Source organism: Pezoporus occidentalis, unplaced genomic scaffold, assembly GCF_034315485.1.
Source record: "Pezoporus occidentalis ecotype Australia unplaced genomic scaffold, CSIRO_AGI_Poc_V1 ctg4, whole genome shotgun sequence".
NCBI lineage: Eukaryota > Metazoa > Chordata > Aves > Psittaciformes > Psittacidae > Pezoporus > Pezoporus occidentalis.
In genome coordinates, this window is record NW_026915724.1 from 13,774,292 (window position 1) to 13,902,270 (window position 127,979).

A 127,979-nucleotide genomic window follows, 5' to 3' on the forward strand; every position below is an offset into this window, starting at 1 on the left:
GGGTAAGCAGCACTTGTCTGATACTGTGAGAGAGTTATGCTATTTTCTTAAAATATAAATACATCAGGTATCTGATTCTGCTTATTGTGGTCTGTTGTATACTAGTATGTGATATCTTTACTTTCAGTGGAGGATATCAGATTTTATTTATATTTAAATGAGGGCAGAACCAGGATGCCAGTTTCTCTTCCTTTAACCAAAAGCAAAGCAAACACAAATCGAATCTGCAGGACATGCAGAAAGAAAACACAAGTAGGGAAATCTGAAGAATTGTGGTGATTATATTGTGCTATTACTTTTTTTTTTCCCTGGGAGATGTGGTTCTGCTGCTTAGTTAATATAATTGGTTTATCACAATTTGTGAATGAATAATACTACTGTGCAAAACGTGTTGTGAGCTATCCCAGCACATCCAGAATAACTTAACTGCACTGACTTATTGTTCTGGAATGTCACTACCCTCCTGAATTACGCCTGCTTTTCTGAGGGCTGTTTGCAGATTGTTATAATATCAAATTATTATTCAGTATTGAGACAGTGAGCTCAACTGGAAAGTGCTTTCTGGAGCACATGGGACCTAATGTGTCTGAGTGTACTGCCAGGTTACTGCACACTAGGCCATTTAGTATGCTTGCTGCAAGAGGATGGGAAGGGCTACAGATTCACAGCCACTCCTGACAACTCGTCATCGCCAGTTACTTGAACTAGCCTTCAGAGCAAAATCTGAAATCAGGGAACAAAGGATAATCCCTGTCTTATTTGCAGTCATAGCAGAGGAAGAAAACAGTGCTGCAAGGGATTTTGAGAGGCTGTCTAGGTCCTTGTCTTACCTCAGCCTCAGATCAGCTGTTGCTACTGTACTGCAGGAAGATGGCTAGATACCTGCAGAGATGGAAATTCCACTGTCTCTCCAAGTGGTGTTCAGTCCTTACTTAGCTAGTTTGGCAAGCAGGAAGCTTGCTAATAGCTGGCCTAACTGGTACACACGGAAAGCAGGTTCTCCCTTTCCTCTTGATGTAGGTGAACAACTCTGACTGCCCTCTATCTTCTATTTAGGCCAGAGAACTCCTGTCCCTTCTGCCTTCCCTTGTAGTTGCCATTTTTGTCTCTCTCCTTTCAGTATTTTTGAGTTGCTTCTCAACTCTGCTGGAGTGCAGACCTAAAAACTGAGCAGACTATTTCAGATAAAATAATAACAGCCGGAAAGATCAAAATTATTTTTTGTTATGATATTCATTTGTGATTCTCCTATTTATGCATCCCAGCATCAGCATAATGCAAGCTACCGTAATACTGCTCGTAATCCATAATTTCTTTTCTGAAGAACTGCTTTTTTATCCTTCCATGTTCTTGTGCAGTCGATTATTGCTTTGTATACATAAAACCTTCTGTTTCTCCCTATTCAGTGGCATTTCAGCTTCTCCAGTCTGCCAAGATCCTTCTGAATTGTAATGCTGTACTCCAGCATAGTTGGAGCTTCTTCCTGTAGATACAGTCTCCAAATATAAGTGTACTCTGTTCAGTCATCAAAGATGTTGATGAAAGTAGTGAATAGTTCTGGATCCAAGACAGATCTCAGTGAAATCCCATTCAATGTATCCTTTCAGCTTAGAAGTGCTAATTACTCCCAAATAATTTTGCGCTCATTCTATATACTTGTCTAGGCCATATTCTTTTTTCAGTTAAGAGCACATCTGAAATCCTGTGATCCTCACTCTTTCTGCCCTATCCACAAAGCCTGTTACCATTTGATAGAAGTAGACTAGATTGATCTGGTATTATTTGTTACTGACAAACCCATGCTGTTACTTCTCATACCATTACTTTCTAGATTCTTCCAAGTGGTTGGATTACCTGTTGAATATTTTTGTTCTTACTGAAAAATTCAGCTAACCAGTTTGTAGAGCAGCTTCCTTCCACCCTTTGAGAGAGATGCAATCCTATTTTAGTTTTCTGGAACCTGACTCATTCCCAATGTTGATTCCTAGGGATAACCTGTAGCAGCTCTAACATTGCTTGAACCCTAAAGGAGTTTCATCAGGGTCACTCTATCAAAAAATCTTTAACTTAGGTAAGTATTTTCCAGTCTATTTCTTCATTTTCCTAGCCTAAGCTCTCAGGTCTTTATCAGTGGTGCTAGTAGTGAAATCGCATCTGCCTTTTAAATTTAAGACTCAGGTTAAAAAAGGCATTAAGCATACTGGTGCCACCAATAATTAGGTGATTTCCCTCTCTATGGAAAACCAGACCATTTTTTTCCCCTTGCTCTTCTCACTATGCATCTTTCCAACATCCTTGCTATCTTTTAAATCCAGTTTTCTAACACTTTGGGACTGTATCTTTCTGGTTTTGTCCATATGTAGTCCATATATTTATTAATAATTTAGTAATTTGACTGCCTTTCTACTTTATTTCAGGTCATTGAAGATCTTATTATTCAACCAGGTTAGTCTTTCACTTCCTCTCCTTCCTCTGTGTAGATAAAGTTCTGCAGTTTTGCCTTTAGCAGTGGGTCTCCAGAGAACTCTAAGCTGCCCTGAACTCGTAGAAGTTTAGCTACTAGTTCTCTAAGTCTTAACTTAGTTCCTCCTCCTCTTCCTAACAATGAAAATAGGTAAAAGAGGGTCAGATTGATTTGTAATTTTTAATTTCTTCTCTGTATAGCTAATCACAATTTAAAATACAGTAATTTCTTCTACACATTTTTACTTCTCACAATGTTTTCTACTACTTGTGGCTTAGGTATGAGCTTGTCATTGGTTCATCTTAGGGAGATGCATATGTTTAGGTTTCCATGCAGTGTTTGCAGGATGCCTCACCCCTGCTAGCTGGTGCAGTGGGCTTCACCTAACCTGCTAGGTAGCATGAGTGATCTCCTCATCCCATACTCTGCTCTCCTGGAGCAAAATAACTGCTTTTTTCTAAGCATATGCATTGTCGACTATGTTCATAGGAGCATGCCACTGGGGAAAAAAGCACTAGAAATGACCTAAAAAACTCCCAACAAACTTTGGAGGCACTTTCCCAACTAGAAAATAGGATGGGAGTTATCTTTCATTTACACCAAAGCTGGCTGGATGATAGCGCCACACAGATTCCCCTAGATGGAAGTTTTAGAATAAATGGAGGTTAAATAAGGGATTTGACTGGAAAAATGAGGTCATCTCTTACAGTGAAATAGAAGATAAAGGTGAATGTTCACATCAGACCCTCAGATCTCTTCAGAATACATATCATAAGCCAAGATTGCTTGGATTTTGCCAGTAGGACAGGAATAATGTTCTCTTTCAAAATGTGAGATGCACAGACATCACCTATACCAAATTCATCATTCTCTTCCCCCCTGACCTCAGAGAAAGGTAGGTATTCAGGATGTAACTCTGAAATGATCACAACATCTGTTGTTTCCCATTGGACTTGTAAATACTTAGTATGAAAATCAGGCCTTTGATATAAAGGCAAATCACATGTAGGAAGAAGAAATACAAATTCATAGGGGTTTAAAAAGTATATACTGTGATGGCTTCACATGAAACTTGCTCATATAAGGCTCTGAGTTTTATTCGGTGTATGCATACTAACATATAAAGCATGTTACCATGTTCATACTGAAATCAGTTTGTTGGAAACAGCTCCATTTAAAATGTTAGCATAGACTGAACTGATGATGATCCAAAATGCTTTAAAAAACCATTTTATTGGCAATGCTATAAATATATACCAGAGATTTTACTGCTGCATAAACATGCTGTGAAATCAACAGGAAAGTCAATTCAAAATGCATTTAAGAATAATTTCAGGAATTACTCCGAGTCCCCCTACCTCTGCATATGGTTTTATGGCAACAATTTGCTGTTGATACATAAATGCTGTCTGTGAGTGCCACCTGAAAAGCATATACATGAAAATTAAGATGTTGTGTAACTGAGGCCCTGATCCTGGGGTGGATCCACTGACAGGAGATTCCTCTCGAGGTCGGACACAGCATTTTGCACCAGTGGGAGACTGGTAAGAGATCACACTAAGGCATTGCTAGGCATTAGAGAAATTATTGTATCTAATGTGTTAATTATACACAGGTGTAATTAAACCAAGAATTCATCTGAGATTCATATGTGCTGGTGATTTGTATACTGCATATGTAATACTAGAATATATTTCGAGCTTGAGCTATAGCACAGTTAGAACAAGTAACAAAATCACTCTAAGATCTCCAGTGAGACATTTAAATACTAGTAAGCTTTATGATATCTCTTTGCCTGGAAATAACTGAATGAAATTTAGATAGTATCTGGAAGTTACATGTTTTTAAAATGAATCTTGTTTCAGTAGGGTGGGAAAGAGTGGGTTGGGTTTCTAGTGGTTAGAGGGAGCACAAGCACAGTAATATGAACACAGACTTAAAAGCCCTAGGACATCTAAAACCATCTGAAGAATGAAAACGTCTTTATAGAAAAATCAGCAGCAATTATTTCTGTGTGAAAGATGCCTTTCTTCCTAGACAGAAGTGCACGATGTCTGCGAGAAGCATACACTGCAAGATGGTATCTATCCTGAAATTAATGGTACCCAAGATACCATTTAAAACCAACTCTTGACAGACTAGTGCTGCAAGTCCTGTCGAATCCCAGTCTGACCTGATCTGCTCTGCCTTGTACACTGCACCCAGTAACCTAGTAAAACCTGAACAAGCTAAACCCATGCTTTAGCTTTCTCTATTCCACCAATAATGCTTTTAGCTATTATATTACTTTGCACTTCAATAGTTTAATTCACTTAAGTTGTTCAAAGCTGTCGGGGAGCTTTGTAAAGGGGAAGCTGCTTCAAAAAGAAATTATAACCCAGTGTCGTATTTTTAAAGCTAACTGTTCTGGTAGGTGGAATCCAACAGCAGCATGGTTGAGCATAGATACCATAGTGCTGGGAAATCCCAGCGCCAAACTACAGAGCTAAAGCACAGACCTGCATCAGGATGAGGTTCAAACCAACCCAGACCCATTTAAAGCAACAAAACTTGGGGTTTTCTGTAATCCTCTGTGCTTCCAGGGTCTTTGTTTTATCTTGGAGAGCATGGATAAAGTCCCAGTCTCTGTTTTCAGAAGACCAGAACAAGAGCGTGTCTGTCTCTGACCTTCTTGTGCTGGCGGTGCTGCTGGCACCCTCAGCTACAAGGCCACGCACCAGCGGCCGGCCCTGCACCAGGCACGTGAGGAAGGGGGAGCAGTGGGAGAGCTCTTCCTAGAACAGCTCTTCCCGTAGCTCTGCTGTCCCAGCAGTCCCAAAGACACACACTGTGGAAGATAGAGCCTGGAGAGAGATGTTAGCTGCAGATGTTTCCAGTCATTTTACAAATCACTGAAAGGCACTTCTATGTTTCTAGTCGACAGTACAGCCGTAAATGCAGCCAAGTTTGCTGCAATAAAATAAACAGTTTTGACACAAGAGTGAGCAAAATAAACTTAAGCACAGTGCAGTGCCACCACCCAGGAGTTCGTTTTTCTGGTTTCATTTCCCAGAGTTTCTGCAGTCTAGCAGTCCTGAAATAAAAATGCATTAAAATATATAACATTAAATAAAATATCTTAGGAAGGTCACATAAGACTTCATCACATGAGACACTTTGAAAAGAGAACTAGTAGTTTATTTTAAATTCCCCTGTGGCTGGAAAACCCTTGAATACACAATACGTGTAATACTTGCAGGTGTAGTAGTGATGATTGATAGAAGTAAGTCAAAGATTTTCCTCTAACTTCTATGCACTACTCTTCATACTTGAAATGCCCATTCATGTGTCACAGATAAAACATATAATAATAGATATAATAGTAGATATATAACCAAAGTTGCCATCTAATTGGAATTCTTTTTTTTTTTTAAAACATAGGATGAATTTCACAGGCAAAGTTCCTAGGCTAAATTAAGTAGAATCATACAATTATTTGCAAGACACCTTAAAGCTCATCCAGTTCCAACCTCCTGCCATGGACAGTGACAACTTCCACTAGACCAGGTTGCTCCAAGCTGTGTCCAACCTGGCCTTGAATACTGTTAGGGATGGGGCAGCCACAGCTTCTCTGGGCACCCTATGCCAGTGCCTCACCACACTCACAGTAAAGAACTTCTTACTTATATCTAACCTAAAATCTACCCACTTCCAGTTTAAATCCATCCCCTCTTGTCCGATCACTCCATGCCCTTGTAAAAAGTCCCTCTTCGGCTTTCTTGTAGGCCCCCTTTAGGCACTCGAAGGCTGTTACAGAATCTCCGAGTCTTCTCCAGGCTGAATAAACTCAGCTCTCCCAGCCTGTGTTCACAGAAGACCGCGAAGACATAAATACTGCAAAGACACAACTCAACCCACTTGCTGAAGACTGCTTTAATGAATGGAGTGAGACATTTTATCTCCAAGCTGCAAATGCAAACGCGCAGCAGACGAACCCCCCATTCCCCTCTGCAGTGAAGCAGTCCCTACAAATCCCTGTGCTCCGCCCGATGCCCGTCCCCAACCTGCGTCCCCAGGCACGGACGGGGCCACCTGCGGCTCGCCCCAGCGGGGCGCTGCGCGGCGGCGCTGTCCGGGCTGCAGGTCGGGCGAGCGGTCGGAGGGTGGAGTGCGAGGGACAGGCTTGGCGGCGGCGCTCCGGGCCGGGCGGGCAGCCCGGCACTTTCCTTTTCGGCGCGGGGAGGAGCGGCAGCTGCGCAGGCGTTGCTCGCACCCTGTTGATTAGTCAGTGCTGGGATGGCGCTTCCTGGGCCAGGAGCGGCGGCGGGCGGCCCCAGCCGGTCCCGGGGGGCGGCGGGAGCAGCAGCGGCAGCCCAGCGGGCCTCCCCTTCTGCCTAGCCCGGCATGTCCCGGGGCTGCCGGCGCTGAGCGGGGCGGGCTCCTTCCCTCCGTCCTTCTCCTCCGTCCCCCTGCCCGCTGGCTGAAACCCCCCCCGGGTGGGAGCACCCCGCCAGCCTTGCCTGTCTGGCTCCCTCTTCCCTCCTTCCCCTCCCCGGGCCGGGAAGATGGACCCCGGCCCGCCGCTGGGCTGCAGCCTCAAGGACATGAAGTGGAGCGCTGTGGCCGTTCCCCTGGACCTGCTCGTCAGCACCTACCGGCTCCCGCAGATCGCCCGGCTGGACAGCGGTGCGTGGGGCGGCGGGGGGCTCTGCGGGATGGGGCCGGGCGGGCGGGCACCGGGCGCCGCTCCTGGGGCGGGCTGACAGAGCACCCGCGGTACCCGCTTTCCTCGGCGGCTTCACCTCCCGAGCGGTCCTTACACCGACATCTGCCGCTGCCGGGTGCCGGTGCAAGGCTTCGAGTCGCTTCGGAGTCCGTGCGATGCTTTGCACCAGAATACCTGGGTAATGTCGCCTTTACCGTGTGTCCCCAGAGGAGCTCGGCGGAGCCTGTTCGCTGTCAGCTGCCCACCGAGGAAGGTCTTCGCAGTCTCAAGTGAAAGCGTGGAGGGGCATTTTCAGTACTAGAGAGCCCGTGCTGTGATGAGGTGATGCTGTACCAAGGCCAAATAAGAAGGAGTATTCAGTAGCTAAATCCCGTATGTTATGCCTCACAAAAATAGCCACGGATTTATAAAAAGAGGAATAAAGTGAGGAGCGTTTATGATCTCTAGATAACTTTTTATGACTGTTCACTTGGGTGCTCACCTGCCGTTTCCAAGTCTGCAGCTTTTTGTTTACTCCAGGAAATCAGAAACAAGTGTGGCAGAATAGCTGTGACAGCGTTTTACCTTTCCTAGATGCGTGTCTTAGAAAGCAACATGTCAGCACAGAGAACGAGGGGGAAAGGGAATTTCTTATAAAGGCTCAGACAGCTGCTTTATAATTGCATGTGTGTGCCTTGCGTGGTAGCACCATGAAAACTAACTCCCCTGTCTCTAAGGGAGTGCAGGAGATAACTCATAAATCAGGGGAAAAAATCGCAGGGTTTTTAATTTCCCAGTTTATGTAGTTACATTGTACTTATGAGGTGTAATAGAGCAGATCGCTTATAAAGTTTTGTCTTGGTTTGAAAAGTTGAAAATGAGCACAGGCATCGTCCTCTGTGACTCCTGGGTGTGCAGATCAAGACCAGGATTGGTTTATTACTTAACTGCAGTTTCCATAATCCAGTGATGATTCAAGCTGGGGCTTTTTTGACTTTGTCCCTTGATTATGCAGTACTTTTCCGATCCCTTGTAGTGCTTCCTCAGAGCTGGCACTCAGAAACAGGTTAAAGAAAAGCCTCTTTGCCTTTTTAACTGCAGCTGGCTGTTTTTCCCACCGTGGAATGTATATATTGTCCTGTGAGAGTGGCAAAGCTGGTATGTTAAGGAGTTCCTCGTGGTAATACCTTCTGTCACTAGAAACAGCTAAAATGGCCTCCAGTCACTGCACTTAAGGCTGTCAATTTACTTGAGATTCCTGGCAATGATTCAGGCTTTAACAGGATGTATGTATTGATGACTTACAAATTTCCCTCTCTCTCTGTTACACTTCCCAGTCTTCCTACTACTCTTGTCTTGCTTCACTGGAAGAGACCTGAAAGAGCTTTGTGGATAGAGAAAGTTTATGGGGTTTGAAGCAAGTAATTTGGGGGTTTTTGGTCTTGAGTTGGACCTGGTGATGGGAACACCAGGTGACTCCTGTAAGTGTCAGGGAGACGAAGATGTGTGTTTTGTGCAAAGGCTTTTTTGTCCCATATGTCACACAGCATATGCACAGGCAAGTAAATGTAGTAAACAGACCTGAGGTCTTTTGCCCATGTCCTGAGATGGCCAGACATGAGGCAGCTGTTGGTGTAGGTGCCCTGCGAGTAATGATTCAGCCCCACACTAAACCCTGCGAGACGGCAGGCTCAGGTACAGCACCGTGCTAAGGGCTTTGGGTTGGAGCTGGTGGAGGTCCGGCCAGTTCAGCATGCAAGCAGAGGCTTGTGGGTCTGCTTTACCTACTCCTATGGATGTACCTTTTAACTTCTGGGACTACTGATGGCAGACAAATCAATATTTCATAAAGAAAGCAGACGCCGTAGTTGTGGTGGTATCAAGAGAACACTTTTCTATTTCCAGAGGAGGTTGTCTGGGAAAGCAACCATCAATCGGTGCATGGCTTCTTAAAACAGGAAAACTGGGAATGTGCAGTGTTTGCAGAACTGACTGGAGCACCTGCTGTCCTGGGAATGATTGCTCTGCATCCCTGTCCTTGTCTTGAAACGCTGAGTGAAGCTGTATCAGAGAATTCTTGATGTAATGCTGAAGAAAACAAATGCAGAGTCCAATCCAAATGTGTGTCATTCAGTGCTGAGGAATTTTAAGGCTACCTCTGTTAACAAAGTAGCGTCTTGTGTGTCAGGTACTCATGGATGTGCCAGGGTTCAATTGCATTGAAATGTCTTTGGCTCCTCCTCAGGTGCTGAATTCCTCTCCAGATCAGTGGAAGCTGCATGTGTTCTGTGCTGTTGGAAATCAAACCACCTGTAGATGTCTGTCTTCAGTCACCCTCTGGTTTTATGGCTGGCTTCTGTCTGTAGTTGCGAGTGTTTCTAGGCTGGTTGTTTCAGGCATCGTGAGCGTTGATGAAAGCCAGAATTCATTTCTTCTGGAAGAGCAGAGTGTAGAAGAGGATTAAAAATCTGGAGATGCGTCTTCTTCACAGTAACAGTCTTACTGTGTGTTTTCTACATTTCTTAATGGCATTTAGCACTCAGTAGGTAATGTTCTTAGATGATGCCCACACGAGATCTACAGTTTTTACTGTTGCTTCACCTTCAGGCTTTTTGGTTTGAAGGGAGATAATGGGTATGATGAATGCAGTTTTATCCTTTGAGTTTGGATGTGGAGCTTCTGGAAAATGCCCTAAAGTAGTTCAGTTTGATGTTTTTGACAGTATGAAGTTATGAAATATTTATGCACACTTAATTTGGTCCTCTGATAAGAACGGAGAGTTTTCTTGATGGTATAGGAGGAAGTAATCTGTTGTTACCTCAAGGTACAGTTGGAAGTAGTTAGGCATCAGTGCCTACCTTACCATCAGAAATAATAAACATGTCATCTTCTGTTTTTTCAGATGAAATTTTAAGGCAGTTTAGTTGTGTTCCAGGTTATGCTTTTGGATGCTGTTAAGTAATAAGTCAAGTTTTGTTTTAATCTGTTCATGTGTTTAATATTTTGCTGGTGAATATTGTTATATTAACTGAAGAAATAGTGGGGAGGGGGGGAGCTGTCCCTTGAGAGGAAGCAAATGTTTTTTCTATGTCTTTTTTTTCCCAACATACATAACATCTTAAATATTTCTAGAGGATAACTCAAATACAAAACTGCTCAAGGAGTGCTAAACACCATATCAAAGAAACTGAATGGGCTTTATTTCATGCTGTGGAGTTCACCGAGTGGGTTGTTTCAGATGAAAAGAAGCAAGGAGGAAGCTTTTGTGTTTCTCCTGTCCTCGCCCCCTGCCATCCTGATGTTCATTGTCACAGCTGAATCCCACCCTAGTGACACGGAGAGGCTGTGGGTGGGTGAAGTGGGGAAAAGATTTCGCTCTGGGAACCCGCAGCAGAAAGAGCTCTTATCAGAGTGTTGTCGTTGCACCAGGGCAAAAGGTGAGCGTTGGTGGTCAGTGGGAAAACTCGGATGCAGGGGAGGGTTCAGACCATTGGTAGAAAAGGCTAATAGCGAAGCAGTGACTGTATCTTGTTGTTGGTGCTGAGACTGTGCTGTGTGTGGTTATCTCAGGACTTTACATTTCTGGTACTTACATTTCTAAGGATAATTTTGGAGGATAGAAGAGAAATGCTGCCAGGCTTAAGATCAGGAAAATACTGTTTTGCATAGAGCTTCAGGCCGAGCTTTTTCTTGTAAGCTCACTGCTTCCTTCTGTTGTCTGTTGTGCTTTTTCTTAGCTGAACTCTGTTTGCCTCAGCTGCTGTTGCTGTGCTTCTGCAAGAGCAGTCTTTGCAGGTAGGTAGTTCTCACACACAGATTGGGTATGAACTGAAAGAGTTCACAGAAGTTCTTAGCTCTCAATCCCAGACTATAGTTTTTGGGATTGAGAGGGCATGTGGTCCTCTGATTTTCCTCTTTTTCCACAATGTATTTATACATGCTCTAAACCAAAAGAAGATGTTATGGTAACGGATGCTCTTGGGATCAAACATATTAGCACTTGTCCTCAACTTGTAGAGAAGTGATTCCCTGCTATTCATGGTGGGGAAACAGTGCTGAACTTTTCAGGGAGACCATGGATCGTGGTGAGCCACTGAGACTCCAAAGGAAATTCTTCTCTATGCATTGTAAATGTGTGGTTGTTGTAAGATGAAATGACGGAATTAGTGGCTATAAAGAAAGGAAAACCCAATAAAATAGGTAACAAAGTTAAAGGGTGATTTCTTCTTTCTTACCCCTGAGTGAGCTCTTGTGAATACCAGCAGTGGGTGGATGGTGAGTTCATGCTGCTCCTGGGGATGAAGAGATATTTTTACTTATTTTAGTTCAGGTTCTATTTTTTTTTTTTTTTTCCTCTCCCATTTCAATACCTTTCATAGTGACATACATCTACCCCAGTCACATTCAGAGGACTATTGTTCCCTGCAGCACATTACTGTAGGGCTTATTCCGGTTCCAAATATCTGTAAACTGAGCACCCTTGCAGCTTATCAGAGAACATCATATTCAATAGAACAGCATGTCCATGTACATAGTGAAGATTTCTTATTGCGTCACTCCACAAATGTGGGTTATCTGTGCAGCTGAACAATACTTTGAAATGACAAAGAGACTTATTCTTTTAAGGTCTGAATGCTGCTGCCCGTACTTTAATTGTCTTGAATGACCTCCTTCTTTTGAGAAGCTAGTGCAGGGTGTCTCAGTAGTCTGCTATTGAATAAATCTTTTAAAAGAAATCATGTGGGGGTAGGGCAAAGCTTTTGAGTGGACCAAGAAAGGGGTTTCAGATATGCTCAGACCCTGAGCAATGGTCATGATCTGATTTCCTGCTTTAGATGTGTCCCTCTGTTGTAAACTATGGTGTAGTAGATGAGAGTTCTTGCAGATTGGGCAGATGGACAAGTGCTTCTCATTCAAAGGCAAAAATCCTCGAGATTGTATCCACATGGCTTGATTTCTGTCTTAAGTGCTGAGCAGCTTTGAAACTCCAACTGTTTATACTTGTGTGTTCTGCCATTAGTGTGATCTCAGAAGCATCTCCTCTTTGCTTCCTCTTCTTTCCTCCTTTACCTTGTGGTCTGCTATTTCTATCAAGACAATTGAATGAAAAAGCAATTGACAGGTTGCTATTAACCACTGCTCCTGGCTTTTTGTTTTCGTTGGGTTTGGTTCTGTTTTTCTTTTCCCCTGCTGGCAGAGTTGTGTTCCAGGAAATTCTACTGAAAAAGCTTTTAATTCATTTAAAATCTGCAGCTACCAAATGGTGTCTGTGAAGATTATAGTGCCCTCCTGGAGATGGAGGCTAGTAACTTGGCAACACCTATTCTCAACACCTATTCTTATACTCCTGGGAGTTTCTGCCTCCAGCAAGGCAGAAAGAGTTCAGCAGCATACCTGGTTTATACTCAAAGTTCCATGCTTCTTTTCATCTGCTTTCATGTTTGGCAATGATTTAACGTACGACAGTGTGTACTACGTGTTCTTTAACCCCTATGTCATTTGCGCTGCATTGGACCCCTAGTAGTGTGGTACGGCTGCCAAGATGCAAAATAGTTTCCTTGCTCTTGTTTCTTGTGTACTTAATAAATGTTCATATTCTTTTCTTCATATTCCTTTCTGCCATTCTTTTCTGTGTAGTGCCAGTGCTTACTACGTGGCACAGTGCCCATTGTGTGTGACCCATTCTTTCTCACATGAAGAGTGTGGCTTTTTGTTTCACTGTCTGAAGTTAGGTGAAGTCCTTGTGTACATACCTGGACAAACTTCCTGGGTAATTCTATAGCTTGAGTATTGGAAGGTGAAAATCCATTAGTCTTTTCTTAACTGGAATTCAAGTGCTTTAACTTTAAATCCATGGATAAGTTCCTAGATGAAGCTTAGTGCCTTGGCTTTTTTTTTTTTTTCTTCATTTAAAATTATTCATTACATGCAGCTTTCAGATAAGACACAAGATGTACATAAAATGAAAGGAATTAAGGTGTCTTGAGCAGTTAGTAAAACCCTTAATCTTAAACCAGATGTGGTGTGATGAATCATACACTGCTGTTGCAAGATACAGTAGTAAGGAATGGTACAAGTCTAGCACAGGAAAGAAGGGGTTTGTTGTTCTATGCTTTGTCTGTAAGTGCAGTTCTGGAACTAGGTGTTCCTGGCTTTGGTGATTATGTGAATTGGCACACCCTGTAATAGCCCAGCAAAGGCAACTTCAGGGAGTATGCCAAGATGAAGTGCTGGAGGGTGTTGGACAACGTTGTCTGGTGCTCCAGGGTTAGATGGAAGTTGTGGGAAGAGCTGCAGCGTGTTCCAGTCATTCCAGTAGTGGTTTGTCAGCAGCAAAGGGTATGAGTGTTGCTGTATTTCCTTTTGGCATTAGGAGTAACAAGTTGGTTGGATTACGGCAGCTTAAGTCTCTCCCCTATAGGAAAATATTCATCATCTTAATGTGGATTGCATGTGACTCAAAACCAACCTTCATAAAACCCAGTCAGCCAATATTTCAAGTCTGAAATTTTTGCTTTTAATGGTGCTTCCCTTTGGAGCGACTTTCATGTAGCATTTGTGGTCTGTGATTTTTTTCATATCATTTACAGTATGAAAAGCTTGTGGAACTAACTGTACTGTACCTCTACCTGTAAGCCAGAGCTGCTAATCTGAAGGCCTAGTACAGAAATGTAGAATTGAGATGTATAAGCAGATTGAAGAGTGTGTCTTTCCTGACAGTCAGGGCCACGTCTGCTTTGCAGGCTCTGTGGCGATGTGCACGTCGGCATAAAACTGCTAATAGCACAGCTTTGCCAGGGCACCTGCATGCTTGGCTGAGGCTTTGCATCAGAAAGAATAGCTGCTCTGTCTCAAGATCTCCTGTACTGCTGCTGCATGGTGTATCGCCCCATCAGGCTTGTTGCTGCAGGGTAGAAATGTCTTCCTAAGGGTTTGGAGTCCATCCTCTTCATCCTGAAGTTTGTTTTGCCTTTCAGTTTGTGTAGAGGAGTGATCAGAAACTTGGCTTTCAGAAAGAGATCAGTGCACTGTGTTTTGGGGAGGTTGTGGGGGGAAGGAGGTAACTGCATTTAGTAGTTAAACACCAACGGCAGTGGCTGACTGTATGTGGGAGAAGTGAGCACGGAGATGTTATACAGGCTGCTGATGGGGAGCAAGATGGACACAGGGTGTCTGGATCAAGCCATGATGCACACATGAAGTGTCTGCTGCCAGAGCTGTGGGTTCAGAGGGCTGCAGCATATGTGTGACCCCACAAGAGCTGATCCACTCTCAGCAGAGGAGTGGATGGCGATTTTACCAGGGGAAGCAGCAAAACTTACTGTGGTGGGGAAGGTCACTTGGAGCTTCCTGGAGGCACAAACCTCCAGGAAATGCAAAATTGTTTGGAAAGTGCTCTTTTTGTTTGTCGTCTCCTTCTTTCCTGGGTTATAACTAACTAGTGCAGGTTGTAATCAGGGAGAACTCAGACTTCTGAATGTTTCCTTGGCCTATGACAATGTCACTGAGCTCCTAAAGAGTACCAAGGATAAACATTTGCATATGGCATTGGAGGCTGGAAGATGCCTGAGAGCTCAGCCTGATGAAGCTAATACTGGAATTGCCTCATGTTAGGGCATGCCTTAGTGACTCAAATGTAAACATTATGTAAAACCCAACCTGCTGCAATTGTATTTGTGAAACGAACAGGGGAAACTGTTCTGCCAAAGTGGAGGTGATGGTGGGGAAGTTAGGGAGTTTCTCCTTACAGTCAGAGCTGGGGGAGTGGGAAGAAAAGCTGAGTGAGTAAGGGACTAAAAATCCCCTTTCACAGGCCAGTGTGCATCACATGCTGCTCTGTCTGTGAGCCTTTGTGGCAATGCATGTACCTGGTGTGGGTGAGGATGTAGCTCAGTGTGCAGCAGGTTTTCAGAGGAGATGGGAAAGCACCATCCAAGTGCAGTGCAGGAGTGTGCATCCTCTGAAGGCGAAGTGTTGGATACAAGTTCCCTTCTGGAAGCAAGGTATGGGATAGTTGGAGAGAATCTAGAGTTTAACCATCCCCAAGTGCTCATACTCACTCTGACCTCAAGGGAGAGACACTGTGCCCAAGACTGACCTGAGGATACTAGCAGAGGAAAGTTCGTTCCTCTGTGTACCCTAAACAGTCACTTAAAACTGAGGCCTGCTGGCCTTATCCAAGCATCCACCCTTTGTTGTGCTGCTGTGGCTGCTGAGCGCTGAAGCAAGCTGGGTTGCTGGACTGAAACATAGCATGCTCTAGTTTGTAAGAGTCATACAGCCTAAATACCTAGTTACTAAATTACTTCCAGGAACTGTTTCAAAGGAATTCACAAATGCTTAGATACCTCCTCTCATGTGTTTGTTTTTCTGTTTGCAGCTTCTTGTTGTTGTTGGTCCAACTGGCAATTTTATTTACTCGCCCCACTAAAAGCAGGCACTGACTGTTCTTGTGGCTTCCTGGCTCCTCACTGTTCTGGAGTTGAAAGAGGGACTATCAGGATGGGGAGATGAAGGAAACATTTAAGAGGGGGAAGAAAAAAGCACGTGTGCACAGATCTTTTCTTCATGTCCAGCTTTCCTTTTGTGTCTTTCAGTGGGTCCCTTTGGGGGAGGGTTGGATTTGAGGAGCCCTTGGCTCCATTCTGTGTCATTCAGTTCATCTCTCAGGGTTCTCCTGCACTTGTGGGCTTCCAACAGGTGTTGCAAGTATCTGCAGTCATTTCCAAGGTCACTCTAAGGTAAAACACACAGTACTAGCTGCTAGCAGTAGCAGAATGGAGCAGTGCAAGGAGCTTCTGCTTTTGTTATCCTGTCTTGCCTTCAGATAGGATAGTCCTTCCTTTCGCCTCTTTCAGCATTACTGGCACGTTGCTGTTGTGTTCTCGTCCTGTCCTCCAGCACCTTACGGCTCCTGTGCAAACTCTGCGTCTCCCTCCCTCCATGCCCTTATCTTTTCCCTCAGCTTAGGGGAAGTCAGGTTTCTTGGACCAGACAGCAGCATGATGTTTGGCTGGGATTGTAGCAGGAGTAATAGCTATGCATGTGCTACCAGAAGTGAGAAAAAAGCAGGGAAAGTTATTTCAGATGCTTCTAGAGACTTGGAAGTTTCTGGTCACTGAGAGAAGAAATTGGAATGACAGCTCATTGCTGTTGGAAGGAGACAGGTGTTCTGGGCTTCACTGCAGAGGGATGGTTTATATCAACACAGATGACATGGGATCTCCCTCTGTGGAGTCTTACGCTTTGCTGTCAACATGCTGTTTTGTTTAACTTCAGTAAAGGGAGTTCTGCTGGCAGGACTTGGATGTGAATTGGTAGGCTTTGCATGTAATGCTTCCATTTGTCAGCCAGCAGTGACTGCTTGCTTGACAGTGAGTGGAGAGGCTGTATAAGAATAATAGTAATCCTCATCCATTTATTATACGATATGACTAGCCAGAAGGAGAATCTTACATGTATTCCTTGCTGGAATACATGCTTCTTGCTTCTTTCCTTGCTTCATACATCCTTGCTTCTTTCTTAACAGTTTTGTTCAGGCTTCTATTTATTAAGAGGTCAAAATACCCTTTTCTATCTTTGAAGGGGGCCATAACCACACACACTGATCTTGTCTAATATCTTATCCAAGTTGCATTTATATAATTTCATTGTAATCAGATTTTTTTCTGTCTTGGTATCTGAATGGGAAGCTACATTAAACTCATAGCAGAAAAATGTAGAAAGCATCAGTATGTTTGTGACTTGGAGAGATGATAAGGTTCCATAATGAAAATATGAAATGTGACTAGTTAACATGCATGTTACTGCAGTCACTGAGCCCAGGATGTGGCAGCTGTAGACAAACAGCAAAGCTGCAACACGCTGCAGCTGAATGTAGGGCAAGATGGAGTAAAAGATCATTTCTGCTGCATGTTTTATTGGTTACATTGTCAGATATCATTTGAGTTCCTGTCAGTGTCTAACAAAGTATCTTGAGACCCTATGGCCTGTGGGCAAAGATAAATGTGACCTCAAGGGGAAAGAGAGGCATGATGGGCTTTTCTTCACTCTGTTGTGGATACTGCTCCCTGAAAGTAGCTTTCTTCTGCAGAGGAGGGGTTTGATCTTTCTGTGTGTTCTTACAATGATAAAAAATATTACGAAAGGGATGTTGTTCATTTATCCCTTGTGTTTTATTGAAAATAAAGCCATTCTTTTTGTACCTTGCAGTTTAAGTGTAGGTTTCTGTGAAACAATGGAAATGCATTGCATTTAGGATTAGAACTGTTCTTGATCGGAAATTAATGAGGTGCACCTTTGATTGCATTCCTTTTGTTAGTATTTCCATATTGCTCATATACTTTTACTGTACCAGGATGTAACCAAACCAAACAGGTGCCTAATTACAGTCAAACATCCAGTGTTTTGCGCACATGTGCAGTCAGCCGGTGTTTGAAGGGGTATTATCCTTTTATTAGTGATACTTGAATTTTTCCAGGTTGTACAGAAGAGGAAGGAGGGACATAGCTAAAATGCAAAGGCAATGGCAGCCCCAACAAGGGGGTGCCATGCGTGCACAGTCAGTTAATGTCTGCGTGGTCTCTGAGGGCATGGGGAGATGGGCCAGGCTGCTGGGCAAGAAGCCAGGTAGCTCCCAACTTCAGAGCAGAGCTGAACTTCTGCTCACTTCCAGCTGGTTTTATCCCATCCTTCACCCAGGCTGCACATAAATCAGAGGCAAGTTAAAGTGTAATGATGAGTTCTCCCAAAGCCAAGGAAAACTATGCTTGAGCAGCTCCTGTATTCGGGCTACTTCATTTTTAACTGGGAGCTAGTCCAAGATGCCCCAAGTTCAAACAGGGATCACCGCTGTGCAGCACAAAGCGGCATAGTGTCTCTTTAGGACTTGGGTATATAATGAAAGGATTGAGCATGTTTACTTGAATACTATTTTAAAATATCATCCAATTATAAGTAACTGTCAGTGAGAGCTCCCTAGCTCTTAGGCTCTTCCCAGGAAAAGTCTGAATGAATAGGCTGCTTTTCTGTCTGCCAGGGCAATCTAGAATCTAATTCTAGGCCTTAAATCTGTGAGGTTGGTAGGGTTAAAATTTTATTCATTGGCATCCTGAATCTGGGAGCTTCAGCCAGACCTCCCTGACCAGGGTTCCAGTCATTGGACGTGGAAGAGATGACTTCTACAGCAGCTAAGGTGTGCAGCCGCTTCTGATTGTATTAATTAAAGCAGCCATTCTGTATCTGTGCTTGGAAATAAATAGGAAGCCAGTAAAAGCATGTAGAGCAATGATAAATTATGATCTCACACCTCTTAAGTATTAGGTTTCCCTAACTAGGCACCTGATGCTAAGCAGGCACTTGGAAGTATATTCTCCAGCGGACCTCACTATAGGTGCGTCTGAGTAGGAACTTTCTAGCATGAGGAATTCTTGCCTCTAATGAAAGAAAACCTTGGCTCTGTTAATGAAGTATTTAAAGGAGCTGATTTGGATGGCAGCAGGCTGCTCAGAAGTCTCATTAATGCTGTGTTTTTCATTTGGTTTGTGCTGTGCTGTCATTCTCTTTATCCATACCTATCAGACTGCTTATGAAAGCTACTTGCTATTTGGATTCCTCATTTCTAAACCTGGTTCCTAAATTGCAAAGTGCTTTTAAATACTTCACAACTTTTCTTTTTATTTCCTCCTGTCTTTGGCCATCAGAATTCAAAATGGAAAGTAAACTACACATGAGACCAACATAAAGAATTCCTTTCTCTCCCTCTCTATGGTAACACTAAACTAGGCTGGAACCTCTCTTACATGCAATTAAAAGTTATTTAGCTTTCTCCTTCTCAATGTTTCTAAACTGTGATAATTTTAAGCGTAGTTAAACTTAGTGTTCTCTGCTCTTATTCTTAAAGCTTCAGATTTGTGATCATAGGTGACTCCAAAACCCCAAAACTTTCTTCCATAAGAATCCCAGTTTTCAATTAACTGAGTGATTCGGTGATTTATTTTTTTTCCTTCAAATATAATATACCATGGTAAATAGCTGGCACTCTTCAACATGTTGCAGGGTATTGGAGTAGTTTAAAGAATGACTGAGACTTTCTAGGATGATTTGTAAGTAACCATGGTGACTGTTCTGTTGGGTCAGTCTTACAGCTAAATCTACTGTGAGGATACAGCAAATCTGCAGTTACATCTGATGATGATCAGCATTAATAAGAAGAGTAATTGTAGTAACAGCAGAAAGTTCCCGTATTTTGGAATGCAAATGTTAAGATGTTGTACTGAGTGTGGCTTTTCTTCCCTGTGTGGAGGTGGAGAGCAGTCTGTGTAGAAAGATGTGTTTTGGCTTGAGTTCATAAAAAGTAAGGTTTCTCATTCTGGGATGTTTGTTCTGAAGGCTTGAAACAAACAAACAAAGCTCAATGAAGTCTGTGTTGTTACTCCTCTTTTTAACTTTCACTGGTTTTCTTGTGAACACAAAGAAAGCAAGACGCCAATATTCAAACTGAGATTGTTACAGTCAGCATATATAGAGCATATATCATCAGTGTCAGTGGCACCAGAATTTCACTTGGTGTTTATTTAAAGTGTTTGTGATCCTATTCCCTGCAGTAGGTCGAACAGTTTTTTTCTGAAGACTCAGAGATGCTGTCTGTATGTATTTGCAGCTAGAGAAAAGTTTGTCTTGGAGGAAACTGGATTTTTCAGTGGATTAGTCTGCCCCATAGCCTTGTAACAAGATTATGGTTTATACTGATTTGTTGCAATAGTACTGGTAGATCCAGTCATTCCAATAGCAAAATGCTAATCCTAAAGAAATAAATGTCTTCTTCCTGGCAGGCATAAAAAGAATAGGGGAATGGGAGTCTCTGCTCTCTCTGATAGGTATTAGTGGGTGATAGCTTGAGTTCAGCATCGGTTGGATTGAAGCAATTTGATTGTATCAGGCTTTTGCAGAGGGATTGTAAATTGCAGAAGTAAAGCCTTATCTCTTTCTTCTTGATTGTGAAATATTTAATGGTCACCCAGAGCAAGGTTTGATCACAGTACTATGAGGCTGAAGGATTACATCAATGCACAAAGTACCACAAACAGTGATGTTAGGAAGTCTGAGGGTGATGCTGCCCTTGCCCCTTCCTTGTGAAGCAGGTAGAGTCAGTGAAGCAAACTGGATGTCCTGTTGTTCAGACATGACTGAAAATTGTTGCAGCATGGCCAACTGTAGCTAAAAGCAGTTGTGTTTCATCTTGGGAGAAAGGTGTACAGTGGGAGAGGCTAATTTTAGACACACTGTTTCTTGGGTAGATGCATCTTGCCCAGCTCTTCTAAAACAGAGAAGATTCAGTGTCTCCCTGCACCATCCAAGGCTGAGACGAGTGTGATTGCTGCTAACATACCGTGGTGCATATGGGCAGTTTCAGACAGCTGAGAGTCTCAGTCTGGGCTGGACAGCGTTGGGCGATTTTCCTGAGTGTTTCCTACTTGGTCTCTGCAGCAAAGTACCCAAAGAGGTGGTCAGAGCTCTTGGCGAGTTTGCGAGGCACAGCCTGAGCTGTCTTTGATGCCTCTGCTCTCCTGTGTTTCAAATAAAAAAAAAGTGCCTTTTTTATTTTTTAAATATATTTTTAACAGCTTTCGTAATGTAAAAATCAATTCTGAAGACCAGCTAGTTGAATCTTAATTTGAAAGACAGCACATAATGCTTTCAACTAGTTTTGCCTGATCTTCCCTGCTTCAGTTGTGACTTTTCCCCTTTTCTTGTTTTTGGCAAAGGAAGGAAGAATGTAAGTCATCTTAAAATCAAAATGAGTATGAATCTGTATGCTGCTAGGGGAAGCCTTTCATCCACTGAAAGATGTGGAGTCTATGCAGCTGATAGAAGGTCAAGTCAGTATTACTTTGGATTTCCTGGAGAGTGGTATTTGACTGCAGTTTCAGTCATGACAGAAACACTGGTTGATCCAGATAATAGGAACCAACACGAATGTGCTGCAGGAATGGAACAATTAAACAGAAGCACATACGTAAATCTACTCAGGAGATTGTTTGAGAAGGGAGAAGGGAAAATGAAAGGTGAGGTTGATTATCAACAGTCCTGCAATTTTTATTCCAGATCTTTGTGTTGTAAGCTCCAGAAGTTGTGTAGCTGGGGGACAGAGCACTCTGCTTTCATCTTTTCCACCGTGTTCAGGCACACAGTCAGATGAGACCACTGCCAGGCTTTCTAATGAATCTACCCACTTTAAATTAAAAATTTAGTGCACAACATTTTATAGCCCTGAGATGTTTAAATTTTAACGTGGGTTGAGTTTGTTCTGGTTGATTTATTTTTTTTTTTTTCCCCTTCCATTTTGCTCCTAGAAATTACAATATTTACCCTTTAAACTTACTTAGTAGTCTGTATTACACTTTGCGTGATACACCCCAATGGATGTTGTTTTACTTTTGTTTAAACAAGGAAGTTTATCTTATCAGCTAGATCTATTATTTTTATCAACAATTTGTTATGCATATATGGAATGATAGAGTGAGACTGATAACATGGAGGGGCTTTCAAAGCAGGCTTTTCCTCCATGGTAGCAGTGTTTTCTACAATTCCACGCTCTTTTTACTTCTCTCCTATTAGGCATTTTACACAATAGTAACTCTTCCAAGCATATGTTCAGTTCTAGTGATTAAAACAAACAAAGAAACAACGAAACACCATAAAAGTTTCAATTCTTGCAGATTCAGTGTTCATTAATGTTGCTACAAGTGCGGTTCTTCATGTAACAAAAATATTTATGGGGTTTTCTTTCTTTTGTTGTGGAATTTTACAAGGATGTGTTTTTGTTTTTTATTTTATTTTTTTTTCCTATGCAAATTCCTGTCAATACTGCAAACTGGAAAATATAAATGTTGTTCTCCTCCTAATGAACTTTTTCCCCTCTGACCTGCATCATAGAGCAGTGCAAGTTTAATTTTTGCAGAAGAAATAGCACTGGGGAACTGAACGGCTCATTGAGATTTGACTCAGTAACCAAGTACAGTGCCAAAGCTTAAGCAAGTGAACCACCTTGTTTCAATATTTATTAGTCTTTGATATTCATTGAGGTATGTCTCTATAGATAAATACCCAACAGACACTCTGGAGTATGTTGCAGCGTGCAGAAAACAAAAGGTTTTGCTTCTTCCCTTTACTTTCTCTCAGAGGTCAGATAGAAATTGTCATGAGGAGAGGTTGCATGACCCACTAAATAATAATAAAATATAATAAACTGCCCTAATTTGATTATTCAGATTTAACAAGAACTTTCTGTTTCTTCCCCCAAAATCTAAATTCCAAACTCTTTCTCTTTATAAAAGGAGAAAGCTTTAAGTGTTAGTGAAATGATCAGTAGGAGCTAAGGCACCTGTTCTGCCAGTGAGACACTGCTGCAATAATATGACAAACTGCTGGAAGTGAAGGATGTCATGTTGATAGCAGTGTGGTATATGGGAAGTCTGATGGAAGCTGTCCTGTGCACTGTTGCATTTTCAGTCTGCCTGAAATAGCAAAACCTCTCAGTAACTTTAGATGAAGTCTGTGCTTCCAAGGGGAAAAGGGTAGTTGCTCACTTGTTTTGTAACTCCCCTTGATGACTGCTGCGGTCGGATGGTCATGTATGATAGCACTGCAGATATTTGATTAACAAATAGAATATAGTAAGTTTGTCTTCTATTGAGTTGTCACATAGTGATTTCATTTCTTTTCCATTGCACGTATTAAAACCAGAGAGGGCTATTTAGCAACACAGTCTTGTCCCCTAAGTAAAAGAATTAATTCTGCTCTTTGAATTCAGACTCAAATAAAAAGAAAAGCTAAGCCTCAAAGATACTGGGAAATTGATTACTTGAAATTCTCTTGCAGTAGCCTATTGTCTATGCAAACAGTTTGGCTTCTTTTTGTGTATGTTTTTCAAAGAACTTGTACTCTTACTAACATGAAAGTGACATACTCAGTGCAGTGCTTCTTGAGCGCTAATTATGCTTCCATGTGTCCCTGTGTCAAATGAGACCAAATTGAAGTTAACAGTGGAAAACCTTTGTGACGCAGTCCAACACACATCTTCATCTTTTTTGGCTTACTTGTTTTGTATAGAGCAAGGAGTTGATGTCTGCTGGGTTTTTTTTGTGGATGGTTACGCCTTGTTTTTTGTTGTCTTGTATTTCAAGAGATCAGAAGCCCAAAGAAAGAACTGGCTGAACAAGAACCAAAATTTGAGGAGCTGCTTGAAGATTGTATAAAGTATGAGCCCACCAGTGAAAGTAAACAGAGATTCCCAGATAAGAATGGCTCTGAGTTATGCTTGATTTTTGTGTTTTGTTTTTTTTTAAAGGCAAAAGGATGCAGTGGTACACAGCCTGATTTCAACACCTGGCAATACCACAAAGCCTACCTTGGAAAAGTTTGCAGGTACCCATAGTGCTCACAGACCCCCCAGTGCCAAGGAGGCTGAAGTCTGTGTGTGCAGTGCCTGCAGTTAGTAGGTGCTTGCTGTGCAAAACTGGGTGGTTTTGACCTGTGCGTGGTCTCCTCAGATGGGCTTTTTTGTCAGTGCTAGGCCCTGCTACCCTACTTTTAGTTTTTGTGCTGAGGGAAGGCCTTCGCTTCAGCTTTTACCAGCTGTGAATCTTCCAGTAAGAAGAAATCAAACTTACCTTAAGGTGTTACCTCTGTGGGAGCTATGTGACTTGCAGATGTTCGCAGAAACACAAGTTTGCCTTTCCAAAAACAAGACAGCTTTTATTAGTTAGCTGATGTACAGTGTTGTAGGTTCCTTCTTTTGGAGTGGAAAAGCAGTGCTGGTATTTATATTTCTGCTAACAGCATGACCTCCCTCTGACCTGAAACACCTCTTTACACAGAGCTATTAAGTCCATAATACTGTTCTTTTTTTATTGTTTTTCATTTTTTATTTTTTTTTTAACAATAGAATATAACTTCATTTCATGCTGACTGGGGCTGTGCTTTGTTTTTCATGATGTGGTAGGATAATGTTAAGGTGTGTCTTAATGCATGGTTTGGTCCTCAAACAGGGAAAGTTGAGTGGAGCTGCATGCCCAGTGAAGCAGATACTGTGTAAGTAAGGCTCCTCAGTGTGATGATAGAATGATAAATAAGTAAGAGCCTCACTTTTTTTTTTTTTTTCTGGCTTCTAATCACTCTGCTTTCTCTTAGCTTCCAGCTGTTGTAAAATAAACGTTGGTTGCTAGTCTTCCCTTGTAATGCTAGCCACATGCGAACAGTTCTTCCTAGTTACTTCATAGCAGACGTGCCCACCTGACCAGGCAGCCACTTCTTTTTCCTCAATTAACCCTTCATTCCTAGAAAATGTTAGTGCAAGCCCAACTGGGGGTAAAGTTGATGTTATTAATTTGTGTAGGTTTGTATGTACCTGGCTGAACACCCACTGAAATGACTTTTATTGTTGCTGAGATTTTCTTATGTAATGATACGTTACGTGATTGTGGAACAATAGGTGGAATAATTAAACTGACCACCTACTTAACTGACCAAGGCAGGCTGGGTGATGCTCTTAATTGTACAGCATCTGCTACCTTGCATCCAGATGGTGTTCACGCTTGATGAAAACACATGGCCTGGAGCCTTGATGCATTTTCGCTGGGGTTTCTCAGGCATCTTCTTCACCAGCTATTTGACATCTTAAGTTTCTCATGAGCTCCTAGCTCTTTTCTATAAGCCTTTTTGTTCCAGGAAGAGTGAATTCTGCATGCTTGAACTGATATGCAAAGGACAGCATTAAGCTCACTTTACAGTCTTCTGTGATGAATGAGATGAGAGGAATGTCTCCATAACCATCTTCCTGGCAGGAGGAGATGGTATCTAGTTCAGCTGGCTTATGTATGGTATCTGTTGCGTTGCTGGAACCTTGCATGTGACTTCTTCTCTTTCTCTGAATTGCTCGTTACCTGCTATTTTAATATTTCCAGACTCAAAGCTTATGCTTTAAGGCAGTGATGCAAACTCTTAGGATGACAAAGTGTGTGGCATTATAAAGTGTTTATATTCCTGTAGATCACTGCTTATTTTTAGCAGTGTAGTTTCTGAGAGTGAGTGAGTCATGTTGGTCCGCACATTTTGCAGTGGCTTGAATGTTAGTTTCTCAGTTAGCTTCTTAAAAGTTGAGGGGTTGGGTTTGGTGGTGGTGGGGTGGTGGTGTTATTTTGTGGTTTGGTTTGTTTTTTCTCATGTGATTTTTCTCATGTGATTTTTCTGTAGTGGTAGGTGTTGAAAACTCATCGCTGCCATTGGCAAACCAGAATATGTAGAACCTGTGTGAATTTTCTTTCATGAACTGTAATGGGACACTGGGAAAAGGCTCTTTACTGAGAGGGTGGTCAGTAAAGGAAAAGGCTTCCTAGGGAAGTGGCCACAGCACCAAACCTGTCAGAGTTCAAGGAGCACCTGGACAATGCTCTTAGTCATACGGTTTAGTTTTAGGTAGTCCTGTGAGGAGCAGGGAGTTGAACTTAGTGGTCGTTATGGATTCATAGAATCATAGAATAGTTAGGGTTGGAAAGGACCTTAAGATCATCAAGTTCTAACCCCCCTGCCATGGTCAGGGACACCTCACACTAAACCATGTCACCCAAGATTCTGTCCAACCTGGCCTTGAGCACTGCCAGGGATGGAGCATTCACAGCTTCCCTGGGCAACCCATTCCAGTGCCTCACCACCCTCACAGGAAAGAACTTCTTCCTTATATCCAATCTAAACTTCCCCTGTTTAAGTTTGAACCCGTTACCCCTTGTCCTATCACTACAGTCCCTAATGAAGAGTGCCTCTCAAGCATCCTTATATGCCCCCTTCAGATACTGGAAGGCTGCTATGAGGTCTCCAAGCAGCCTTCCTTCTCCAGGCTGAACAGCCCCAACTTTCTCAGCCTGTTCAGTTCCATGTCCTTTTTATGTTGAGGACACCAGAACTGCACACAATACTCCAGGTGAGGTCTCACAAGAGCAGAGTAGAGGGGCAGGATCACCTCCTTCGACCTGTTGGTCACGCTCCTTTTCATGCAGCCCAGGATACGGTTGGCTTTCTGGGCTGCGAGCGCACACTGAAGCCAGCTCATGTTCATTTTCTCATCAACCAACACCCCCAAGTCCTTCTCCGCAGGGCTGCTCTGAATCTCTTCTCTGCCCAACCTGTAGCTGTGCCTGGGATTGCTCCGACCCAGGTGTAGGACCTTGCACTTGGCATGGTTAAACTTCATGAGGTTGGCATCAGCCCACCTCACAAGGGTGTCAAGGTCCCTCTGGATGGCATTCCTTCCCTCCAGCGTACCAACCGAACCACACAGCTTGGTGTCATCGGCAAACTTGTTGAGGGCGCACTCAATCCCACTGTCCATGTCAGCGATGAAGATATTGAACAAGACCAGTCCCAACACCGATCCCTGAGGGACACCACTCGTTACTGGTCTCCAGCTGGACATTGAGCCATTGACCACAACTCTTTATGTGCTGCCATCCAGCCAGTTCTTTATCCACCGAGTGGTCCATCCATCAAATTGATGTCTCTCCAATTTAGAGACAAGGGTGTCGTGTTGGGACAGTGTTGTACACTTTGCACAAGTCCAGATAGATGACATCAGCTGCTCTGCCCCTGTCCATTGGTTCCGTAGCCCCATCATAGAAGGCCACCAATTTGGTCAGCCAGTTTCCTCCTAACTTGAGATATTCTATGATCTAGAAGGAAGCGAAGAAGAGGTGGGAGTACTCTTCAATTCTGCTTCTCAGGCTTTTGGAAATTGTGAAATACTAAACTAAATAAAATGTTTGTCTTACGAAAAGAAGTGATGGCAACAACCTACAGGGACGTCAGTGTTTGCCTCACAAGAAATGAGCTTTGTTCTGTGCTGTAGCACTGCCATGTTTAAACTCTCTCACTGCGCGTAGCCAACCTTTGTTTTCTCACCTGGTTTTTTAAAATTGCAAGTGAAAATGGAAATTCATCTCTGGACTTGCAGATCGAGGTATCTTGTTCCCAGTCTTCTGCAGTTGTTAACTGTTAATTTGAGATTAGAGTGTTTACAATGGCAGAGCCAAGGTTTCCCGAATGTGGAAGATCCAGTTTCGGAACTGGATAGAATTATTAAAGAAGTATTGGCATTTAATGTAGGTGGTGTTTAATAAGCATGGGACTCTTGATTAAGCAACTACCTCTTTTTTTCTTAACTGTATCAACATGTGAACAATTTTCCCTTCATGGTCAGTGTGCCCTTTACAGTTGCCCTTCAACAAGGGTGGTGCTTGCAATATTTGGGAGTTTTTAGAAGTTGCATGGAATTGAATCGCTCAAAAGCTGGCAATACATCTTATTTGTAATGAACACATGAATAGCTGTTTCAGTGCTGCTTTAGTGATGGACGGTGAAGTAGCCCAAAAACTGGTTGTGGTCAGAGTGCTTATAGGAGAACAGACTGTGTAGCAGCATACTGGATAACTTTCTAGTTCAGTGGCACGAGGCTTTTATTGTCAAGGAGGGGCGGGTGTTGGTGCTCTGTTTAGGGTTTAGTCGCTGTTAGCAAATCATAGGTTTCTTAGTCTTGCTCATTATTACAAATAAACTTGACTCATACTTTGGAAAGAGGTAGGCAACTTGGGGAAGGGTGGGGAAATTGCTTGCGATGGTTCATTGTGTCTGACTTTTATTTGGGGGCTGAAAAACCAACACAAGTATTTGCCTGTAGATTCTCTGAAGTGGTTTAATTATATTGCAGGCATGTGGGGTGGGGATGAGAGTGTGAGAAGATAGAGCTAATCCATATTTGATCATAAGAGACAAAACTGTTACTAAGGTGAGTGGCCTGTGTTCTCTGTTTTCTCATGGCGTCTGATTTCTGTGTAAGCAGCCGTGTAGGAGTATGTTGAAAAGGTGAGAACTGAGTTGCATAGCTAGTGGATGTGAGGACTGCCGAGTTCTCTCTCACATAGTTAAAATGTGATTAATGAAGGGCTTGCACAACTTGTGTTACTGAAGCAGGGGAAGAAATCAGGTTGGATATGTGTGGCTGTTTTGCAAGGTGCTGAGAAAAGTGTAAAAGGCTAAGTCTGGACTGTGCTTTGGCTGGGAGTTGAGTTTTGTAGCTAGGGTCTGAGGTGTCGCCTGCCTGAAAGGTCCTCCTCCTCTGCAGGAGGAAATTGCTTTAGGGGCAGTGAGCAAGACTACAGTAAAATGGAAGAAAGAAGAGAGTATGTATTGCAATGTTCTGTTGTCTGCAGGCTCATTTGACTCTTCCTTGTATTGCCTCCCATAGTATGAAGGCCATCATTAGCCAAGTATTTTTGTGAATCCATTAATCCCTTTGGTGACAAGGAGCCAATTCCTATAAAGCAACCTGAGGAATCATCCACAGTTAGGAAAGATCAGAGCTTAGTAAGGACAAACCTGCCTGTGGTGAGGGAGCCCCTGAGAGACCGTGATCTCCTTATTGCATCCAGTCCATCTTCTCTCCTCATCTCGATCTCCCGCGGCAAAGCATGAAACGCGTTTCCGATGTAATCAGTTGGACCAAATAATTGGTGTAACAAGAACTGTGGTTTCCAAGGTTCTGTTTAAAAAATACAGCTACTTCCAGCTGCAAACTTAATTACGTAGTTACTCTTGGCCCTGCCTTAGTAATCTCTTCTTACATTCACCTGTCCCACCCAGTTTTAGTGGAGTAACCACTTTAACAGATCGTGGCATGTGAAAGCTGGAAGCTCCTTTTCATAATTGGGTGTCTTTATTTTCCTGAGAATATCTTTCTCAGACTCTTTGAGGGTGACCCATACTGTAATTATTTCCTTTCAGTCCTGGATGCAGAATCCAGCCTCCCTTTAAGCACCATTGTGAAACTAAACCTACAAATTGTAAAGCAGAGAAAAAGCATTCCAGAAATGCTTTGTATTTTCTTCAAAATTTATTTGCCACTGTCAGTGAGACTAGTAAAATGCTAGTTCTTCCCTTAGGTGTCATTGGTTTTATTTTGTTGTGGGATGGAATAGTTATTTGTTACTGTGGATTATAGAAAGCATGAACCTAACCCTCTGAACTGAAACATGAGTTGCAGATAACATCATGTATTACTATTATTAGTAGGTTTTCCCCCAGAATTGTAAACCTCTGTTTCAGCAAGCTGAAGGTAATTTTTATACCTGTTAGGCGTTGCCCTGTGAACAGAAAACAGGAGATGCTCAAGATCAGATGATATGCTAAAATTTAGAGGGTGCATGACTCCTCTAGCAAACATATCTGAATTTCCTTCAAGATATCGATGGGACCAAAGAGTCCTCTGGCACTGCATGGCAGTTTGACATTCTTTGCTAGGCTTTCCAAAGCCCCTTCTTGCAGCACGCTGTGGGTGGAGGGGGGCTGCTTCCTAGGGGGCAGGAGCTGGTGTTAAGCAGCCTGTCTGCCTGGCTGGGCTGCCAGGGGATGTGGTCCATGGAGCTCTTGGAATCCAGTTCTTGAAATATCCTGCTTACCTGGGAGCTACTTTCTGTGCTGTGATAAAGGAGGATACCTGGGAATGTACCTTTGTAGGAACAAGAATAACTAGTCTTAAGGGGTTCTGTATACCTTTTAGATTACTTCTTTGTTGTTCCCCCTCTATAATCCCACAACAGCAGTTTATCCACTGTTATACATTTAAGCTCCAAATGTCTAAAACAGGGACTTTTTTTTTTTTTTTAAGGTTTAACAGGTTATAGGACAGCAGCCCCAGGGAAGTCCATCTCTAGGACTCTGCAGGTTGGTCTGTCCCCATGTTTAGCCAAATCCAAGCTTCTGGCAGAAACAAGCAGAATTCTGGCCAGGGAGTGTTGAAGCAGGTGGTTGTAATGGTTTCTTCTGATTTAAAATATAATAATTCTCACACACACCAGTTGCTGTGTTTTGAATTGTGTAGGAGGGCACTTTCTGATAGAATGGGAGCATGAAATCAGGCAGGAATGGGGTGTGTAGTAGCCATTGCCTATGGTGGAAAAGATTGCTAGTGTGAGCAAAAAAATAGCTCAATGGGAAGTATGTCTCCTCTGCAGTGATTGAACAGGGGAAATGTCTGCTGCCCCAGGCTGAGGAAAGTCTCATTCTTCCACTGGCTTTTAAGAATATCAGGGGACTGTGAACAGAAAGTGCAGTTTGTTGTAGTAGCTGAAGGGTATGGGTTTTGTCCAAACTTGATTCCAGGGCTAAACTACTTGCTTTATGTTTGACTGTAACTGCAGAGGGCTGATGGGAGAGGAGAGGGGGGGAAATGAAATTTAAAGCTTCGATATTCTTGTTTAGTGCCTGCTAAGTGTTCCTGAAAGCTTTCACGTGGCTGCTTTAAAGACACCTTGAGAAAGGCTGTATTCTGTGTGTTTAATGCAGAAGCATACTGAGCAGGACTGCAGGTATGCAAGAGCTGTCTACCATGATACACCCTGCTCTATGAAATTTTGTTCATATATCATGTTTGAGGTGTGCAGTTGGGACTTTGAGTAGTCCATGTAACGTGTTCCTTGCAATTGCTGGAAAGCCAAGAAAATACGAGCAGGATATTATCCAGTGGGGGCTTCTGGTTGAAATTCTCTCGGGTAGAAGACTTAGATGTGTATTAGTTTTTGTTTTTTTTTTTCTTTCCCTCATTAAGTGGCAGAATTCAGTTTACAGACATAGGAACAGCTCATTAAGCAGTGACTTGCAAAGGAACAGAGTGGCAAAGCTGAAATCTCTCTATCTGCAGGTGTGATACCCAGTTGCTTCATAGTGGTGAACTTTTGGCTTCAGGTGGCTGTAGGGTAGCATGATGCTGATCTTTCAACAAATAAAAATATAACTTTTCCCCCTTTATTTAAAAATCAAAAGAGCACTCGTATATTTGTATTGAGATAGGCAGACATAAATAGAGATATGAAAATTCTGTTTATGCAGAAGGCTGAAGAAGGAGCCTCAGAACCACTGCTGAGTAACTTCAATTACATCTCTCTGGTATTGTATTCATGCACTGAGTTGTTTCGCATTGTTTGTTTTCTGTGAAGTGCTTACATTGCAAAAATGAATACTGTGTAGGATTGAAATTTACTTAATTGGATTTATAAATATCAAAACATCTGAAAAATAGAGTAATAAGAACAAAATGCTTGTTGTGAAGTTTTCCTAATTCTTCATGCACTAAGTGTGAATTATTTAAAAAAACCTATATCTGTTTTTCAGGAGAAACTGTAGAAGGCCTTCGAGAGAGCGATTATCTTCTGATTCATTCATGTCGGCAGTGGACAACAATTACAGCTCACAGTCTGGAGGAGGGTCACTACGTCATAGGGCCAAAGATAGAAATCCCTGTACATTATGCAGGTAAAGCTATTGTTGACCTGAAATACAAAGAGAATGAATTGGTTACCCCTTACACTGATCACTTTATTTGGCAGAGTGAAGTTAAGCCTCTAATGCCAGTGTCTGTGACTTTTAACTTTTTAATAATGTTACAGAGCAACAGAGGTGCTGATTTACTCCCAGGGCTACTAAATAGTGTTTCATTGGGCAGCACAGAACAGAACAGGTAGCTATGTAGAAGAACTGGTTTTGAATTGACAGTGCTTCTCATCTGTGGATGTGGTGACAAAAGTGTGAAGTTTTTTGACAATGCCTTGAAATGTCTGGTCAAAGATGGCATGGCTTTTATACTTCATTTTATACTTCATTGCATGCTAAAGCTGGAGGGGATTCTTTAATATTTCCATGTTAAAAGCCAAGGACCCTTTGTAATAATACTACAGGTTTACACTAATGTAGTTCCTTGTCACTGTCTGCCTTTTGGATGATGCGGTACTGTTGTTGTTTCAAGTAGATATCATGTAACTAATCCATATTTATTTGATGATTTGAAATTATTTTTACTTTCCTAGGAAATTATTTGTAATACTGTTTCCTACTGCTCAATGTCCTTATTCACAAGCTGAATAGAACAATACTTTGAGTGGGAAGTGTTTGTCTTGCTGCAGTAGATACAAGAATTTAAAAAGCTGGAAAGTGCAAACTGAAAGAGCCATGGCTATGAAGCAGAGATGTGGGCTTAGTGCTTTACTTGGGCTTCTGTATAGCTGATTGTTAATTGAGTAATTTATTAGGATCTCTCATAGTCTCTTTCAAAATGCTGGTGCAATGAGGGTGTGCTGAATTGTACAGGAGGTGACAGAAATGTTTTATTTCAATCATACGAGAGCTGCAACTGCAGTGATGCGCTCTATTTCAGTGATGCAGCTTATATCAGTTGCCTTCTTACGTACTGTTTCAGTCTGGAGTTTGCTTTTGGAAGGTCAGCTTTTTTAAGATGTTTAAAAACCTTGGTCTGATGGCATATAGTGTCATTATATACATGGCTTTAAAACTGTCTGAATTTAACTTTCTTAGTGTAAGCAGTTTCTAGTGCTTGTGCTTAGTAGCACTGAATCTTTTATAACTCCTGGCTACATAAGCTTCAGTCCTGAGGTCAGGCAAACACTTCACTTCCTTCAAACTGAATGCTGTGTCTTAAAATCCCCACTATGATTCCTGGAAGAAGGAAAATAGAAAATAAAATGTTTTTTGGTGTGAAAGAAGCTTGGATCTTAAGGGGTTTACTAAAGCTTTGTCCTTCATTTCTAAAGGAAAGATCTGCTGAGTAGGAGTTTCTCACTCTTCGTACTTCCATTCATTCATAGCTTAAATTCACATGGATACCAGCAAAATCAAAATCTGTTCCTTAAGATGCTGCAAAAGCATCAATGTGCTTTTCTTCCTGGCTTGTGTTAGTGCAGGAAAACATGTGTGTTTAGTTGGCTGTCAAACAACCTCCAGAAAGTTCCCTGTCATAAACCCCCCTTGTTAATGAGATGAAAATATATGAAAGTTCAGAAACTGCCATGTAGCGAGGGCACTTAATGAATATGTGATGGGCTCTGATGCTGCCAGAGGAACTTCACACAAATGGTCAGTGCTAACTTGTAGTACCCAGAGCACGTCTGATGGGTTTGCCTACAAGAAAGCATAAATGAGTCTTAAGCGTATGGAGCAAAGCACTGCAATCTGGTGCTAACATCTAAATGCATTTAGGGGCATCTTCCATACCCTAAAGATTAACTTGTGCTGCCGTGGAGTACCATACATAGATCTATAAGCTAACGCTGAATGCTCTTTCAGTGCTGCATTATGCAGTGCCTTGTGTTTACAGCTTTTGGGATGCAGAGCCCTGCCCTAAAGAGGCAAGGCTTAAGGTAGCTGCCTAAGACGGCTTGCTGTGCTGTGAACTGACCTAACACAGTTAGCTCTGGAGCTAGGTGGGATATCTGCTCTGCAGTGAGGTCTGGGACATGGGAGTGCTCCAGAATCATTCATTACCTCTCTGAGGAGCATGTCATGCTAGTGAAAGGTCCTGCTGTCAGGTAGTGATTGCTGTGTGAGCTGGCTGTCACAGCCCTCCACTGGCATAGGAGAGCTTTCCATCTTTGTAGAAAGCGCAACTAGAACAGTTGACAGAATGTTTATATGGCGCTTAGCCATTAGTTCTTCTGTTTTAGAGGAGGGATTTTATGTCCCCATAGGCAAGTGTTTGTAAATGGTATAAATTTGAGATTATAGGCCTGACTTCTGCATGCTTCCACTTTAAACTTCTGCCAAGTAAGACGTACTGCCTAACAGAATGACCCTTTGAGATGGAACATCGGAGTTCATTAAAATGACTTTTTAGGATTATTTCAGCTTTAATTGAATAACCTTTTCTTTTTAACCCCTAGCAGAATTTTAACTTAGAAAATTGCAGCATGATTTTGCTTACAGCAGTTGAGCAGGAAGGGAAGTTGTAAGTGATGTTATTCTCCTGAGATTATGGTCTTAAAAGTACCACAAAGACATACTTTATACTCATATATAAATACGAGTATGAAGTAAATCTTATCTTGCTACTTGCTAAATCAGATTTTGATACACTTATTAAACCTAAATACAATAAAGCCTTGTTAAAGAAGGAAAATGATGTACTTTACATTTAAGTGAACTCTCATGAACAGAACCTGAGTTCTACAGTCCTGCTGATAGTCCTTTCCCTATTGGGAAGCTGCTGCCCTGATGCTTTTATTGGGAATGGTAGATATGGTTAATTTTTGCTGTTGCTGTCAAAGACCAACCGTATATGACAGCTGTTAATCTAACCATTCCCTCTTGAATACTGTCTCGAGTTGTCTTCTCTTTAGTAAAAGTTAATGTAGCACAGAGTTCAATTTTCATGTAATTAAAACCAAATGGCTAATGTGTTTCTGGCTCCTGAAACAAAGGAGGTCTTCATGTGCATATAGAATGGAAAGATTAAAATTGCTGTCCTGATAGTGCCCTGTCTTAGCATAAGAGGGTGGACTTCACAAGAGTCCAAGGTAAACCATCACAGCAGCTGGATGTTTGATGTCCTTTGCTTTCCTCAGGTACACAACTCACACTTGATACTCACAGGAAGGTCTTACAAGCTTTCTGTCTGAACTAGTTTTATGTTGTTCCTGGTACTATGCTATCCTTAATACTAAATCTCTACTCTGAAAGCAAGTGTGTATCATCCGTACCCTCCAGCTGTTGTCAAATGTTATTGCTAGTTTTGGCTTAGGCAGGACTGTAATCTTTACCTTGATAAATGTCTCCCCTGGTAGCTTCTGGAAAATACTGTTTTGTGATATGAATTTGGAAGATATAGGACATGCTGGTGTCTTGCAGAGTTAGGCCTTACTGTGCTGCTGCTTGTCAAGAGGAACACCTCTCATTCCCAGTGTTGCAGGGGTGCTGATGACCATGTCTCAAACGCATCCTGTGATAACTGAAAGGCATTGAAGACGTTGTGTCCCTCGGGTGTTGTCCGACCCTTCTTGTGTTACCTTCCAGCTCTATATAGCTCAAAATGATCAAAAGCATTTTTGAGGATTCATCAGCTCAAGCCTCCAAAGACTCCTGCTCTGACCCTATATGGCACAGGCTCAGTCTATTGTAAATGGCTGTGCCTATATGGCCACAATTCCTTATGTGTGCAGACTACTGATGTGACAGCTGATGGAGCCAAATTTGTTTCCTGAAAGCTTGCAGTAAAGGAAGAGTGGCGCAGAGGGCTGTGGAGTGACCCCCACGTGTGCTTATGCATGTGCATACCCTCACCTACATGGTGTAGGTTTTGACCCTGTGTTGCTATTGGTGAGGGTATGCTGTGAAAAGTACCTGTGAATGGGTTGGCAGCATCTAGGTTATTTTGCCCCAGATACTCACTCTCACATTTAATCGAACCATAACAGGACCTTTACTCTTGTTTTTTTTAGGGCCTTATCTCTGTTGTTGCAACTGATGGTTCGTTTGCTCTCCTGTCTGTTTGAGGGTTTTTTCCCCCATCTGAGAACAAAGCTGTTCCTTTGAGATGATGTTCTAAAAAAATATAATAATTTAACACCCAAACTCCTGCCTTTTTTCTTTAAGCTTCCACTTACCTTTGCCCAGGGTTTGAAGAGGATACCTCATGTTACTGCTGTCATCTCTGTCCTCATAGGAGGCAACTAATAAGGAAAATACTTTTATGAAGACATTAGAAAATAACACCCCATTCCAGGGTGTGCCACGCAGTAACACATTCGGGGTGTTAGAAGTACTCTTCCTGTGAAATCACAACTCCCCACCATATAGGGAAGGTGTTAGCAATTGCTAATCCAGAGTAATTGCTGGTGCCCTGTCCTCTTGCTTACCCAAGTGTGCCGATAGCTTGTCATTTCAAACACATTTAAAACCTTGCTTTGTGAGTCTTCCCAGGTGGGGTGCCGGGTGGGAATGAGTCAGAAGTCCCTCCTCCAGTGTTAGAACTGGTGTACAGCAAACCTGTTTCTGCTGGTTTGATTTGTTAATCATGGAGCACTTGCCTGATGGGCCTGTTCCTCATTACATCCTGCTAACACAGAGGAAGATGGTCTCTGCAGGTCTTCTCAAGAGTGAACTTGCCTTTGCATCAGTGGAGCAGGAGAGCTTCCTGAGATTTTGCAATGTGCAGCTGCAGAAGTTTCTCATGTCCAAAGGCATGCCTGCCTCTAAGACACAGTTTTGTGGTTCCAGCAGCCCTACTGCTGCCTGCTCTGGGATAGTCAGACCTTAGATGCTGTGGGAGCACTGAAGTATGGTGTGAGTTAGGTGTCTCCTAGTTATCTTGGGATGACAGCAGCCGCTGATGTTGCTCTGAACCCACTCTGAACCTGATGCATCCAAGATCTTGACAGGCTGAGAAAGTTGGGGCTGTTCAGCCTGGAGAAGAGAAGGCTGCGTGGAGACCTCATAGCAGCCTTCCAGTATCTGAAGGGGGTCTACAAGGATGCTGGAGAGGGGCTCTTCATTAGGGACTGTAGCAACAGGAGCAAGGGGTGATGGGTTTAAATTTAACGGGGGAAGTTCAGATTAGATATAAGGAAGAAGTTCTTTCCTGTGAGGGTGGTGAGGCACTGGAATGGGTTGCCCAGGGAAGTTGTGAATGCTCCATCCCTGGGGGTGTTCAAGGCCAGGTTGGACAGAGCCTTGGGGGGACATGGTCTAGTGTGAGGCATCCATGGCAGGGGGATTAGAATTTGATAATCTTAAGGTCCTTTCCAAGCTGAACCATTCTGTGATCTTGGAAGAGCTTGGAATTTTACTTTGGTGATACTGAGCACTCTTAGATGTTTATAGCATGCTTTATGACTCTCTTCATGGCCCTGGAGAGAAGAGCAAACATTAGACTGACAAACATCTTTTGCTGATGGCTTTATGTTACACCTGCTGCCAACCTGCATTACTCTGGGAACAAAGGGAATGCTTCCTTGTCTGAAGTTCAGTTTAGACCCTTCCCTCCTTCAGGTGTAATTTAATGCTTTCTGCTCGTCAAGGAAGGTGGGGTTGGACAAAGAGCCCTTGGTCTGGGGCTTTGCCTCCCTGGGAACAGTGGGTGGTGTCAGGAAGAGCTATGCCTGTTCTTCTGTGTAAGTGGAGCAGCACAGCTCCGATGGGGTAACTTGTAGGTACAAAGAGGTGGGTGAGACCTAAGACAGGGAGGGACACTGCTCTGGAGTAGGGAACTTAGGTGAGTCTTCCAAGTACACCACTCCCTGATATGAAATATGTTTTGCATTTTAATTTGTGTTTTGCTTTGAACTTAACCTGGCACCCAACTACCACATAGATCTCCTGGGGCTTTTGTGCTGTAAAACTGAATATAACTTCTAGAGAACAGGGCCCCAGTGCAGTACTTCTGACAGAGGCAGGGCTGCCATGTATCTGTGGGCTGGTAAATGATTAATGAATGCATGTCCTCAGAAGAAAACAAAGAAGAAAACCCCACACATTTAATCCCCCAGTACCCAAGTTTTGTTTTGTTTTTTTTTCCTTGGAAAAGGTTGTATGATCTGAAAAGCAGTTGGAGGCTTGAAAGCTTTTCTTCACAGTTACTGCATACAAAAGCATTGCCACCAGCAGATAGTCTTCATGGCTTTAAAAGAGAACTATGACTTGTGTAGCTGTGAATACTTGACTGTGTGAACTTTTGTGAGACTTGCAACCCTTTTCTCCCTGTAAACAGATAAAAGAAAGTCTATACTTATAATATATATATATGTATATATATAAAGTACATCTATTTGTTGTAGATATATGACCACAGAGTAGTGTGTGGGTATTGCAGAGTGAGAGGGTGCTCATTTTAGTGAGCAGTGCTTGCCTCTTCAGCTGTAGAAGTCTTTAGTCAGTAATGTCTGAAATACTTATAACCACCCATATAATGTCATTCCATGCTTTCCTGTCAGGGAAATGATTATGCCTTAAAATATATTTACCTACTTGTTTTTAGTTTAATTGCTACCTCCTTGTTTCCCACGGAAGACTGTGTTTTTCTACTCTAGGCAATCACAGCCTTGTAGTCTGGGAACTGTATTCATATTTCTGGATTTTTTTAAACTTGTTACCTTGAAATAATGGATGAACTGTTCTTCCATATATGAGCAAATATATATATTCTTCATTTTCCATTTTGCTTTTTTTTTGGTGTTGGTTTTGTTGTGGGTTTGTTTTTTTTTTTCTTCTTAGAGAGTTATCCTCAACCAGTTTAGTTGCTGTCAGACTTCACCATGGTCCTATCTGTTTGTTATTCCACTTTTCTGTACCTGTTTAAATTTTGGCAAATGCTTCTCCGTTGCTCTACAATGCAACATCAAATTGCAGGCACTGAAGTTGCTGGCAAAAATTGTTTATTTATTTTGTACCTGTGGGTGCACGTTATTCCTGTTCCTCCATCTCCCTCCATTTGCCAGTCTTGTGAAGTGACAGCTTTTTACCTAACTTTCCTGAAATTCTCCCCTTTTGTCTGACCACCTGTACTGGAGAATCTCTTCTACTTTGCATTTTGTTTTATAACTACTAAAGAATGTATATGTATTTCTTTTCATTATGTTTTGTTTGCTTGCTTACTTGATTTTCAATGGAGCAGGTTGTCCCGAGCCCAAGGAGTTTGTTCTGGGTGTATATGATGCTTCTTTCTAGTATCGTGTGCCAGCAGCTTCCCAGAATGCAAGCTATGAATCAGAAATACCTTTTCAGTGTGGGGAGGTGGTTCAAATTTAGTTTCTAGTGAAACATTGGTGTGCAATTCTTCATCAGTCACACTGATGAGGATCTTTCACTTTCAACTTCATCTTTCTTCAGTCAGCTAGACTATTTTGCAGTGTCTAGTTTCCTTAGAGTTATCATCCTAGTACATTAAAATCAGCAGACTGTGAGACTATTTCTCTCTTTGCGTGTATGTGTATCTATATATACAGAATGTGCAGAATTTGCTTGACGTGGCTGGATACATCAAAGCTTGTATTCAGCCTTCTCGTGAAACCCCCTTCAACTGTTTTAGTTCCCACCCACCTTTCAGTTTTGCTGCCTGTCCGATCTCAAATGTCTGAAACTGCTGTAGAGTCTGCAGCTCTGCAAGGCTGCTGCACTTTCATGTAATGAGAACAGTAGGGTTAGTTTCACAGGGTACTATGTTCACAGGATAGATCACAGGGTATTATTTCCTCCAAGTAATAGAGGAAGAGGCTGATTATGTCTCAGAGGTTCATGGAAAGAAAATACCTGTATTTTCTGTCATGCTTTCCCACCTGGAATTAAGAACTTGGGGTTTGTAGACACCAGTTTGCGCTATAAAATTTGTTTGATTTCATGGGATTTGGTTGGTGCCTTAAAGGAAACAAAAGCTTGTGATGGTAGTGATATTTTTCAATACCATCTCAGTGGGGTACTAGGTGGAAAGAGGTGTGTGCTTTCAGATACAGCTGTCTTGCTTTCCTCTGCTTTGACTTCGGCATGGGTGTAATTTTACTCTTGTTTAAAAGAAAGTAAGATTTGTCTCAGCATTGAACTTCCTGTGTTTTATTTGCGAGAAGGGAAAGGGGGTAGGAGGAGAGAAGGAAAACTTGCAGCTTTTAAAACTGATGATTTGAATTATCGTATGTTCCTCTCAGACTTCCACAGTTCTTGGCTGTTACTCTAAGTCTTCAAACTTCGAACTTGATGAAATTCAACTGTGACCTTGTAAGCATTCACTGTAAGGTGGGTTTTTTGTTTGTTTGGTTTTGCTTGCTTATTTCACATCTCTGTGGGCAACAAAGAAGCTGATTGGAGTTGCATCAATTAGGAAGGAACTCTAGAGGCCTTTACAAAAGAAATTAACTGGGGAAGATGGCTTTTTGAAAGATTGCAATTGAGGGAAGGGTAGAATAGCAGCTAGGAAACTGGTTCCCGGAAGGCTGGGAGATGGGCTAAATCACACAGGATTTGCTTGGCATTGCTTGAATTACTTTGCCTTAGCTCCACTAGTACAGTGGGCTCATTTGTATGATGATAGAAAGACTTAAGTGCTTAGGAGAAGGGTCTTAAAAGCTGCCCTAACTTAACCATTGAGAAGCTCGAGGAAAAGGCTGATCCCCATTGGGCATTTGAGGTGTATTTAGGGCTGCACTCGAGGTTCTGGTCTGATCCCATGCTTCCAACCACTTGAGGCTGTTCTAAGTAATTGCTACAAGGAAATTGGGAATGTGCTCCTGAGTTCCCAAGAGGAGGCTTTTCTTCTCTTTCATAAGGTATAACTTAAGGATTTAGAAGGGGGAGAGGAGTGAACACCACAGGCTACCCGGTTAGTAAGCTTCAGTCAGCGAGGTTGGGGTAGGAATGAGCTGCTTGTTTCTAAGCACTGAATAAAGCAGAAATTAAGTGTGAAGCTGCTTCACCCTTTCCTACTGTTAATCGACCCATTTCCTACCCTTTGCCTTCTATTAATCTCTGGCTTAACTCTGGTGCATGATGCTGGGGTTTGTGTTTTCATGTGAGTAGAGTAGCAGGTGCAGAAGTAAGCAAGCACATGTCACTGTTACAGAATCATTTACAAAGAATGATGCGGTTGCCAACACAACTGTCCTGTGATAGACCTGGTTTATAGTGCATGCTAGTAGCAGATGAAGACTTTTGCAGAGTACAGTTCTTAATGTTTAGGACATTTGGGTATGGTTTACTGCTGTGTACTGTTTTTTTTTTTTTTTTTTTTTTTTACTCCATTTGTCTGTGTCTTCTGCCCTTGGTTTCACTTTGTCTCAAGTATGTCCCTTCTTTTTTTCGTTTGCTGGTATTCTGACTTATTACATGGTCTAAATCTGTGTGGGAATTTGGGAGGGAAGAAATTGTCAGGAACCTCCTATGATTAGTTTAAGAAATCTCTTTCAGACTGGCTGTCCCTTTTCCTTGAGGCTGGAGGGGGAACTGTTAAAACTGAGCTATCATGGCAAACAAGCAAAGCAAAACTTACGAATGTCTTTCCCTTCTGTACATACAGAACCCAGCTGGCAGGAATGCAGAGCAGGGGTTTTGATAGGTCGTGTGTGTTTGGGGAGAGAGCTGCAGAGGAATCTGTCGCACAGGATGATGTCATCTTGTGAATTTTTGGAGACACAGACTTTTTTTTTTTCCCCCTGGAGCCAGTGTTTGTGGCTCAAAACAACTGATAGGAAGTGCGGTAGGAATTCTTCGGTCAGCATCCTCCCCATGGAAACCAGCACACTTTGCGTCTGGGAACAAGAGCTGGTCACGTCAGTGCTGCCTATTAAAGCAACTGACATCATGGATGTCTTAAGCTTCGACTGAACTACTGTACCAATTGGTGCCAATAGGAAAATAAACCCATGCTATTTAAGCCATGTATAACTCTGTTTATACGGAGAATGTAATTTCTGTGTTTAATTTAGCCGGTGATCCAAGATAGTCATTCTGCTGTGTCAGGGAAAGGCACTTCTGTGAGCTTTGAAACTTCGAGGAGTGGAAAAAGTGGCTTTTTCCCTCTGTCGTGAGCTGTTGTGCAGAGATTTTCTGTCCTCAGTTGGTAGAGATTAATTTGTTTCAGTGTGCGTGCAGAGGACGCTATTAAAGCTAATAGCAAAGGTGGCCATTATTAACTGGATAGGAGAAACATGGGTATTTAACTTCTCATTATGAAGGACCTAAGCATTAATGAGAACCTGAAGCCTGTGTTTATTTCCCTCCCAGCTTTATGTACAGATATGAAGCTTCAATTCTTCCTCTCTTTCCCTTTACTGCAGGCAAAACTCAACCAGAGTGTGCAGCTTGCTCCCAAAGGCAGACAGAGCACGGGCAAAGAAGGAAATACAGTGTACATGTGTATACTGCACAGGGGCTCTCATGAGTGTCCTCAAACTAGGAATGCCTAGCAGTGAACCACCTGTCAAAATCTACACCACTGACAGATGCCACTGTCATCTTGGATGGTTGATAGTGTATGTAGAGTAAGAAAGACCTTTTAAATCTGTATGCGAAGGAGGCTGTGGTTTTCAGGGGAGTCACTTTCACAGTGTGCTCCTTAAATATTTGTCACCACTTCAACCTTTTCCGGTTCATCTCACATGAATTCTGTATTGCAGTAGACTGGGAATAGCCAGCCAAGGCTGGCTGGCTGCATTTGGGTGGCTGAAATAATTCAAGCTGGCTGCATCTGTTCCTTGTTTCATGGTGCTCACCTGATCCCTCTTTTAGTGTGTGTGTGGACCAGCTCATTACGTGAAAGGTCCCCTTTTGATCACAATGATTGCACACACGCACAAGAAAAAAAGACAGACCTGTGATGAGGAGTCATGATCCCATCTGAAGGTTTCTGAAGGTCTTCATCAAAATGATAGGAAGTGCATTTGTTGTCTTCTGCCAGAAACATAGGTTGGTTTGGTTTTGTTTTTTTTTTTACTTTTTTTGTCATTAATAACCTTTTTAACATAGGCAAGTGCGAGATATGTATCTATGGAGGAGAAAGTGTGCAGCAGGAAGTACTGATTGGGGAATGCTCTTTCTGATAAAATGCTGCATGGGTCTCTGCATTTCCAAAGTCAAAAAATAAAGGCTACTGTGAAGCTTGATGGAGAAGGTGAAACCTTGGTGAGATGGATGGACAAGGTGGCTTCCATAATCCAGTTCTATAGCTACTACGTCCCTACTAAATTAGCTACTAGGGTTCAAAGTGTGGGGGGGAACTAAGACATATGCTACACAAATGTTACCACCAAAAAAGAGAAAATTCAAGTAATGCTGTGTTTTAAGATTTGTGGGTCCAAGTTCAGGCATTTTTAGGACTGTGGCTTTGAAACCCACAACTAGCTGCTGGGAAGGAAGCATCTCTCAGTCAGTATAGGGGAATCGCTGCAGCATATCATTGGGAGTGGGATGAGAAATACTCTGAGTAGGAGCGAGTGTGCAATGCGATAGTAAATCAGCTTTAGCCTTCTCTAGACATTGTTGGGATGCTGGATGTGGGAAATGGTCATTACTTGTGACTGTTCGTGGTAATTAATGTTTTCCTGTGAAGTGCTTTTCAATCCTTCAAGGAGGATAGCTGTTCTAAAAGCATGATGTGAATTTAAGACAAACTTTCTATGTGAAATTAATGGAGAATCTGAATTTGATTTCAGACTGGTAGTGTCTTAAAGCAGTATGTAAATAGAAGAGACTTACATTTACGATAAGATCAGTCATGCATATATGCCTATCTGCAAAACTGCTTCCTACGATTCTAAAAAAGAGGCTGAGATGCACTTGAAATCTTAGCGGGTTGGGGTTTGGTGGTGGTTGGTTTCCTTTTTGTCAATTTACTTCTTGCTGACTGACCGCTACCCCACTGTAGGAAGCCTGTAATGGGTTACCTGTGTTTGTCTGCTGGGGTGGGAGTACCCATAGTGCTAAAGACACGCATCATGGGCCCAAAGGTCTGCAAGACCTGTTCTAGACAGATGTTTGGGAGCTGATGCATTTGTGCTGCCTTTCCAAGCTGGGAGCACAGTGCACAGACTTCTCAATGGCAGACAGGCTTGGATGATCCTGTCAGTTTATACTCCTGTAGTCATCCTGTTGGGTGTGGGAATGTGCAGAGGAAATGTTACAGCAGTAACAGGAAGGGAAAGGAATGAGGGGGAGATGGTGGCGGAGAGGGGAAGCAGAAGACAATAGCAGCAGCAGCCTGGGTGGCAGTGGAGGGCAGGAGCAGGAAGAGGTGGTGGGACCGGGACTCCCCTATGGGAGGTTGGGAAATGTCAGCCTTGCAAGGATGAGATGCTCTGCCAATTCCACTTTGGGATAGGGGCTCTTGTTTCTAACCAGTGTTTCTAACTTGTTTCTAACCACTCTGAGCACCCACTGGTTCTCAGTACTCTGCTTAGGAAAATTTCTGGTACCATTTGAACAAAAAATTGCTTTACTAATCTGCCTTTCTGGTTAAACTCTAATGACTAGAATTTGTCTGTCTAGAAGAAAGAGACATATGGCAAGCAAATGGCCCTTTTTAATGAGCCTCCCACTCAGCAGTTGGCTGCTCATCCAGTCTGTGTGTGGCACAGTCTTGGAGCAGCATCTTATTGCCAGAAAAAAAAAACCTGCAGCCTTTTGGTGGGCTTTCTCTCAGGGATGGGGGAACGGATGATAATAGAAGTCTAGGAGGAAAAAAAAAAGCCTCCCATTGGCTTCTTCAACAATTTGTTACCAAATCTATAAGAAAATGTTCCAGAATCTACCGTAGACAGCTTGGAAGCATGCAGTTCTTTACCTTTCTTTGGTGATTGTGTACCTTTTTACAGTATGAGGCGTTTTCTAATGATAAGTAAAATAAGTAATGTAATGCCTGACTTCTGAAAGTCACAATAGCCTAAAAGGCTGCAGTAAAGTAAGTGACTGCAGGTGGTCTATAAAATCCTATTAAAATTAATCTCATTAAATACTTGATGGAAAATGCTGTATTTGGTAGCCAGTAGTGGGTCTGGAGGATTGATGGGACCATTGTTCCTGACCGTAGGTGCAACCAATATGGGAGCATAAAATTTACGATGACCAGTCTTTGCTGTTAGTAATAACTGCATGACTGATCTAAGAGAAATCTATTGCTGAGGTGTAGCTGTGTAAGGAGTCATGCAAGAAAAAACATGTTTATTTATGCCCAGTTTACTCATTCAGCCTTACGGCTTCAGATGAACTTGTAACAAGGTCAGGCTGTCTTTCAACACTTAATCTTGCCTGGTGAAGAATGTTCTGTGCTATGGCAATGACTTTTAATATTGAATCTGACGCTGATGTTTCTTCTCGTATTTGGATTAATTTTTGTATAGCAAGTGGAGAATGCCTTGTTCTCCACCATCCTGCTACTGACCCCCTCTGAATTTCCACCTTGTCTGATGTGCAGGCTGCTTTCCATCTCAGTATGATTCAGATTCATATTTCTCCCAACTGCACAGTGATTGCTTTGAAAGTGCAAAGTACTTTGCCGCTCTCTGTGTGCAGCTGGGACTACCCAGCCCTAAGATGAAGTTGTGCAGGCTTTGGCTTTGAGCACTGACATCACATGGTGGTTTAGTTGGATCCTTTGTCACTGTAAGAAGGAGGCTGCTGCTTAAGTGCTTCTGGAAGAGAGGGATGTAGTTCGATGCAGAGCAGGACTGCCTGCAAGAAGAGTGTGAGGCACTGGAGTTCACTGGGGTGGCTGCAGCAGCAGAGTGCACCTAACCCTTCACCTGGTACTATTTCCTCTATCTTTAGTTGCCATGAATAAAATTCTTGTTGCTCTTTCAGAAGAGGAAGGGAAGATATTAGCAGCAACGATTGTGCGCATCCAGCAGTTTTGATAAGATATGAGCTAGTAATTGCAACTTAAAATAACTTCTCCCAGTCCATCCAGTTAGCTTCACAGTTGTTATCTAAGCAGCCTGGAACCAGAGTTGTGCCGCTAGCCTCAAACAATTCCAGGTCTAGTGTCTGACAAACTGGTTTGAAATCTGGGGAAAAGCTCTTCAGCTGGCCAGCACAGCCCATGAGGGGGTTTGTAGGCTGCTAATCTGCAGTCTTGCAGGCTTTCTTCCAACTGTGTGCGTCTAGCAGTGACTCCTGGGAAGTTCTCCCTTCCCAGACCTTGCCTGGGTGCACGCCAGCTGAGCGCGTACGTACAAACCTTTTCTATGTCAAATTGCTGGTGGCCAATTATAGCAGTGCAATATGGAGGGGAGGAGGGGGAAGGCATTTCAATCTCTGTGTTTGCCAAGTCATATTATCATAGCAAGGTGTGAGTAATAGCCACTCTCTCTAAATACACAGATGCCAGATCTCACTTCGATTTGCTTTCCGAGGTATATGTATGCCAAAAAGCAGCCTGCTTTCAGACACATTTTCTTTGTGTGTGTGTGAAGTAAAAATCATTCAAAATCATTCAGTATCAGTGGGTTGAATGTGTTGTTTGTTTTTTTTTGGGGGGGGGGAGGGTGGGGAGGAGGGAAGGTGAATATATTTTAAGGAAATTATGTTCTGATGGGCAAGTATGTAAAAAAAACAATTAAAATTGTCTACCTAATTTTACCAGTGTGGCTGAGGTAAACTGTTCTTTACTGTTGGGATGCATGTAAGGGGATTTTTTTTATTCATTACTTTCTAGGTTCCCCCCCCCCCATTATAAAGCATAAAAGGGGTGTACACTTTTATAGCATGGTGAATTAAATAAGATCAATCAGGAGTTGGTAAGTTGGTCTGACTGTACAGTAAGTGGTAGAAAGTTTTTGCAGTGACTGATCTTTCTTATCTGATTTATTTCCATTTCTTAAATTCATCTGAAAAGGTGTAGGGTAAATTTAATGCAACCCAAAAGCAGGCTTTTGAGTTTTCCGTATCTCTGGTTAATCAAAAAATAGCCAAAAGAATTCTCTTTCATATACAGTTCTCAACAAAGCTGTGGTGCTTTAGACACTTGGAGCTAAATGAAGTCCTGAAATACATAAATGTCACAAATTTTAAGAGCACAAAATAAAGTTAACTGTTGTGCATGAGGGTGATGAGGAAAGAAGTCTGGGAAGCAGTGAAATTCCTGTATGACAAACTTCCACAGCTTGTATACATCTGAGTGGATGTGCAGGGAGCCTGCTGTTTCCATCACAAAGTTTCTGCAAAAGAAGGTTGCAGCCTGTCCTTTCCATTTTGAAAAAGCACTAAAGGGAATTGGGGAAGGGGATTGAGTCCTAGAATTAGAAACCTAGTAAGTGTTAGGCCTGTGAAATTTTCAGTTTGTTGAGAACAAAACCCCTATGTGAATGCTTCTGAGAGGATTATTCTGCCCATATCAATAGCACAAAGTATCCACTGCCTTGTTTAGTACACAGCTACTTGTACAGGGCTTACCCTGTACATTTTCAGCTTTAAATGCTGTTGTGCTCATAAACTGGTATGTTGGATAAGAGCTGTACTGTGTATAAATAGAGACCTTCACTCTTAAGTTCATATATCATAGGAACCATATGTGCACTTTATGTGGATATTACTAAAGTTTTCTGTTCTGTGTGACGATAGTGGGTATTGATTGTTTTTCATAGCTCATACTTACTAGTCCAGTCACAGTGATCTTTAGATGCATTTATAAAATAAAGTGGAGGAGAAAATAAACAGTACTGCCTGAAGCCTCACCTTGAGCAACAGTAACTCTTACTCTTCCAAATGGAAATCAAAGAGTTTCAACTGTTGCATTTTGAAAGATGGCACTTGGGTAATACTTGATCAGGTTCATAGTTTAGTTGGATCAGTTTAAGACAAAGTCTCTTTTAAATGGCTTAGTTGTTTGTAAAGCTCAAAACCTTCTGTGGATAGCTATTTGGAAAACTAAAACGTGGGACCTGGTTGGTTAGAATTTGCCTGAGGCTTCAGTATCATTGACTTCAAAAGAAATCAACAATAGAAATGACTTGGGCTGGTTTTGGCAGATGAGGCTTTTTGTTTCTTTAGTTGGAGAGAGGATCTTGGGAATGGAGACACAATGCTTTGACTAGCATTGCTATAAATATTAGTCTCCCCTCCAGGAATTCTCTGTACTAAACAAATAAACAAAACTGTTTAGAAAATTTGACCTTTTATGTGAGGAACTATTAAACTGAATGCAAACACCCTCTTACCTATGTCCTCAAATGGTTTCTCTGAAATGGATTTAAAAATAACTTTGTGTGTTGTTTTCTTAAGTTTGGGGTCTGTTTGTGGTATGCAGCCACAACTCCATATTGTTGCGTGCTAGAGCATGTCATATCATGGCTTCTCAGGCCAGATGAGTTTCACAAGTCAATTATGCTTAAAATTAACAAGTGCTATAACTCAGAAATTTGTCTTGAATGTTCAGTTTTGTAATTCCAGAGCTTAGTAGCCTTCATCAGGTAGCTCTTCACCAAGTATAGTCTTCATTTGAAACACTTATCTGTTGTTTCTCTTGGAAATTCCTCAGTATGAAGGAAAAAAAAAGTCTTCTTGCTCTGTCATTGGAGGAGAGCGGTTATGGCATGTGGGTGATGTCAGAACTTTTGAGTAACATTTGGAGTAAGTGAAAAAACAAACAGCATCAGGGATAGATTAGGTGAAGGTGCTCTTAACTGGCCTCTCTGGTCAGAGGGGAACTCAATACCTCTATACTAAGTAATTTTGCAGAAGTACATAATGTTTCCTGAGTTGAGACATAGATTATTTTTTTAATTATTATTTTTTTTCATTTATTTTTCTCAAGAGAGTAATAGAAGTCCCACTAATTTCAATGGAAGCAGAGCTAGGTTACTGATAAGGGCTCTTGAGAAGAACCTACTTCTGATTATTTGAAAATACTCATATTCTATGGTATTCCGCTGATACATGCTTCAGAAATTGAGAAATGGAAGGAAACAATGCGGATCACTTAGTTATTGGAACTCAGTGCCCTGGGTCTAGGGACTCACTCCTATGAGAGGAGGAAGTGGCTACACATGGCAAGGTTTTCAAGTCTTACTCAGAAGCAACTTAGATTCAAAAGCATCTTGCATTAAACTTTGAAGTTTAATCTAGTGGCTATAAAAGAACATCCATCTATGTCTGTATAGAAATAAATTACAGCAAAATCAGCTTAATAACCAAGGATGGATGGAGCTAATGCAGAAATAAGGATATTTGTTTTGCTGATTCCATATTAAATGTAGTTCAGATGTAACAGCAGCAACAACAAAAATGTCTGCTTGCAAACTCAGAGCATGTAAGCACAATTATTAATTTTAAATGTATTGAATTAGTCACTCCCAACCACCCACAACAATGAACTTATGGATGTTGCATTGTGGAGCACCAAATCTGGGTTCCTTACTCTTAACTGCTATAGATTAGAAGCATTGTAGGAGTGAAAAACAGTATAAATGTGGTTTCCACCGAAAAGAGCAGGTGCAAGACCATATGCAGAGGACTTGTATTATTTAATAAGAGCATCTCTTCTTGTAAGAGTTGGGCTGCAGACTGTTCAAACCATATCCAATCAAATATTTGGAAACAGATGCACTCAACTGTTGTTTCTTCTCTCTTCCCTTCCAGTGGATACAATTGCACATACTAAAATTAGCTGATAAAGATTAATTCTGTATAATAACTCTTTAATTTAAAACAACAGCAAAACCAAGCAAAAACTCAAGAAGAAGCCATACCCAAATTGTTGTTTTCCCTAAGTAGTCAAATTTACTTATCTTCACGGCTGTGTGCATTTATAGAATTTTTCATCATGAATAGAATGTATACAGTGCAAAAGTCAATAGCACAGTAAATGTAAAATCCCACGGTACTGTTTCCATGGATGTCTTTCAGTCTGCTGGTAGATGTTTTGGTGGAGATTCTGGTTTTATCTTTTCAATTTCTTTTACAAACTCTTCTACATGGGAGTTATGATTTGTGGAGGACTAATAGTAATAACTCAAGTGTTTGACTATTTCAGAAGGTCTGACTGATACAGATGACAAAAGTTTGTCTGCAGACAGTTAGAGATGCAAGAGTTTAGACTAACATGAAAATCAAACTTTGGGCGTCAACACCAGTATTCTTTTAAATAGTGTAAACAACCAGATTATTCTTAGCAATGATTTAAAAACCCACCAGAGATTTGATTGCATCCAGATTATAATGCAACATTTCCCACTGAGCTGCAAAGTCAGAGTTATTTTGTCAGTAGAGGTTATTAGGTTGCCACTATTTTTTTGCTGTCATTTTGAGCCTGTGTGTGGTATCACCTTAATTTTTTTGACTGCTCGATGATCTCATGTTAACTAACACAAAATTAAAGTAAATGTGAAGAACAGTGAAGAGATCGCTAAACTTGTATAAATATCTGGTAAATTCCCCCAAAAGAAAGAAAGAAAAAGCATTTCTTTTGTGTCTGGCAAATCCGTTTATTGTTTTGTTGCTTTTTTTTTCCCAGTTACACTCTGACTGATTTAACTATTTATTTATTTACTTCTGTTTTTTTCCCTCCAGATATATTGGCTTCAGGCATTGGCGACTGAGTTTATTTGTGGAGTTCATGTCTGTATTGTATTGATTACTATTCCTAAATATAGCAAAGTCACTTTTAAACTGTTCTTTCCCTCTTGTTTTGCAATCGTTCAGAGACACATGTTCTTCTGTGATCTTTTAAGCACTGCTGTCCTCCAAGTTCACTACCTTAGTGTTTAGGTTTTGACTAAATGCTGTCTGATCTTGAGAACTGTGAAAAGTAGTAGTTAAAAATATCTTTATGCCGCAATTGACTAGCAGAAATTTTTAACAATCTTTTTGAATACTTAACTATGAGCATGACGTTTAGGCCATATTAAAACAACTAAACACTTTCCTCTTTCACTGTGCAGTTAACAAGACATACAGATTACTAGGGCAAGAGTCATTATTACTTTTCTAAAAAGCTACTGGTATATCTTCTTAAAGGCTGCTTTGTGTTAGAATAAATCTTGCTCAGGCCCAAAATCTTGGCAATAGGTTTTCTATGGTTTGTTCAGTTCTGTAAAGCTGTCCAGTAAAAGACGACTTATTGTTGTTTTCTTGGAAGGACAAGACAGTGGTGCCATCCTGGTTGTTCTTTGTGAGGTGAATTGCTTTCATGACTGTGACCCTGCTGTTGAAGGTCTTGTGGATGCCTCTCAACGATTAGGCCCAGCCAGGAGAAAAAGGAGAACTTCCCAGCTGAAGCAGGAAGGTGGATGAAGGTCCCCAGGCTGGACACATAGCAAGGGAGAGTCGTAACCCGTGTCTATATAAGCTGCTTGTCTAAGATGACAGGCTTGGTGGTTTTGTATCCCAGATGGTGCAGGCTGAGACAGTGGAAGATGAGGAGGAATTCCTGACTCAGGGCTGAAGTAGTCATGTGGACTTGTGCTAGAGAGAGACCCTGATTAAGGATGGAAACTAAATTAGCCTGATCCTGAACAGAAATCAGCTTTAAAAGTACTTGGTATCTGTCTAGAGAGGAATTTTTGTCTTGTCAGAACAGTTGCAATTTGGCACTGAGTTGCAGTGTATTCATGAACACAAATGCAAAACTAGAAGAACATCATGTAGTTGTAATGGAAAATGTTTGTTCAACCACTAACATCTCAAAAGTAGCAGCAGCAGCTTTTGGTTACATAGAGCTGGAATCTGAGTCTGAGTCCTGTTCTTGTGCCCCAGCTGTGCCTCAACTCCATAGTTATCCTGTGGGCTGAAGCATTGGCTCCATTGAGGTGCTTCACTGGACACATGGCTGGATGTGGTTAAGTGGGATGCTGCTGCCGCAGTGCAGAGGTGGACCCCTCCTGAAAACTCCTTGCATGCTATTTCTGTTTGTTAAACAGAATGTAAAGCACTAGAGGAAGTAGTAAAGATGATAATTTATAATCTTAAATTCATGATGTAATCAGGACACTTACAAGAGAGGATTTTGTAACAGTCTTTCCTGTTTTATTAGTAGTATCTTGTATTGCAAAACTCTTCCTATTACCGGATCTGTTTGTAGGTGTGTTTATTCATAAGGGTTGGGACTTTTCTTTCACCCATAAATTGAACTGTTAATGTCTGGTGTATTTATGTTACACCCATTCTGCCATTTTTGAGTTCTTGAAAGATTCCAGTCTACAGTTGAAAATTCTCCACTGACCATATAGCATTAGAAGTGGTTTGAGTGTGATTTATATGACCTCCTTTCAAATGGATAACCAACCTGGATTTCCTCTAAAACTGCTTAATTCTGTGTGTTGACTGCTTGCACATATAAGTGGGTTTGCCAGAGCAGTTTGTTGCAGCCTGCTTTGTGTCTGACATACTGACAAAGGTTTTAAGCAGGACTGAAATCTAGCTAACAGGGTCTTAAATTATGCAGCTAAAAGATACAAACGCAAGTTTTTCAAGTGTTGCAGCCATAATATCTAAATGGGCCTTTAAAAAAAAAAATAATTGCTGATATGTTAAGATTTTCTTGGCGAGATTTTGGTTTCTGTTTCTTTAACAAAGGTGGGAAAGGTGCTTGGGCTGATCTTGGAACCTAGTACACCCAGAAGTACAAAAGTGTAATTCCAGCAACTTGTCTTTGAAAATGTAGCACTTAAATTCTAACTTTATGCTGCAGAGCATTGTAGGCACCCAGAAAAATGCTTATGTAACTTCTGAAACTTCCTACTTGAATTGAGCTGTGGCTGCTCTTAAGCCGTATTTAATGCCTACTTCCAAATTAAAATTATAGTTACATAAGCTGGGCAGAACATGGAGCCATGAAACCATTTCTCATTATGTCGCTAGTTTACGCATGGCTGACATGATTGCAAGAAACGTGCTTCCATGTGTTTGTGTGTGTGTTTTATGCACAGAGTGATCTCTGATCAGTCGGCAGCCTACGGCTCATTTTCTTATGTCTAATTCTTTCTAAACAAAAGTGAGTATCTGTATGACATGTTCCATTTCAAACTTGGTTTACCTAGTTAGAGAGCTTGACAGTTATTATTTATCTTTGCAGAACAGCCATGATATCTTAAGCACCATTCAAATATGCAGGCAAATAGCCCTTGTGGTGGGAAACTTTCACCCTACTAAAAGCAAGCAATGGAGGAGAGGTGAAAAAGAGATGGTCACAGAGTATATACATTTAGGGTATATCCAGGCAACTCTTCAGAGCTGCATGGTTCTTATTCAAATGGCTGTATGATTTTTTTTTTTTCCCCTTTATTTATTTATTTTATTTTTTCAAAGCTGGCAACCTCTTCCACAACTGAGTGATGCTTCCTGCCTCCCTTTCTTGGTAGTCGGCCTGTGTGTTCTGCCAGAAAGCAGCTGTCACTTGACACAATCTGTTCTGTGCTCTGGCGTAGGCTGGCTGCTCAAAGGGGAGCTCTGTTGATTCTTCCACATTAGGAGATTAGAGAGTGACTTCAACCTCCCTTGGTTATTAGGGCTTAAAGACCAGCTGCAGAATGAAATACTTGGAGCCTGTTTCACTAGCTTTCCATAGTGAAGTGGGTCAGGGTTATGTGTTGAAAGAGGGAGGGGTATTCTATTCACCATCTACAGACTGTAGTAGTGGAGCTGTGCTATTCCAACATCTGCATCTACCACAATGTCATTGTAGTGTGATAGATGGGGAGGGGAGGACATAAGAGTTTATGAAGTGGGATTTTTTGTTTGTTTTTTTTTTCTTTGAAGGGGTTGAAAAGGAAGGTGTTATTTTAAAAACAGATATCTGTGTATTGTATATACGTATATGCTTGTGGACATAGAAAACCATACACATGTATACACACATCTATATATTTATATATGTATACGTGAAACTATGATTACTAATTACTGCCACCTCTTTTAGGGACTTTTAGCAATTCAGAGTTGTACAACACTGCTTCTGAAGGCAAATGTCTTGTTACAAAGACCCGAAAAATAACAGGCTAGTAATACCAGCTTTCCTTAGCAGTAATGTGAATGAAAAACATATTTCTGCAGAACAGTTAAGCCTGTTTAAAAGGTAATGAGCACTATAATCACGTGCAAAGGCTTTGCTGCAAGGAGTTTCTGAGTTACAAGAGACATATGTTAGCGTAATTCTTTAAAATAAGCCTTCATTAATAAATTGCAGTACAGTGACTTTTGCCATCTACCAAGTCATCTGAGTCCTGTCTAAAATGTTTCCTCAGGACACTTTGTGGGAGCCAGTAGTACTTACCCTGTTTGTATATAATTAGTTTACTTAATGCTGTGTTTCAGTGGTTACTCTACAGACTTTCCAATATGAAAGTAACACCTTTGGGTTATATTAATTAAAGTAACACCTTGGGGGTATATTAATTAAATTTAACTGAAAGGCAGGATAGCTAAAGGATATAAGAACAACTGATTACCCTTTCGCATTTTGCTGTTCCTAAAGCTGAATGAAGAAAGATTACACAAAAATAATCTGAAGGCATTCTTACACTTTTAATCTGTATACTCTAAAATTTAGGATCATTTGTGATACGTACATCTCGGGTTTTTATGCTCAACGTTTATGCTTCCATGCAGAGAGAGCACAGTTTAAGCCTACTAGTTAAACTACAGCGATTTGAGAAGGAAATGTGAAAAATCAAACTTCAGTGTATCTTTAGGGTTCTGCAGTGATCTTTAATGAAAGTGAATTGTGTAAAATTTGATCTGTTTATTCTACTACAAAGGTATTATAGACTATGTGTGAATAACTCCCATCTTGGTGAAAAAAGATGGAAAACATATCAAAGAATACAAATGGCTCAACAGACGAGTTATCTGCTTTAAATTACAGCCTCATATTTAAATGATGAACTGTGGCATTTTCCTGGATTCTTAAAGAAGTGGTCTTCATCTCCTCTAAGTTGTGAAATTGAAGTTTGTCACAATAATACAGAAAATTCATGAGTTCCTCACACTTTGTCCGTGAGCATTTCAGCTGTTCAACTTCGTTAGGGATCATGAGATCCAATCCTTCTCGCCTCTCTTGCACCCCCTTCCCTCTCTTCTGCCTGTAAAGACGTTTTTGTTTGTGTAGTTTCTTGGAACAAAATCCACTGACAGCAGTCTGTGCACTAGATTTATTAAGCAAATACAGTAGCTCCTTCTGTAGCTTCCTCTCCTGTATCATTCCTGTGACCCTTGGAGTTTTTCCAAGATAATGTCAGTCTTATGCTTAATAGTTGGATACATTAATTATGCTTATGTGGACTGAGTATCTTAGTCATTCACAAATCTTGCTGAGTTAACTAGTGACTAGAGGTGTTTGGTTCCAAAGCAGAAGGCTTTTAGGTTGTGGCCTGTGGGGCCACTTACTACTTGGTCTTTGGAGTGCTAGTAGGGTGGTGTCCCTGTGCTGCTCCTTGTTTCCAACTTTCAGCTAATAGTTGAAAGTTAAAAATCAGGACTACCCCAGAGACTGTCTCAGTACAGCAAACACATTGTGTTGGTGGACAGACTTGTGGAGTTGGAGTGGTCGTTGTAGCTTTTCTGGCATGGTTGGACCACTTACCTGTGTTGAAGTTGTACAGGATTCTCCTTTCAGTCTTCTGTCTTTGATCCTTTTGAGTATTTTTGCAGTGAAGATCCTGATACTTCAATGGCCAGTTTAAGCCTAGTAACAAAAAAACGGCTTTCTTTTCACAGTTGCATAAAATGTAATCGATGGACCATTAAAAGCCATTATTACACAGGGAACAAACTTGGAAATCTTCCTCTTCCCTCAAAACTCTGTTGTGTACTGAACTGTGTGTATTCTTAACATGTCTTCTCTAAACCGTTGCAGGAAAATATAAAGCAATTGATAGAAAATGAAATGTAAGTCAAAAATTAAGGGTCACGCCTCACTGAGTAAACACACTTGAAACAAGTACTGTAAGTAATATGATGATCATCAATCCATCTTCAAGCCAATTAAAAGGTGTGGTGCTTCTCACCCTATTCTGATGTTGTAGGTGTGAGCTACTTGGTGCTAGATGGTCCTGAAAATCTTCCCCAAAGGTGTCCATTGGGTACATTTTCACTTAGGTGCTATATTGAAGTAAGAACTTAAGTGAAAATAGAGTTGAAATAGTGATGGGGATGGAGCAAACTTGACAATACCTAGTGCTGGCATTTTTCATGTGATGGTGAGAATAGGAAGAATGGCAGAATAGGGTTTTGCTTACTAGATATGTTGGTTGCTGTCAAGTCATCTGCTAGCCTGATTCTTCCCTAGTGAGTAAGGCATGCATGATTCACTCTTCTATAGGTTATTTTATCTATAGAAATTGTAGCTGCTGTGCAGGCTGAAGTGAGCTTATATCAAGCAAAGAACTACTGTGGTCTAAATTAAATGATGAAACTTCTATTTATGAGGATTCTTGATTGCATATTGAGTCAGTTATGCTGCGCTGATTGAGATGGCGCTGTGCTGAATTAAAGTGCATTCATTTGCATATTACCTCTGGACTAATCAAGAATAGCTGTAACTACCAAGCATTTGATTTTGTCATGTCATTACTCTGAAGTACAAACTTTCTGTAGTGTGTGCACTACCTTTTACTTGACAAGAATGAAGGAGGGTATGTTTCCTAGCTCAGTTTTTCTGGAAACTTTATTTCTATGGAGTTTTTGCTTAACATGGTATTTGGGGCTAATGGATTGACCTCATGATTTTAAAAGTAGTAGATGACAAATAGAAGCCTGTGGTGGATGTTGATTGCTACCACTAAAAAGAGTTGTTGGGGGCCTGCCAAAACATTCCATTATCTAGCTTTTTCCAGATATGTTTGTGAATTATCTTACTTTAATAAATGCTTCCTAAGGTCTTTCCTGGAGATTGAGATGCTGCCTGTAATCTTACAAATCAGTTCATAAACACATTTAATTAAAATCTGTATAAAGACGTAAGGTTGATAGATAATTATGGCAGTCCTGCAGTGAGTGAGAAAGGTGCCTCACAATTTTGCATGAGTGGATAAATGTAAGTAGACTTGTTAAAGCATCCAAAAGAAGCTTAAACTCGCTGCTTGTCCTCTGTTTGAATTGAAACTAGAAGTTCATGGCATATATGTGATGCATCAGTTCACATTCTAAGGCTGTAAATGCTGTGCTGATGAGCCAAGCTGAGGAATGTGCTCCATAGTGTGTATTGAAAACTAGCTTTGGATGTGTGGCTGCTGCCTTCCTGGAAAAGGTGACCACCTGTGATCACAGCAAAAACTCCAGCCATAGGCACAGGGCTGAGACTTCCAGGTGGCAATGGATTACTAGTACTTGTTTTAATTGTAGATGGGTAAGGAGTTCAGGATGAAAATCTTATTGGAGTGAATCTTGCTTGGTAGCAGTAGTAGAGACCTTACTCAGGCTGACTGTCACTTCCAAAGGGCAGTACGGGGGGGGAGGTGAGAAGCCAGCCTGGCTCTGCGAGTAGGGTGCTCTCCTTTCTGGGAAGTGTAAAGGTTGGTTGGGACCTTTGGTTTTAAAATCTGGGTGCATAAGCCTGAGCCATTTTCCTGCTGAGGCTATTGGAGAACTACATCCTCCCATTGTGCTTGTGGAAAACAGATGTTGGTAATGCTTTCTGATTAAATGAACCCTTTTGTAGAAGAATCACTTTGGTGCTTCTATAAACTATAGGGTAGTCCTTCTTTGTTGGTCACAGAGAGGCTAGTGCAAATCCCTGTGCTGCCTGTGTCCAAAATGAGACAATCAGTGGGAGATTGTTACCCTGGAAAACTTGATAGATAGGAAGCTGTTACCGTGATAGTCTGTGGTTGATCAAAACCCCAAGCTTAATGGCCCTGTGACTCTTTCCAGTCCTATGTTTATTGGATGCTACATCTAGCTGGTGCCAGGGGATGTTTGAGATATCAGGGAGTAGAAGACCTTTGGCTAGCACTGAGCAGTTTTGGTCCTTTCTCTATAAATCAAGTAAGTGACAGCTTTTTGGGTAGGAGTGTGAGCCCTGACTTCAAATCTTAGCTAAAGATTTGAAACCTAGATACCCTGGAATGGCTTATTTCTTTCTCTGTGGAAAAAGCAAGGAAAAAAGGAAAAATGCAGAGAGGGACAGTAGCTGTAGTGTTTGTAGTTATGTTGTTTCTCTGTGACAAAAGGTTATGTAGGGGGACATAGTATTTTTGTTAGACTAGCTGGGATTTCACAAGATACAGTTGGCAGGCAGACTTTTGGGCACATGGTCCTTAGGGAGGAACAGCTATTTTTGCACTGCATGGGATGGCTGAGACACATGGAGTTCTTGGCGGGAAGAAAAAGATGGAGAATGTGAGTATTGAAGTAGGAGAGCAAAACAGTTTGATGTAATGAAGGATGTAAGTATTGAAATAGGAGGTCATAACACAGTTTCATGTACAGCAGAAGATGATCTCAGCCTTACAGTGTGAGACTTTACACTTTGTTTTCCATGTGGCTGGGCTTTGCTGCTACCCAATGGATAGCAGTGTAGAAAGTGCCTGATTTAGTGCTCTGTGGACACCACGTTGTTTATGAAGTGGTGTGCTCAGCTAAGAACTCTTCTGATTCTTGGTGGTTCAACACCTGGGAAATTTGTCCTCTGTGGGAAGGTGCCAGTGAGGAAAGGAGCTTCCTTGTTATACAGCAAGGAGAAAAAAGTTGTGTTAGAGACCTTCTTAGGAGGGTAGCCAGCAGTGCTCACCTGAACATGAGTCATCTCCACATCAGTCCCTGGTCTAGCAGACTGGAAAGCTGGACCTCCTGTGTTGTAGGTGCACCTGCGCGCTGCTTTGGTTTTGAGGCACGGAAAAGGGATGCTGCCTGTAATCCCGAATCTAAGCAGAGAATTGTGACAAAGGATGCTGTAAGATCTGAAATCCAGTGGTTGTAGCGGAAAAATCCAGTGAAGATTAGAAATAACCATTTCTTTTTTTTTTTTTTTTTTTTGTTTATACAGCTGAAATAAAGTTGTGGGTTTTTTAAAATGGATTCTAATAGTATTAAGAGAAAAAACAACCAGCCCTAATCTATCTTTGTACTGTAATATGTCACTGTCTAACTGCCTTAATCTAATGTTAACCTAACCTCTAGTCTTAAGCAGTTCTCCTTTAGAAGATTGAAGATGGTTGTTTACTATGTAATTTTACACTTAACTGATTGAGAATGGGTTAAAGGGGACTTTTGTTCTCCAAGTCCTTCTCAAAAGCACTCATTTACTAGCTACTAATAGAAGAAGGGCTCAAGAGAGTGAGCTAGGTACATGATCTTATACTGCATGCATTCACAGTATGTGTTTAATTTTGTATTAAAGAGGTCACACATACAATAATATAGGACCTTTAAGTATATGGTTGTTGGTGTTTTCTCATAGGTCTGAATTCAAAGCTTTTATAAGAAAATTTTGGTTCTCTAAATGGCATCCTACGACTGTGTTTCTTATGGTGTAATTCAGATCTGAAACGTAGTTACAGTGAGCATCAGATGGGAGGCAAATATGATATGCTAGGCATGTAGTAGAAGATAGCGTGTAAAGATGCCTTACACACATAGAGTGGCTTAATATGTTCATACAGTGAAAAGTACACCATTGTATCTGGGTAAGAAAGCAGCTGACCTTTCTAGATTTCTTTCATTATTCTTTATTGGGAGTAGGCGGTTTAGTAGGATTTAAGCTTACATAGCATCCTGAAAAAATAGAAGTTCTTAAAGGTGCTTGTTGATGATGGTTAGAGGGTTGAGGGAGCTAATTGCTCAATTTAAAATAGTATTGGCTGGTCATCTAGAAATATTTCTAGAACTCAGAACGCTTTCTTACACTGTTACCAGACAAGACTGTTGTGGTTTGGTACTGTTTACCTTGGTAGACTTAGTAAAATAACATCACTTCCGTAAGAGACTTTGAAATCTCAGCTGAAGTTAGGTCACATCAGGCAAACTGGAAAAATTGGGTTTGTAATACTGTTTAGTAAAATGTGGAAAAATATATTTGAAGGAAAAGATAAACTATGTTCACTGACAGAAAATGCATGTCTGTTGGTCTCATCTAAGACAGTAGCATCTTTCATTATTAATGAGGATGGTTTTAATGTGCTTTACTACAGTTTAAAAGTACTTCTGTCAGATTTGAATATTGTTATAACATGCTTTATCTGCAGATAGTCAATAAAATCTCCCTTAATTAGTGATTCAGAAATCAACCAGGCAGAACTGTTTCTTGAATTATGTCTCTTTCTAGAATCTAGATCACCTGCTACAGGCTCAGGGGCATTGTGTCCCTACTAGAAGGAAGTGCAGCAGGAGGGCCAGGAGACCTCCATGGGTGGATAAGTTGCTGCTGAGGAAAATTCAAAGAAAAAAGAGGCTTCTAAAAGGTGGAAGCAAGGACAGGCGGCGTGGGAAGAGTACAGGGATGTTGTCCGGGAAGCTAGGGACCAGGTTAGGAAAGCTAAGGCCCGGTTAGAATTAAACTTAGCTAGGGAAGTGAAAGATAACAGCAAGGGTTTCTATAGGTAAGCTATGAATAAAAGAAACACTAGCAACAACGTAGGTCTGCTCCAGAAGCTCTCGGGAGAACTGGCTACCCTGGATTTGGAGAAGGCTGAGGTTCTGAATGACTTCTTTGCCTCAGACCTCACTAGCAAATGCTCTGACAAACCACCCAAGGCTTGGAAGGCAGATGCAGGGACCGTGAGAATGAAGACCTTGCACCCACTGTAGGAGAGGATCTGGCTCGAGATCATTTTAAGAACCTGAACGTGCACAAGTCCATGGGACCTGATGAAATCCATCCGCAGGTCCTGAAGGAGCTGGCAAGTGAAGTTGCTAAGCCACTGGCCATCATATTTAAAAAATCCTGGCAGTCAGGTGAAGTTCCCAATGGCCGGAAAAAGGGAAATATAACCCCCATTTTCAAGAAGGGGAAAATGGATGACCCAGGGAATTACAGACCAGTCAGTCTCACCTCTGTGCCTGGCAAAATCTTGGAGCAGATTCTGCTGGAAGGCATGCTAAGGCACATGAAAATCAACAAGGTGTTTGGTGACAGCCAGCATGGCTTCACTAAGGGGAAATCCTGCCTGACCAATTTGGTGGCCTTCTATGATGGGGCTACAGAACTGATGGACAGGGGTAGAGCAGTTGATGTCATCAACCTGGACTTGTGTAAAGCGTTCAACACTGTCCCACATGACATCCTTGTCTCTAAATTGGAGATGGCCGCACGCGAAGAATTGTGGTCAATGGCTCAGTGTCCAGCTGGAGACCAGTAACGAGTGGTGTCCCTCAGGGATCAGTGTTGGGACCGGTCTTGTTCAACACCTTTGTTGCTGACATGGACAGTGGGATTGAGTGTGCCCTCAGCAAGTTTGCCGATGACACCAAGCTGTGTGGTTCAGTTGATACCCTGGATGGAAGGAATGCCATCCAGAGGGACCTGGACACACTTGTGAGGTGGGCTGATGCCAACCTCATGAAGTTTAACCATGACAAGTGCAAGGTCCTACACCTGGTTTGGAGCAATCCCAGGCACAGCTACAAGTTGGGCAGAGAAGAGATTCAGAGCAGCCCTGCGGAGAAGGACTTGGGGGTGTTGGTCGATGAGAAAATGAATATGAGCCGGCTTCAGTGTGTGCTCGCAGCCCAGAAAGCCAACTGTATCCTGGGCTGCATCAAAAGGAGTGTGACCAGCAGGTCGAAGGAGGTGATCCTGCCCCTCTACTCTGCTCTTGTGAGACCTCACCTGGAGTATTGTGTGCAGTTCTGGTGTCCTCAACATAAAAAGGGCATGGAACTGTTGGAACAAGTCCAGAGAAGGGCCACGAGGATGATCAGGGGACTGGAGCACCTCCCGTGTGAAGATAGGCTGAGAAAGTTGGTGCTTTTCAGCCTGGAGAAGAGAAGGCTGCTTGGAGACCTCATAGCAGCCTTCCAGTATCTGAAGGGGGCCTATAGGGATGCTGGGGAGGGTCTCTTCATTAGGGACTGTAGTGATAGGACAAGTGGTAAGGGGTTCAAACTTAAAGAGGGGAAGTTTATATTGGATATAAGGAGGAAATTCTTTCCTGTTAGGGTGGTGAGGCACTGGAATGGGTTGCCCGAGGAAGTTGTGAATGCTCGATCCCTGGTGGTGTTCAAGGCCAGGTTGGACAGAATCTTGGGTGACATGGTTTAGTGTGAGGTGTCCCTGCCCATGGCAGGGCGGTTGGAACTAGACGATCTTAAGGTCCTTTCCAACCCTAACTATTCTATGATTCTATGAATTAGTGATTCAGAAATTCACCAGGCAGAGCTGTTCCTTGAATTTTGTCCCTTTCTAGAATCCAGAAGACTATCACTGTCTAACTGTTAATACTTGAAAGCATCTTTCAAGATTCAAGGTGGGTTAAGGATGGCCTCTTCACTCATGTAAAAACTGAAGGAGCTGGCTCAGTTAAACTCCTTCATGGTACTCTAGGTTACAGCTTTTGAAAGAGAAATCCAGGGGGGGTTATGTCTTTCCAGATAGAGGGCTTTAGCCTGGCATATAGCTGCTTCCAGAACTTGTACAGATCTGTGAGCCAAGGAAAATATTAATCATTACTTGGGAGCCATCTTAGATGGTGTTACTTCAGTGGTTACTTATGGTGTTACTTCAGTGTTTATTTCTGTAAACTCTTACGTATTCTTAATGCTTCTTGGGACTTCTTTCCTTAGGAGGGGAAAAAAAAAATCTGTTTGCCTGACACCTTTCAGAAAGAGGATATTCAACAGAAGCTGCTTGGTTTTCTTCGAGTAATTTACTTTGAGGAATTCAAAGCCCATGTTAGAACTTTTAAGCATATCTTAAGAGGTGACGAGTAAAGACATTTTCATTCACTATCAGTCTACCTTCCCAGCAGCATTTAGAAAGATATCTAAGAAAAGAATTTTTTTTAATTAAAATTAAGACTTCTGTAGTTGCTTTATGGTGTTTGTTCATCTCTGTTCATTAAGAACTATTGGAACTTAAGATACTGGCACTTTCATATGCATAATATCTCTCCTACCCATTACTTCACATATTTAAAATGCTTTTGATTTTTCCTCAATTCACTACCCATCTTGCAGTGCCCTCTTGCATATCAGCATCGCATTTCGAAAACTATTGTAGTGCTATTTGATGCAAACATCATTTGTTCTATAAAATGTTCTAATGCAGGACAGTTTTGGAATGCATGTTACTTACAAGCATTTCTAAACATGGGGAGTGTGTGTGTGTGATGAAAACAGTTGGGTTTATATACAAGGAACACAAGCTGTCTAAACTCAGGAATGTTTTAGAGGGTTGTAGCCTGAGTCCTTCCCTGCTGGGTTCTTATAGTCTATTTCTGTATTGCTGCAACAAGAGAAATCTCTGTGCAGCTGAACGCTGTGATTGTACATCTTACTGATCGTTGCTGGTGCTGCTTTCCTAATTGTGTTCCAGTTCTCTAAGATGTTCCACTTCACTGAACCTTTAAAGAATAGTGCAAATAAAGAACATGTTTCTTTTCCTGTTCCATGTGACAGTTAAGTTTGATTTAAAAAACAGTGCAGCAGTAGCTCATTTTCCCTGTTCCTTTATTGTTGGGGGAGGAGGGAGGGTTATGATATGGTTTTAAACTAAAAGAGAGGAGATTCAGGATGGATGTGAGGAAAAAACTCTTTACAGGGAGAGTGGTAAAATACTGTAACAGGTTGCCCAGAGAGCTGGTGGATGCACCATTCCTGGGGACATTCAAGGCCAGGAGGGGTGTGGTACTGGGCAACCTGATCTAGTTGAAGATGTCCCTACTCATTGATGGAGGATTGGACTAGTTGATCTTCAAAGGTCCCTTCCAACCCAAACTATTCTACGATTCTTTATGGTGTGTGCTATGGAGTTGGGCGGGTGCTTGGGTAGCCAAAATGAGACCTTGCTTTCACCTGTACAGAGAATTGAGATTCAGGCAAGTAGTATTTATGGCCTGCATCTACCACTCTGCTATGCTTTCATTTCTCTATTAGGAAAGTGGACTTCTGATACGTTTGAACATCAACCATCTAAGCTACTGGTGGTTGCAGCTGAAAATTGTTGACAGCTTAAGGGGGGTCTGCTTTAGAATGAGAGCACAAAAAAGGTTAAATGGCAGGCATCAAGCAGATTGCTGGCAACAGACATCAAAGATCTTATTTTCAGTTGGGTATTTAGATTGGGAAACAAATTTAGTAATAGTTTACTTCTGTTTATAAATCTGAACATTAGTCAACAGTGTCATCATGTTGCCTCCAGGAAAGAGGAGGGGTGAAGTCTCTGAGGTGAAGCTTGGTTTTTAGGTTGATATGGTTCTGGCATCAGCTGAGCAGCATGTTCACTTTTGACACTGAACGTAAGAAAACTGCAGACAACTGAAAATCTGGATTACAGCAATAACAGTAATCAAGAGCTAGAAAACACAACCTCTGAAGGAAGCAGTTCTAGCAAGGGAGATTTAAATGAGTTATTCCATGTATCCCAGAGCATTTTTCTGGATGTGAGGATGCTGCATATTGTCATGAATTGCCTTGACAGTTTGAGAAATGTCCTGTCTTGAAAGTTTTTAAGAACAGGTCAGACATTTGCCAGAATTGGTTTAGAGACAAAAAAATTTGCATTGGAAGAGAGAAAAGGAAGGGAAGAGGGACCCTTTGGACTTCTGCTGTTACTTTCTGTGCATTAAGAACTGAGGTTGTATAAAGGTACATTTGTATACGTTCTTTCTCATATGCATGTGTTTTAGTACTTAAAAAAATAAAAGGTCAGACACAAAAACCAGATTACATATTGATCTACATTAAAACAGTATTTATTTCAGTAGGCATGTAAAAATTAGGTATGTGGGAACACAGGAATATAAATTATGTTTACAGGGTAGTGAAATACTATTTCAAGAAGCACCAGTTCTGAAAAGGGCTTGGTTGTCTACCCTGAGATTTTTGTCTGATTTCTGTCGTAAACGGACCTAATGTAACCAATGGGTATGTAAACCAGAGGCATATACAGATCTCTCTTTGGGACTGATGTGACTGCAGCCAGAATGTGATTTATGGCTGGTTTTCATAGTGGAAGAGATGCTGGGGGAAAAACAAGGTTCCTAGAAGAGGCACATAAACATGATAGACTGGAAAATAATATTGCTTGCGAACTCTAGGGGTTTGGAAGGGAAGTTAGTTTTATTCAGTTGTAGTCTCAAACAGCTTTCCCTTATCGGAGCGATGAAATTAAGCTATGTAAAGCTGCCAGACCAAGTCACAGCAGAACTGGAGTCGAAAGCAAACAAAATGGTAGCAATGAGCATGAGGAAAAAATATGAATTTGAGGGTAGAACTTCCTTCCCTGGAAACATTTCAGTCAAGATTGATGGAGGAATTTTTTTCTACTCTTCGGGAAAAGCAAAAGCCATAAGCCTTACCCGAAAAGAAATTATTCATTACAGTCCTCTGGCTTGTACTATCGAAGAGATAAGACTTAGATGATTACATTGGCTACTTCTGGCTTCATAATTTATTTTGCAAAATGGGGGGAAGGGAGAGTGGTAAATGAGAGATTAGCAGCTCTCATGGGAGTGGAAGGAGGGTTTTCCCATGACTGGCATTTTATAATCTCTCTTTGAAAGTGTCTTTTTCGTTCTGTGTGCCTGTTCTTTTTAGGTCATTAATATTGCTATTGACTTTGATGTCAGAGAAGCATCCTTTTTGCTTTTTAATTCTCACAGCAATGAGGGGAGTGTCCATTACCATCAAAGGAATTCCTCTCTACTTTTGATTTTATTTTTTTTGTACTTCAGTAATTGTATCATTTGTTATTTTGTATAAAACCACAGCGTCTGGAATCATAGAATTATTGACATAAGTTTCTTTCATTCTTAGTAAAGAAAAGCTAGAAACTACTCCTATACAAATATATCTCAAGAGCTGCAGAACCTGAGAAAAAAGTGGAACCAAGCAGTTGCTGGTGTGGATATTTTTCATGTTAAATATATCAGGAATTTATTTTGGGGTAGAGGAGGCTTGGCTTACACTTTTAGCATTTGTTAACCCCTTACAGATAGAATTATGAAACTATACATAACTTCATGTGGAGGGAAATGGCAACAGCATACTACAGAAAGAGAAGTAGGTGATGTCAAAGAAGGAAGACTGCCGACTTCAAAATGATCCTGCAGGCAAGCTTATGTAGCCATGAAGAGCTCTCTGCAAATTTTAGTGTATCTGGAATTAGTAATCAACAGCAAAAACTTACCAGCACAGTTTGGGGGCTACAGTGCATCATATATAGGAAAGCCAGAGCAAGTTAGGCTTGTTCAGCCTGGAGAAGAGAAACATAGGAATGGAAGTCTTCCACCAGCCAGAAGGGTTTGTAGAGGAGCAAGTGAGACTCTTCAGAGGTGCACAATGTGCTTGATGTCCAACAGGGAAAATTCCACTTGGATGTAAGGAAAAGCTTTGTCACCACCAATTGTGGTTAAAGCTGGAGAGGGTTCACCTAGAGGTGCCATGGAGTCTCCATCCTTGGACACCTTCAGACCTTGATGGAACAGGGTGCTGGGATCCACCTTTCAGCTAAGCCTAGCTTTGAGTGTGAGATTAGACTTCATGACCTCCGGAGGCCCCTTCCAAATTAAATTGTATGATTTGTTAAGGACATTACAGATTGGTCCTGTAATGACAGAAATCCCTTATTTCCTGCTTATTACTAAAAGCTGAATCTTTAGTGCCGAAACTTTAGTTTGAGAAGGGCAGTTCCATTCTTACGTTTATTTTGGTTTATGTCGTGCTGTTATGAGTTGGGCAGCAAGATGAGGAAAGGAATAAACCTGTCCATCACCTGCAACACTGGTGGAATTTCTTTTATTTGGAAAGGAAGTTCTGTGGGTACTACAAGGTGCAGGGGTAAGGATTATAGCCATCTAGTTTCTCATGGCTCTCTGGTTCCCAGTCTTCTGAGTGGTCGTATGAAATTTGGAGCTGATGTTCAGATTCACTTTTTTCTCCTTTTCTGCTGGGAGCTGGGGATCTGTGTGGGAGGATTTTTTTCTCCCCCTCCCTTTTCTTCCTTGTATCCCTCCAAAATAGTTCTTTCTAAACTTTACAAATACTGCCAGGAGAAAATTTGGCATACGCGTATAACTTAACTGTTCACTTATTCCTAATTGATGAGCATATGCCTTCAAAAATACTAAGAATAGTCTCATTTTGTGGCTTGTTGTAAGGTTTATTTTGTATCTAATTTGTCAGTAATTGGCTATAGCATATGATAACACTATTTTGAAGGTTTTTTTCTTTTTTCTGTTGATTTAAAGGAATTTTTCTGCTTAGCTGTTGGTGTTTTCTGGACACTTCTAGTAATGTCTGAGCCTAGTAAGGGCAGGTCTTGAGTTCATAGATGAGGTTCACTTAGCAGATGGCCTTCCTTGGCTAACTTGCTGGTTCTCCTCCCCCTCTCTTCCCTTTGCTTGAGAGACAAGGTCTGAGTGCTTATGGCTGTTAACTTGTGAAAACTGGATCCTACTGGTTTAAGCCCCTATGGATCCAAGTTGGGAATACTGGTGTTAATCTGAGCAGTTGTTCTGATGTGCACAGTTTTCTTCCTTCTTCAACCTCTGTGTTGTCTTCCTTCCAAGGAATTTTCCCCACCTCTCCAGGTTGCCTCTTAGGCTAGTCAGACATCCACACAGTTTTTCAAGAGGTGGGCAAGTAGGAGCAGAAACCAAGTTCTGCATTTTAGGGGTTTTATTTTTTTTAAATAAAAATAAACAGCTTTTTGCCTGCTTTTCATGTCATCTCCCCAGAATTATCTGAGCTTTCAAACTTTCTTTCTGTCAGATATAATGACCGTGGTATACTTGAGCCTCACTGTTTCCTTTTCTGTATATGTCAAATCCTGAAGTCCTGACCCATGTCTCATAGCTCAGCATTGGTATCCTTGAAAGGTAGGTTAGTCATGCATCCTCCTCAGGGGCGAGTGCTTGAAGTGCCTGTACTGTGCTTGGGCACATTTGGGTTCAGAAACCTAAAGCTGACAAGTATCACTTTAAAATGACAAACTTCTTAAATGAGATCTTGATGTTCTGGATTTGTTCACAGGACGTGCTTGCTTTAGCATGCTTGAACAGTTCTTTGCTGTGGCACACCTGCTTCTCACGCTAATGTCTAGCTTTGCAGCAAATGGCAAGAATCTACATCCTGAAGTTTCTCATCGAGCAGTAAATTCCATCCTGTTTAATGAAGTACAAACAGAGAACAGCTGATCATGGGTTTTTCTCTTAAAATTAGGGTTTTTTTCTCTGTTTATTCTACAATACTTGAAAGCAGTGTTATTTTAGTGAGCCAACAACCTACCTACTTTATTCATTACCAGCCTGAAGTGCTTTGAATTATTTAATATTAACCAAACTATTTTTCTTCAGTGTTATCTGAAAACAAATTCAAATATAGCTTTACCCAGGAAAGCCATGGAAACCCATTTATTTTTTTGTTCTTCAGCTGAAAACAAATGTTCTGTTCTCATACCATGTGAAACTGGAATAGATTCAGGTCAGGCAATGCATATTCATTCCTTGAGACTCCTTGACAGTTTTAACTACAGTTACTTCCCTCTCCAGCCCACTTCTTTCACTCCTAACTATGAGAATGGGAATTCCTTCATCTTTTGGGAATTGTGCTTGCATTTCTCTGAGCCTTGGTGGATAAAAATCTGCCAGAACTTTGCGGAACACATTTAGTATGTGAAATGTGTTCTTGGGTGTTGTGATATAAAAATATCAGCATTCACCAAAAATGGCTTTTGATGGGATTTTTTTTTCCCCTGGGTTAGTGTGGGCACTCTTATACTTCTTTCTGAATTACTAAATTTGTTAATGGAAATATTAATCTGGGTGAGTCATGGTAGATCAGCAAACCTTCCTTGGCTGTGGTCTAAAATGTCACTGATAAAGCTTAAAACCTTTTCCTTGGACAAATGCAGCGATCCATTAGCTTGTAGTGGATGCTAATTAGTTACATGCAAGCAGACATGTAATGCCTTCCTCTCTGACCTTCACCAAACATCTGATGGGAAATCTGTTCACTACACTAGCAACTGTCTCTTTTCCTGGAAAGCCAAGAAATACCCATAGGGGGTGTTTGTATAATCTACCAGGTGTGCAAAATAGTACATAAAAGTTCATATTGGCTTTTAAGTCAGGATGTGGCATTACACCAAAAGGAGACTAAAATCAGTAATTTGCTTTATTCATTTCAAAATTGTCCTTCTCTCGCCTGTGTGCGATTTGAGGGTTCAAGTGGCAGCATAAGAGTTGAGAAGGCTGTATTGTACTGAACAAAATGAGGGCTGTTCTCCAAAACCCTCTTCCCTGCTACACAGGGTCCATCTATACTGAAGGAAAGAGAATAAGTAACAACAGATTAGTTGTGCAGGGAACCACAAAACACATTGCCTGTGTGGAAGATTTAGGCCTCTTCCCAACAATGAATTCATCTGCTGTTGAGAAGGTCTCCCTTCCTCCCCCAGTGCTGTGTGAACCAGCACCTTGTTCTTTTCCCCTTTATAATGTCTATTACAGAGGTTTAATGTGCTAGAGGTGGTTGGATATTTTTCTCATTAAAATTGATGTTTTGAATAGTTACCAGGTCACCAAACTGACTAAATAACAAGGAGGAGGATTAAGCAGTGTCTTTGCCAACCATTTGCAAATAAATCTCTTGGGGGTCTCTAATCATTAGCAAATCCAGTCATCACTTAGATTTGAAGGGAGATTAAGGATTACAAGTATTTTATAACTCTATTTTTAACTTCAGTGCCATTACACAAAAGTGAAGACTTCAGCACTACTTTTTGACCCTTTCTAACCTCCAGCAGCAATCTGGAATGAATGATTTGTTGGATAGATGAAAAAACTCTTAAGTGTTTTTACTCTGTTCATACCCAGGGTATGAGAAAGCTGTCAGTGGTGTGGCCAGTAATGTGTTGGTACAGTAAAGAAATTTTGGTATCACAAAAGGGGAAGAAAAGGGTTTGTCTGATAAACTTTTATTTCATACCAGTTGTGGATGGACATCTTAAACTTCTGTGACTTTTAAAACAAGTCTGACTACTTGTGTCCTGATTCTCATGGAGGAGAGAGTGGGCTTCATGGGGCACTACAAGTCCTTGACACTTCACTTCTGACTTGATGTAATACCTGGCAGGCAAACATCATCCATACTGTGCTTTGCCATCATCATCCTGGACACAGGGATTTCAAATGGCAATAGAAGTTCCCAAGTGAGTCTGTGCAGGAAGAATTAAGTGTTTGGATGCAAGATGATGAAACTGCCTTCACCTACCGTTTTGTGTGTTGCCTTTTTCAAACTTCTGGGAGCCTGTTCTTGACAGTGATTAACTGCAGGAACTCTGTGAAAACATGTCACAGAGAAGGCCTTTGGATGTACAAGCAGCATCCTTTAGTTCCCTGGTGCATTACACCTTTTCCTCCATTCCCCTCTGTGTCACCTGCAGCGGGTGTTTGAACCCTTTTGCTCTGTGAGGTAAATTCAATTCAGTCACAAAGCAGCTGGCGGAGGAGGCATGATGACTCCAGTTGGTCTGAAACCGTCATAATTTGTTGCTTTTTAAATATTAGAAATAAAATCCTGAAATGATATGTAAATGTTAATGAAACTTAGCTGGGCTAAAGGCGTTGGTTTGCCTACAAATGCCATCTGGATATCTGTCAGTGCAATGTTTATTCTTAGTATTATTCTTTCAACCTGCTGTAAACAATTTCAGTGGCTTCTGGATTTCCCCTTGATATACAAATGAATCTTCAGTGCTGATCCTCCCTTTGATTCTCTGTATCAGTTCTGATGCCAAATATAAACAAAACTCCCTTTTGTGTAATAGCTTACCTGCGTCTCTGCTTTTATGGGACTAGTCCTGACAGGAAAGGAAACGCAGCCCCAGCCCTCTGTCTGCCACCAGCCTTCAGGAGAGTTTGTTACCGAGTTGCAAGAGTGCAGAAGGTCAAGGTAGAGACCTGATCCTTGAAACCTGTCTCCAAGGCACCAGCTCTGGCACCCAAGGCAAGGAGAAAAAGCAGGGCAGAGTGTGAGCTGCAGCTTGTCCCTTCCATTGCTTTGTATCAAGCCTTTGAACCCTTGCCCTAAGGGGAGCCAGGGTGCCCCTGCAAAGCAGGGGGCTTCTAACAATGCACCCCTTGTGCTGGCTGGCTTCTCCAAACACTGTGGCATCTAGAATTATCCTGTAAATTGCCTGGTGAGAAGGAACCCCCTTCTGGTGTAAGAATGATTTCCTAGTCTTGGTGATGGATGAAGCTGAAATAAAGCAGTTTAATTTTTAGAAAACTGTTGACCCTGAAAGGATTGAGCTGCTATTTTAATTAATGTAATGAGCAAACACTACTTGGAAATCATTAAAAGAGCACATACACAGCTCTAGATCCTGCTGTCTGATGTGTATCGATGAAACTTTTCTTGAACCAGAGGGATGTATGTTAATTTTTTTCTGCTAAATTGATGGCAGCGTGGGCAAGACATTTTGCTGTTGCTTTGTATTGCATTTCCGTCACCAGGAAATTTGTAGTCAAATACATGCTATTAGTATAAGTGTGGGTGAATGTTATGAGTGAACATTCATAATGGTCTCTTCATACTGGTTTGGAATTAGAGTTGGCAGAATGAATTTTCACCACCACCATTTTTCCTTGGGAATGCTGACCTGTTGGAACTATTGCAGGACCATGCTGAGTTCAGTGTGAAGGTTGGGTGTTTTTTTAATTGAAAGGCTTCTCAGATCCACAATGGAAATAGAAAATTATACCATACAATAACTGATGATTTAAAACTACAGCGTATAATGTATAAGATGAGTATGCCCATGCATTTCCTGCCCTGCTGGATTTGAAACAGTGGCTGAAATTTGCTTCCCACATTCACAGTTCCCTGACCATAAGGGTATATAATCAGCTGCTCTACCTCAAAGATTATATTTGGAGCATTTAATTTTTTTTCTTGTTTATGTATATATAGTTCTGACTGTGGCAGATTAATTTTGTATGAGGGATGTGAGAGACTGAATTCAAATCATTAGCTCAAATGAAACAGAAGAGGGGTAGCATGAACTCGAGTTGCTCACTGGGGTGTAGGGTGGTCCAACCCTAGTTGGTGTCACTGAGTGAACATGCATGTGGGCATCAAGGCACTGGGAAAGTATCTCAGAATAGTTCTTCTGCTACAGAAAAGAAAGAAATAACTCTAAAACTTCAGATCTGTGCAAGCAATGAAAGAGTTTAACCAAGTTTCTGTAGACAGAACTATTCTCTACAATCAGTGACATAGAGTTGTCATATTCTAACATTTTTATTGTTTAGAGGCAGAACTCTGCTATAAGGCTAAGTCAGATGACCCAACACTTGCTCTTTTTCCCTCACTTCTTTCCATCAACGCTGCTTGAGTTTGGACATGGAGGTGGAATCAGATTTCATAAGAGAAATTAAAATCTTATTTTCAGGCAGATGTTGGATATCAAAAGCAGAAACATGTTGGAAAGCTTAATCTGATGAGCTATACATATGGTGTAATTTTTCAGTAGAAAATATAATTAAATTGTCTGCCATTCCTGCATTAGCCTGTACTGCTTCATGCTGTAATCTCGCACAAAAATCTTAAGTGTGAGGTTTTAATATTTCTGGTATATGTAAGCTGTTAATACTTTAGCTCTTCTATTGTGAAGGATTTGTATCTGGCTCAGTTTATTTACTAATTAGCCATTCTTTTTTTCACTGATCATTACAGTGTTGTCCTATATAAACTCATCCTCTATTATTATTCTGGAAAGAATGCTTTTTAACTTTCATTTCTCTCAATATTAATGCTAACTCTAAAGCTTTTCTTAATGGTAGAAGAAAAAAAATTCATTTTCAGTAGTGTAAGTTTCTTTACGTTTCATACATTTACTATGAAATTTGGGTCATACTGATTTCTGGCTATACTGCTTCCTAGAGAACCACAGAAGATATTTTTAACTTACTCATTTGCTTGCTTTTCCTTCAGAGGGAAATAATTCTGAGTGAGGGAGAAGGGGAAGCAGGGAGGAATTGGCACACGTGATGTTTTCCAGGGAAGGAGCAAGTAAAATATAAAGGGTGATGCTAAGCCTTTTGCTCTACATGAATATGTGCAGAGGCTTCCCAGATCAGCTGTCTGCCATGGCCTTGGACTTTCACTAGAAACCCTGGAAGTGAGGCACTTAGGGTCTGCCCACACAGCACTGTGAATGTGTAGGATCCCAGCATGTGCTGCCTTGCCCATTTAACAGTACTGGGGAAGGAGCAGGAGCCCAGGATGTAACAGCAACCAAGGCATGACCTTGTTGATAGCAACAAGAGCATGTAGTGATATGACAAGGGGGAATAGATGTAAGCTAAAAGAGGGTAGATTTAGATTATAGGGAGAAATTCTTCACTTATGAAGGTGCTGAGACACTTGAAGAGGTTGCCCAAAGAAGTTGTGGCTGCCCCCCATCCCTGGCAGGGTTCAAGGCCAGGTTGGATGGGGCTTTGAGCAACCTGGTCTAGTGGGAGGTGTCCCTGCCTATGGCAGGGGGAACTGGATGAGCTTTAAGGTCCCTTGCAACCTAGACCATTCCGTTGTTCTGTGTCTGCCTGCCAGGAGTCCCTGGAAGATGTCCTGCGCTGCCGAGGATAAAACCCAGCACTTGCTGTATCTGCCTGGCATGCTGGTTCAGGGAAGCAGATGTGCGTGATAGTGTTCCTGACACTTATATGCCTTCATTCTGTTTGGATGTACCACTCCTCTACTGTGGAAAATGAAATATAGCCGCCTTTTTATCATATTGAAGGCGTTTGTTGCTTTGTTGTGCTTGGCTATCATAAGGCTCATTTAATGTGCGTCAGATGGAAAGTGTGCAGGGTGGTTTTCTGATTTCTGTCCAAGAAAAATCTTGGGTCAGCTGGCATACAGCTTTCTGAGAGTTTGCTTAACTGGGTCATCCCAGAGCTGGTACCTGAGCTGCCTGGTCAGCCACAAGCAGGCAGGCAGCAAGCAGGAGTGCAACACTAGGGTATGGTGAAGGTAAGATGTGAAGTAAGCATTGTAGGTGTTAAGACTTCCAGCCACTTGGACAATTCAGAATGACGAGTGGCTGGGGACGCCTGCATGTTGTGCTTAAAGCAAGCAGAGTGATTGCAGGGAAAAATGGTGAGGACCCTGAAAATGCCCATTTTGACATCCCTCAGTCAGAGAGCACCCAGCAGATAAAACAGCATGGATTGGGAACCAGATTGTATCTGGCTTGGCTTAGTTGGTCACAGTCTTTCCAGTGTTTTAACTAAACATCTTTTGTACTAATTTAGGTAAGCAGGCATTGAAACGGTGTGGATATAAGCCTGTTAACTGTGGTGCCATATGTCCAGTCAGAGTAAGCCAGGCTACTTTCTATGAACACAGCCTCTACCTCTTGGCCAAGTTTATGCATGGTAAAGACTATCACTTTCAATGGCAGGGTTTTGATGGGATGGATACTCTGTCCCCTTAAGGTAACTCAACATGGTAGGAGGAGGTGGCAGACTGAAGGGACAGGAGAAGTGTTGGGGTGCATCCTTGGAGGAGGTGACCCTTCTCCAGGTAATTGTCTGCAGGACAATGACTGCCTCTGTGTGTGTGGAGGCTTGCTGTGTGGGAGGCTGTGTATGCTGCTGGGTTTTGCTCTGTATGGTTACGCAGTAGTGCACTTGTGCACAAGGACTTGTTTTTAGCAAACTACTGCTTCAAGGAGCACAATTCATGTTGTTTTAAAGGTGGTTTTTCTTAACAGTGTCTTTGCCTTTCTGCTCCCTATGTTCAGAAATCCCAACTGAAAATAGTCCTTTTCCTGAAATAAACTTGAAGCTGCTGGGAAAACTTCCTCAGTACTTTGTGGTAACTCTAGCAGAAACTGATCTGTTGACGGCTTTTGGTTTTGAGTTGCTTTTAGCTTGGGATGTCCCAGTTTTTCTTGTCTCTAACCTACAGTCTGTCTCTAAATATCTACAGTAACCAATTCTAAACGTCTGAAACCCCATCCTAATATCCTTTTTCCATCCATGGCATCTTCACGACCTTAAATCAGTAAGCTAACACAAACTGCCCAGTATTGATCTAGTTTCATTATTCAAAGACTAACTTTTTTTTTTTGTGAACCCAAAATATTAATAGTTCTTCTTTTCATACCAGAGATAGATTTAAGATCACCTTGTTTTAAAACTGAAGCTCTTTCACAGAAATTTGAAGCACAGAATTTCTCTGGAGCATTTGCAGCTGCTAATGTTAGTTTGTGTACTTAGAAATCAGTATATAATAATATATTTCAGGATAATCTAGCAGCTGGGGAAATCCATGTGCATTCAGAGACAAATAGGCGGTGAGCCACTCTCATAATTACCACTTCACAGCCCTTTCTGTGAAAGGCTACAAAATGGAATTGGTGCAAAATTGGCTTTCAACCGGAGATGCCCTGAACCACTATTAGCGAGAAGGTTTCACTAGAAACACATATAGGATAAAATATTCAGTAGCATTTCAAAAAGCATTAGCAAGGCACAGTACAACTCTTTAAATCATAAATTATCATTTACATGGAGAAAACAAAACCCCGTAAGTGGTCTTCTGAAAACACTTTTGAAATTAAACCGCCCCATGTGTAGTCTGTTATTTTCTGTTGAACTGTCTTAGGCTAGGCACTGCCTCTACTTAACTGGTTTCGTTTGGCTCTTAGCAAACTGGCAGACATCTTGCAAGAGGGAAAAATTGGCTGGGCTTTCCATTTCTTTATACCTTTTAGGTTCAGCTGTATTAATTTGAACTGCCGCAGAGGGGTTTAGATGGTACCCACCTTATTTAAGATAATGAAACAAAATATGTGCGATGGAATGTGTTTAGGAGAGCTAAGGCAGATGTGTATCTTGCTTAGATCTGCATTTTGGATTATCATCTTTGTTGCTTTTTTGAATAGCAGTGAAAATTAAATGAAATGCCAGTGCTGAAGCAGTGTGCTCTAACCCACCATCTCTATTCACCTCATTTCAGCTCATCTCCTCTTCCTTTTCTTTCCTTCCTTTTTTTTGATGACACTGTAGCACATGCTGTGAACATATGCCAAAATACTCATTCTTAAAAGCTGCCTTCATTCATCTAGAACTGTTATCGAGAGCTTTGTCTGCCTCGTAGATAAATTGCACAACACTGAATCAATGTCCTCTTGTACTGGAAACCAGACAAATGATTCTGACAGGAACTCTGTTGCATTCATACAGAGTGAGTGAAGAAATGGCTTACCTCATGGAGAATACGGGTATGAAAACACCTTCTGCTTCTCAACTGAGGCAATGATATAAATGTGGCTGCTGATCCTAAACCAGAAAATGTTAGAAATGTTTGCTTGCTGCAAGTTACTTTGCGTGCTTGGTAGATATTCAACATTATGGATGACAATTTCTGGAGCATAAGCTACTATGTGTATTTCGTTAAGGTGACTTTCAGATCATATATTATCTTGGCTCTGCGCTTATTTTAAATTCTCTTTAATATAATCTTAGCTGTAGCATAAATGCACTTAACACTGAATACTCTCCTTGACAGGAGACCTTAGCTGAATAAACCAGATCTATTGTGTAATTAAGGAGTTTCTTCGGATATTGACTTCATTTCAGTTTTTAGTATGTTGTCTGATTTGTTCCGGGAGCAAAGTGAACTTGTTTTCCAGAACTTGCTCATGATTACCGGTGGTCAGAGCTATAATAAATTGAATTCCTTCCTAATTTAAACGCTTTGTAAATACATAAGCTAAGCTACAGTCATCAGTGGGCATTGACAACACAAAGTGATAGTAACTTTCCCAAGAAAATTGTCCTTTAATCACATAGAAGAACAGTAATCCCTCCTTTCCACTGGTGATACACAAATGTTGGGAGCTAAGTGACGGGTTCTCCAGTAAATTGAGTGCCATACTTCAGAAGCTTTAAGTTGAGGGTGGGAGGAGGAGGGAAAAAATAGACTCTGCTAGAGCTTGTAAACCACATGTATATTCATCAAGCAAATGAGATACGAGCTTTGAAACAATAAGCTGCTCTATAATGCACAGATGGTCTTTCAGGGTACCAAGCCCAGGCACTGAAGTCTCTTTCTACATTAATAAAAATGTCTCCGTCTGAGTGAAATACGTTTATTCTGTCTCATGTAAAGCCCTGTAAACTACCAAGAACTGACTGAGCTGCTGACACAGTCATTGTTCCTGTTTTTTACAACTCCTCCCATTCAGTTAATTAAAAAACCTGTTCCTGAACAGGAAACAAAAGCACTTTTTATACAGAATTGATCTGTGTACATTTTCAAGATTTCTGCTCCGTGAATGCACTTTTTCTTTAGCTTTGTTTATTGCAGTGTAAGTGCCTGCCAGAGGCAGGGCTATTGACATAACTGTCCTTATAGAGTGGAATATTTCACTACACACCGTCCTACACTCATGCCGGGAACAGGCATGGGAGAGGGTCAGAACCTGAAAGGCACAAAAGGCTGCTAAGCGAGCAAGACAGCAATGAATGGTGCTAAAGTCAAGCCATAGGAATGGGGATACTCATGTGGAGTAGCAGGAAGAAAAAAGATCTGTCAGTGAAAGAACAGAAAGCATAAAGGGTTTATGGTTGAAGAAAGTGTCTTTGCACCCTGGCAGAAACAGTAAGATCTTAAGTTTTGGTGAGTGTGGACTTTGAAGCTTTTGCAAAATAAATAAATAAACTCAGTAAGGCAAAGTTAATGATTAAACTCAGCAGTTGCAAAAGCTTCAACTTGCCAAGAAATAGAAGAATGTGTATGAAGTTGTTTGGAAAAGCCACTTCTGTCAAATCTAGTTTTTAAGAGGTAGCTACCAAATCCAAGAAGCTGTGTCTGCTGTAAATCCACAAGTTACTTGCGGTTAGAACCTCTGCAGTCCATGTTATGACCAAGGATGGAGTTGGATTTCTGTACTCATTCAGTACTTGGAGTCACACAGATTATGAGCCACAACTGCACCATTGCAGTAGTGATGTCAGCCTAAACAGAACAAATTTGTGTTATTGTGTTTTCTTCAAACTAATTATTAGAAATTTTGTTTTGATAAAAAAAAAAAAGGATTTTGCTCTTTCTGCATTAAAGAGGAAGTCTGACACATTCAGAATTCTACTGAAATCAGTGTTAATGAGGTGAGGGAATTCATGGTGTAAAGGCAGAATTTTTTGATGCAGCTGTGGTATCAAAAATCCTAGCATGCTTGGCTAACCTTTAACAGGTATTTTAATAGGGTCTGTTTAAGTCTGCTTGAAATTAGAAATATTAATTTTGAATGCTAACCAGGACTTTATTCTGTTAGTCTCATCTCAACTTTGTCTGTGCTTTAATTAAATGTTAATCTATTTTAAACAACCCTGTTCTTTTAATATATGTATGTCTTGGGATGAGTGTGTGCTGATGACTTGGGAGGAGGTCATCTAGTTAAGAGTCGATCTAAAGGCAGATTAAGTCCGTGCTGCTTCTTAATTTTAAACATATGTGATGTCTTTCACTAGAATAGGAAAATCTAACTTGGGCAGAACAATGGAAGATGCTGTTAGACTTGTCTGCCATCCAGCTGAAGGTTTGATGTTCATTTTGCGTTGACGTACCTAAGCTGGGTCTCTACTCCTTAAGATTCATTTTTAGCCCTGAATCAGTGTTAATGTATACATGAAACAGTAAAAATGAGATTCAAAGTACACTAAAAACCGTAACCATGTACTTCTTCACCTTTTATTCTACCTCATTTTCTCTTCCAGCTGTTCATATAGAGGACAGCAGTTTTTGCTAAAGGCTTCTGTTAAGTGTGGGATACGTTGGCTTTACCATCTTATCAAATATTCCTTTTTGTTGGCAAGAAATTTCAGCAGATGTTCTCATAAGGATCCTGGTTGCTGACTTAGTAGGTTGGATCTGTAAGCTTTCAGTGACTTAACCATTTTCATTAAGTGAGGTCTAAGTGGGTATCCACTAAGCGAGTACCAGGGGAACAGTGCTAGGAGTCACATAAGGAAAAGCTGTTGTTGGCAGCTGCTGTTTCACATAGTTATTTCAACACTGTTTTATGCAGGCTTTGGGTTGGCTTAGTTGGGCTCATTCTCTTGATGACTTTTTATACTGCAATCTGGATAAGCTCTGATACTCACCAGGAGAGCATGCCATCTTCATGTGCATGTCTTTGTACTCTTACTATTCAACAGGAACCTAGCAACAGCTTTTGTTAATAGTAATTAGGAAAGTCAGTACAGTAGTCATCAGTCCTCTGTGTGGTCACTTAAGCATGTGAACTAACATGCCGCCTATGGAATGTTCTTGATGTCTGTTGGCAGCACATGGGAAAGGAGTAGAATGGTGTTAATTACAAGTTGAATCAATGATAACTCAGTGAGTAAGTTAAATCTAGTTAAATTACTGTCCAGACACTCAAACATGTGACCCTGTAAAATGGAACATTTCATTGTGATAATCTTGTATTTGTGATGATAATAATTTATGAAACAAAGGTTAGAGGTTAGGCTTGTTTTCCCTGTCTGTCTTTTTACATCATCTGTAACCCAAAATTCCCTCTCATGCAATATATGTACGTTAAATCTGCTTTAAGCTATCATCAGTCACAAATTGAACTGATTTTTCTTTGTTATGCTGCCAACAGAACTGAATTATTTTTTTTTTTTGCTATGCAACTTAAGAGTCAAAAGTAAGATAAGAGAAAAGAGAACACTAGTCTGTACCATCCCCTTTGTTCTGCCAGCATAGGATTAGAGGTTTTGATTAGCAAGCATTGCATTGCTGTGTGGGAAAATTGGTTGGATTCCCTTCCTTGATCTCCTGAATGGTGCCTATGCGTATGCACAGGTGATGTGTCAGCATGCTGGTGCTCTGCTTAAACATGTCTCACCAGGTTGTGATGCCTGACTCATTCTCTCTTGGTTTAATGGGTATTTGTACCGCAGACATAACACAGAGAGGAATAAAGGCATTTAAGGCTTCAAAATCTTCATAATACTTCCGAGAAATAAAACTCTTCATTCTGAAGGGCTCCTTCCCCATGAAATGTTGCACAATCTCTCCTGACTGAATGTGCCTTTGTGCCTTGCTCTCTGTTTTGCAGTGCCATAAGTTTAGCTCCAGTACACTTGATGAATTCTACTTGTATTATGTTTACTTAGATATGTCGCTAGTTCATGCTTCATCTGTTGGGTTTTTTTAATACATTTATAAAATTTCCAGAAGATTGGGTACAGTGGGGACATAAGAGGTCCTCTTCACCCCTTTCTCTCCCCTCAAGAAGTACTGACCGGCAGCTCTTCAAAAACCGAAGCAGTATTTCAAAGTCTGTTTAACAGCTATTTCATGGTGATTATTACAATAATAAGATTCAATTGTAGCTTTTCTGGTTTGTGTGCCAGTCATTATCCTTTGGAAGCTGTGTATCTAAGACTTCTGTTGTGTATTTTCCTGCTGTATTCTGTACCCTTTTATTATTTCCTATATTCTTTCAGTAGGCTACAATATAAAAATAAACACAGAAATTCCTATGAATAACACTTCCCTCTCTGCCCCCAAACCTTTTTTCACAAAGCTCTTAGAACACACCAGTGTGGCAGATAAGGATGAATTTGTACTGCTAGGTTGTCTTACTCTTTATTTGATTGAGGGGATGAGCTTACAGCACTGCATCCATGTTAGTTTTTCTGCTGGGTCCCAACCTGAGGTGAAATCAGTAGCTCTTTCAACAAGGAATCCTAAGGTGCAGAGCCAGCGTCCTCTCTGTGGACAGTAGGGCTGAGAGCCTGTCTGCACTAGTTCATTTGCAGACTACTGTCTGTTCCTGCTGCTAAAAATGGTTCTGTAATTACATTTATAGCTGCAATGAGTCTTTTTTTCCACCTGTACTGTCCCCTGTGCCATGGAGGCCCAGCAACTCCAGAGGACCTGAGCATGCAGGCGCTCTTCTCTCCTCCGGAATGCTGGGAACAAACACTTAAGTTTCATCAAACTGGAAGATGACAAAAGTGAATCAAGGCATTTATTTCCCACTCATCATTATTTTTGCATGTCTGCCAAACCTTTTCACATTTGCTCAGTGACAGGCCCCCAGAACAGCTGCAATATTAACTTTACACCTTGGTTCCAGTCATTTATTAGCTGTTTCCAAGATGTGATGGATCCTTTTTTGTTCTGACTTTTTTCAGGACAGCTACAGCCACTACTATGGTAGCACTTGCAACAACAAAATGCCACATGTAGGATCTGTGCAAAAACGTATTGGCAAGTGCTAATTTAAATAAAAAAAAAAAAGTTTTTTTAAAAAATTACATGTTGCTGAGTGTGTTAGGATTGCTTCTTAATCTGTTATTTTAGAGTCTTTGGTTTGCCATGCTCTTTTTTGACTAGCCGTCTTCTCCAAGTATTAGGTAGGGATGAAATAGCTCTACTGTATGATCTATTTGATGGGGTGATAAGTGAGGCCATAAACTGAGATTTCCTTCCATTGCCCCACATTGAGACAAATTCATTTCTATATCAGGCATTGAGGGCAGTTGTGTACACAGTCAGCTGAAGACTGTACAGGTCCATAAAAGAACTGGGCATGATGAAGTGTACTTTCCAGTTCATGCAACCACATTTTTCTGATATACAGCAAGCCATGTCTCTGTGCTCTTCATTATTGCGCCTTATTTATTCTTTAGGCTTATGCTTTTCAACTCTGCTTTTTGGGGGAGGAAAACAAAGTTATTTCTTATCAGCTTGATGGACAGGAATGCTGAAAAGTGTAGACAAAAAACTTGTCTTTTTCCAAAGCGGTGTTATCCTGACAGGTAGAGAGCCTTTTTCAGTTAGCTCTGCTGATCTTTGAAACACTGAAATGCAGTCAACATTCAACAAATAATATGAAACATAAACCTCTGCAGTACTTTTGCTACCCTGCTGTGCCACCTGCACATTCTTGAGAAGTGCTGGGCTTTGCACATAGTCTTGCATAGAGAGATGGGAGACTTATTAAATAATCAAAGCTGCTGAAAGACAGTACAATTCCTGCCTCCTTGGAGAATCATTTCACAGGTAACAGATGCAGTGTTGTGCAGATGTTTTGGTGACCTTCCATGTTTCCTGTTGATGACATGGAGGTACTTTTTTCTTTTACAGGTTTTTTTTTTTTTCATCTTTTCTTTTTGGTATATAAGCATATATGTGGTTTCATCGATAAGGATTCCATTGGTCTAGGTGCAGTACAAAAGGAATGTTTCTGTCTTGGAAGCATTCATTGGACTGTTGGAAATGGCTGGACTGTTTGGTGGTAAGGGGTAAATTGCTGCAAAAACCAGGGGATCTTACATTACAGGAATAACCTGTGTGAGGTGATTAGAATTGTGAACATACATAAGCCTGCAAGAACCGAAGCAGTGGAGGCAGCGGGAGCAACCCGAAGGCTTGGACGGAAAGAACTGGTTAATGCCCCTGCTCGCAGATGTTGCAGGGCCAGCTTCTGGCTAGAAGGAAGATGGACTGATCTTGCTGCTACTACTGAGTTTTAATAAATATCTCTATAAACTGGAAGATAAGCCCTGGTTTAAGACTTTCCCTGCCTTTTTATCTTTCTGGATTCATTTCCAGAAGTACTGGATTTACTGTCTTTGCTGTAAGTACCTTCACAGAGAGATAAGAATTCATAATCTGCAGAGATAATATATACTAGATTGAAACTGTTCCAATACTGTGCCTGCCAGAGGCCAGACTCAAAGAGATACAGAGCTTGTTCATCACTCCCTTGTACTTGGCTGCAAGGGAGTAACTACACCTGCCCAGTGGACCGTGTAGGTATTACAGATTTTTGATCTTTCTGAACCTGCACTGATTTAGTGGTGAAACATTTCATTATTCTTTTTGTGCCAGTAAGAGAGAAGGGTGTACTTCTATAGAAGTATAGTTTTAGCTTTACATTTTCTTTAAATTTTTTGTTAAATTCTCAATTAACACACAGTTAAATTGCCTTATGACTTGTTTAGCTTGCTGTCAGTTTTGTGAAGTCCCCCAGGGAAATCATGCTGCAGTGTAATAAAATCACACTTTAGCTTGCAGTCAAGCCAGATTTATGTCCATTTAACTTGCATTTCAGCCATGCTGTCTTTCTTTTATGACAGCTTGAACAGAGACCGGGGAGAAACATAATGAGAAATTGTCTCCTTCCTCCCTATTAGTTAGTTACTTGACATCTGGCTCAAATGTGTATTACAGGCCCCTCTTCAGGCCTTCTTTCTCTCCTTCCAATAAAAAAGTCTGCCTTTTTCAATGAGGAAAATTAATCTTTTTTTAAAGTCTGTAGAGTATCTCGAGTTATAAACCATCTTTTCCAAAGGAGAGGCATTTTAACATCTAGCCCTGACAGCTTCCATGCACAGCATACTTCTTGATTTCGTAACAGGAGGAGATTAATGCTGCCCTTCTATTATATGCTTTGGGATCTGTGTGTACTCCTCTGTAGTCAACCTCCTCTTGAACTGCTGCTTATTAGCACTGAAGGCACAGACGGCTTTGTGTTTGCGCAGCTCAGCTGAAGGAAGGGGAGGATGGCACAGATAGTGACATAGACAGTTCTGAGCATGTCTTTGTACCGAAGCAAAGCTCCAGCTGGTTTATTAATTGTTTTTACAGGAACATGAGTAATTCTACAATAGATAGCATACCCTGCTCCCTGTAGGCACAGCCTAAAGCATGTGTTCGGTCCTGAGGAATGTGGGACTTTTTTGTAGAAGTTTGGGCTGTAATGGGTAACCGGCCTTTTCTTACCACCAGACTGGACTATCTATAGTTAAAGACATAACAGTCACAGTAAAACAGTAGAATGCTTCTAAACAGAGTAACTAGAGAACCTAGAATTAAAGACCACTGTCTCATTCAAAGTGCTGGATGAGTATTATCTGTATAGCGTGTTATTATTCAGTATGTTGTTTTAGTTCCTCGTTCATGTGAATTCATGCTTTGTTACAGTGCCCAACTCAATCCCTGCTCTGGAGGGAGAGTTTTCAATTTCTTTCTGAGCTGGTGAAATTTTATCACTGCTGTATCTCACAGTTTCAAAAAAAAAAAACACCCTATGTAGCTTCTGTGCAGTATCCTGTTCAACCCTATTCTGTACATAGGGGAGAGTGTTAAATCAAAAGTAACTCCACTGGACTTAGGTCTGTCTGACATGACTCAAACTTGCTGTAGTTTGAGGTTTTTTTTTCTTCAGGGAACTGAGAATATGAAATACCATTATAAATTGTAATCACAGCTGGCCTCAAATAGTAAGCCACAGCTGGGAATCCTGAAAATCAGACTGCTGGATCCCAAACTGGGCAATCAGTTAGGGCTGCACCCAGGTGGCTGTGTCAGTAGTCAAAGAGGACAGCAACTGAGAAGTAGGCAGGAGAGGGCAACAACCTCAGGTCAGCCCATGGTGGATGAACAGTGTGTGACAACTTCTGTAAAATTCAAGAACATCTTGCCCTTAGTGATTATCTGTGAAGTACAGTTACTGGCTCTGCGCTACGAAGTAGTAGTTTTAATGTGCTGTCAGATGCTCCCTGGTGCAGCTCAATCCCTGCTGCTTCATGGTGTCTTGGAACATCCTGACTTTACGTAGGAGGAGGTCTGACTTCATTCGGCTCCCCCCCACTCCAGAATTTCCTTTGCAGGAAAGTGGGATGCCTGCAGGGGGAAGGACCTGCGGAGCTGAGGAATGCATCCTCTTGGCTAGGCTGTGGCTGATGGGGAAATCCTGAAACCAGGACTTACATGGTCTGCATGGTGGGATTGAAAAGCACAGTTCTCTCTTTATTCCTTGTGTGTGCCTCAGATATCCATCACAACATGCTTTCCAGTGTCAGTTAACCGAGCACCTGCCTGATTCCTCGATCCCAGAGGTGCCACTGCCTGGTCCTCTAATTGCTTTGTACCAAAAAGGCTCAGACAGGCTGAAGAATTCAGGTTTAGGATGCTGAAATGTTTCTGTTGAGTATGTGAAGTAATTTTTTCTGAATGCTTGCCTACTGTCGGGTTTCCTGCTGCTACCTACCCACAGTGTCTGCTAGGTGTAGCTTTGTGACTCCTACAATTTCTGCTCTGAATCCTGTAGGTAATGTGAAGTCTGTGGAAGAAGAAGTTGCTAGATTTTTTCAAGATCAAGGGTATCTGTACAGTGAGAGTTTCAGATACATTCAGTAAGTAATGAAATAGATGTGCAAGGATGAAAAACCTCTGGAGCTACTAAGCCCAAAGATACCTCTTCCCTGCTCTGGATATCCTTGAGCCATGGGTTCCTCATAGAGGTGTGGATACTCTAGGTGGTATTGCTAATTGTGCTTAAAGTCCTCTTTAAGTGGCTGCTGTTTACTTCTGTTGAAGGCAGAATGCTGGAGAAGCCATCCTGTAGTCAGCTCCATTGCTGTAGCATACTGCAGGAATGGCCTCAGCAGGTCAGACAAAGGTGCTGCTACTTCTGCCCCAGCGTTGGTCTTCAAAGTACATAAATTGTCTTGGCTAAGCTTCAAATAATAGCATGTCCTGAAGCAGACACAAAGGTAGGAAAACTCGAAGGCAATTGATTTTTGAAGTGTGGTGAAGGTTACTAAACATTTGCAAAATGCAGTCTTGCAGTGGGAAATAGCAGCATCTTTATTTGCTCTGGTGTTAATACTTCAAAGTTACTGTGGTCACTTTAGAAAGACAAAACGTATGGAAGGGAATAAAAGGAAGTCTTCAGTCTTGAAGGCTGATATTTAGGCTTACAACCACAGTACTCGAGCATACTGATTAAAAGGTTGTGCCTCTGTCTGCAGGATGCTGTGGTTAGGTGGAGGAGCTGAGCCTCTTCTCCACCTCTCTTGGTGTGTGCATGTGTATACAAGCGTGTGCACACACCTGGAAGGGTGGCAGGACAAGTCTTTCCTATGGGGCATCAGGGCTTGCTGAGCTTGCATTCATTTCCTCCTCTGCTGCCAGGTGGCCTGAAGTAGTTCAGTGTGGGTGAATTCCCCAGATATGTCACAAATGTCTCAAGGCTAATGGGGTGTATAGGGGCAGCAGGGTGTTGTGCACAAAAATGCTGAAGGAGTGAGAAAATATTTCTGTAGGTGGCTGACATCCTGATGTACTGCATGTGTTTTAATGAAGCTGAGCACTCTTTGGGAACAAGAATCCAGTGGCTGCATGCGTTGCTAATTTTAAAATATGATTTACAGGAGAAGCACTAATCATTGATTTTACTCTGCCTTTTTCCCATTTTCTGCACTTGTTTCTTACATTGAGTCTTGCTGTGCTGTTCTTTTGCTGAGACCAGCGTTTGACTTACAATATTTCTAAATCTGGGGAGATCTCCACACATTTTAAGTCATACAAGCAGCAAATGTGTCCATCTAAACTTCCATTACTGCTGTATTTGTGAAAGAAAGCTTTTAAACTTTGTGTTCATAGCGCACAGAAGCGATCGATGCACCTGGCTGTCCTTGGCAGGTCTGCTTGGGGCAGCTGCCTCCGTGTTAGTTCTTGCCTTTTACAAGACTTGGGAAACTTAGGCTTTCATGCTGGGAGGAGATAGAGTCAGTAAGAAACACTTCTTTCTAATGCTCTTCTGAAGGCGACCACCTTCAAAAGGGTTTTAAATGTGTATGTTTTAATTTCTTACGTTAGCTGAAGTTCTGAAACGACGTATTTTATGGTTAAGGAAAATTAAATGCTCTTCCGCTCCTGGGAAAGCCTAGGAGGAAAAGGGTTTTAGCCTAGCATTTTTTTAATAGCTGCTTGGTGATGCTAAAAACAAAGCCAAGCCCTTACGTTTATTGTTTCGGGGCTATGTAGTAATGGGTGTTTTCTTTCTGTAAAACTTCTAATAGTAATCCCCAGAAACTGCTATCTGTACAAATGCTAATACACTGAGTTAAGTACACAAAAATGCCTCTGTAGTTATTTACTATTTCTAGAGAGCATGGGATAAAAGGATCTCTTTTGACTGAACTTCAGCTCCCACACATGCTTTTCATTCTGACCTGGTGAAATGGGGAGCCTTTCGTGGCAGGTTTAGGAGACTCTCTGCAATCTTCCGTCTTCTGGTTTGGCTGCTGCTAACTGGAAAAATTGACTGGGCAAAATGGTGAAGAAGTTGAGCCAGCAGTTGCCACAGTGACAGTTGTCCAATATAAATATCTTACAACTCTTCTGTTTATCATCTGTTTTCAGGGCAGTTTAAGCTGCTGGAACAAGACCGAGATATTAAGGAGCCAGTGCAGTATTTTAACAGTGTGGAGGAGGTGGCTAAAGCATTTCCTGAACGAGTTTACGTCATGGAGGAAATAACATTCAACGTTAAGGTAGTCCCTGAATAAATATTTATCCCTGTCTAAATGATTAACTGTTACAACCTTTATATACATGGCAAGCGAGCAATGGTGCTGTGTGGGAAGTGTGATTTTTGGGACACGACCGAGCCTTTAGTGTTCTGCATTCAGTGATGGTACTCTTTGGGATTGTTTTTGCCATCTTAAATCAACATGTTCTCCAAGGGCTTTCCTGTCATATGACACTTTGGGGAGCAGTGCTGATGATCCATCCAATAATTCATCTAATTAGGATGCTTCTGCCATATTTTAAACAAATGTTGTTTGTTGCCCCCTTTCTCATCCCCCTTCAGCAATGTGATTTTTTATTCTCTGCTAAGCAGCAGCTGCTCAGATCACTGTCCAGAAAGCTTTATTCTCAGAGAGCACACAGGGTGAAATGATGGGGTTGTTTGTCTCGAAATTACTGCAGCTAAATAGCATTGTGAGTAAAACAAAAAGAAAAACCAAAACACAAACGGCACACTTGTTCTCAATGTGTATGTGTGTTTGCATGTGCACACCTCTTGGGCTCATGAAAGGGTCAGCAATCCCATGAGTGTAAAAGAGCTTGCTGTCACCAAACACACTGCAGTGGCATGAAACAATGAAGACAGAACTTGTTCTTCCTTATCCTGCCTGTAATGTGTGACACTACACAATGTAGATCAGCTCTGCCAGAATAGCAGAGTGGTCTTCAAGCTTCTCTGGCTTGCTTTAGTTGATACACCACCTAAGACTGATAGAAGAGCTGGGATGAAGTGGCACAGATGCACATCGTGTACCCTACAGGGGAAGTTGGTTGACACAAACCAGTATAGTTTCCTAGTTCCATGTGTAGTGAGCTGGGCTTTGTATAACAACCTTTTAATGTTTTTTCTCTCTTTCTTGCACTGCTAGTCCATAGTTTTTATAGGTCTGTAACAAGATTGAAGACTGCTGTGTGAGAGCTCATCAGTTAATTCATTCAGTGACACACTCATGCCTTTCAAGACAATACGTTGCTTTCATTTATACTCTCCATTAACCAGAACCTATAAACACAGCTTTTCATGAATGAAGGCTACATGAGAAAGTTGGAACACTTTTGTGTGTTTAGGAAATAGCTGGGCAACTCAAGGCAACAAGAAAAATCAGTCTTCCCTTGGGACTGCTAGCCTTATCCAGTGCTGTGCCATTATTTCTCGGTTGATCAATGACCAAATCAGGAGAGTGGAACAGTAAGGTGTGTAGCTTTAACTTTATAGGGAGAAAAGTATTTGTCTGCAGGTTTGTTTAAATGTAAATGTTGTATCTTGAGTTTAATACGAATGTTCTTAAAACCCTTTGTTATATTTAGCAAACCGAGAAATAAGCACAGCTCACTGTTAGATATCAAATCCATTTTTAGAAGGTATTATAGTGATACTCCTTAATGTAAATAACAGTAATAATAATTCAGGTTTAACCTAGTTACACAGTTATCTTGGCAGTGTTTCTCTTGGCAGTTTTTCCAGTTTCATAGAACTCTATTCCAAGGTTATCATCTTCCAAAAAATAAATGAACTTAACAGGATTTATTAAAGTGCTTAAGAACCCTTTACATGCAAGAGAATTATGTACACTAAAATTTAAATATAGGGGAGATCTTGTCAAACTGATAAGAGCAAAGGGTGGAATACTAAGTAAGTTGATTTCTGTCCAATGCAGCGTGGCCATTTAAATGCAGAGGAGAATATCAGAAGGTAGCTAATCTGATAGAAAAAGAAAAAAAAAAGACTAGCCTGAAATATCCAGTGAAGCATTTTAAGATGAGAAGTAACGCTGAAGTCTGGGAATTCTTTCTTGTTCCAAACACTTTCATGGGTATTTTTTGAAGAGCGAGCTAGTAGAGTTAGAGGGTGCCACCAGGCAGGTAGTCACTGCATGGTTTTGTCTGTGCTCGTTGAGTTCTGCCTGCATGTCGATATGCTGTGGTTACTGTTCAGCTTGGTGCAAACCTTGCTCCCGGGTGTAAATTCTTTGCCGCTCTGGTAGGATTTTACAGGTAGTGCTGCTGTTCAGCGAACTGCCTTCTCGCTGTGATGGGCCATGGGATCTTTTCCAAGGGCAATACTTTATTTTTACTTTGTGTATTAGTTGCTAAAGGGAAAAATAAACCATCTTATCCTGGGACAGTGAGATGGGTCTCCCTTCCTTCCTTCCGCTCCGTTCTCGTAATAGGATCACAGAATGGTCTGGGTCGGAAGGGACCTTAAAAATCATCCAGTGCCAACCCTGTGCCATGGGCAGAGACATCTTCCACTAGACCAGGTTGTTCAAAGCCCTGTCCAGTCTGGCCTTGAACTCTGCCAGGGGTGGGGCAGCCACAGCTTCTCTGGGCAACCTGTGCCAGTGTCTTACCACCCTCATAGTGAAGAATTTATTCCTAGTATCTAATCTAAATCTACCCTATTTCAGTTTAAAGCCATTCACCTTTGTCCTATCAATACTCTTATAAAGAGTCTTTCTCCAGATTTCTTGTAGGACCCCTTAGGTTGGGAAGGGGGAGGAAGGCTGGGTTATTTTTGTTCCGTTTTGTTGGGGTTAGATAGATTTCTGCAGTCAACTGCTCTGGTCCCATACAGATGGCAGTCTGTACAAATACCCAGGAAGCTATTTGCATTAAGACTTAAAACCAGGAACAAAACCCCCACATCATACCAAGGACAATTCACAAAATGTTCTCTTAAAAAGCAGCAATGTTGTGTAGATTGAACCCTGGACAAGCCGTGAGTTCCTGTACTCCGAAAAACAGCCCACTTAGTGTTTCAGGGCCCTTCAAATCTTCTGGGATATCATTTTTTGTGCTGGGGATATAACTTTTGTCCTGAAGATATCACTAAATCTCACTGGAGAGACTGTGAAGCTTTTCCAGGACGGAGAGGTGGGTTAGTTAATTAGCCCTGTAATGTTTCTTTTCTTTCCTATCAAAGACATTGTGTGGCTGGTGTGAACTTATGATACCTCATTTGTCTGTTTTTTTAAGGTGAACCTCTTTTCACAGTGGTTTAACTGTGTTGGCCCATACAGTGTGCGTTTTGGCGGAAATAAATCTATAGTGAAAACTTTTTCCTTTTTTGACACATCTTAATGCAGTACAGTGAATCAAAATTGATTTCCTCACTTGATTGTAGTTCTGTTTGCTCTGATAAACTCACCCTGCGTTTCCAAAAAGTACATATACAGGAGGTTGTCACCTACACTGGCAGTTTTAAACTCTTCAATAGCAACTTTCCTCTGCTTAAACAGCACTGAAGCCAGCTTTTAATGCAGCAATCAGAGTAAAGTCCCTCTCAGCTGAAAGAGAAATGAGTGTATACTAGCAGGAAGAGTTGTACTTCATGAGCTTGTTCTCTGACTTGGGAGACAGATGTTTTATAACAGAAAACTGGGACACTGTCTCACTGAATTTTGTCAAATTCCTTGAATAAAATTGCCCCCTTTTTATTTTTTTTGGTGAAAACCTTTCTTTTTATTTTTTAAAAATCTTTATCCATGTTGTGTGACCTGAAAATATTTGTGTTTTCTGTCCAGTGCTATGATTAGTCCCTTGGCTTTAATAGTCCAAACCATGTGCAGTAACTTACAAATCAGAGACCTCACTGTTAAAAAGAGCTACCAAAAAACTAAAAATCCTAACTGTGAACTGCTTGCATGACTCCGATAAAAACTAAAAGGTATAACTCGCAATACAAAGCCACAAATCATTTTTATAAGGACTTCATATGTGTCCAAGTGATTAAAGACTTCAAACTGTAACAAATTAGAACAACTGGAGTCCAAGATAGAATACTGACTCAGGTGTTATCAGAATCTGTTTTTCCGAGTTAACTGTTTCTTAAGCTAAAGAAACAATATCCTTGAGCTTTCCCAAAAGAACATGTTTCCTAAATAGTCATTCATCACTGTCCTGATGCCTGTCTTCTGCAGCAGATATAATTGGCTTCTGAATGTTATCAAATTGCAGGAGTCTTGAAATTTGAAATACTATAGTGACTTAATCCACTGTGGTTTTGTAGTGTGTTTGGTAAGTTGTCTGTAAGCCAGTAACCCCTCAGCATCCTGGCATCAATAGGGAACAGTTAGTATGAAGGAACATCTAGCAGCAGAGAGATGAAGGGTAAGTATAGCATGTGGTAGGTTCTGATTCTGTGGGTCTTTTGCATTAGGATTTGTTCAGTTCAAACATCTCCCAGTGATTTCTAGATGGCTTTGGAGTGGATGAGTGGAGAGACTTGCCATCAGCCAGGCACCATTCTGTGACCTTCCTCACAGGTTGAGGGCACTCATCCTGCCTGACCCTCAATGCAGAATGGTGGGCACTTATCTAAGAGCAGAGGCTGCAGCTTGGGCTATGGGGTCTGCATCATCTACCCCAGCAGTGGCCAGTGCCTCCACCCAGATGGAGCTGCTGCAGGGAGAGGCTGCAGTAAGTGCCCTGGGCTTTCTCCTGGGGCATGGAGAGGCATCAGAGCTGCCTGCAAAGGTGTGCCCAGGCAGAAGACCTCCTGGAGGCTGACTGAGCTGCAGGAAGCCGTGAGACTAGTTTTGGTTATAGTGTCAGTAATAGATGCCGAAAGCCTGGAGGGGGATCACAGGTCAGCAGGAGAGCACCTGAAGAGCAGCACAAAGGAATGAATTCCTGGCACTCCAGCCACTAAGTTGGCTTCACTGGGAGCCCAACTTACATACCTCTGTGCAAACACACATAGCATGGGGAGTAAACAAGAGGAGATATAGACATGTGCACACCTGCAGGGCTATGATCTTATTGCATCATGGTGGTTACTGCTGAGAGTTACTGCACTGGAATTGCCCAGCAGACAATTTTTGTTTTAAAAAGATGTGAGGAGGACACACACACACAAAATATGAGGGCACAATCCCACTATGCAGATGTTTGAGGACAATGTGTAGTCCTGCCTTCCTTCCCCTCGTTCCTTCAGCTAATCTCAGCTTCCTACCAGCTGCAGGATCTTCACACCTGAAGGCTGGAAACTGAACCTGGCAAAAGTCCCAAAGGAGGCAAGCACACTGCTTGGATGTGGGCAAAGGAGGAGGCAGGGAGTGAGCTGAATGTGTGGGGCAGAGCAGAGCCACACTGGGAATGCAAAGTCAGCCCTCCCAGATACGTCATGAAACTGAGTGAAGGTTTCACAAGTGCTTTCTGGCTTCTGTAGCATTACCCATTTTCCAGAACTATGAGGAGATCCCAATAGTTTGCCACAAAAAATATGTGGTTATTTCTGCATCAGCCTGTGTTCTGGACTACCTTAATTCTGCCATTCTGATAGTGCGGTGCTGTCTTCTCTGTCATACATACCAGTGATACGCTGTGTCGTGTGTGGGCTGGGACATGCCACTAGCAAGTCCAAGTGTCTGAAATAGCGTAGGGCTCTGCTACACCCTGACAGTGATGGCATAGCAAGAAGCAGAGGATGCATGGGGCATGTCCTCAGCAGGGGTGTGAAGGAGCATGGGGTGCTTGAAGGTGCACATCCTGCTGGGTCAGTGCTGGGAGCATGGAAGGTAGAGGAAGCAGAGTCTGGTGTGGTGTTACAGTTATATGGTGTTATAATTTATATGGTGTTGTAATTTATGATAAACACTTTCTCACAGATCATGTCTTTAAGTGTACTATATGGCATTAACTAAATCTATTCTGAAGAGCTGCTGTGCATGACTGATTCCTAGGCTGATGGGGGCCCTTTGAGGTTCACCAAAGGCATATGCAAAGCGCAGCACTTGAGATGCCATAAGCTCTGCAACAGGCTGAAAGTGACTCTGGGGAAAAAGTCTGAGGGGTACCCAGCAGACAATACTGGTGGTGTAACAATGGTGGCCAACAGCGTATTGGGCTGTATAAACAAGAGTGCACCCTGCAAGTCAAGGACTGTGGTTATTCCCCATCAGCACTTGTAATACTACAGGTGGAGTATTGCTTCCAGTTTTGGAAATGGCTTTTTTCCAGTAACCTCCTGATACAAGGAAGACATTCACATGTAGGAGCAAGTCCAATATATGAAGATGGTCAGGGGGTTGTAGCAAAATATGTATTAGGAGAGGCAGGGATGTCTGGGTTTCTTCAGCCTTGAGAGGGTTGAGGGGAGATCTCTGCTGTGCTACCTACTTAAGGGGAGGGTACGAAGAAGACAGACTTACTCATCTGCCCAGTGGGAGGATGTCCTGGGTTTAGCAGTAGCAGCCATTTTTTCTCCTTCTTAGTAGCTGGTGCAGTGCTGTGGTTTTGACTTTCAGCCTGGGAACGGTGCTGATAACACCGATGTTTTTAGTTACTGCTCAAATATTTAGTCTGACCAAGGACTTTGTGAGCCTCATGCTCTGCCCGGGAGGAAGTAGAGACAGGGCACCTGACCCAAACTGACCAAAGAGGTATTCCATACCACAGCACGTCATGCCCAGGATGTAACTGGGAGTTACTCGGAAGGTCTAGGACTGCAGGGTTGGAGGAGGTATCGGTCAGTGCTTGGTTGGGCTGGGGGGGTGAGTTATCTGTCAGCAGATGGTGAGGTGTTATATTCTCTTCCCTTGCTATTTCCTTTATCATTATTGGTGGTAGCAGTAGTGATTTGTGTTATACCTTAGTTACTAAACTGTTCTTATCTCAACCCATGGGATTTGCATTCTTTTTTGATTCTCCTCTCCATCCCTCCGGGAGTAGAGGGAGGGGAAAAAAGGGGGGGGAGTGAGTGAACGAGCTGCCTGACTGGTTTTAAACCACAACAGAGGACAAGAGACAAAAGGCACAAGTTGGAACTTGAGAATTCTGCTCAAAAAAGAAGAAAAAAAGTAAATAAATAAACCAAAAACCTAAGACAGTGGTGGTTGAATACAGGAAGAGGTTGCCCAGAGAAAATGTGGGTTCTCTGTCTTTGGAGAAACTAAATATTTAACTGGACAGAGCCCTGAGCAGCCTGCCATAACTACACCTGCTTTGAACAGCAGGTTGGACTGGATGAGTCATTTCCAACCTGGAGGATTCTACAAGCCTAACCTGATGTCCTGTGCTGATATCCATGGTCTGTTGTTGATGTTTTTCTAAGTTTTGTGGCCATTGATAAAGTGAAACGTTTGAGTGAACAGGACAGAGCAAGTTTGATTTTCGTAGGTCTTTGCTACAAGAACAAAGTAAAGATCATGTAGTTACGTAATCTGTGAAACAAAAACTTAGAGATATCTGTGCATTGCTATGTATGGTATGATATGGACTGAGATATGTAGGGTATATATTTGTTGCTAATAGCCTGGAACACATTTATCTACCATGTATGCTTTATAATTTTAATCAGCACGTGGTGGTGAATGAATAACCTAACACAAGAAGAGAGGAGTTAGCTTTCTTGACTTTCAGGACTTAAATTTTAAGATATACTTAGCCTACTGTACCAGCAGCCTTCACATCACCATAGCGGAGTTTAGTGGATAGGGATAAAAATTGTCTTGGACTTTTCATTTAGCTTTTTCAGTTTTTATTACAGTTTTGGACAGCAGCTGATACCTTATATTTTTATTCAGAAGGAAGAATGCCGAACAGTATTTTTCTCAGTGCCAAAATAGAAATATTGGCATGATTTTGCTTTTGTTCCAGCACAGTAAAATTCAGCTTTATTTTTCCTGTTATTATCTGTGACTATATTATAAAAAAAAAAGAAAGCATGTTTTCCAGAATTTTTTAATTGAGAATGATTTTATCTTTGAATATGCCTGTTGAATTTAACTATCCATTTGCTATTTGGCTGGTGAAATGGATGCCATCAATAAGTAGCTGCTTTGCAAGACCCACGTTTTGAAGCTCAGCCAGTTAGTTACCTCTGTGGCTTCACATCTGACCCTCCATTTCCTTCTGCAGTGCCTTGTTTATTTGTGAGCCAACAGGGAGCTGCAAGTTGGCTAAGCAAGAGCTCCCACAGCAGTAGGTTGTGACATCTCCCTTGCTCCAGCCAGTGTCCCGCAGGAAGCCAGAACTTGTACTGTCACAAGTTGAAGTATTTGACGGTGTAGCTGGTGTTGTCCAGAGAAGCCTTTTGTGGGGACTTGTCAATGCTAGAAAATGATGTTATTTCAGTATAAGCCCTCTCAGAATGAGAAGGGGAGATGGAATGGTACATGCACAGAGCCCTGTGTTTCCTCAGCCCTTAACAGCTCCATCGAGGATTGCCACTCAAAAGCAGCGCTCCTGTGGTGCTTTTGAGGAGAAACCAGCAATGAGTGTAATCAGCAAAAACACAGGGTGCTTTCCTTTCATGTGGTGGTGTTTCAGAATGCTGTCTAGCCAGTGGTGTGAACTGTGAATGAGTATTACACACCATAAATCCTAGTAGTTTCCTGGGTTAGACCAATTAGTGTTTGTTTAGATAATTCAGGCTTGAATGACTTCCTCTCTGGAAGCCCTGAGACTGAAGTGCTTAAGGTGGTGCTGAACTGCCTGTACATTTGCTCTGAAAGGCTTGCAGAAGTGAATGACAACTTCACAAACACGGGTGAATTGCAGATCACATCTTACAAGAGGAAGTGTTATTCACAGCGCTTCTCTATTATTAACTGATTGGAATGACAGCCTTGATTTCATGCAGTGGCTCTTCTGTAATGATACCCAAGTTTGAAGCCCAGAATTTGAACTTCAGACAGCTTCATAAAGTCTTCAGGGGTTGTGAAGGTGCGGAAGGGATATACAATTTCAGCATATATTTTCATTTGCAATTTCTTTAATGTTAAATATTTCCAAATGAAACAGTCTATAACAGGCCAGTAGTGCCTATCTGATGTACCTTCCTTTATGATAGGTATCTGCTGCTGAGGAGGAGCTGGGTGGGTTCTGTTAGGTGCCTGAAAAGAGTTTTTCACATTAAACCACTCGAATATGGAGCAGAGCAATCTTGTTTGTAAAGAGCTATTCCAGTCTTAAGGAAATAACTTCAGGAACAAATGAGTCTCTGACATCTGGTTTGCCTTCCTTTTGTTTTTTTTTCCTCTCTCTTTCCAGTACCATTTCCATACTAGAAAAGCACACACATGGCTGTGCATATGTTGTTTAATCTCTTAAATTGCAATTATGATCAAAAAATGAGGAAGGAAGTCTATGACTAGGAGAGCAAAGCAGAGGGGGAGTTAGGCATATGGGATAGACCAATATTCTTGACTTCTTCAGGGAATAGATGTCATCTGTCATTTCCCCTGGCCTGGAAGAGATTCTATCAAAGGGATATGCTTCATGTGTAATGATGAGATCACCTTTTCTGCTCCTCAGGGAGCTGAAGATGGGAAGAAGTTTGCTTCCCTCAAGAGCCTGGCAAATAAGTTCTAGCAAACAGCAAAAATAAGGGCATGGGAGAAAAGATATCCAAGGGAATCCAGACATGCTTTGTGATAGCTGTATTGACACGAGTGGCTATTTGAATGTCCTTTCCTTAAAAATAGTTTATATTTGGTCTCATGCTTTCTTTAGCAGTTTCATGTGGCTGTTTCCCCTTTGGTAATATGCAGGAATGTGCAGGAAAATAAAAAAGGTTGCCTGACCGAGCTTCAGGTTAAACACCTTGTGACTGACTGCTCAGCTGTCCAAATAAAGTTAGTTCAGTTTCTCCCAATAGATAGCCTTGTAAGTTCAGTCTCAATAGCTTTGATATGATTTGAAGTCTTAAACCAGACCTTTTGTTGTTGTTTTGCAGGTGGCTTCAGGTGAGTGCAATGAAGACACTGAAGTTTACAACATTACCCTTAGTACTGGGGATGAGCTCACTTTAATGGGGCAAGCAGAAATCCTTTATGCAAAATCTTCTAAGGAGAAGTCAAGACTCAACACCATCTTCAAAAAAATCGGGAAGCTTAATTCAATTAGTAAGCTAGGCAGAGGCAAAATGCCCTGCCTCATCTGCATGAACCACAGGACCAACGAAAGCATCAGTCTGCCCTTCCAGTGTAAAGGCAAGTTCAGCACCCGCAGCCCGCTGGAGGTGCAGATGCAAGAAGGTGAGCACACGATTCGCAATATAGTAGAGAAAACCAGGCTGCCCGTTAATGTGACTGTGCCAAGTCCTACCCCAAGGAATCCTTATGACCTGCATTTTATCCGTGAAGGGCACAGGTACAAGTTTGTCAACATTCAAACCAAGACTGTGGTGGTTTGTTGTGTGCTTCGTGGCAACAAAATTATTCCCATGCATTTTCCATTGCACTTGTCGCTTCCGAAATTTATTCTGCCTGACAGCCTGGTAAAGGGGGAGCTGTGGCACGAATCCCTCATCCAGCATTGGTTTAATATATGCCAGGAACAGTTTGACATAGATGAGTATTCCCGTGCCGTGCGAGATGTGAAAACTGACTGGAACGAAGACTGCAAGAGCCCGAAGAAGAGCCGATGCACGGGGCACAGCCATGTGCCCAACTCCCTCAGCTACGCAAGGGATGAGCTTACGCAGTCCTTCCATCGGCTTTCAGTGTGCGTATATGGAAACAACTTGCATGGGAATAGTGAGGTGAACCTCCACGGCTGCAGGGACTTGTGTAACGAGTGGGCCCTGTTCTCTCATGATGCTCTTCAGTACCAGGAGTCTGGTGACAGTAGCAGTGATTACCTTTTCCCTGAAGTTAGCGAAGAATCGATGTTTCTGCCTACTAAACCAGAACTTCCTTACGAAGAGCTATGGTTGGACCAAGGGTCTGGAAAGGCTGGTGACCAGCCTCTCACTCGCTCGCTAAGTGAGAAGAACAAATGTGACAACTACAGAGGGTCATTCCGATCAAAGTATGGTACTGCATCTCTTCCTGTGCCTGCAACTGTTGGAACAACCACAAAGTCTTCAGATGCTTCCCTACCTCCACCTCCAGTGCCTCCCAAATCAGAAGCAGTAAGTCAGGATTATTTATGTTGGTTTCTTTCTGGTTTTTAGCTGGTGAAAAGTTTGCTTGAGAATCGGGTTTCTTTAGTGAAGACTTGGGGGAGAGGGAGGTGGTGTGGATATGGAGGGCAAGGAAACGGTTAAGAATTTGTGCGATGCGCAACTTCCGCTAGTCTACTTCTAAATGTAAGTCATGTCCGAAAAGTGTATTTAATACAATGGATCATGTGGCTTAATCCTGATACTTTCAGGTGATATTTATTGGGTTTTCTTGCTCACACAAACAAGGTTTAAGAACTGCTAGGTCACTTCCTTCCCTTGCTGTCCATGTCGTCTCTCCATGTGGCCTCCATTTCTCACATTTTCTGTGGCTGAAGTGTGTGGCATATGACCCCACTTGGAACTACCTCAGATCACCTTACTGTGTGCATCTTTGATTAACAGGCCCTTATAATGAAGGCAGCTAGAAATTTTATGGATTTGAAGTGTTTGTTAATGAGATCGTCTTCTCTATGATGAGTTTATGGCTGATTTTGAAGAATATTGTCTTTGTCTTCAAGGAAACTTTATCAAACTAGACCTGAGCTAATCATTCTGTACTGCTTATTGACAGAAAATACATTTAAATAGGAACTCTGCAGAGTTCATAAATGACCCTTCTAGGGAAGTCAGTTTTAAACAAAGCACATTTCCTGTCCTAGGGTTTCTAATGAATACGCATGAGAGAAATCACTTCTCCAAACCTAAAATGTCATGGAGACTTCAGAGGCACAAATACAAATATGTTTTATCAACAGGAGCTTATGTGGACTAGGTGGAAAATCCATTCATTATGTGGTCTCTTGACATGGTCCTAAACATTAATTTTTAAAAAAGGAAAGGAAAAATGAAAAATTCCCTCAGGAAAGAGTGTTTCAGAACCTTTAGCAAAATTTAAATGATACATTCTTATGTCAAGTAAATCTTGGTGGATAATATTATTTAACAAATCAGTTTTGCAGGTTTTTTGCTCAACTTCTCTATAAAAAATATTCCACTTGCAAGTCCTATGGTATTTTCAACAGTGTGGCTGCACAGTAAGCTGAAACTCATCAAAGTCTAAACTGCAGCAAACCGTGGTGATGCCATCCCTTTCTTATTGCCATCTAACAGTCCAACAGTGTTCGCCAGAGCCTTTCCACCATGAGGCAGGTCTCAATCTGCTTGAAAACTAAGTTGTATGTATTTGCTGGGTTAGTCTGCAGTGTATTGCTGTGGGGATCCCATGTCCAGGCTGTGCAGGAGTTGCAATGATAACAGGAGAGAACGCCAATGTAGGCACAGAATGCAAAGCTGAAGCCCCTTGTGCTGCCAGAGCTTCCCCCAAAAGCAACTGCAGCAGCTTCAGCAAAGACAGGAAAGTCAAGACATTACTTGTTCATAGCAAAGAGTGTTTATATATAATGTCTAAGTGTGGGAACCCAAGAGCACTTCCTAGCCTGAGAGGTCAGGTATGCACCACTGCTTTGTCCAGACTCCTTTGGCCAGGTGCCCAGCAGCACCATATTGGGATGAGGTTCCCTGGCAGCCTACACTGATGTAAACTGGTGTGGGGCTGGTCCCACCCTCCTCCTCCTTCTCCTCCTCCTTTCCCAGCCACATGGTCCTGGCTCCTCTTTTGTGCTGGCTCTGGCACTCGGGCAGGCAGCCAGGTCTGGATCTGCAAAATGATTAGTTTCCTGCTGATTTCTGCAAGCTGAACTGCTTCAGTGCAGGGTCAAAGGAGCACTGGAGCTAGTGCCAGGGAGCGGGCAGGAGAGCGAGGGGGGGTCAGGGAGGAAGGCTGCACTACAGCAGGGTGAGGGCAGCCCCTGGGCAAGGGGGTGCTGGCCCCCTGAGTCATGGCTGTGGCAAGGGTGACTCGATGTCATGGCTGAGGCGTGGGTAATGGGATGCTGGGAGAGCTATGGAGCAACAGCACAGCATCAATGTGGACCCTCACACTTGAGGAAACCTCATGGAATAGTGACTCCCTTCTGGGGCAGCAGGGTGGTGTTTGGGAAAGATATATGCATTGTCTTTTAAGGTCATTTTGAAAAACAACAGTTCTGTCACGTGTGTCTTACATTACTGAGGTAATGTGTGAGTGCTGTCAGCAATTTCAGTATTGCTTTCAAGCCATGTAGCATGTGTCTGTTAAAGATATTAGCTTCCATTTAGAAGTGGGCAGGGGGTGTAAGCCCATAAAACCTAAAACAGAATAAAAACCCTATGTCTCCATAGATGATAATAATTTAGACTCAGTTTTGTTGCTTCCTGGAACAGCTTTGGAATGAGTATCAGTGACCTACTGAATTCATCAGTGGGTTGGGGCCAAGGAGATGTTTGCATGGTTTCCATGTAGGGTATTTATAGAATAAGTAGATCTCAGGAGCGGCTGGTGAACATGCTGTTTAGTCATCACTCCCCCTAGAATGATATTCCATAGCCTTTCTGTATAAAGATTGGCTGGCAATTGTATTTTTGCAAGGACTAAATTTAAAATGTGTGTACAGGAGCTGCTTGCAGGAGGGAAAAGGGCATTTGGGTATTTCAAAAGCTGTTCTGGTTTCCTTTTCTCTGGCAGGATGAAGCATTCTGATATATCACATGTATTTTGTAAATACCTGTCAGAAAATTGAAGTAGCTTGAAGGCAGATGGATGGGGGGGAAATGACCTCTGAATTAAGGCCTGTAAAGTAGAGATTGCTTCAGTCCCCCACCACTCATTTGCATAAAATCAGAGGCTGTTTTCCTAATTGATTGAAGGCAAGTCCCTGATGGAGTATGCTGGAAGTTCAGGTGCCTTTTGGTAGTTCACGGTAGTGCCAGAGATAGGATAGGTTTCACCTGGATGACCTCAGAAGTGGTCACTACAATGCCCAGATTCAGGAGTGACAGGGTCCAGTGGTGCTGGCAGTGCTAGGAAGGGCACCAAGGAAAAGGAGCAGAAGTCTTTAGATCAACGTAGCACCTCACACCATCAGAAAGAGGTCACCGTACCCAGGTCACAGGAAGGAGTGTTGGAGTGTGGGAGAGCTTGGACAGTGACAAATAAAAGACATGCAATGCAAATGCACTTTATCTGTGCCTGGCAGCTGTATGACATCCAGTGCTTCTGGGTGAAATAATATTTCCTGAGAGCAGCAGCCATCGAGGTGATCATCATGTCGCACCATGGCTCTTCCCCTCTTCTGTTTCATTATCGTTCTCTTGGACCTAGTGAGGGCAGCTCCCCTCTGAAGTTTCCCCTGGCTCTTGTCAGTTTAATCTGCAGAATCTCTCCTTTTTATTCCTCTGCTGAGTTTCCAGAGGGCCATGTCTGGCAGCTGTAATCATGGTCTTGTGACAGGGACCAGCTGGGACTGTAAACCAGTATTATTTATGGCCTTGTTCTGATCTGCAGTCTAGGTCAGCAAGGGAGCTTGACATAGTTTGTTATGCCAGCACCTTTGTATGCCAGCAGTCTTCCCAGGAAAGCATCCCTTTAAGCCCTTGACTGTCTGCTGTGCTCCAAGAGCTCCCCATGAGTATATATTCAGTGGCATGCACTATTACGTTTACCTAGTCTGACTTGGGGGAAAAAGATTCCAAAGTCCTTAGGCATCCTTGGGGCACAGCACTAAGATGGCTGAAGAGTTTTATGCCTGAATTCAGTAACAAACATGAATAAAGTTGGTTCTTCCTCTTTTTCTTTTTTTTTTCCTCCTTGAAAGAGCAAATAAGAACCCTTGCAGCAAGATTTATTTCAGTGTTTTATGCTGTTGAGCATTTCCTGTAATTTTGACTTGTTTTGAATTAGGAAAAAAATGTCCTACAATGTCCTAGCCCCCAGTTTTCCATTTCACAAAAGTACCAAATGGGTTGTTGCATTTTGAAAGCACTGAAGTGGATTGCAAAAGGTTCCACATTTATTTTTTTTTTTTTAATAAATCAGTTTTATTGCTAATTATGTGTTGTGGAACTGCTAAGATAACTTTCAGTTCTGCAGTGTTGCTAAATTTAAAAATAAACTATAGCTCCCAAACACAAAGAGAATTTCCCTTTTCTGGTGCATCTAAGACTGTTTCAGATGAGGAGAACATAGAGGTCTCCTCCTACCTGGAGGAAGGTGGCGAGTCCTTAAAAATCCTACCTGGCAGACTAGTTCTCAGTAGCATTCCTCAACCTCTAGCCCTGCTAAATAAAGTTGCTCTTCCAAATATGTACTGATGAGATTAAGGTCTTAATTCCATCATTTTTGCCATTTCATTTCCTCTATACGGATGGATCCTGATGTTTTGCTTCTTCCTAGGCAGACCAAGGTTAATTTCAGATAAGCAGTGCTACAGTCATGTGCTTTAAGCTGTAAAGTTGGCTGGCTACAAAAAATAGACCTAGACCTGTTGGCTGGGTGCGGTATTTGAACAGGGTCTTCTGCTCACACCTTTCAGCTTTTATGATTTGTAGTTAACCTCATCCTGGACTGCTTTGTCAGCTACAGAAGGACTGAAGCACCAGGCGTGAATCCCAGCATCTGGTAAATAGGAGATATATGTGCTGTTCCTGGGGAGTGAGACAAAGAGGCTGGGAATTATCCTAGAGCTGGGTGGCTGAGTATCACTGGTGAAGTAAGTCAGGAAACATCAAAAGTCTGTTGAGATCTTTTCATTACGTAAGCTTGGTTTATTACCTCTAAATAAACAATGCTAATGAAGCTTCATCCTAATTAATTGCTCCTTACCAAACGTAAAGGATCTGGAACAGTCTGCCTGACTTTGTACATTACTGGAAGGTTCTTTTACATCATTTCGTTGCTGCCACTTTTTAAATGAGTGGCTATCAAACTACTGAGAACCACCCTAAAGAAGATTGCTAGTAGTTCTACTGGTAGCAATGCCTTCTTTTAGACTTTTTATGACAGCCACATACTGTTGCAAGTGTATATCCTTAGCATAATTTTTCTCCTCTCCTCCCTTTTTAATGATTTCCTTTAATTGGAAGAAGGCAGAACCAGATGTGTTTCATCTGTTTGAGAGTGCTGTTGCCCAGATTTTCTTGCTTCTTACTTACATGTTCTTCTTTTGTACAGGTAAAAGAGGAATGCAGGCTCCTGAATGCTCCTCCTGTCCCACCACGGAGCTCAAAGCCGTCCTCCACCAGTCCTTCCATCCCTCCTCGTACAGCCAAACCTGCACGACAGCAGACCCGCTCTCCCAGCCCTACTCTGTCCTACTACTCTTCGGGACTGCACAGCATGTATGTATTTGAGCTGTGAGAGCCCTGTGCTAGCACATACTGCTATAAATAATCTCGTAAGGTGAAATAAGCTGTCTAAATTGAAAATCCTGTAAAGTTCTGTATAATTCGTGAAAGGCTTAAATCTTCAAACCACAACAGCTGGTTTTGGGGTGAGATTTCAGTGCTACAGTCATGCAGTGCAGCCAGCTGTGATAAGTGGAGGCATAAAAGGTGCGTGGTAGTCCAGAAATGTGTTGTGCCAACTATGTGGGAACCTACGGGGTGGGTGTGATGGAGAACAGAGAGGCCAGCAGACACCACTGAGTGCAAAGTGAGGTGTGGCGGAAGGGGGCCAGACAGCTTCCAGATCAAACCCACTTCAGCACAAACCTAACCCACAAACTGGAATATCCACTCAGGCTTAGTAGAAAGTTGACAGTAAATTTTTAATTATGTGGCTTCATATCTTTTCCAAGAAATGCAGTGTTCTTCCTTTGGCTTCAGAAAGTGTATACACCTTTTGAAGTCTCATCTTCTTTGTGCCTTGAATGTCCTGTTGCCATTATTTCTGGTATCTCTTCAATGACAAGGTACATGTCTGGATATTACAGATTGATCTGAAGCACCACTGAAATCATTTCAGCCTTGATGCAATCGGTATAATAACTTATGCTGAAATTGCCTTTTTAAACCGTAGTGCAGATTTGGAGCTTAGTGTTGAGTATCTGGCAATGATCACTCTAGATCAAGGCTGCTCGTGTGTTTTTATGAAAGCCAGTTGAGTAGTTCTGTCAAGGTCAACTCCACAGGAGGCTGAGCACAAGACCTCCCAGTATTTGGGGCCCACCTGCTTTCTCTATTTGTAGCTAAGAATGTATTTGCTTCCCAGGAAACCAGGAAAACAGTGAGTTTTCTCAGGAATGCAGGAGGTTGTAGCAAGATGGACATCAGTCTCTTCTCTCAAATAGCAAGCAAAGAGTAAAGGGCTTCGAGTTGGTCCTGGGGAGTCTTAGATTGGATATTAGGAAAAATTTATTCACCAAAAGGATCATCGTGCTTTGGAGTAGTCTGCCCAGGGAAGTGGTTGAGTGCCCATCCCTGGAGACATGTGTAAATGTGATGCCTTAGGGGCATGATTTAGTGGTGGACTTGGCAGTGCTGGGTTAATAGTTGGACTCAATGATTTTAAAGGTCTTTTCCAACCTAAAAAATGATATGATTTGCCTTGAACTTCTCAATATTTGCATGAAATTCATCTCCAGCTTGGGTCCAGACCAGATATCTCCATTTTGATAGACTTGACCTAGTGCTGCAGAAAAAGCTGCTAGAAAATGGCAGTGTGTGGAGTAACTAGATTGTTGGTGAAGTTGCTTCTCAAATCCTGCCACTTTTATCAATGATCTTATTTTCTGGATCATGACAGGTTACAGCCAATATTTTAAACACCAAGCCAGTATGATTTGTCCTTATCTGACTATAAAAATGCCTGATGCCTGACTTCAGCTGTTGTTGAGGTTTCTCTGGCGTCACAGAATCATAGAATAGTTAGGGTTGGAAAGGACCTTAAGATCATCTAGTTCCAACCCACCTGCCATGGGCAGGGACACCTCACACTAGACCATGTCACCCAAGGCTCTGTCCAGCCTGGCCTTGAACACTGCCAGGGATGGAGCATTCACAGCTTCCTTGGGCAACCCATTCCAGTGCCTCACCACCCTAACAGTAAAGGACTTCTTCCTTATATCCAATCTAAACTTTCCCCTTTGGCACCGAGTACCAGTGAGTTAATGCTGGTGGAGAACAAACAAGGAAGCACTTTGAAAATGTTACTTTATCAGTTTTTGGTAATTCCATTAATCTTTTAAGTCATTAAATGTTCAGATTTCTGATATTGAATTAGAGACCAGAAACAGGATCAACCAATTTAATTTCTCTGTATGGTTAGTGGTTTACAATGCCTCACTGACTGTCTTCTCTTAATCAAGCAGCCCAATGGCTTGGTTTGTGAAAAATGCTTTTCATTGTTAACATGCAACCAGTTGGCCTTTAAGCAGCCAGAAATGACCAGTTGATAGTGCAAGGCACAGGGAACTAATTTTGGGTCAATCCATTCAAAACTATGCCATTTTTTTGAAAGCTGCTGCCCTCCTTGAAGCAGTTTCCCCTGAGCTGTTCCCATAATGATGACAGTTTCTTGAGTAGTTAGTTTCCAGGAGAGAGAAGTAATTAAAGCAATTTTTCAACTATTGTTTTCCATCTGTTGTATGAAGTACATATTTTATAAATTTACTAATTCTTTTTCTAGTGTTCTGGCTTAATTGGCCAGAATTCCAAAGATCAATCCAGCCCTTCAGACTTTCTTTTATAAAGTGGCATAAAAGCTGCAAGCATTTGCTTTTGATAACAGATTACATGCTTTTGTTGGCATGTGTCTCTCAGGAACACCAGGGTATAAACCATCAGTTCTCTCAGACAGGCTGAGCTTAGTTTACCACCTGTAAGTAGGTCAGGGAAACTTTAAGTTCCTTTGAAAAGCAAATGTTTCCCGTAATTGCTTCTTAAGGATATGGGCATGCAAACAAGTTACTGTGTGATAAGCTTAAAGCCTGATACTTGAATGTGTACAGTGAAGTCTGCTTACCCTTCCAGGTAAAACTCTCCCTTTGGCAGTAAGCATTAACTTAACTCTGTGTTACTGTACTGTGCACTTGTGCACTGGTGCAAAAAGCATTTTTTGTACCAGCGAGCAGTGGGAAAGGATCCTGTGCCCTGTGCACACAACGGTGCCATAACAAGTGAAAATGTTGGTTCCAAAAGGGCTTTTGGTCGTCTCTTATGTCAGTGAAGCTTAGGTCCATTGCAGTGCTGGCCTACCCCTCTTAGCTTTTACATTCCATGACGCATCTGTGGTGTATAAATATAAAATTCAGGATTAGGACAGCTCATAGATGTGAGGCTGTTCCTTTTCCATGGTGGTGTCCCTCAGGAATTCAACAGTGGAAACTGAGTATTCAGAAGATGACACAGAACTGAATTGAGACGTCTACTTTTTTACGAGCTTGAAAAGCCAAGACATGAGGCTTTTGGGTATATCAGCATCTTGTCAGGCTTGTAGAAAGAGTAAAAGAACTGTCAATGCATTATTCAAATGTGTTGTTAATTCACATCTGAGAACTTCTGCCAGAGGTAAGAAGATTATTTCCTCATGACAGCCACCCTCTGACTCTGTCAGACGATTTATGAATTTATTCAAATGCCACGTTTTTTCATACTAATGACATCCTTTCTGCTTTGTTCCTTAAGCAGTGTCACAGAGAGCGACAACGCCAACCCAACTGAGAGCACACCTGTTTCCTGCTACCCTTGTAACATGATGAAAAACGAATCCAAAGAGCCTGAAAGCATGATGCCTTTGGGAAGCCCCGCATCTGAAACTTTGCCTTCAAGGTTATCTTGGCCAAACCATTTTTCAGGAACTGCTGAGGGCCACAATAAGAGTGATTTTCTGCTTGATCCAAGCAGGAGCTACAGTTACCCCAGACAGAAGACTCCAGGTACGCCAAAGAGAAACTGTCCAGCACCTTTGACTTTTGACTTCGATGGGTGTGAGCTCCCAGCAGGGTGCTCCCCGCTGACCCCAGCAGAGTTCACAAACACCACCTCTGCCTGTCCAAAGTCAGCAAGTTACTCTCTAGACTGCACTGATGAGAAAACTCTGGGAGTCAGCGATGCAAAGCAGAGCCATTCTTGTCCTGCCTTACCTCCTCGGGCACCGAAGTCAAGTGAAGAGAAAGCAGTTACAGACATGTGTCCCTTGCCACTGAAAATAGATGGTGCTGAGGAAGAGTCAAAAGCTGGTTCTCCAGACCTCTTGGAAGATCAATATCTCGTTAAAAAGGGCATGCAGGATACGTTCTCTGTGTCTTATCCCTTCTCATCTCCCCTCCACCTCCAGTTAGCACCAAGATCTTGTGGGGATGGCTCTCCCTGGCAGCCACCCACAGACCTTTCTGGGCTCTCGATAGAGGAAGTGTCTAAATCACTGAGATTTATTGGTCTGTCAGAAGATGTCGTATCATTTTTTGTTACAGAGAAGATTGATGGCAATTTACTGGTTCAGCTTACAGAAGAAATCCTGTCAGAAGACTTTAAGCTAAGCAAATTGCAGGTTAAGAAAATACTGCAGTTCATTAATGGCTGGCGGCCCAAGATGTGATGCCTACTAGTCATTAGTGGAACTGTACGAGATGTGCTTGATGCACTCCAGCTAATCATCACTTCCTGGTTTTTTGCACTAAAAGCCCTTTCTGTAAATAGTAGTAGAAAAATTCTTACTATGCAGATAAACATTTTTGAGTGGTGAACAGAGTTGGTTTTTTTTGTATGTCAATAATAAAAGTAGAGAATCTGCAGAGGTGTGCCTTGTGCATCCCTGACCATTCAACAGCTGCTAAAAACTGGACACTAAGGGAACTCTTACTGCGTAGTCTGTTAAGACTTAGTCGTATTTATTACTGAACAATTTGATGCTGAAAGACACACACTGATCCAGTTTACAGTTTTGTGTTAACTGCAAAAAAATTTATTTCTTATGGGATTTTTTCTGTTCAAATGATATTTGGCAACATGCTGTGACTTTCTTCCGTTTCTGTTTAACAAAGAGCATGTTCAGATACACAAAAACATCCTTTTGACACTACATCTGAAAATGTAAAGAATTGCTGTGAAGTGCCACTAATACACTACTCTTGCAGCATATTTTTATTAACAGTATCTTCCTGGTTACCTGTAGTGTGGGTACATTTTCTATATTACTTTGAGCAAAAAGAGTTAAATGTTTTTAAGAGTCTTGCTTAGCTCACAGCCCAGAGGGGAGGGAGAAGGGGGATTTTTTCTACTGAGCCACTCTGCCCTGGCCAATTAAAAGTTTATGACCTGTAGATTTCAAAAGTTGCTTTTGTAGTCGGATAGCTGGAGTCAGTAGCATGACTTCTGGTTGTGCAGCTTTCTCATGGGAAAGGCAGTTCAGTGCACAGGCTCCTCTCAGCAGAGGCAGTTCGGTGCACAGCCCTTGCAATAGCCTTGCTCTGGTGAAAGGCAACCCCTTGCGTTTCCTTTGCTGCTGTTGCAGTCATCTGAAAATGTGCTCTTTGTGCTATTCTATTCCTGCCATCGGATCTGTGTGGGAAGGTGATAGTACTCCTGTAGGATGCCTTTGAAATAAAGCATTAGCAAGGTGGGAGGGAACAGAAATGGCATATGGCACACTGGTAAGAAGGGGCCAAGTGAGGTTTAGGGCCATGCCACAGGAAATGCTTGTGATGGTTTAAGTTCACCTGTCTTGCTTACAGTGGGCTAGGAGGATGTGGGTGTTGAAGTGGGAGGCACTGTAGCAATCTAAGACGTATTAATTCGGTTGCCCAGCTGCAACAACTCACTGCAGTAATTGTCACACTGAAGTAGCAGACAAAAGGGAGCAGAGAGATGGGAAGGGGACATTAGCCTGCTCCTGTAGACCTTTCAAATTTAACTGTTCAGAAGGCTAGAAATGGGATTAGATTTTGATAGTCCATTACTGATTTCTTGTAGTTGGCAGAGCTCTCTGAAATGTATCTGAATAACTCCCAGATCCCCTGCCTCTGTAATACTGAATGTGAGGATTTGTGGAGGTCCTCAGGAAACACTCTGTGGTGTCTATCTTCAGCAAGTGTGGTCAGAGCCAGGGATGCTGGAGCAGCTTCACCTGCTGCTGCACAGAGCCCTGGCCAGGGTGACACCGTCACCTGCTTTCCTTAACTTTTTAATGTACAAAAATTCTCTCTCCACTGTAGGTCACATACTGGGAGCATTAAGAGAAGATAAAAGAGCAGGGACAAAAATGAGAGGCAGATTTTGCCTGTTTTGTCAACCATATTGACTCGTTAAAAAGAATATATTTGCAAAGGGAGTTTTCTGTTGCCTGGGCAAATTTCATGTCATATCTCTGTGCTGAAGTCAAGAGGCATTATTTGTCCTGCAATAATGCAAATTACCAGTTCCCAGCCAGAGGGCAAAGCCCAATTGATGTGGGTACTAGAAAGCAGTGAGCCAAAAAATACCCAAATAGAAAAACCCCAAGAGTTCATGATCCTACTCTTTTTTTTTAATGTATTGACTTTTAGCAACAGATCAGTAGCTTTCTCTGTGCTTTTTAATTAGTGTCCTAAAATATTTTAGCTGCAAGTAAGACTGAATCAAATTCAAGTACTGTTCAGGTGTGTATGCTGTGTGCAAGTTGAAGTCAGTTGCATTTTAACTCTCACTATGTCAAATAGCATTCAGACTTGAAAGGGCTGATGTTAAATGTCAGGTACTTCTTGTTGTTTTGCTTGGCTTTTTAATTCCAGGCTAAAAAAAAAAAAAGTAACATTTCTCTTTCAAAAAAATAAACCCAAACCAAAACTAGCATTAAATATTGCTGATGCCCTGAGTGTGTTAACATCCCTGAGGCAAATGTTCTTTCACTAAGGATGGACACCTCTGTTATCTCTGGTTACCTGCTTGGAAGGTTTTTCTTGAGAGCATCCTGGTGGAACGTGCATTCATGGGTTGCTGCATTAGTATCGCATATGCATAGACCAAAATACAACTGGCCTGTTAAAAGCCAAAAAATGTGCAATGGTTTCAGAGGCAGAGCCTGTGGGCAAAAGTACATTTGAAACCCCTAACTGCAAACTTGCTGTTGGTGTCCTTCCAGTTGTCTTGCGCTGGCTTGACACCGCTTACTTATTTTTATGCATAGTATGTTAGCATTTGACCTTCTCTTTTGCCCTTAGCTGCTCATCACTGTAATTTTCCAAGCCTTTTCTAGTGATTTGTGTCGTGTGAATCATATGACTGCAGCATTGAGCTACCTGCTGTGATGCCCAAGCTGGACTGAAGCATCTGCGCTGGTGAAATCAGGGGAGCAATGAGGAAACCAGGCAGCCAATGTGGTGGCTTAGCCTCTCCCCTGCTGTGGCTACAGCAGCACTGATGCCCATGGGATCTAATTTATTTGCTTTCCTCTTGAGCTTTGCTGCCATGGGGTTTGGGGGTCAGGACTGTCCTTGGTGCTGTAGAAGGCAGTGTGAACAGGGCAAACCAATGTGAATGCCTTGGTCTCATGGGCAGTCCCTGGCAGTAAAGGGATGGTGGCACCTTTGAAATGAGCCAGGAGCAGAAAAGAGTTTCAGGCCTTAGCAGAGAACCTGCAGTCCTGTTAGAAAGACTCTGGGTGTAAAATGGAGAGACTTAAATGTGTAAAAGGTTACAAAATGCCCCACTGCTTATGGTACTTAGAGACGGAGGGTTACTTTAATGTTCCTACTGTGATTAGGAAGTGTCTGAAAGCTGTGGGGAATATCCCTGTGATACAAACTTTCTGCCAGTTGATGTGAATAGGAGGAGTTAGGACTCAGGATTTGATAGGACTTGCAAACTGAGCAGTGCTGGGGCACTCTCTCATGGGGTTTCCTTGCCGCTGAACTGTTGATGTGGGGTTTTGCCTGGTTTGATGCAACCCAACCAGCCTATGCAATGGGTGATCCCAGGCAACTCCCAAGCACAGCTTGGAAGGTAGCAACTGGGGAAACCAGCCTGGTTTTGGAGGGTAATGGAGTTCAACTGTGTGAGCTGTGTTGGTTGTCCTTAGGGCCCAAGTGCAGACTCTGGCCCATTTTGTCTATTAACAAAGATGTAGCCATCAAGTTTGAACAATGTGTGTTCTGCCAGAGCAGGCCTAAAAGCTCTTACTTTTTGGAGGCAGACTACTAAAAAGCCCAGTCCTAACTTTTTATTTCTTTCCTCAGATTAAATAAATGTAAGGGCTTCTGGTGCTTATTTAGTTATCAATATCTGAAGTTCTGTGTTATCCTTGGGGGTTTTGTTTGTCAGGGTATTTTGGTAGCAAAAAATCTGGCATGTCATTCTGTATGGAGCTGTCTCTTTGTCGTGCACCATGAAACACATCCTTTCTATGCAACAGTTGTGTAGCAGCGCAAGGACTGATGAAAATGATCAGTGAAAGCTGGATTCTGGCATAGGGGCTTTTCAGGAGGTGGACATGGAACTGTCCAGGAGAGGGATGGGGAGGAGGCTGAAGGGGAAATGCTGGTTTCCTTTAAGCACTCCTTGTGCCTAGGATTATGGATCTTTGTATTGCTGCCTGGCTGGCTAATCGAAGCTACATTGAAATCAACTCAAAGTGCATATTTGCTATCTTATTCTTGTCATATTGTAAAAAAATTGCAATGGCTAGAAACTTAGAGACAGAAAACATCTGGTCCATCCAAAATTAGAAGGAACATGTATTTCAAAGTATTCTTTGCAGCTAGAAGCTAGGGTTTGAAGTAGCTGTGTAACACAGGGTTTTTTCCAATAAAATGGTTTTACAAGCCACTTTAATGGACTTCATTCCACAGCAACAGCTTCAAGAGAAACAGCATAAATAGCTATGCTGTCTCAAAACCCGTTGTGTTTCGAATCGATCTATAAATAAAATCATAGAATCATAGAATGGTTTGGGTTGGAAAGGACCTTAAGGTCATCAAGTTCCAACCCCCATCTAATTCCATCTAGTTCCATAGGCAGGAATGCTTCACACTAGACCATGTTGCCCAAGGCGTTGTCCAACCTGGCCTTGAACACTTCCAGGGATGGAGCATTCACAGCTTCCTTGAGCAATCCATTCCAGTACCTCACCACCCTTACAGTAAAGATCTTCTTCCTTATATCTAACCTAAATCTCCCCTGTTTAAGTTTGAGCCCATTGCCCCTTGTCCTGTCACTACAGTCCCTGATGAAGAGTCCTTCTCCATCATCCTTGTAGGTTTCATCCTTCAAAACTTGAAGTGTTTTCTCCTGTGTTTTCTTCTTGAATCAATTCCTTGATTGTCTCCCCTCTAAGTAAAGAGTGCTAGCATCAGCTCCTTGTGCACTGCCCAGCGGGGTGCCTGCCTGCTGGCCAGGCAGAGGATACACCACACTACTTAAAAGCTGAACACCAGCCCGATGTGAAAGGACTAGGGCTGAGCCTAGCTCTCCTGACTCTTTTTGATGCTCTGAAATTACAGCATTCGCATGTGCAAGTTGGAAGGTATGAATAAAATCATAAAGTGAGGGATTGCCCTTTTTATTCGTGGTATTAGGGACAGCAGGGCAGTGGGGAAATGCAGACCTCTTGTTGACACCTAGCAATAAATGACTCTTCATTTCTTATGTCTTAAACTCCTCACAGTGCAGGAGTTTTTCTGACTTTACCATTTCTGTTTGTAATAACCAAATTTTCAGCGTGAAAATCTGCGGAGCGATTCTCTTGACTTGGACAATCTTCTGAATGATATGAAAAATATCTGTTAGTTCTTAGCTCTTTAGTTTCACTTTGGGTAGGCCAGAAAAGTAACACTTGGGAAAAAGAGAAAGCCCCAAATCTTTGGCTTAGTGCATTTCCGTTATAAAACAAAGCATGGGTTTTGTGGAATTCTGTGCTGTTCTGGGCTTTTGTGTAAAAGGCTGAAGGCAAATTATTATTTAAACCAGGTGCAAATAAATATCCCTGTAATGTATATGAACAAATTTAAACCGTGTATTGTAAGTATATAAACTGTATATTAAAGACACTATTTTCATGATATTTCAAACGTGTACAGAATTTGTTGTACTAGATTGGTTGGGTTGCACACATTATATAGAATGGTTGGTTTTCAATTCGCAATTTCACTGACTTATCCTCTTGCTCATCTAGCTATAATTCAGAAATGAGCACCTCTCAAATAGTGAATTCACAAAGTAAGATTGGGATAATTGAGGGGAGCAATCAGGCTTTTGCATTTAACCTCTTAAGACACATTACTTCTCCCCATCTGTAATTTCCCTTGATCCCCTTCAGCAAGACTATCGAGCTGTATGTTCCCCAAAGAGTTGGTTGCCAGACAGCTTTCCTGTCTCCAGCAGACATTCACCTGCAGCATTATTTTCCCCAGCCCTCAGCCTATTATCTTTGTTTTAGAGAAATGTATTCAATTATAATTTGGATCTGCTTTTAAGCTCAAGACCATGAACAAGTAATTCTGCTTTGCAAAATGTCTCTGAAGCATTCATCGGGTGGGGAGAAAATGAGAGACAAAACAACATTCTGCTTTAGGTTGCCGGTTCACTTTTCCTCCGATATTGACAGGAGGGAGAAACTTCAGCTCGACAGCCATCCACATGTCATGCAGATAAATTGCTGTGCCAAATTGCCCTTGGGATGGAGCTTCATTCGGTGAGACTAGGCCAAAAGAAAGTTTACTCCAGCACAACCATAGTTGTGGAGGGTTTTGTGGAGGGGCTCATTAATGGATGTTCATGGGAAATAAAGCAAGGCAGAATCTGCTGCATTGGTTGCCATTGGATTTGAGACAGATGGGGTTTACTTGCCTCCAACCCTCACATCCGGGAGAGGGAAGAAGTGTGTCTGGAGGCAGGATGTGAATCTGGAGGAAACAGAGAGAAGCAGACTTGCTTTTCACAAGTTAAGATAAACCTCATTCGTCATGAACAGGGCTGTCTAGGACACATCTCTGCTCTGCTCTCCAAAGAGGTGAAAGAAACACATTTAGGTTTTTGAACGCTCCAGTTGGTTGCCTCCAGGCTAGGTGAAAGGGTCTATGGGAAAGCATTTGGTGCATGAAGGTGAAGGGAAGGGCTATAGCCCAAGTCAAAATGTGGCCATCAGGAAAGTGCTGTTTAAGGCAGGCGTTTTCTGTTTATGTGTATTACAGTAGTCATCAAATACATCTTCTGTCTGATTCTAGTCACCATGGCTACCTATAAATATTAATAAGGAATACAGACCGGGGAAGGACCTGAAAATGCAGTTCTCTTCTCTTTGGGAAGTGCAAACTTAGTGCTTATGGGCATCACATTCCTCTTGGGGTGATTTGATAATTAGAGCTCCCCTCGATCTGTTAGGTGCGTATAAACCTCGTTCTCCCTCTCACTGGGGCTTCTGTCCTTGAGTCCTTGGGATTCAGGGTATATAGAGAGCCTGACATCCTGCCGTGTTGACTAACTGCTGAAGTCCTCAGTTGCAGCAGGCTGTGCTAGCTCAGGTCATCCCTAGCTTGGGGCACTCTACACCACGCACCATTGCCCAGGTATAAATGTGCTTCATGTCACCAGATGCATGCGTCATATATAACTGCTTTCTTCTGTGCACAGGATGACCAGGAGCTGCAAACCTGTCCCTGTGTTCCATGCCTTGAACAGATGATGGGATTTGCCACTGTAGAATGAACAGAAAATGCCCAGGCCCCTGGAGCTGCTGGACTGTCTCCCTTGCAGCCTTGCTTCCATGGCGGCATAGTTTTACGGGTTCCCTTGGCACCCCTTGCTAACCACTGTCTCTACCGTATGGGCAACTATTGGAATGACAGCTCTGGTGTCCACACAAACTGAAGATGAATTGTCTTCTATCTAGAGATTAATTTTTTTCTATTCCTCTTGCCTATGGTTCTTACACTTGATGAAGATTAATTTTTGTTGAAAGTTGACAGTGTTCATATTTTTATTCAGTCGTCTTGATCCAGCATTTCTTGTTCCCCAGGATAAAGCACTGCTATTCATTTTCACTCAACACAATGAAGAACTGACGTGAAGAGTGTCTTCTCCCCATTTTCTCCATCAGATTCCAAACGTGAAAAGCTCAAGATGGATAACCAGGCCACCACAATGGGAGCATAGAAATATGACCCAAATCTTTATTTATTGCTCAAGACCTCAAAATGCCCTTGACTCCTGGGCAGGACAAAAGGAATCTGGTGCCAAACATGCATGGGTTAAATGAAAACCATTCCTCCAGGGAGTCTGGAGTAAGAGAAAGAATAAAAGTCAAGAAAATAGCTAGGAAGGAGAAAACATAATTAAGGTGCCAAGTTAAGGAGCTGGCAAGGATGTGGAGTGATGTGTCCCCTTTGGGTGGCAGTGGTAGCTGTAGTACTTGTAGGTGCCACACACAGCATCAGACTGGCACACAGCTGAAAAGCATGAAACCAGCTGTAAGTGCTGCAGAGGTTGATAGATGGGCTCAGGGATCTCATTAGGACCCTTTGCCAATCCCATAAAAGCTCTACCATGAGAAGGAGCTGGTTTAATTGTGCTGCTATTCCATTATACAGTATCAACAATTATTCTTAATGAATATGGGGGTCAGTGAGGCAGGTCTCCAGGGCTGGGTTTCCAGTGGATTAGTGCAGACAGAAAGCAGGGGGAAACTCTAATGGGTCAACAATGTAAGACCTAGCAGAATGTCTGGCAGAGCCCTGAAGAACTCCATATATCTTGGCTAATCTTATTTATTCAGCTGGAGCTTTGCATGTGGGAGAAATGTATGACAGAGAGAAACTATCTTAAATGTTTGTCCTAGATAGCCTCTGCTCCTGATAAATGAAGCATAAGCTGTCCTGCTAACCAGCCCTCCAGTTTTCTCTTGAAGAAAATAGGTATTTTTATCCCTCAAAAAGACTGGAAAGTCCTACTGGGTTACTGTTTCATAGAACCATAGAATGGTTTGGGATGGAAGGGACCTTAGAGATCACCTGCTTCCAACACCCTGCCATGGGCAGGGACACCTTCTACTGGACCATGTTGCTCAAAGCCCTATCCAACCTGGACTTAAACACTGGGGCAGCCTCAGTTCCTCTGGACAACCTGTGCCAGCTTCATTGTAAAATGAAATTTCTTCCTTATGTCCAAGCTTAATCCCCCCTCTTTCAGTTTAAAACCATTGTCCCTTGTCCTGTCACTACAGGCCCTGATAAAAAGCCTGTCTCCATCTACCTCATAAGCCTCCCTTATATATTGAAAAGATACAAGAAGGTGTTCACACAGCCTTCTCTTCTTAAGGCTGAACAACCCCACCTCTCTCAGCCTTTCTCCATAGGAGAGATGCTCCGGACCTCTGGCCCTTTTCATGGCCCTGAAATTTCTCATTTTACTAGCAAATCAGTGAAACTGCAATAGAGATGGGCACAGGCCTCTGTCTACATCTGTTGCACAGAGGTCTGCAGTTACTCTTGTCTTACTATTATTTCTTGAATGTTTTTCTCTTCTGCTTCCTGTAATGAGAGCCAGTGATATTTAAACCGTTTTCTCTTACCTGTCCAGTAAACTTTCCAATAACCCTTCCTTCCTGACTTAAAAAAAAAAAAAAAGGCAAAAAAGTAATAATCGAAGGGCACACATTGTTTCCTGGTTTGCCGCAGCTGACGTACTGAAAAGACAGTGTGTTGTTTCACAGCTCTCCAATGTTCGGTTTTACTTTATAGAATTCAATGTAAGTTTCTTGTACAATGCCAAGAACTAGGTCTTGGAAACAGCCTCCAGCAGGAGTGAGACAGCCATGGATAAAAGGACACAAATTTAAAGAGCATCAAACAGCACGAACCAGGTTTTCCAGCTTGACCTACACACCCCACCCAGAATATCCTTTCTGTTTGTCATCCTCCTCTGCTGCCTTTTGGTCTCTAGGGAATGACGGGGTGGTTACAGGGGGCAGGTGGCTGCCTCTGGTATCACACAGAGCCCTACTGTTATGTCTAGGCAGAAAAGCCCATGCTTTTCCTGCCCTGCTCCTGCTGTCTCTACCCCTCTCGTTCCAAGAGCTTCCACCTCTGAGCTTCCCTTGTAGATGAACTTGGTTTCGCTTCTACCATGCCTGCAAACCCTGAAGGAATCAGGTAGATTGATAATCTACCAGGTAACTGATGTAAACTAATATAAGACGAGGTAACTAATGTTTATAAAATACCCTACTGCTGTTTGAGCAGCGAGAACTGTTATGAGGACCACAGATTTCCTTCACTCTTCTTCCCCAGTTCTTCTCCATCCCCAAGTCCAACATATGGCATGATATTTCTGCTTCTACCACCCTGAAAGTGTTTTGGTTATTTCCCCACTCGGGGGATTTGTGAGGCACCTTTGGCTACTGTCTCGTTGTGTGGAGTTCAGTTTCCTAAGCATGAAGAACATCACCCATATTTGACAGCTAGCAGCTGGAATTTGTTTTTTATATCTTATCCAAATGGCTTATGTTCATATTCCCTTCACCCCGTGTTTCTACAAGAAAATTGAAATAGCTACTTAAAGTAAAGCTCTTTAGATGATCCATGAAAATTGGTGTCATCTTATTGCTATGGATGGCTTTAAACAGTAAAAACAGAGAAGGGCAAAGCACAGGGAAAAGGAGTTGTATTTAGGCTGCAGGTTCTTAAATCTGAAATCTCAGGGCTGATCGTGAGCCTGCCCAGAGCCATGAATTTACATATACAAGATGCAGCTTTAAAATCTTTTTTAAAGTCTTACTTTTGAACTGTGGAAAACAGGAGATGAGAAAGCAGTTTCTAAAGGAGAGAGAAGAGGCCTGTCTGTCTCACTGTGCCTTTCATCTCCAAACACAAAGGACCAACATACAGAAAAAGAGCAAGAGTAAGCCGAGCTGCAGTGGCTCAGCCCAAGGTTGCAGCCTGGTATTGCTTCCCTCACAGCAGCCCTGAGCACAGAACATGACAAGGGAATGGGAACAAGACACACCAGGGTATTTCTCAGGACTGCTTTTCTCTGTCTCAAATGATTTACATCTCAGGGCCCTTCAGAGACAAAAGTGGTATTTTGTATTTACAAGTCACTGTCTTCACCAGTGAGTTTCAAAGTTTCATGCTAAAATGCAGATTTTTACCTACATCTTATGCTGGATGTTATTCAGAAGCGCTAAGCAAAAATCAAGATTTTGGGAACAGATACATGTAAAGACCCCAGCACCAGCACTAAAACAGCATCAGCATGGTGTGCTTGTAAACCACACGCGTACCTGGACAAACTGCCTCTGGTGGTTTTGTTCTTGCATGCTTTTCCGAGGTGTTACAACTTCCTGTTGGTACTCACAGAGCTTGAGATTCATGCAATAACTTGTGGAGCACCTTGAATTAGGGGATGCTTGTTACTGAATGGGTAAAAAAGCCTTCCAATTCTCGTGGGGATCTAAAGGAAACGTGCCCAAACACCGAACAACAAAGTACACATTGTCTTGGAGCCCGAATCTCATCATTTCTCTTGTTCTGTGCGAAACTAACCTTACTTCATGGGTTTCTGAGTTTATTTCTCAGACAGAATTATCTCTGAAATGAAATAGAACTTTTAGAAGCCAGAGGGGATTCCAGCCAAGAAACTAAGATAATGTTCATCAGCAAAATTTGACCCAAGGCATTTTTTAGCCTCTTAGGCCCGTGTTATATATCAGAAAATTCTTCCCAGAGAGCTATTCTCCATAACAGCCACCGCTTATTGCTCTCAATTTTGCCATAAGCCAAGCTCATAAATGCATTTTTAATTGATGTAATGGAAGACTTGGAATTTTGGGGGGAAAGGATTATAATTCCTTCAATTATACTGAAATATTTGTGAGATAATTTTAAATAGGTGTCTTCTAGAAGGCTTTGCTATTTATTCATTTTTGATACTTACCATAAGCTATTGCAGATGGGAGCTCTTTAAAAGAGCATCAACAAAAGGTTGTTAAAAGCAGGTTAGACTCTGGTTAGCTCAGTTTTTGCTAAAGCTGTGTTGTATATATTACTGACTGCAGGTGTGTGTATGCGCCTGTGTGTCTGTGTATATATGCATGTAACTAACAAAAATGCATGAATAAAAAAATCATTGCCAGTTGTCTGCTGCTTACTGTACAGCTGAAGTGCTTCTGCAGTACTGAAAACACAAGTTTTTGTAGCATGTGGGAACAAGCAAGTGAACTTGCCTGACAGACAGGAAGCAAAATCTGTTCACAAAGGCAGACTGACAGTTCAAGCGCAGGGAAATGGGGAAAGGGTAGTCCAGGCTCCCTTTTAAGTTTGCTTCATAAATAAGGTTTTCTTCTCTTCTGAGAAAATCAAAGATCACATTCACGCAGGTGAAAGACTTTTTAATTTGAGTGCTTTAACTGAGTTTCTTTGTGCGATTTTCCATCTGATTTAATTCTATTTAGTATGATAAACGCTGCTTAACCTGAAATTCCTTTTTTTTTTTTTTTTTTTCATGTATGAAAAACAGAGATGAAAGATTAGCTTCTAGTGACCTGCATCAAAATAGAATTTGGCTGGAAATGAAATGAAGTTGGATTTAGCCGTATCCCCTGGATAATTTTGCTGCACCAACAAATCTTCATGAAGTTAAGCTGCTTCTGTTCAAGGAGTGGAAGAGGAGTGTTCAGCTGAGCTGTGAGAAGCTCCTGCGGTCCCTGCCCTGTCTGTATGTGTCTGACTGGAGTCAATGCCGTCAGATCCTCAAAATGTAAAGGAATTCAGGATTTTAAAGTAAGATGACTACAGCAGCTTTTCATGGTTTAATTATTTTATATTGGAGGCTGCTGAGTGATGCATTTGGTGAGCTGATTGCTTTTCAGAGAGCATTAAAAGATTTAGTTGCTCCCTGTTTCAAACATTTGGAAATGTTCTCACTGGGATTGAAGGGAGCTGTGGAGCAAATCATGTCTCTCCGCAGGTGCTGGCAGCTTGCTTCCTTGGTAGCTTGGGCTGTGTGGAAGGAATTGTGACAAAACGTAATTATTTTGGATTTAAGCTTTGTTGTAACTTAGTCTATGTGTTGTCCCTCAGCTGTATAAAAAGCAATATGCACCAGTTGTTGGGTTTCCTTAATCGGTAAGTATTAATGGCAAGTATTAAAATAGCATTTTCCCCTGCTTCTGGCACTGGTCCCATGGCTGCAGTGGGGAGCCGGTGCCCCTCGCTGCACGGCAGGCATCTCCAGGCAGACATCTCTTCAGATCCCAGTGTCCTTATTACCTCAAGGCGTTAGCTGCAGCTCAGAGTAATGTAGGCACTGGAACAGTAATACAGTCAACTTACTCTATTCCTCACTGTACCACTGTGTGACTGTAGCTGCTGGAGTTGCCATTCATCCTCCTTCTCAGTGGGGAAATACCAAAATATCGCACATCCCATGAGCAAATGGTTCTGCTTACAAGATTACAAATAACACATGAAAGGTATTTACAGAAGAATTTATTTGTGCAGGAGGAATAAGGGATCACACAAATCTCCTTCCACTGAGGTACCCTTGACACCTGCTCTGCAAGTCTCTGCCAGCTGTCCTTGCAGCTGGGCATAGCAACAAAGGAGGGTGCCTGTCAGGGCCAGCTTAAGATGAGCTTGGTACCAAATAGGTAGGATTGGCATCTACTGAACAGTTAAAAAATTCATGTTAGCGCAGCTTCAAGTGCTATGAATTCTATTGTAGTTTTCATCTGTACTGACTACAAAAGAACTCAGTAGCTTTTCTCTGAGGATCCACTGCAAAAGATTCCCATTTTTAGAACCAGAAACAGATCTCACCTGTGCCTGCTGCTGACTGCTGTTCCCCGTGCCCAATAGGGATGCCTGCTGTGCTGCTTGCAGAGCTGAGAAAACCTTTTCCAACTATTTCCATCTCCTCTTTGCCAAATTCCCTCCTGTTACCTGGCCCAGACCCTCCCCAGCGACAGCTGAAGGCTCCCTGAGCTGTCCCCCTGCTCCTCCACGATCCCTTTTTGTGGGCAGTCTTGATGGATCTGCAGCTCAACAAAACACTGGGGCTTGTTAGGAGCCTCCAGAGGCAGTCCTAGCTGGAATTGGATTAGTTTTTTAATCAGTTTCTGCTCAAGTCCTCTTACCTGGGAGACGAAACCATCCCCTGGGGGACCTTCCGTTGCTCACATGCAGACATTGGGCTGCATTCGCTTCTTTCCCTAGATGGTTTAGATCAATTGCACTCTTCCCTCAACAAAGCAATTTTCTCGTGGGCCTTCTAAAGTGTCAGATGGCTTGACAGCACTTCCCTACAAAGCCTGTAAACTTACAAAAGATTGATAGGTTCATAAAATAGACGTTAAGGTGGTGTTTCCCTGATTTCTACTTTAAACTTTGGCTTACTAAGATGACTGGCTTGTCTCACCATCTACAGTTTGCATGGCTTGTCTGATTGGTGTTTAGAGGAAACCCAAGTGTCTGACAAGCCTTCAAAGGCAGCCCTAATGCCAGAGCAGGTTCTTTGGTGGGATAGAATCACAGAATTGTAACACAGTTTGGTTTTGAAGGGACCTTCAAAGGTCATCTAGTCTACCTCTCCTGTAATGAGCAGGGACATCTTCAACTAGATCAGGTTGCTCAGAACCTCATCCAGCCTGGGTTTGAATGTCTCCAGGGATGGTGCATCCACCACCTCTTTGGGCAATCTGTGCCAGTGTCTCACCATCCTCATTGTGAAGAATTTCTTCCTCATGTTCAGCCTGAATCGATCCTCTTTTAGTTTAAAACCATTACCCCTTGTCCTGTCACAATAGGTCCTGCTAAAAAGTCCCTCCCCATCTTTCTGATAGGCCCCTTTTAAGTACTGAAAGGCCATCATACTGCTCCACAGCACACAGATATCCCACCCATCCATGTTGCAGGGTAAGGAAGAAATGAAATCCCCAGTGCTATAAAGTTGTAAGTTGTAGTTCTAGTTCTTTTGAATTCTGATGTGGGAACTTTACTGAATCCATTTTTAGTGTGGATTTTGCTTTCTAAGCCATAATAAAATGGATAAATCTAAAAATGTCTTTGATTTTGATTCTTTTTGTGTTGTGAAAATATTGGTCCAGTATGTATGTAACACTTCATCTATTTAATAGTTAATCTCATGACATGGAGGAAAATACCCAGGACAATAATGCTGGCTAATAATATTAAACTGATGAGCAAAGAAAAGCACCCACATTCTCAACTGATGATGTGGCAAAGATCAAGAAATTCTGCAAAACTCAAACTAAAGTAAGTTATAAATTGCACTAATACTGGTTAATGGATAATGAGATTCCATTCTAATGTTGGTAATGTGCAGTGTAAGTGTTTGCTGTTTCTTAAATAGGGTATCTTTGACCATTTAAGCAAGTCTTTAGCACCAAACGTTCATGACCATGAGTATATTAAAAAAGCCATTTTGTGTATGCTACTGCAGGCTAATGAGAAAGTTCTCAACAATGGGACACGCATTAAAGGAGACATCAATATCTTATTATTAGGTAAGAGCATGTAGAGTTAATAGTGCATTGATAAGTTATTTTATTATCCCCCCTCCTCATCATGCCAGTGTAGTTCTGTTATGCAATATTAGCAAGAAAATAAAAGCCAACCCAGTACAAAGACTCATTTCGTCTTATACAAGAATGTTTGTTAGTGTCTTAGGATCAATTTATTTTATCCTTGGGCACATTTTTACAATTATTTCTGTTTTGTCCCACACTTCCCTATTTACTTGACATCTGTTCTATGCTTCTAACTAGCGTCGGCATGATGTGCAATCGAGTCTAATCCTGCACTGCTCATTCGGGCGAGACACCCACTGATTTCACGAATGGGCTTCAGTTTATCGCTCAAGTTGATGGAACTATTCCACTTCTGTCACTTGTAGGCATGGTGGCTGTTCAGTTGTGACTTCATTTCTAAATGCTTTGTTTTCAGTACCCATAATTAAGTTATATTAGCCCAACAATGCTAACCTGCTACATAACAGCTCCTGGCAGAGATGTCAGCTTCCTTACATAAATCAAGCTCTTTATTTCTCTACAGAGCTTCAATCAAATATTTGATAACTTGCTTAAAAAATAGATTTAGCCTAAAACAATAATCCTTTTCAGCTCTTTCTGTTTGTCTGTTCTCTTCTGAAGAGGGTGACTTGCACACTTACTCATTGGCAGTACTGAAACAACGCTTCATCCACACCGCGCTACTATGGCATTTTAACCATGCCAGTACAGGTGGGATCTGTTATTAAACAACCCCTTGTCGAAAGCACTTGCCCAGCACGTGAATTTCCTTGCTGCGTATCCAAATGTAGCAATTGTGGAGCCACAAATGTTCAAAGTAGTTGTATAATGATACTCAGTGGCATGCTAATATACCTGCTCCACTTTGCAATCCAAAGGACTCTAATAAAGCCAAAAGCTGATCCTTTAATAAAATGCAAATCTAGGTTGGACATAGGCATACTTCTTTGAAATTTGGAATGAAATTTTAAATGTAAAAAGAAAAAGAAAAAAATATATTTATTCTGGGAGGATTCTGAAGCAAGAACTCTAAGAAGTTAGTTTGAGCATTTCTCTCTGATTGAAACAATGGGATTTCTGAGGATGTCTTTAGTACCTGTGTTGCAGCAGTGTCTAGAGAGGTGTTAGGTATATAGTAATCGAACAGTAATATAAACTTTTCCTTAAGAAGACAGTTGTGGTTCCTTTATATATATATATGTATATAAATTTACACTCCTGACCTTAGGAATGCCAACTTCTGTTTCTTTCTTTTCCAGTTTGAAACAGAAATGAACAGTTGCAATCCTTCTTATACCTCAGTACTGCTGGTGTAACCTTACAACCAGCTAAAGCAATTTAGAAGCTAATCGGTGGTGCAAGATCTCCAAGGTTGCCAAGACTCGTGAGCATTCTGGAGGGGAAATGCTAGAAAAAGAAAACAAACTAGAATTCTATAATGCAGAGGATTTCTTACCAGAACCTTTCCACTTTGGGAACTTTAAGGCTCAAGCACATGTTCTTGTAATGCTTTATCTTCTTTGAATTGCCTGAACCTGTGCTTTTGGACGTGCTGGTGGAGCACGGCAGGCTCCAGTGCCTGGAATAACAGAAGGTGCTAATTTGATTTGTCACAGTTTTGTCCCGTTAAACTGAAGGTGCACATTACACCTCATGGCATTCTTACAGAAGCTGTGTTTTTTAATAATGTATGAAATAAAACTTTGCAAGGTTAGGGGAAAAAAAGAAGTACTAATGATGTTTCCAGGTACTTCCAAGGTTTAAGTGAATGTTTTCAACTTTGGAAGTTTTGATCTTCATTACTTGAAAAGAGGAAAAACTTTGACACTTCTCAATATCCATCTCACATATCTATCTATACTCACAACAAACTTGCAACACTGTCTGAGGTGTCTTCATCCTTCTACAGGGAAGGAGCTTAGAAAACACTGAAGAAAAAATACTTACTACAAAGATCAAGTGGTAGCTTATAAAAGCTGGCTGTAATCACCCTTCAGCTGCCTGGCAAAATGTATGTTTTGAGATCACAGCCCTAGGTTCCCCTGGAGTTGGCAACATCAGGGTTAGCATCCCTTGACCCATCAGCAGGGACTTCTGACTCTCCTCTTCCCACCACCTTCATCCAGCTGTTGAGGTCTGTCTACCAACAGCAATGAAGCTGACGGCTGCTAGGTTTTGGGGACCAAAGAGGATGAAGTGTGTGATGACAATGGTAGCCATGATGGAACAGCACTGCCAGAGGTCCTGGGCTTTTTCCCACTGGTGCCACGTCCCTGCTTGTGACCACTAGAATAAATGGCACTGTCAGGGCAGAAAAACTTCAGGCCAACAAACAGGGACTGGTTGGTTGCCTTTTCTCAATCTGATTTGACAGCATTTTACTCTGTGCTTACTTAAGCCTCCTGATAGTACTGATTTAACTGTCTTTCCAATAAATTGAAGAAACCAATTTCCCATTTCCCAGGAGTATTTGGGCAATTAATTGTAAAAATACTTTGTAAGTGCAAGAACATTTATCTCATCTAAGTTCATTCCAGCCAGAGCTTGAAGGTACCAAGATTCCAGTTTACTGGAGCAATTAGCCCCTGGCATCATCAGCAAATATTTAATATTCATAATGCCCAGCTCAGAGGTCTGGGCTTGCATCCTGCAGCCCCTGATCTGAAGGATGTGACCATGATGCTTCTCCTACCCTCATTTCTTCTGCACATCCATGGAGAGGAGTACAGGCTCTGGCTGCTGGAACCTGCAGCATTTCCCTTTCCATTAGAGTTTCATGCTTCACACCTGTGTATTTGCATGGGGTTGCTGTGTTGTTAAACATAACTCAAGTTTGAGGTCTAATGACAAATAAGCCCTGCTGCAGCTGGGAAAAGACCTTTGGCAAGGGTAATCCTGCTGATGTGTGGCTCCACCTGAGATGATCCAGACCCTTAGGAGTGCATAGCTGTGTCTTGCACAGTGACTCTTGGGAGGGATGTGCAAAAAATATTCTGACTTCACCAGTAGCAGGTACTTAAATTTCAAACACTTTCAGCGCCCCTTGTGACAAAAGCCAAATGTCGTGGGGAAAGAGAGGATGTTTACTGCACTCCTGTTTAATAAACTAAGTGAAGCCATGCTCTCACAGATACTGGGCAGGTTATTCAGCCAAAATTAATCATTCACATATATGCTGAATAAAAAGCTAGTAGAGAAAGGTCAGGATTTCTCTACTGCTAATCAGGCTATTTATTGCACGCTGGCTCTAAAACCAGTGTGCAAAAGGCTTTGGCCCTACAACTGATATATAGCAAAGTGCTCTGCTTTCCCCTTTAAGATGTGATCTTTGTATTGCAAAACATTCCCTACACCACTTCCACCATCAGCAGGGGGCTGCCAGGAAGGCAGTTGACAGCAGCTGTAACTGCTGATTAAGAAACTCATGCTCAGCCTTGCATTTCCAAAGATATCAAACGTTCCATCTTCTGAGCTCTAAAATCCTCCTGTTGTGCTATGGTCCCCACATTCTCGGCTACATGCTGTGCGCCCGTGTGTGCATCAGCAGGCACCCATGTACTCAGCACCCTAGCCCCTGGGCTTTTTGGTAACAAAGCCTTGAAATGGTCCTGATACCACCTGATAAGAAATGGGAGTGTTTTACAGCTGAAGAATACTTGTGGAATGAGAAAAAAGAGACACCTCTAGCCCACCCAGTCTGAGTCCACCAGCTCATTGAGATGCTGTAGGAAACAAGTGAGAAAGCAATTACACAAGTATACCCAACCACACACAATCTGAGAGTGACCTGATGCACCTGTGAAGTAGTTTGTGCAAGATGGGTATAAATCAAAGCAACTGGAAGCTAAGGTAATTTGCTCTTAGGAAAGCAAGTGGCACCATCTAGCCTAAGCACTCAGGTGTGATTATGGAATAAATGAAAGCATTTCTATGAATTTGCTACCATAAAGAGAGGAGTGGCTTGCTCATTTGAGCCCCAGGGGAAAAAGATAACTAATCCCCTATTCCTCCTTTTCCCACATCTTATTTCAGAAGCTCCTTTGAGGCTGCTGGGACTGCATTTGTGGCTATTTGTATTTCTCAAAAACTCAGATCTGTTCCAAATCTCAAGGTTCGCTCCTGGGGGGAAGGTGGTTGCCAGTCAGTGCTCTGCAGGTCTTTCATGGACAGGGGTGTAGCCAGCGGGAAGGTTTGATGTCAACCAAATTGCTCCGTATTCATTCACACTTTGTGACCATGTGAGGATCTGGTCAGGAAAGCCAGAGTGGGGCAGCCCTGCTTTTACTGGCAAGGGGAATTGTGTGCAGGATGGGGATTTTCCTCCCCATCAGCAGCCTATGCAGGGACAAGCTCTACATGGGAACAGCAGAGCCAGCACTACAGGGTACCACCACCAGCTTTGTCCCTGACAGAAGTCATGGAAGGGGTTACTATTCCCAGTTTTATTTCAGTCTTTTTGCTCCCAGCAACAAAGCATCTTGTGTGCTGCTTGTGTCAGCTCAGCCTCTGCACCACCCTGGCTGCCAGTCTCCCAGACCTCCCTGAGGGACAGAGCTGCCCAAAGAGGCTCTGCAGCACAGTGGTCGGGGCAGCCAGAGGTCTTACAGTGCTTACAAGTGAGAGCTGTGCATGTTGGTATAAACTAATGGAAATAGGTTTAGAAAGAACACAAGCAATGGTGATTGATCTTGCTGGGAGCCTATGAAAAGCAAAGCAAAGGGGTAGGCTGCTGAGCAGGAGGAATTGCTCAGGCTTCATGTTGCAAAGGAGCAGATATCTACTTAGGAGATGTGGGTGGCCTTTATCTACCATGCGGTGGTCCATAGTTGTGTATTCCCTAACTCAGGTGTTGGGTTTTTTTTCTCTGAGTTTTTCTTTCCTTAAGGAAAAGCAGCTTTTCTTTTTCCATTCCTCGCATTCACACACGCTGAGGCTTAAGCATGATCATTATTCTTTTGGCCAGGGCAAACAGAGTGCTTGCAGAGGCTGTTCCTTAAACCAGCAGAGGTGATAGATGCTTTCATTTTCTGTTTCTCTCCTTACCTTCAGCTTACCCTGACAAATATTTTATGGTGATGAAGGCATGACGAATGAAACCTGACTCTTCCGAGGAGCAGTAGAGACTCCTAATACAGTTAATAAAGTATTAATTAGTTATTAGTAGTATAATTATTATTAGTAGTATAATAAGTTATTAAATACTTAATAACTCCCAAACTTAATAAACAAATAGCTTAACAAACTAAGCTGAAGTTGCAATATTATTTTATGTCATTTATAATGCTCTGTTCTAAATAAGCCGACATCATTTACATGAGTGAAAGCTGCCTCCAAGCCCAAGTGTTCACAACATGATGAGAAGTATGAAAAAAAAGCAATCACAGCTGAAGGGGGAGATGTGCTGCTGACAAGATCTGATCTGGCTTTTTGTAGCATAGACTGCATGGATCCAGATGGTGGTAAAAAAATACCAAGGGCACATGCACATACACAGCTCTAGCAGAGCAAAATGGCTGGTTCTAGTTACATATTAGTAACCACTGGGCAGAAATGCTACCATTAAGAAGTTCAGCAAAATGTTCCATCACATATTTTAGAAGAGGTAAGATTCAAATCTGCTAAAGAGCACACAAGCCTTTTTTCCCATGAGTATTGCCCTGGAAGAGCAATCATGTTTATGTATTGTAGGATTAAGCGTTGCATCCTGGGGAAACAATGAGGTTTGATTTTGTTCTTTTAAATTCCAGACATTCAAGTTAAGCTTCTTTGATGCTGTTTTGTTTTCACAGTAGGTGAAGTCAAA

The 127,979-nt window shown here is 41.9% G+C and overlaps 1 protein-coding gene across 4 annotated transcripts; it reads left to right on the plus strand.

Moving 5' to 3' along the window:
• Positions 1–6,556: 6,556 nt before the first annotated feature.
• Positions 6,557–107,984, plus strand: GAREM1 (GRB2 associated regulator of MAPK1 subtype 1). 4 transcript variants are annotated; one of them, XM_062633498.1, is made up of 7 exons: positions 31,366–31,505; positions 39,671–39,758; positions 41,795–41,998; positions 86,790–86,920; positions 96,637–97,815; positions 102,896–103,062; positions 106,348–107,984. In XM_062633498.1, the coding sequence occupies exons 4-7, from the start codon at positions 86,894–86,896 to the stop codon at positions 107,258–107,260; spliced, it is 2,286 nt and encodes a 761-aa protein (XP_062489482.1). In that variant the 5' UTR covers positions 31,366–31,505; positions 39,671–39,758; positions 41,795–41,998; positions 86,790–86,893; the 3' UTR covers positions 107,261–107,984. The 4 variants fall into 4 exon arrangements, with proteins under 4 accessions (XP_062489481.1, XP_062489482.1, XP_062489485.1 ...); XM_062633501.1 differs by having other exon boundaries at positions 41,795–41,989; XM_062633497.1 differs by lacking the exons at positions 39,671–39,758; positions 41,795–41,998 and adding an exon at positions 6,557–7,129 and having other exon boundaries at positions 31,365–31,505.
• Positions 107,985–127,979: the final 19,995 nt, after the last annotated feature.

Coding starts and splice junctions, on each gene's coding strand:
- GAREM1 (XM_062633497.1), top strand. CDS start 7,009: ATGGACCCCGGCCCGCCGCTGGGCTGCAGCCTCAAGGACATGAAGTGG. Junction 86,921..96,636: donor AAATAACATTCAACGTTAAG/GTAGTCCCTGAA, acceptor GTTGTTTTGCAG/GTGGCTTCAGGTGAGTGCAA. Junction 97,816..102,895: donor TGCCTCCCAAATCAGAAGCA/GTAAGTCAGGAT, acceptor TCTTTTGTACAG/GTAAAAGAGGAATGCAGGCT.